Source organism: Dermacentor andersoni, chromosome 1, assembly GCF_023375885.2.
Source record: "Dermacentor andersoni chromosome 1, qqDerAnde1_hic_scaffold, whole genome shotgun sequence".
Lineage (NCBI taxonomy): Eukaryota > Metazoa > Arthropoda > Arachnida > Ixodida > Ixodidae > Dermacentor > Dermacentor andersoni.
The window spans coordinates 154,928,322-155,072,500 of record NC_092814.1 but is presented as its reverse complement, the minus strand read 5'-3'; the positions used below and the strand labels follow the sequence as shown (position 1 = coordinate 155,072,500).

The window sequence follows — 144,179 nt, the reverse complement described above, 5'->3', positions numbered from 1 at the left end:
TCTGCATCACCTTTTGTCATAGGGCCAGGATTTGATTCTATATCTCCCGAAAGCAATAGTAAAATAGCAGACAAGGTACGAAATTTGCAAGTAAACAGATCCATCAAAAACTTCAATTTTTCAATAGTCTGTGGTGGGCACGACACCGCCAACAAAGAGCAATTACTACTTCTAAAACAATGTGCACCTTTCAGGTAACTAACCTAATAGCCAGCGTGAGTGCGACATCTTAGATGCGATGCGGCGCCCGAAGTGGGAGTCAGTCGCTGTCCTTTATATCCTGCATCGGCCACCGTGAACGCACATGATGTAATCCTAGGTTGCCAGGTGGACCAGTTGGATTTATCTGTAACTGGTGGGTGATGAGCTGGAGTAAGCAATTGTCGATGCGGATTGGCAGGCGGCAGCAGCAGGTCGGCAGGCGGTTGTCGATCCGGGCGAAGACACACGGACGATACCATCAGCGCTATCGTAGCCTGTAATAATAGCCAGCGTGAGTGCGACATCTTAGACGCGATGTCGTGCCCGAAGGGGGAGCCAGCCAGCTATTCTTTACATCCTGCATCGGCTGTCGTGAACGCACATGATGTAATCCTAGGTTGCCGGGTGGACCAGTTGGATTCATCTGTAACTGGCGGGTGATGAGCTGGAGTAAGCAATCGTCGATGAGGATTGGTAGGCGGCAGCAGCAGGTCGGCAGGTGGTTGTCGATCCGGGCAAAGACACACGGACGATACCATCAGCGTTATCGTATCCTGTAATAATAACCAGCGTGAGTGCGACATCTTAGATGCGATGTCGTGCCATTAGTGTTGGCACTACAGGGCTTATCTGCTTACTTAAATTCTAATAACCTGACCAGAGAAGTTTGCAACGTTTAAATCATTTGTTGGAATCCATCCCAGGTTCTTTGTTTCATTGATTCCAAATTTTCTGTGCATTAATAAGCGGCGTGCAGCTTGCATCTATATTGCAAGGGCGCTTCCTAAATTTTTCGATTCCCCTGAAGGAAAGAGGACTGATTCCGCAGGTTTATTCCCCCTTTCAAGTCAATAGTCCATAACACGAATGCTGAACGTTTGTTATGCGAAGCAGTGATTCATTTATTGCGCATTCACAATGTCCATAGAGCATCACGCCTTTTTCACTGTTCATATAGCCAACATTTCAATCTTGGGAGCGATGAACGTGGTGGCGTCCTCACATGGTCGCCACGTAGAACGGGAGGGATGATTCGTAGGACAAGTCAATGTGATATGAGTTACAAGTGCATGACAAATGCCGACAAGCTACATTGCGTTCACCAGTTCAGCAGAAATTTCTTTGCGAGAGGCAGTGAAAATTAAACAAAAACCCGAGGACACCTAAGTTCTTCTTATGAGTTGTGAATGCGAACGCATTAATGTCCAACCGAACGCCACTGAGCGATCCTTCAAGTTAGGAACTGCTCGCGGGCAAGCGAGCGCGTTGAGACACTTGGCCAACACCTCCTAGATGGCACAAGACCGGCGCACTTCTATCTGTGACGTCATGCTACTTTGCCCGACTGTCATAGAATCTAACGGGGACGCTACCGAGTAAGCCGCGGTGATTTTGGCGTCACCGCTTTCGTCACGCCAGGCTTGGCAATGGAAATTTCAGTCCAAGTAGCATAATGTCCTAAAGCAGAGTGCAGAGGCCTGGTATCTTGAAGGCGCTGGTTTAGTCCACTGGGTAAGATACTCGACTTCTGAGCGTGGGGTTGAGCGAAAAACCCGCCGTCTGTAGCAGCGACGGAGCACAGCGGGTGAATCGGAACACCTGCTGCCGCGGTAGCGAGGGTGACGTGGCGTCGCGGCGATGCCGTCTCCCCTCATGCAACACTTGGCATTCCAGCGCGGCAGCAGCTGTTCCCTTTCGCCCGCTCTGCTCCGCCGAGGGAATTAGCCTTCGTGCAGCCTCTCGCTTCAACCCGAACTAAGCGGGGATAACAAAGCGCACACGGAGCTATCAACCCTCGTTGCATCTGAACACTGTACTCATCGCAGGCTGATTCGAGATAGGGCTCGCGCAGTCGCGCTCAGCCGCGCCATACGCAGCGCGGCCGCCAAGTACAACTCTCCCCCCCCCCCCCCCCCCAGTACCCTGCGCACGATGGAAGACGACGCGCTTCCTCCCCGCCTTCCTCCCTTTAGCGCGCGAGATCGAGCCACCATCCTCAGCTCACCTTCACACGCTTTCACTCGCATCCACAGCATACTGCGCATAGCCACGATGTTATTGCACTTGGACTAACGGAAAGTTACCATATACTTGCTATCGCAATAACATGAGGAATGGCAAAACGAGCTTTTCAAAAACACAATAGTAACAAGGAGTTTTTGGTACATCTATTACAGCTACATCTGGAAGGTACTACCAGATATATGTGCAAACGAAACTCAGGACCATAAGCAGTCAGGATCAGAATATCTCGACTTCTGTCGTTCAAAAATTACGGCAAGCGGCCAAGGAATGCGTTTGTCAATTATGAAGTAACGATGCCGTTGCACTCAAGGTATAGGTGATGAGCATAAGGGCATCCGATCGACTCAATTTTTTGGTAGTCACAACCATATGAAGGAAAAAGACAATGTCTAATCTAGGTACAAGCGGTTCATGTTTAGTAAATTCAACTGAACCATTTAATCGAAGAATTCAATATTCATCAACTTGACTCAGATATTTCACGTACCGCAGAAATCGTTGCGCTGAATTGCACTCACTGTACATACTTTAGCCCAGCTATCATGCACTGCAGCCCTTTACTTTTTTAAAATTGTTTTGTTGAAGAATACTGTGCTGTTAGCATGAACAAATACCTAGTGGCATCAATGCTATGAAAATGAAAGCGTGCAGTTACGCGGGCCTGAGAACTGTGCCTAAGGAAAACCTGGGTCATCTAAGCGTAGGGAGCGCACTTAACACCAATTAGTCTAGGGCGCTCTAGACTTGGCTAAAATTAAAATTTTGCAATGATAAATAGGAATGGGAGTTTTCGGTTTTTTACTGATAAACGCCGAAAGCGACCTGCTGATTGAAATGTAAAAAATTCTGTTTAAACCGGAAAGTGCTTTAGGAATTCCACAAAGCTTGCCACACTGGTTCTACCTAACTCGATCGGACCCTCCCACGCGGGTTGGGTGCTCGTGCTTATGCCGCTTACTCGTGCTCGGCCGGTACACAAGCTCTCAGACATGTTGGGGTGACAGCATAGTTTCTGGACGAGCAGATTTTATCTTTGTCAACCTTGCCCGAACCTTAACCGCATACTGGGGTCCTCGCCAACCGCGCCATGACAAAGGGAATTGGATAACGGAGCAACAAGAGCGCTGATATGCGGCTAAGTTATGATCCTCTTTTTTTTTTTTTTTGGTTCGTGGTCCGCGCTTCAGACCCGAATTTAAAAGTGAGCTGTTCACTATTCTCCACGGTGTCGAGGCAGAAAGGGACCCCCAAGACTATAAAATATTTGCAGAGTATGTGCTCTACACATTGCAGGACGAAGTCAAATCTCTCCTCTTCTGGAAAACGTACCGACTTCAATGACCATGCCTCTCGGATGCGGCACTTAAATTGATTTCCTTTCCTGTATCTAGGGTCAACGCAAATTGCAGCTTTTGACAAATGGTAATGATAAAAAAATGCGCTGCCAGCTCTCTGACCAGAATCTCTGCATGTATATGTGCATGTATATTATATATTGTAACAAATTTCTAGTGTAAACTAATTTGCTTCGCAACCCTTTGACAATAAAGCTGTCTCGTTTTGCTGTTTCCTTCCCAATATAAATACGTGTGAGAAGTTTTTCTGAAGTCCGAGAAGGCTGAAAAGGCGGTACTGTAAAAAAAGAATGCTGCCGCTAAGTGCCGAATTCCCGAGGAAAATAAATGCCTATAGATGCCTGCCAAATTAAAAACAAATAGGTGCTCAAAAATTGAATATCTTATAATTCGCCTTGTTGCGACTGGCCTGTGTGATGAACAATTTGTGTCACGCCGCCATAGCCACGGCGAAAGCCCGGACGTTTCAATAAGCAGAGCCGCCTGCAACCGTTGAATAACGCCCAGGAGGATGCAACCGGGAAAGGAGGTTAGCCTTCGTGCGGGCATTCGCGCCTGCTTACCCACGGCTCGCACGACGCCCTGATGTATGCGTAGTCTCCACAGTGCTGTCTCCCTTCAGCGAGCGAGACGGTTAAGCTTCGTGTGTGCATTTGCTCCTTCTCCTCCTCGGCAAGGAAGATACCAGCGGTGTCTGTGTGCGCGCGCGTGCGCTTTGGTGCAGTTCCCTCTGTTGGGCCAGCGGTGGTTAGACAATCCGTTGAACTGGCTTCCATGTTCCGAGCGGCGGTCGCAAGCGTAGAGAGCGTTCGCTCTCTTGTAGAGCTGACCACTCCGTAGCGATGTAATTAAACGTTCATTGTTCATCGATTGTCTCGCGTCTCTGCCTGAGCCCCTCCCTGCTGGACAAGCTCCAGACCACTATGCCCGCGCTACCAGTGGCGTAGCCAGAAATTTCGTTCGTGGGGGGCTCACTTTGCAGCTCGGTCTCCTGCTTATAGAATTAGTCGAGGGATCAATATATATATATATATATATATATATATATATATATATATATATATATATATATATATATGATTCAGCAACCTTGTTTACATTTTCGTGCATATGCAACGACCAGGGGAAAATCTCAATGATGCTGCCCTTTGTTAGAATGTATTCCGCAGGAGCAGCTGTCACCGGCTGTGTATTGCGAGTAATTGCTCCGAAATTATAGTCTCAACAGAGAGCACATGTAAAAAGCAGGAGTTCTGCAAAATATACAAGGACTAGTCTAATGAAAGTGAGCCAATGGGAACATATGACAAACGGGGTACTTTATTTAAAAGTAGTCACCATGAGTATTTAGACACTTGTCCTACTAACGAGTCGCGTAATTCCCGTCTCATAAAACTCCTTGGGTTGCTGCCTCAAAAATCTGTAAATGAATACACGTCATCTTCCGACACGAATCTGGTTCCCTTGAGCAGATTTTTCAAGTTTTACCAAATGTGGAAGACGCAAGGCAACAGGTCTGGGCTGCATGAGGGATTTTGCAGCGTTTCCCACTTGAACTTTGCCAGTTTTGTATTAACCACATCAGCGACGTGGGAACGGGCAATGTCGTGAAGCAAGATGTTCCCAATGCTCATTTTTCCACGTCGTTTGTTCTGGATTGCGACACGCAGCCGATCCGACCTTTCACAATATCTGAAACGATTTAGAGTCTCTCCAGGTTTAGAAAATTTGATCAATAATGGCCCCTAACGATCTAAAAAGAAGTCAACACTTTTCCGGCAGAAATGACGGCCTTTGTTTTCCTTGGGAGTGGTGAATTCAAATGTTTCCGCTGTAAGCTTTGCCGTAGTGTTTTAGGCTAATCGTAGCGGCACCATGAGTCATCCCCGCTCACAATTGCAGACAAAAAATCGTCACCCTCATCTGGGGTTCTTTGACGTGCACTTAAATCTAAGTACACGGGTGCTTTCGCATTTCGCCTCCACCGAAATGCAGCCGCCGTGACCTGGATTCGATCCCGCGACCTCATGCTCAGCAGCCCAACACCATAGCCACTGAGCAACCACGGCCTTTTCAATTGTGTTGGGGGTGATTGCACGGTCGCTTTGGCCCGACCATGCATCGTCTTTGTAACTTTCATGTCCTTCTTTGAACAGTTTGCTACAACGCTTCACAGTGGCCAATGAAACGCAATGTTCAACGCATACGGCAGCCATACGGCGAATAATTTCTTTTTGGGAAACATCTTGGTTTGTCAAAAACGTCACGACACCAAGCTGTTCAACTTTTGGAGTGTCCATTATGTCACGCAACCATGTTCAACCCAGTCTATGAGAGCATTAAAGAACATTTAACCTCACCTCTGCATGTCACTTGTAAATGAGATGCGTATGTGCTACGCGCATGCCTCGAAAATAATGAACCGAACCATTATTGCGCGGGGCGGGTTGTCTCACTTTCATTTGACTCGCCTTCGTACATTAGAACTGCGAAGATAAAATGGAATATACAAATGTGAAGATACAGCTTGATACAGGGCAAAAAATTGTCACTGGAAACAAAGTTCACTGCGCATATACACAAAACCTGGCAGCAAGATGTTTAAATATACGTATAAGTCTCCAATAAATCTACGTACCTAAGAAAAAGTCACTATATATAAGGCGTCAAACAAGGCAAGTAAACAGGTTGCGCAACCACAGATTCACAGATCACAGCACCCTCCCCCCCTCCCTCCACTCCCAAAATGTATCGCGTGCGACGGAAGGCGGCGCGCTTCCTCCCCGCTTTTCTCCCTTGCGCACACAAGACTGAGCCACCATCGTCGGCTAACCCCCTCCCCCTTCCCCCCCACGCTTTCACTCGCACATAGAGCATGCGGCGCGCGGTCACGATGTTATCGCCCTTGGCCTTTATACGGAACATGAGGGCAACGGCAGGAATGTGCCTGGAGTCTTCATATAGCTGCTGTTGCAATAATTTTATAGTATCCGGCAACTGAAGCGTACCGTGGCCCATTACTTTCCGCAAAAGAAGTAACAAAATCGAACTTTCACCATGCGACAATTCGCTGCGCCGCAACAATGTCTTCTTTTTTTCTTTTGTGGGGCGGGGGGCGGCGAAATAGAATAACGCAAAGGAAAGCATGTTGGCTACAATCGAATGCCTACTTTGGGCACCTAGTGTGGCTACCGAAGGAATATCGAAGAAAACGTGTGACGCTTGGTCCACAGAAAGCCATACGCATACTGCTCGGTATCCTACACCGGCGAGACAAAATTTTCCGGAGAGGTTGCGCTCAAGCGAACGCGTTGCAATCCGTCGAGTCCCCGCACTGCTGGCGGCGAGCGACTATGCATTGTTTCTTTTTCTCGTCTGCTAGCCAGAAAGCGTCCAAAACTCTGCCAGGCGAAAATGCAGTCGGACAGAAAAAAACGAACGCGCATCCAAGTGCGCCGCGCGGTTGTCGATGCAGCACGAGAAAAACGCATGCGCTCTGGCTGGATCGGCAGCCCGCGGGTTGCGAGAACAAAAAATAAATAAATGAATAAATAAATAAAGAGGCTCAATGTATCCTCGCGAATAAAATTCTAGGTCGAAAAATAAATAAGAACTCAGTTACAATGGTGGCTTTAGTGTCTTGACATGGATGCTTTGGCGCAGGTGAAGAAAAAATGTTCATATTCTGTTCTGTGACCTGACGGCACAAATGAGCCACCAGAACGCTTTGTCTCATAGCACCTCGCTGCGTGCTTTATGAACTTGTCTGATAGTATGTTGATTTGGCTTGTGTCGTTGTATGGCCCGATGTACGACTTCAGAAAAGTCGATGCACCTTTGGCGTCAAATGTTTACAACAGCATTAATTAAACCCACAAAGTTCCGGAATTGAAAATCTAAAGCACGACTTTGGAAATGTCAATGCACCTTTCCCATCAAAATGTTATGCGAACTTTATACCCACAAAGTTTCAGAATTGAAATCCAAGCGCTCCGTAGATTCCGCGGCCTCCGCGAGATGCCGAGACGAGCCCGCTCGCCATCAAAACGCCCTTGAAATTTTGTGCTCGGTGGGGCTCCTTGCGTTACGATATGTGACTCCCGATGCATGGGCGTTTCTGCAATATCCAGCCCGATTTCGCAATGTTTGCGCTAAAATGTATTTTCGAGCGTGAATTAAGGACATTTTAGACAAAATCAAGCATGATTTCCGGCGCCGGGAGTTGTTTTGGTCGGTGGCGCATGACAGCACGAAAAAATTTCGGGGGGGGCTGAAGCCCCATAAGCCCCCCCCCCCCCCCCCCTGGCTACGCCCCTGCGCGCTACCTCCACTGTCCTGGGTGCAGCAGTTTTAACAACCTGTACAACTTATTGTATGAACTGGCACCTCTCATCTGTAAATTTTGATTTAATTTAGTTCCCAACAAGGCTACAACGGTCCCAGTTCGATATATAGAGTCCGATTCACACGTGATCGTAAATTTGGTCTCATATGTGCTTTCGTAGATTCAAGAACACATATAATTGCATGTGATCCAGATACAATTCAACTCTACCAGACTCAAAAGCTCCGTCTCAGTGTAACTCGCTCAGACTCAAGCCCACATTCCGTAGGACTTGCTCGGGCTTACTGAGACTCATACACACGTTACAGGACTCACTGGAGCTCAGTCGCACTCAGACTTCCTCGTGGCTCTGAGCGTGAGTCGATTCGTGAGTGACTCGCCAACCTATGGCTGCCAAAACCAACCACTCGAACCACAAGCGCCTTCTCCTCCAACACGTGTCTACGCGCACATGTTCGATAAACAAGAAACAAAGGCGTATAGGTGAAACTAGACATTCACGCAGAGCACGTCACTGCGTTTAAATTAGACGCCGATTGGGACAGCGCCATGACGGTGCTACGCTCCAGCTTGAAAATCTGTCTTTGGGCAGGAGCTTATGCCATATGAATCGTCACTCGAAATCACGCAACTCACACGGCAAATAACGTCTTGTTAACTTTTTTCCGTTTTGTTTCCCTCTGACACTGAAAACATTGCGCTTCGTTGAGCTGAAGAGAGGAGACAATATTACTTATGTAGACAACCGATGCTGCGTTGTCGCACTGTCACCGATAGAGACCACGACACCGCACAAAAATGAAATGCTACATCTTTGTCTTGTGAACCGAGGTATATCAGGCTCACACATGTCGCATAGCGTCCTAGTCGTGGCCGATGGAAAAAGGAAGCGCACGAATTTACTTGTATTGCCTTCTCTGGCCAAAACATATGCCGTTGGTGGCTACCTAGTTGAAAGAGTGAGACGTACGTATACGAGATAAAGTTTTTTTTTTATTCAAGTTTCAGTCGTCTGCTGCAGGGAACCACACTGATGCGACGTCACGAATTCGTTTAGCTACATAAACTGAAAATGAATGGAGACAACGGACGGACGTTCACTGAACGGGGCAAACACTACGAGAACAGAACTGTGTCCATATTTCAGCCGTAGCAGTTAGGTTTATCTTTCCTCCTTTTGTTTTTTCGGTAACGAAGTCACACTTTCAATGCCAAAACAAAAGTCGCACTCTCATTATATTACTAAAGACTGAGGAGGGTCGAGAACAGATACGTTCTCCTGGTAAATCCATGCGTGCCACTTTCTACCAAGTAACATATAGGGTGTGCATAAATGTAAGAACTAAGTATACGACTTCATTAGGGAGCTATACATTGTAAAACTAAAGCGAAAATGTCATTCTGGAACTTTACCTAAACTCGACAGAATAGTTTCCCTTTTCATCAAGTTTCCACGACGGAAGGTTCAGATCTGCCACTCATGCTCTGCGGCTCAGATATATTGCTGTAGGAAGGTTTCTATAGTTGTACTTCATCACGTGCATTGAACACCTTTATAATATCGAGATGTAGCTGGTAACAGTGACGTTGGTGGCGTCGTTTTGTTACGCTGTGTTCTGCTAACGTGTACGTAATTCCTGTTAGACTGTGCGCCTGTGATATATTGATCCTACTCCTGACTCTCTAATGTAAAGACTTCAGCAATTGTCCCAAGTGATTTCTTTCCTTACATTTTGCTCCAGGGATACGTCGTGTAGCAAAGAATGATTTCTAACACATTACCACCGAACATAGGGCTACACGCCGCCGCCAAATAAATAAGTAAATAAATAAATAAATAAATAAATAAAATAATAAATTTTTCAAATGCTTACGGTGAGCCTCTAAGGAACAAAATAGTGCGCTAACTTGTGGCGGCTTTCATTATGCAAGACGAACACCCGAAATCACTCAGAAATTGCTCGCGTAAGCTCTGGCGCCTGCCTTGGCGATGACCTCGCGATAGGTAAGAACTCTCGCGACAGCACTTCTCGAACACTTATGAGCGTGTTCAATGGAACACGGCATTGTTCGTGGTACCGTGCGCTGCACCGAAGCAAATGTTAGCAATGCGTGGTTTCCTTTTCGATGTTATGGGTGGCAGGTTTAAGTGAGACTGGTCTACAGGCCAAACCAAGTCCGCGATGAACCACACAGTAGCGTGACGTAGTACGTGTACGAGCCGCGACTGGTCAGCGAACGCAGCGGAGCGTCGAAGCAGAGAAGGGCAGAGCATGGCACGAGGCACAGCGAGGGCCCACCCGTCATCTCCAACATGGCGTCCCCTGCGCGAGGTTTTCCGGGTCAGCGTCCCCGCCTGCTAAACGGCCGCATGGATGAGCGACAAGCGGACCCTGCGGTACAAACACGCACGCACCTCTCTTCCTCCCTCCGCTTCCTAAATACGGCGTGTGTGCTCCGTGTCAGCGGCACTGGCAACGAACCACAACGGGAGACCTCTCCCTCACAACCGCCACGATGAAACAAAATCACTATTGATCGCGGTGTCAGGAATTACTGCGGCGCGGCGAAATCAAAAAGTAATACCAACCTCCTCACTAAGAGAAGTTTCGTTGCAGCCCTATCAAGACGAGACGAGCACTGACCTGACAACGCAAGTGAATCTTTACCGCTTCACTAGAATGTCACCCTCATTATTTGAACTTTTTCTCCCAATTATTCTTTCAAAAAATAAACCCGGCGAGATAATTGGGCGGAAGGCCTGCAAAAATGTTTTCAAACACTAAAAATTGCGCTTTACTTATTTACAAAGTCTTCACCACATATATTCTCTTGCTGAGGAGAAGCAACATTTACAGGCGGTATTTGCGAGAGCTCGACGTAAGTTTGTCGTGGCCCATATTGCAGGCGCACACTGGAGCGTGGAACGAACTTTTTCGCAGCCAGGTACACACGCGTTCGTTGCTTCTAAAAGACAGTGAGAGGGCAGTGAACCAATGGACTGTAATATGGGCATAATAAGTAACTAAATACGCATAACATCGTCATATTTAATGTTTAATTCTCCATCCCAATTACACAATCGAGAGTGAAAGAACAAAATAAAAGCACTGAAATAAATAAAAAGGCCCTTCGTGAAACTGTTACCTATGTTTAAAGTTGTTATCCGTCTCAATATTATGTGACTCAACAATAGAGCATGACTTCGTGACTATCACACTCCCGATTGCACTAATGAAGTGCATTTGAAACCTAACTATGTTTATATTTGCTTTGTTTATCTTTTTACCCACCGTGCTTAGACCTGTACAAGGTTTGCAGTATTGAATAAATAATAATAAAAAATGAAAAGCAAACATTGACGTAATTGAAGCAATAGTTTTTCTTCTGCTAATGGAGATTTTCCTGGCGAATTGCCTTCGCCGAAGCGATAACAGAAGACGAAAGGCCATCTCACAATGATTGCTGATTGCAATGACGCGACTGTACATTACATTCTCTGTGTGATAGTGCTAGGTGCATTAAATAAAGCTCATAATCAAAACATAATCAGTGAAAGAAAAATGACAACAGAGTTTCTTGCAGAAATACTCATACTATAGTGTTTTGCTGGCATCGAAAAATATAGCAGGCAATTTTTTTTATGAAGCGAATCAAATAATTACTTGTAGCGTTCCATAATGGTCACGGGCTAAAACATGCGCAAAACATGCACTGAACAGATATTTCAAGTGTGTCCGGGCTGGCTTTCGCACCTTTTCTTTCCTTACGCAGTGAAAAGCATTCTCGCGGTTCTTCGTATACCATGGACGAGTGTCCCTATCAGCAAAAAAAAGAAAGGTACTTACGCTAGAATTGTTCGTAAAAGACGAGGGCAGCAAATCGTGATGTCGAACATTATTAGCGAATACTGCCGGCCGATGGCAAACGCATTTGCGAACTAGGACCTTTTCATATTCTACCCCTGATTCACAAAGGTTTTTGTTCGTCACAAAGAAATATACTTCACTGGCCAACCACCTTCACTAATAACGTATTCGCAAGCGCCACTGGTCTTAATAACAGCCATGGCGTACGTACGGAGCCTGAAGGCCCAGAACCACATCTTATTCAGCGTCTACAGTTGACATGGAATTATCGTTTTGCGAGTTTTCCCACCGTTCTATTACGAACATGGCACACGTTCTCTAAGCAACATTCGACGAAGCGCTCTGTCGGCACCAACCTCAGGGGACAATTATGCCCTGCTACTTGATGCAGCACCCGTTCCACTCGTTCCACGGGCTGCAGTAGAGCGAGAAGTAAGAAAAAGCGCATGGAAGCAACGACAAGGGCGGAGAGAATAGTTGAAAGGTGGAGAACTCGGCGAGAGAATATGTTTTTGACCTGCTGCTCAACGCTAAGGGCCGGGGAAAGGAGGATGATAGGGATAGGGGAAGTAGGCGCTGCTAATGGGTGAGGATCATGATGACACAAGTGCATGACGTGCTGCCTTGCGTTACGTACGTGTACATTGTGCCTTAATTTCATTACGCTCGGCTGGCAATGCTTCTGAACAAACAGGAAACCAGCGATAAATACACGTACACAAGAGACGAGCTGAGCAGGATGAATGGTACTCTTGACCTGTTCTTGCCTTGTGTCTTTTTCGATGGTTAATGTTTGTTCAAAAGTATGTGACAACCAGTTCGGCAAGAAACTCTGCCGGGGCAACGCTTCTTGCTTATGGAGAGTAGCCAGCATTGTCTCTATAGCTTGTATCATTTGCGCTGCAGTTTTCGTAGCTGACGTGACCAAACCAGCAGCTAACAAGACATCGAACATTTGCTCCAGCATCGTCTTCATAGACCGGCAAAGGTTGGGCTGTCGTTCATCGTTCAGACTGAGGTTAGGAGCTTCAGTTTTGCGTAGGTAACGAATGCCACGTTTTTGGGCCCGATCAGGTGCAGGTTACACGGGGCTGAGCTTTCAGAAGACGATATTCAGGATTTTTCACCTCCTTTCGCGTTGTCGAAACCCCTTAAGGACGATGCCTCGGTTGCACCACAAAACATTTAATCTTCTGCCTCTGTGCGGACAGAATTTTTCTTCCCTAATTTCTTCACTGCAACGAACTTTTATTAGAGAGAGAGAGAGAGAGAGAGAGAGAGAGAGAGAGAAACAAACTTTATTTTTAGATCAAGCTTCTTGAGCCCGAAGGTGGGTGGCCTCCTCAGTCCAGGTAGCCATGTCTCGCTGCCGCCGCCCGAGCCCTGTTCACCAACCGTCACGCATGCGTCATGCAGGGTCATGCGTCACCAGCAGAGCGTCCCACTGGTCTTCCAATTCTTCCTCTGAATCCGCTTCTTCCTGCGTGTTATCGCCTGGTGGTGATGATGACGGTGGTACTTCTCGATTATTCCTGCACCCCAGCACCGTATGGCGCAAGGTGTTGGGCGTGTCCGGCGGGCAGAACTTGCAATCTCGCCCGTAGGTGCCCGGATACATGGCGTGCAGCAGTGTTCCATGCGAGTAGGTTCCAGCCTGGAGTCTTCTCCAGGTTACCGCTTGTTCCCTACTCATCGTCTTATGCGCGGGCGGGTAGCGACGCCTCTGCATCCTGTAGTGCGCCAAGATGTCCGAGTACTTCTTGGATATCCGATCATCATCCTCGTCACAGTCGTTGTTCCATGTTCTCTGCGTGTCGGAGATGGGTCGGCGTGCATGATCTCGAGCCGCGGCGTGTGCCGCCTGGTTCCCCGCGAGAGACTCGCGTCCCGGCGTCCAGAGGATTTGTGCTGCTTCTATCTCGGTGTTGTTCAAGACCTGACGTGCTGCCTTTCCGATCCTTCCATTCATATACCTTCTGCATGCTTCTTGCGAGTCCGTCACCACGGTAACCAGGGTCTTCTTGCATGTTTAACTTCGATTTTTTTTCCAAGTCGCTTGGTGGTGTCTGTTTCGTTTTAGGCTATTTCCCCTCTTGAAATTTTTGGTCGTTTCTCCATAGCGAGGGCCTGGCGGGGCATGTGCGCGTTAGCACGAACTTCCAACTTGAAGAACTTACGGCACTGCACTGCTTGAAGGCGCGCAGGGGCGAGCCAGGTACCTGATGTAGCCTACCTTAACAACAGTTGGCAGGTTTGCATTTTGACTGCGGAGAGCAAAGGTTCCTAGAGCCTTTATCGATAATGAAAGTATCAACGTTGCAATGTTGCACTTGTGTAACGCACCAAGTATTCCAACCGCTTTGATGGTATCCATGGTGGACTGTGTGGACACGCACATATTGGTAGTGTTACGAGTGTTGAATTGCACTCCTTTAACTTGTCCGGCGCATGTTTTCCTAAGGCATAGAGTAAAGATGTGCCTGCTAAGAGAGTTAAGTTAATGCGTTGCACTGGTTGATAGATATGCTAGTTTGAATTTTCTTAGGGGCAGTTTGGTGGTGCATTGCTCACTTACATTTGTGCTTATGCGGAGCGCTCGTTTCAGTCGACAGTCGAAAAATTGCTAATAACGGAATTTTCATACCCAATCAAATACAAATATTCAAGAAAAACGACATCCACATGCATAATTAAATACCAAATATGTTTTGTACTTTTCCATAAAATGAAACGTAAAGACATTATTGACTGGGTTCGGTAAAAATAAATATAAAGTGCTTATTGACATCATTTGAAACATGTAATGCCGTTCTGAGGAACTCGTAAATGAGAAATAACTCTAATGCGATTGTACATGGCACACTATCCCTATGACAGTATTGAAAAGCAGGAACAACACGTCATGAAATATATATAGAATGTTGTGGCTGTCGAATAAGCAAAGTGTAATACTAAAGCACCGCACATCATTTTAAAGGGATGCAAACACGAATAAACTGTCCACATAACAAATTGATTTGCCTTATTTGAGAAAATAGTACTTCGTAAGCTGCCTAAAGGCGAGGCATACTTATTTGAATGACCAGAAGTTATTGAAGTTATGCATTTGCATTTGCGAAGATAACACGTAGAGGTGAGCCGTGAACGAGGGAGACGAAAGTTTTGCGGAAAGAAAAGAAATTGCGAAATGAGGAAGAAACCAATCTCCACGAGCAACACACCGGATAAATGTATGTCACAGGGCGCAAACACACACACACACACACACACACACACACACACACACACACACACACACACACACACACACACACACACACACACACACACACGCACACACACACACACACACACACACACACACACACACGCACACGCACACGCACACGCACACACACACGCACGCACGCACGCACGCACGCACGCACGCACGCACGCGCGCACGCGCACGCGCGCACGCGCGCGCGCGCGCGCACATGACACATGACAGATGATAGGCAAACAGGCCAACTAAACCCGATATAAGAAACTCCTGGACATGCGGACGGTCTAGGCACGTTCGCGACGCCGTGGCGTCCTGTTGCACTCTGCAGAATTTGGGCTTAATCTTGCGGACATGTACCGGAAATAAGAAGAGGCCTGACCTCCGCCATCGCTTCGAACGGCGACTCTTCGCCCGAAAACCCTAATAACACGTCTTCTATAAGTAAAACAGTGGTGCTAAGCGTAATTCTTGATTGCTGGCTCCTCAAATAACTCACAACAGGGAGTTGGCCAGGAAGCCGACAGTAAGTGCGAACAAGAAGTTAAAAGCCATAAAAATGCGTAAAAGTGAAAGTCGCCCAAATAATGAAGAGATGCACCAATTACATAAAAAAGAAGAAAAAAAAAGAGAAGTAGCGAAAGTGAAGTGAAACTTGTGGATTTCACGAGGAAAGCATAATTTCAGACATTAAAATAACTTTCATAACAATAATGAATTTTTAAAAGAATCAAATTATTAATTTCAGAAAGTTAACTCTGCAATCTTCTTGCGTCACAAAAATGGCTATACAAATCATCCTGTGGCTGAAGCTTCAGCGGCGCCGAAAGAGAGCACATCTCGTAAACTTAAGAAAAAAAAACTTGACGGTACGGAATGTTTATCTTTCTGTCGGGGTGTTAAACCAGCGGCAGCTTCGACAAGAAACTTTTGACGGACTAATGTTTAGTGCATATGTGACATTTAGGGAAAGGCGCTAGACAGGACCTATGTAAATGAAAATTTATCGGTAGCATATGGTAGGCGCAATTTTGTGAGAGAAACTTCACATCGACATGTGGAGCGCCATCTACCGGAGCAAGGAAAAAGCAGACGGAGAAAGTTTGACGATGGTAAAATATACAACGCTGCAGTCTTGGAAAGGAGAATATTTTATAACTGCCCACTGTGATCTAAAATTAAGTCGGCAGGACAGGGATGACAGGGCCAAAATAATCTCTGCGGCGAGCGGCGAGCGGCCAGCTTCCCTAGACTACATGTAAGTGAAGCTTAAAGCAGCAGCTAATTATCATCTTAGAAGAAACAACGCTTTGATTCACTCAAAGCAAAAGTTATCAAGTAGAATAAAAACAGCCTGCTAGGTGCCAACATGCGCCTTAAAAAGTACAGTGCGGGCGTTCCAAATGCCCACTTTGACAACGGTCGCTTTCTGCTGGCCAAGCGAGTGCCGAAAGCACGAAAAGCACACGGGTCTCTCTCTCTATATATATATATATACATTTTTTCTAATCAGCAGCACCGAGCTTTACATTTTTCCGCACCAGTCATCAGTCTGTTTTTTTTTCCCTTTTTTTTCTATTTTCAGGTGGCAATACTTGTACAAGCGCCGATGTCTTTATACTCGTCTGTGCCAGCTAGCTGTCGCTAGCCGTACAAGTTTATATATTTGGTCGAGTGCTAGCCAACATCAGCCGAACTCCGCACATTACTAGGTGTTCATGCTATTCTGTCATTCTCGTGGGTGCACCGGAAGCTCGCCAAATAAGCTGTTGCACATCGTTGCAACTGGAGCAGCAGCATAAGATGGTCGTTTCCCCGAGGTGCGCATGCTGGCGCAGTCTTTGGTATCCCCCCTCCCCCCTTCTTTCCTTCGTTCGCTTGCCCCAGTTCAACGCCGGACTCACTTCTTCCTTGCCTCGTGATAAGAGTCGTTGGCGTTCCGTTTCGCGATAGCTGGCCGAAAACGGCTCTCTAACACTCGAGAATAACGAGACCCTTTTTTTTTCTGCTTCGCGTTCAGTCCGCGCCTTGCTTGCCCCTAACAGCAACGCTCACCCCCCCCCCCTCCTTCCCCCCCGGTCGGCGCCGTGTAGCGGTTCAGATGACGCGGCAGGAAACACAAGAAGCATGGAAAATGCGCGGGTGGAGTAGTGTGCTGGTTCGTCCACTACTGCTTTCGCTCTCGCTTCCCTTTTATCTTTATTGACATTGTCGTCAGTGAGGAGGCCAGAAAATCGGAAGCACTCGTTTATGGTTTGCGCGAAATTGGCAGCGGTGATGGTGCCCCAGGCGTTCTGAGGAAGCTTGCGCGTATACCTCCTAATGGAGACGCTTCGACAAAAAGCGTTGCACCCTGCGTCGACTACGCAAGAAAACAAGAGAGGGCTACTAGGATGGCCAGTGCAGCTAGCAGGGGAATAATGAGCGAACGGAGAACTGTGCAGTGGAAGCTGTGGAACCTTCAGCAAGAGAGTCGACGCGGGCTGGCCGAAAGATAAGGCGCGCTGTTGCCCGTCGCCAGATATGCGCATGGTTCAAGGGCCTGAAGTCTGGTTAAGTGCACCGTTAGTCAGCGGTGAACGCTCGGTCGAGCAAACAGTTTAGATTTCGAAACAGCACCTACGTGCCAAGGCACAGAGCAAGAACGGAGAGCGAATCGCGGTCTTTTGACCCTGCAGGATAACTGCCCTTGCCCTTATTACTTCAAGCGTAGTAAATACCTTTGAGAATCGCTTCAGTGTTCCTTCGATGTTGTTTTGGAACACCGCAGTAAGGCGCCCCGTAAAGCAAATGTGCACTTCGTTTGTCCCTCTATTTGGTGGCTGTGGGGCAACGCACTAGACTATCGTGAAATATGTGCGAATGAAAACCAGTAGGAAATGTCTTGCACGTACTGATCCGCAATAATCGGGCCTTTTTTGCTGGCACTTGAGGTAACAGTGGGACGCAACCCCTTCACCAACCTCATCGCTAAAACACCTGAAACTCACATCCTCGTCACATACACAACGAGTTCGTGATATTGAGTAGCGACCGCCGTTCCCGCATTCTGATGAGGGCGGAATGCAACAGTATACGCATGTGCTCACTGCTATCTCACTTCACTCTGAGCGAGCCCGGGTTGTCAAAAAGGATACGCAGCCCTCAAATACAGCGTCATCGGTGGCTCAGGTGCGCAGCTTCCAAGCATAAGCATGGGTGAATCGATATTCGAGTGTAGGATGTGGATGAACGGCGAGATGTGAATTGTTGTTGCATTTTGGGAGCCCCACGAAAGCGGTTGGTTACTGAAAGGGTTCAAGCTGGACTTTATTTATTTCACCGCTGTCATTGAGGCATTTAGACACGAAAACAAGTGTGAGAGAAAGTTGGGAATAAACGCACATCGCAAAAGGATAGAACAGGTGGACGAATTGGTATACGGGGTGATCATATTTATATTTTAAGGAATGTTTAAGAAACGCTTGTGGAAGATAGCATAATTCTTGTCGTTGAGTTGGGTTATTCGAAGAGGCGGACATTGCTAGCACGAGAAATTGAAACACATATTGAACTAATTAACGAAAATTCACTAAAATTCTTAATTAATGACTTTACGGTCCATACTGGAATTTACGAATTGTAGCGGGTGTGTTTGCAAGACGTATCCACTTGAAATGAATTTACAGGATGACATCAGTTTCGAGGTATTACTTCTCAAATTTGTGGGACGAAATACATGGGCGTCCCAGTTACTTTCGTGCTTGAATGCACAAAAGACCGTTTTGTTAAAAGAAGTAAGGGGAATAACAGTGCATTATTTTAATGGGGAGTTTGATGGCGCATATCTCCACACCACAGTTAACTGAAGCTGTGGCTTCAGTTAACTCAAATAGATTGCTTGCGAATGCATCCCAGCCGTTGCGGTCAAAAGCGGTCGAAAATAAGCTATCGGCTTCATTTTGTTGATCTAACGCGCTGACAAAGCAGTTAATTGTAAAAAAATTATTTTTTTTCAGAACACAGCTGAACGACGAACGTGATCATCATCATCATCATCATCATCATCATCATCATCATCATCATCATCATCATCATCATCATCATCAACATGATCATCATCGTTGTCGTCGTCGTCATCATCGTCATTATTATTATTATTATTATTATTATTATTATTATTATTATTATTATTATTATTATTATTATTATTATTATACTCGATATGAAAACAGAATTAAAGAAGGGGAGGGAGCAGGCTGGCAACTGCTACCGAGAGGGGCACAACGCCTGCCTATACTCTTCGGGAAGGGGGGGGGGGATAGAAACAGCTAAGCTGCAGATAAGAAGTAGGGAAGTTAAGAGGAAAGAAAGAATTAAAAAAATTTAATTAAATAATGGGGTTTTACGTGCCAAAACCACTTTCTGATTATGAGGCACGCCGTAGTGGAGGACTCCGGAAATTTCGACCGCCAGGGGTTCTTTAACGTGCACCTAAATCTAAGTACAGGAAAGAAAGAATAATATGACAGGTGACAAACACTGAAGGAACGGCAAAGAACAGAGTGCATTTAGAAATGGTTTTAGGCGCAAAAATGAAGACACGGACAGGCTTATTCTGTTGTCTGCTGTCGAATAAGCCTGTAAGTAACTTTTATTCTGTTGTCCGTGTCTTAGTTCTTGCGCCTAAAAAGATTTCTAAAAGCCATGTACCAACTAGCCCGACAGCAGACGTTACTAAATAGAGTGCAACAGTATAGGAAAAGAAAAATAAACACGCAGGGCGCACTGATCACGAAGGAATGTTAACTAATACAAAAATACAAAAATATACAAATAACGTTTTGTCTTTCGCAAAGAAAAAGTGCTGTACAAACGGGAAGTCAAGCTAGTTTCTTGTAGAAAAGTAAGCAGGGAGCGATGAGCCTGGTCGTGTCGAGAAGCACAACTACTCGAATACAGTCAATCTTCTAGGGTCGTATACACTTATTTTCGTGTCAAAACACCGTGATGATAGTGGTGAAATAAAATCCAGCTCAAACCTTTACCTAATCACTTTCGTGGGGCTCGCAGAAAGGTGAATCACAAGGCTTAAGTACACGAGATACGCAAGTGCACAATTAAGTATAAAGATGGAAAACTGAGCGCGTTGGCAGTCGTAAGCCTAAGGGGGGGAGTGCCACAGTGCGCATGGATTTCGATAGGGTGCTTTCGAATTTTCAAATGATTTTTTTTCACGTGTTTTTGTCACGTGTTTTATCTCTGTGCTGTTAGTTTTCTTTCTTCATGTATTTCCGAATAAAAGCCATTTGAAAGTCTGCGCATGTCCTGTGTACTTTCCTTGTCTTTCGTCCAACTGTGGGCGCTGCACAAACTTCCGCACGAACGATTGTGTACGCATCGTATAGTACGAGTGCTTATTATTATAGGAGGTTCTATAAAAGAAGCATAGTAATATCAGTCATGCTTGACGTGTACCCATCTGTTTGTTCTTGAAATCACAACTTTGTATTCGATCACATCCGGTGAAGCTACGGATTCAGACATAACCTAACTAAGAGAAAAAAATGTAATCGCGATGCGGTTTTAATTGCTGCGAGCCTACTATAATGTGGCTAGATGTGCAATTGCTTTCACTATGCGGTCGCGTAAGAAAGACGGCCCTGGTAAGCACAGAGCGTTCTCGGAAGGGACTCCTCGCGTGCTTATAGAGGAAGCGCAGCCACGCGAGTGCGACAGCCCAACAAACGGGGAGCTCTTGGACGCTAATGATCCTCGTGCTTGGGCACACGCAACGAAGCAATTGCGGTCTACCAACGACGACTAATGTGCACCCTTCTAAATGCGCACCCTCGCGCGCACTTGGGAAGTCGCTATGCTGACCATTCAACCGAAAAAGTGGCGAACTATCGTCACCGAAGCGGCAAATCGAAGAAAAACGCTTCAAACGTGGAGAGCCGCGCGCATCGATTGTCTTGCCACGATAAGGCCACACTTGCTTTTCAACGCGGCTCTCAATTTCAGCACGTTGTGTTCGCAGACTCTACTCGAAGAGTGCCGCGGAATGAGCGCTAAGAATGAGACGCGGGCTGTTCGTTACGCTCCGGATCCTAAACCCGCTCGTGAAGGCGCGGGTACGTGGGGAATGACTCGAATGGCGGCATGCGTTTCCCGGCTCCCGTGTGCATGCTGATAGCCTCGCTGGAGCAAGAACACGGTGCATACTGAGTATGGCGTAATGCGCTCTCCAGTTTTCATTTCGCCTATACTGCATATTCCCGCGTAGAAGAGACACGATCATTCGTCTGCATAATTATTTAAACTTGTCAATATTTTTATCGACCCTCCATTTCGTGAATGTAGCGCATGAAGCGCCGTATAGTAGATGCGACAGTTTCGACACTGCGTACTATAGATACGTGTCCACTATACGTTATTTTTCGCAGTTCTTTTATACCTGCAGTATCGCCAGCGGATGGGATCCGTTCGACATGTATGAGCAAATGCACGTTCGATCCAACCATTGAGGCGGATCTGCGCCTACAAACGCTGATGATGTTTCCGCGCCAGCTGCAGCCAACGGCCGCTTTGTTATTGCGAACGTTTACTTTCTGCCGCCGCGACCTATGCAAGACGACAGTGTGCCAGCGAACGTCGTAGTAAGAGATTTACGCCCATCCATCCGGATCTTGCACACGCAGCATGCACTCGCAATGGTCGTGGTGGATGCGCAGCTATTGCACTATATTTCGTGTAGTGGGCACGGAAGGAAGCGACGGTAAATGTCACGCCGCGGAGGAGTTATGTGTTTACGCGCCATGGAGGTTACTGTATATATAGCCCCTACAAAGGCGTCCTCTCTATTCTTTAATGAGATCGCAGAACTTGCTCGTAGTAACACATTATCCTCCGCACGGTATACCAGCTCCAGTATGGCATCTCCATGTGCGCCGCCGCTCAAGTACAGGGCCGCATCAGTGGTGCTTCACGCGTTCGATGGGGACACCAGACGGCTGCCGATGGCTCCCCGAGCCCATACTCAAGCGGCGCGTCTCCAGCCAGCGGGCGCCACATCGAAAGTGGGCGGAGGGAGGCCACAGTCTGCTCCGCTCAATCAGCTGCTGGCCGTTCGCGATTCCCCTCCCCCCTCTTTTTTTCTTCTTTTCCTTAGATTGTATTATTTCGTCCACGCAGTTTGCACAGAGCATTTGATGTATCCATGGCGCCAGAAAGATTCGCTGTTCTTCGACCTTCCATAAGTTCCGTTTCAGAGGCGGGCTCATTCGTGAATGCGTTCTGTATATTATTCGGTTATCCACAGAGCGCGTGCGCGCACGCACGCACACGCACACACACACACACACACACACACACACACACACACACACACACACACACACACACACACACACACACACACACACACACACACACACACACACACACACGCGCACACACACGCACACACACGCACACACACACGCACACACACGCACACACACACACGCACACACGCACGCACGCACACACACACACGCACGCACGCACGCACGCACATACACACACTACACACAAGCGAATGGCCACAAGGAAAATCTAAAGAACACAAAGAGACGCCAGCAGCTTGCGGCGCTGCAAAACGCCACCTCGCGGTGACAATGCGATTTGTCCGTTCCTTTTCCGCGAACGCGCGCGCACGTTCTCCAACTAGAACGGCGGGGAACCCAGCGAGCAAGTCCCGAAGAAAGACCGTCGTGGCGGTGGTAGTGCGCCATGAGCACTGCGCACCGTAACGACCGAAACGCTGCCCGGTGGCTGCTGTTGCTGCGGCACGCGTGCGCTCCGGAAAACGCGTTCGTGTCCCGCCGCTGCGCTTGTCGGCGGCTGCTCCCCTGAGGATGCCGGTGGCACGCCACCGCGGACGAGGCTGTGTGTAGTGTAGGGGTGCCGTGGTGTTTTGCTGGCAACCATTGGAGACCGTGGCGCGTAGTAGCGCGAGTGCGCGGTCTGCGCAGCTCGCTGTAGAGCAGGTGTTCTGTGAGCGGGCGACCAGCCAGTTCATTTGAGTTAGCAACCGTTATAGCACAGGAGTCCGACGCATCAGCGTCTAACTCCATTGCCGGTCTTTTCCGCATACAGCTCCTGCTTCCCCCGCCATGCTGATCCATTTGACTAGGTGTCCTTTCTCCCTTTTCCTCGCCCAATACGTGCGAGTATGCGGCACAACGCTAGTCCAGCGAATTGTCCTTGTCCGGTCGTTTAGAAACGCTGTATTCCACAGCCAGACACCAAAGAAATCGCCAAAGGAGAAAGAAATGTGGACAGCCCGTGTCTTATCGCCGCGCCGTCAGGAACGTGCCACACGCTGAAAAGATCCATTTCAGATTTTTTTTCTTTCTTCTTTGTTTTCTGTTCACGCATTCGCGAACGCTATTGCGACAGGCGCGCCGACGCTGTGCGTGCGCGCTCTTGTCTAAACGAGATGGTGGTCGATCAATGCCGAGAGAAACGCGTTTTTGGCCGCCTCGACGGGAGTCGCGTTTGTTTAGGCGCCCCATTACTGTCATCTCGACGGGTCGGTTGACGTGAATGTTTAGCGACTAAATCGCAGGGAGTGGTCCCGTCGCGTCACATAAATCGTCGCAGCCGTGCAGCTACGTGGTGGCGTGGACGATGCGCTGGAAGACGTCCTTCCCCGTCCTGAGCCACTGTTGGCGCGACGTGCAGGCGATATGTGTCGTGCGCGTGTCGCAAGGCTCTCGGCGGAGGCGCGACTCTGCAGCACTCTTGCGGCGCGCAGTGGCGAGTGAAGACGACCTTCGAGAAGGAATTGTCGTTCCTGTAGCGAACGACAGTTTTCAATCCATGTCTCTTCTAATGAAGTGCGGCGCTGCCACTGGTCCTTTTGCGCTACAGAAGATGCAGCTGCTTGAAATGCTTGCGGTTCTTTAGGCTAGAACGGCTAAGTCGCCTCGGAGCACGGGGGCGACGTGGATGCAAATATACGTGTGCGTCGGGCGCTGTGTCTTCGTTTCGAATTTAAATGGTTGCGATTTTGAGCGAGAGACTACTGAAAATTAGGGCGACTTACATGTTAACACAGCGGCTGGGGTCCTCGTCCTTGACTGGTTTCCCTAAGATAAACCGAATTTAAAGCAAGTGAAGGACACATGAACTGTAAGGCGATATTATGCAAGTAGAAAAAAGACAAAAACTTAGTTACGTGGGTTTTTTTGCGTCTCTACATCTTCCAGCCATTCGTAGACCTGCTGATGCCACGAACGACGTTTCGTGTATTAATATCGCCTTACGGGTCACGTGTTTTTAACTTTCTTTGAGTTCGCTTTATTTTGGGCCACCCTATAGGTATAATGCCTGCGATTTGAAGTGAGCGATCAGCTTTTAGAACGGCCAGAGCGATGGCGGATTTCAAGTTGGTGCCGCGACTTTCTGCGCGCTTCATGTACAATATACAGGGGTGTGTGGATATTGAACAATGAGGTACAAATCGAACATACTTTTTTTTTTACCTAATATTAAATTACATAGGTTCGCGTTTTTTTTTTAGGTGGCACCGAATGCTCCTTGTTGCATGGGTAAACAAAATGCATTCACAAAATGTGCCGGAAAAAAACACTGAAGACAGTCAGAGTGCATGAACACATTCAAAGTTCTGCACACGAGTCCAAGAATCCTGAGATGATGCAACACGAACACGCACAAACATGCATAAACATGTCCAGTTACATAAATCACATGGTTATTCGTACAACATTATTAGCGAGCTTTTTATGATGCAAAGTGGGTATAGTACGCTCCCTGGGCGGCTTACTACAATCGCCGCGGTAGTCCAGTGGCGCTGGCGTTCCCCTGCTGAGCTCGAGGTCACGGGTTCGATCCTGATCGCGGCGGCCGCATCTCGGTGGATGTATAAGGCAAAAACGCTCGTGCACTTAGATTTAGGTGCATGTTAAGGACCCATCTCCTCTAAATGGTCAAAATTATGCCGCAGTAGCCCCCCTCCAAACGGCGTGCCGCATAATCAGACAGTGTTTTTTCGCGCGTGAAACCACAGAGTTTATCATATATATATATATATATATATATATATATATATATATATATATATATATTGTTTTTCAATATTGAAAACTCCTAAAGAATAATCATTGATCCAGGAAATAATAAGTAAGAAAGACATGCTCACGAAAGGCGCGCAACTGCCACTATACCAGATTTAGACCTTACCCTCCATTTATTTATTTATTTATTTATTATTTATTTATTTAATACCCACAGCGCCACAAGGGCATTACAAAGGGGGGGGGGGTTACAAACCACAAAATGAAGATAAAGATACAGCAGGTTTCAGTTCACAGCAATTCACAGAATGCAGTTGTCATTGCATTCTTGGTCGTATTTGATTCGACAATTCACTATTCGAAATGGCCAAATATAAGAGAGGACAACATTTATTAGAGTCTAGAAAGATAAACACTGACGCAAGTGGCGACTGTTCTGTGCAATTTTGCTGCAGGAAAGCCGTGGTTGTTGTGCAGAACGCCAGTTCCTGAGCGATCTCATGGAGCAGAAGGCCTCTGCTTAATGCTTTACATTAATTCAATATGTATGTCTCGGCCTTTGATATCCCCACGAATTTGTTGTCTCGATTCAGCAAGAGAACTTATTGTTTGGTCAATATCACACCACATTTTTCACCTCTTTTAACCCTGTGTGCGATGCTAGTAGTATTACACTTAGATCCTTTAATGAACAAAACAGTCTATGCAGTTCTTTTGCTTCAATAACGCCATTGTTGTGATGCGCCAGATAACATCCCCTTTCATTTGTTCTCATTTATACGAGGTTCTCAACTGACCGGACATATGGTTGAGAATGGCAATACATGTAACAAATTATGCAAATAAGCCTTCTTTTACCAAATGGGCTGCAGGAAACCTTTGTATTTCATTTTGTTCACAAATTAGAAACATTCGCTATTCGATTCGATATTCTAAAGACGTTCTCTTCGAATCTTCGCATTTGATTAGAAAATTTACCTATCGAACATTCCTAACAATTTACGATACTCAGTGATGAATGGACGTTGGTTACGTGTGATTTGATGACGCTGTCAGTAGAAATAACGGGGACAAAGAGAATTCTTTGTATCGTCTTGCCTTTCTCTCATTTGCATCTCTCTCTCTCTCTCTCTCTCTGTATCGCACTTCCGCAGATGATAAAGCTACGAAATTATAGGTGAGAATGCTAGTTGATTCTAATGCGATATAACAGCAGGTAAAACGAAAAATTGAAACTACTGGAAAAGGTAAGCCTGAATAAATATTGTATGTGATATACGTAAGACATGTAGTTGTGAGTCTTAAGGTCGACAGAAATTCTTCTTAACATAAGAACTTAATTCACAGGTTTCTGGAGGTGGTGCAGTGCTAATGTTTTTTTTTTTTGTTGTTGTTGGTGTTGTAAATTTTCTGAAAGAAAAGAAAATTATTAAAATGGACATCGATTAACCCAAACACTAACGCATGTAGGGTGGTGACAAACAAAATACAACTGTGCCGCCGGTTTAAGCCTATAACCCATAACCCTGGCATGCCGCGTGCGATGCTATATCGATTGAGTTACGGTGAAGGCTGCCTCTGTCTCTCCATTTTCCTGGGTGCTATGCGAGCTCTTACTCGCGAACATGGCGGCGGATGTGGAACCTTCTTTCGACTGCAGTCGTCACGTAGTAGGTGAATTTAGGAGCTTCCTACAATGTCCTCAAGGCTGCCAGAGTCGAGATCCTCACTGTACAATGAGCGAGGAGAAGCAGAGGAACCTAGGGGCTTGACGTGTTTACTAACCAGCATAATAAACAATAGAAAACGAAACCAAGGAAATCATAGGGAAAATTAGGTACACTTTATTGAACTGTATCAATAATTAAAGAATCTCGGTTACATTTACGATGAACTTCATATTGTTGCTAAAGGAAAAGGGAAATGAAATAAAAGCCAAATTTGCCACCGGTGGGAGCCGCACCCATGGCTTTCTAGGTCGCTTATAAATGCATGCATAATTCCCAAGAAAGAGCACGGAGGGACAGCCGTAAGCCTTTGCACAGTTGGTATGTCATGAGGAGCTCGTAGGTTTGACTCAAACCGGCGGTAAAGCTGTCTCATCTACCATATCCATTCTGCTTTATTAAGAATATGAAGTTTATCGTAAACATAACCCCCGTATTCAGTTAATTCGACTGTTCAATCAAAACAGTTAATTTCGCCTATCCTTTCCTTGGTTTCATTGTCATTTAGCTTCTTGTGGCAGTTGCTGATGCCGGGTCCCTCGGTTCCCCTTATTCATATACATATACTATGTGCAGTACACATAGCATACTATGTATAGTACGCATATATATTTATGTATATATTATACTTCGTCCAGTTCTTAATTGTTCTGAGTCACAAGTTGCTAGCTGCGACAACATGGGAAATTCAGCTACAACAAGAACATACTACCTCAGAATCATAACTTACAAAACAAAACCAGACAGGGACGGAAAAATAAACGCGCTTTGCATTTATAAACGCACAAGGTGCTAATTACGTCCATTTCTTTTCGAAGTCCACCTTCATGCCCTTTATTCGTTACCATGCAGGGAAAGTTTGTTCCAGAACACATAAACGTATTATACGTGATGGAGTCTGCACTGCCAAGTAAAATTATAAGAACGGACACAACAAGAAAAAAAAAAGAAAACTTTATTGCCTTCGCTAGAGGGATTTGAATCTTTTATGTGACACATACCAGTCACATCAGGCCTTGCGTTTCTTTTTAAAGCGAAGCTTTATTTGCCTACATCCCCGCGAGGTTTGGCGTGGCAGGGTTTCTCGAGTAAACTGGGCTGATCCCGGAGGCCATGTAGTAGTAAACTGCGCAGATCCCGGAGACTGCGTAATCAAAGGTGGTGACTTCGCGGACCGATCCTGACACCACGGCACGATATGTGTCCTCGTAAAAATGTGCTTTTTAACGCGAGCCGATCCTGATAATGTTATCGTCGCGCGGCAATTTTGCGTGCATTTGCGGGCTGCTTTCACGCTCGGAAAAACATTTTTATGTAGCACGTATTGAGCAACAGAAAGCTGTATCGGGAGTTTTTCATGTCGCACTACAATTTTCTCATTCACGCTTTTAATCTAACTATAATATTTCAGAAGTTGGTCAATTAATTAAGACTAATTATTTGATCAGGCGGAATGCAAAAAATAATCTGAATATCTCCAAGCGACGGCAAACAACATTACCTTGGTTCTGTCCAGCTACGTGGCATTTGCATATTTTTAAAGTCTTGGTGCATGATAGTTGGTAGCATGATAGTGCATGATAATTTGATAAGTATACCCCTGGCCGGAAGCAAGCCGGACGTGCCCGCGCAGTGCGGTGAACTCGTCGTTCAGAGACCAGCGCCAAATAAGTATTAGCAATAATCGAAGCGAGTTGGGAACGGGGCCGCATCGACCGGCCAGGTGGGCAATAAAACCGCCGCACGCTGCTCTGGTAACGGCATTCCCCGCGGCCCACCCGGCGTGTGTTCGCAGGCCGCCCCGCCGCAGTAGCGCAGTGCTCGGTATCAGAGGGGGAGGTGGCTCGATGGCTGCGACGGGGCCAGTGCCATCCGTGAACAAGCGCTGGGCACGTGCAACGAATGCGGACTCGAGGTTGGGCAGTTTGGCCAGAACGGCTTGGCATGGAACGGGTCGAAATATCACTTTGTTGGGTATATATTGAGACATGTATGCGACGAAGTTGCACCCGTCGCGATGCAGAGCAATAAGGAAGGAAGAAAGAAAGAAAGTGAACATTAAAAAAAATCAAAGAAAAAAGAACTAAAAAAACTAAATATACGTTTTAAAGAGATCGGTGTTCAGCGTGAAATTGACACTGATTCCGGCAGACTTGAAACACAGAGGGACAGTTTCGTACACTTGTAATTCAAAACGTAAAAATCGATAATGCAATATTACTGCAGAAAATAAACACCCGCACACGCTGCAAACGCCCAGATATTATACATAGTATGCGGGGTGACCATTCTTAAGCTTTCCGGAATATTTAAATATCGCCTGTGGCAAACAGCATAATTATTCAGCTAGATTCTGGATTGTCCTTCAGCTAGATTATTCGAAGAAGCACGCATTACTAGCAGGAGAACTGGAAACGCATATTCAAAATATTAACAAAGATTTAGTAAATAATGTCGTAATTGTTTTACGGTACGTGAGTTCGCAAGACGTATCCACTTGAAATGAACCTCCAGGATGACACCAGTTCCGAGATATTATTTCCCAAAGTGTGGGACGAAATACGTGGGCGTTCCACTTTCTTTCGCGCTTCCATGCGTAAAAGAGCGCTTTGTTAAAGAACTGAATGAAACAACAGGGCATTTTTTACGGCGAGTTTGATGGCGCATAACTGGCGTCATCCTGGAAATTAATTCCAAGTGGATACGCCTCGCAAACTCGCTGGCTACAATTCGTAAATTGCCACGTGTGCCGTCAATTAATTAATTATGAAGTTAATTAGACAGCTTTTGTTAATTAGCTGAATATGTGTTTTAATTACGCGTACAAGTAATCGCATCTCTGAATAATCCAGCCTATAATTATGTTATCTGCAACAGGCGACCATTTAAAGATTCCGCGAAACTTAAATATGATCACCCCGTATAAGATGCTATGCTCAGTCCCAGCCGCTTAGTCGTCGTCGCTTACCTGTCGCGACATCGGAGGATCCGCGCCGTTGCACAGGGCGAGTCAGGCCGCCAGGTGTCTGCCGTTGCACGTGACCGTGCCAGGCGCACGTGTGGTCGCCGTACAGGGCTGTGAGAGGTGACGCGTGTTGATTGAAGCCCGGGCTGACGCGTGGCGTGACACAGGACAGGGTCGGAATTGGCAGCAGCAACCTAGCTGGGTACCGCGATGCGACGTCGCAGTACACTATGGCGGGGGTCTCCAAGCTTTCTTGGCCAGAGGGCCGGACTGGCGACCAGTGGAGGCGTTGGGAGTCGGACAATAAAGAAACTGTCAGGGCTATGCATAGTGTATACTGTGTTGTTTTGTTGCTGAATAAACGTTTGTGAAAATAAATTCTTAAGCAAAGGTAACTGTACTGGACACAGACTAACACTATATTCCAATTGATCGACGTGCTTTCATCAAATAATTTATTATTTTAATTAGTTGCGTTGACATTCACGCATAACTTCCAGGAAAAGAGCGAAGTGACTATTTTAGGAGTATAATTTCGCTTTCGTCGCCGAGTCTCCGTGGGTATATCGATTTGAAATAACAGTAAACATTTTCGGTGTACAAACACGAATGCAAGCTTGGTCACATTTCCCGCTAGTATGGAGTTTTTGCGCTTCTTCGTAGTCAGTGGCGGTGGTGGTGGTGGATTGTAGCAACAGGCGGGTTTAGCCTGGCGATCAAGGCCGGCAATTGCTCCGCCCGAGCGTCTCGCCCAATGCCACTGAAGTGTTTCACCATATGTCCATCAAACCAGTCTCTCTTAAGAATTCGATGAGGAGACGTGAAGTTTCTTTGCGGGCTATAGCTGATCCCTCGGGAAATATAAGGTGTTGCAGGCGCGCATGCGGAAGATCCTTTTTTTGCAGATTCTTCAAGAGAGCGTCCCTATCATTTTGGAATTGCTGGCAGGACCACAAAAAGTGCTCAATGTCTCCTGTCTCGTTGCATGCCCTACAGTTCGGAGAATTGATTTGCCCCGTCTTAAATAACCAGGCCGGTGTATTAGCAGATCCTGTCCTTATTCGATATAGAAGTGAGGCTTCCTCTCGGTGCAATCTCTTGGTTACGCAGGGCATATGCGGTGGAAACCAAAGCGACATTCTGTCTGAACCAAGCCGATATCTATAGAGGACGTTGAGATGGTAGTGGAAGCGTCGATCACTATTCTCTACAAAGAGCCATTTGCTTTGCTAGTGTGTCGTTACCGCAACTACGGTACTTCTGCAAACCCGTATTCACTTTTCTGCGCAATGCTTACATTTCAGTATATAGTGTAGAAGCGTAGACCAATTGATGTAGCATTGCGAGCAATGAAATAGCGCAATGGACAGGGCAGAGAGCCCTCGTGTCGTTTCTTCTTGCTATCTGTCCTGTGTATTGCGCTATTTTATCTGTGACAATGTTAACGTTTTAACAGTTGCCAGAAAAGACGACTCGGATAAGTCAGAGTATAGGCTTATTTCAATGAAATGATGCTTAAAAATGTTACACAACTGCACATTTGTATACTGCCACCACGTTTTATTTCTCCTTCTTTTTGTTCTTTGTGATCGCAGCCATGTAGACTTAATTGCGATATTTTGCGCTATGATATTCACGAACGATTATTATTGGTGAACTAGATGCCTTACTCCTTATGGATTAGATTTAGGTGCACGTTAAAGAACCCCAGGTGGCCGAAATTTTCGGAGTCCTCCACTACGGCGTGCCGCATAATCAGAAAGTGGTTTTGGCACGTAAAACCCCATAATTTTAATTTTTACTTCTTAAGGAGACGAATTATTTCAGGAGACATCTTCAGGTGCCAACACGCATTTTCGTATGGCACACTAAGATAACTTTATTACGCGATTGAACTGAATAACCTGGTCGAAAAATTAAGCGTTACTGAGCTACTTATGAACTACTCGACAGTTCGTCGACCAAATCGTCAAGCCCTAAAAAGTAGTCCTTTCATCAAAACTTTTCAAGCGAGGTTAAAAAAGCAAAAAAGAAAAGCTGAAGCAGGTGCATGGTTACAAGGTATTTTGTGAGAACTCCCTATTTACACAATAACCACACTGATATAGTTGTGACACAGAACACATTGAGCATAATTAAAGGCCTTTTATAAAGCGTGATAACCTCACAATATCTAAAAAGAACACGGGCAAAAAGAACACGTACGGCAATGACAACCTGCGACAGCACTGAAACAAAGCACGAAGCTCAATATGCAAGAGGTCGGAAAGAAAATTTAACATGATAACATGATTATGTTGCCCCCTACCTGAGGTTGATCGGGTCCGAAAAAAACAAAGTCGAATGCATGATCCGAAAGGCTTTCAAGAGGGCGATAGGCGTTCCACTCAACGCGAGCACGGATAAGTTTCTAGAGCTCGGAGTTCACAACACCCTCAACGAGTTAATCGAGGCGCACGACATTGCGCAATACGAACGATTATCAAGGTCCAAGGCAGGTCGATGCATCCTCGAGTCGCTCAGCATCGCGTACCACACTCAGCATGGAGAAAAGACGGCGGTTCCCGCCTCTGTTCGCGACCGCCTGATCATCCCGCCGCTTCCCAAAAACATGCACCCGACGCACCACGCCGGGAGGCGCAACAAACGAGCAAGCGACCTTCAGAAGAAGTTTGGTAACAGCAACGAGGCGGTGTACGTAGACGCGGCGCGATATGGAGGAGGGAGAAGCGCGCACGCGATAGCGGTTGTAGACCGCTCGGGTAGGTGCCTCGCGAGCGCCACGGTGACCACGGGACACACGGAGGCGGCCGAGGAGGCCGCGATAGCCCTAGCACTCGTTGCGGTGCCGAACGCTGCAGTCGTGATCAGCGACTCGCAGGCGGCAATCCGCGGCTTCGCGCGTGGTCGTGTCTCGCGGGAAGCGGCCCGCATACTCCAAATTTCTGACGACGGCGACTCGCCCTCGCAACCCCAAAATTCTACGGTCTTCCTCCTCTGGACCCCGGCACACACCGATGTTCCGCTCGCGGGAAACGAGGCGGCCCACGCCACGGCTCGAGGTCTCACACGCCGAGCCGCCGCTGATTATGTGGCCGCCTCCGCCCCCGAGAGCGGGGCATCGGATCTGCCGGATCGGGACACTACAATAGAAACACAGCAACAAGAAACACACTGGGCGTGGGGCGATCGCCTAACCACGTTCAGAGACCTCACCCAACACTACAGACTTGAAAGACGCACATTCCCGCCACCGCACGATAAATTGAACAGGAACGAGGCCGTAACATTACGCTTGCTCCAGACACACACCTACCCTAGCCCCGCTATCTTACACCACTGCTATCCGAGTTTGTACCCAACAGACGCGTGTAAAACATGCGGACACAGAGCAACGCTGCGACACATGCTCTGGGAGTGTGCCGGCAATAACGGCAATCAAAGCAGCTCCGTTGGCGACGCGTCCAGAATCGCGGCTGTTGCCAGAGTAGGAGAAGGCTCGAGCTCCATTCTTCCCGACGCCGCCCCGGATGCGGGGGCCGCGGGGGACCTTCTCCGTAGGCGTCGCCGCCGCTGGGAGGCGGCTATCAGAAGTTCAGAGCTGGAAGACCAGCTCTGGGCCGTCCGGCAAGCCAAAGATGCCGCTCGAGTCCAAGAACTTCGAGCCGTCACCTGAGGCCACCACATCAAGAACTGCCGGACTATTTTTTACTAAAGTTTCTTCTTCTTCTTCTGATTACGAAGGTTCTAAATTTTTCGACTAAGAACAATGGTGGCCGCTTACTACAGCATACAATATATAAAACACTATACTAGTAGTGTGGCACCAATCGGAATGAATACAAATCGCAACGTATTAAAGCAGACGCAGCTGATTAACAAAAATATCAAGCGTGATAATCAGGCCAATGAAAAAATGTGGAGTAGAATACTAAAAAAAAAAATCTGGATAGAAGAAAATGCGCTCGTAGTTACATATCTGCATTAGCGTATTCAGATATTTGCAATAATAAGATGATTAGTAATAGGGAAGCATGTGATGGCAGTAAAATGCCACACAGAGAAAAAAGAACTACGAGATACGACGACAGGACCGACGATGTTTTGTTAACAGTCTGCTTGCGTACGCTGATGAATTCATCTGTTATCATTGATTAGCTAATTAGTCAAAGTTATTTCACTCAGTTTATAATTACATGCTATGAGGTGAAGTCGAAGGGCGGACCAATATATTGCAATGGTGAGACTCAAATTAAAGAAAAAATTGTTTTCTCGGTGAGAACGTAAATCACTTCGAATAAAATTTCCTTGGCGAAAGTTGTTATGCTTCTCAATTATATCCGGTTTTCTGCGTATTTTTCTGATGGGACACCTTAGTGTGTTACCGACGTCTAAACGCAGGAAGTAGCAATTGTGCCAAATTCAGGGCTTTTATTTTAGATCCTGTGCCCATAACAGAGACGAAAATAAAATTTCAGGAGATAGTACGTTTTAGGAACAGTTCTGTGAAAATAATTCCAGGTTTTCTTCCGTGACCGTCTTTTGTGAAAATTTTCCCCAAAACGCTATAATTTGCGCATTTTTACATCGGTGTGAAGGATTAAACAGCATAAAAGTACTTTGCGAAACTGTTTTCTAATGAAAGAAAAATGTTCAGACAACGCAATAACCCAAATATTGAAAGAATGAGCGAAGCGCTCGATATTTTGCAGTTTTTTTTTTTTCGCACCTTGTATTCCACCGTTTCATGAAATTCAAATGGCCCTCACGGGCGAAAAAAATTTTTTTACGTCCACAATGTTCTGGGAAAATACTGTGCAAGTAATGCTTATATACGTGCAATCTTTTGAGAGAAATTGATATTGCTCGAGTGCCAAGGTTGGGAGGACAGTTGGCGGGGAATAACCAAAATACGATTTATGGAAAAAAGGAATAGAATAAAAAAAAAAGGAAGCCGCGGGATGCTTTGCTTGTAGCAGCAGCCAACAGCCTTGTCACTTTTTCGCCGTAACTATGCGACGCCTTCACTTCGCATTCTCTTTAGCGTTTTAATTAAATTCTTTGATTTTACGTCTAAAAGCCACAATCTGATTATGAAGCACGCCGTAGTAGGGGACTGGGGATTAATTTTGACCGCCTGGGGTTGTTTAACATACACCCAATGCACCGGCGCTTTTGCATTTCGCACCCATCGAAATGCGACCGGGATTTGATCCCGCGACCTCGTGCTTGGCAGCTACCAGAGCCGTCCTTGGATTAGACCTGCAGGAGGCCTTCGACAATATCTCACACGAATTCATTCTCCAGTCTATTGCAGGCCTCGGGCTCGGAAAGACGGCCTACGACTTCGTCCGGTCCTTCCTTAGCCAGAGAACTGCCAAGCTCAAGATCGAAGGGTTCCTCTCGCAAGAGATCACCCTCGGTTCACGCTGCACGCCTCAGGGCTCAGTCATCTCGCCAACATTATTAAGCATCGCAATGATCGGGCTTTCCAAGGAGCTCACGAAGATTGAAGGAATCAACCATACCATCTACGCAGATGACATCACCATCTGGTGCATTGGCGGGAGCGACGGCCAAGTTGAGGACGCCATGCAGAGTGCCATCGATGCGACCGAGCGCTTCCTCCGCGCCACTGGGCTCAGATGTTCTTCATCCAAGTCTGAACTACTTCTCTACAAGAAAATACCCAGAGGCGGCGGCCATCGGGATTGGAAACCGGCGCCCGAAAGTAAAACACGGCTTTTCACTGGTGACGGGTCCCCGGTGCCCAGAGTGGACTCGCTCCGAATATAGGGGATGTATATCGAGTCTAACGGTGCCAATGGAACCGCGCTCAGAAAGATCACCGCCAAGACGGAGAGTGCTCTTGGCCTCATTCGAAGGATCGCCAACAGGCACCGGGGAATCAAGGAAGACAATCTCATCCGGCTTTTGTTCACTGCCACCTTTCATACTCGGCGGCCATGCATAATTTGCACGTTGCAGAGAGGAACAAGCTCAATTCCCTCATCAGAAAGGTCTTTAAGCTTGCCCTCGGCTTACCTGTAAGCACCCACACCGAAAACCTGCTCAAGCTCGGAGCCACAACACGCTCGAAGAAATTATCGAGGCACAAGAGCGCTCACAGCTGCTCAGGCTATCCGGCACCCCGGCGGACCGCAAGATACTCGACGGGATGGGCCTCAATCCTGTCGACCAGTGCCCCGACGCCGTGCGGATTCCCAGCGACATCAGGTCTCAACTGCACATCGCGCCCCTTCCACGTAATATGCACCCCGTAAGCAACGTCGGCAGACGTCGGGCCAGGGGTACAGCTCTACTCGAGCATGTCCGCAATAACCACATTGAGGCAAGCTTCGTGGATGCCGCGGCATATGTCCAACAAGAAGCATTCGCCGTCTCCATCGTCGTCTCCAATTCCAGGCTCACTTGCTGCGCTACGGTACGCACTTCGAGGCCCGTAGTAGCCGAACAGGTTGCAATCGCGCTGGCTGTGCTCGATAGTCGCAGAGAAGCAATATATAGCGATTCCAAGGCAGCCATTAAGGCCAACCAAACCGGGATGGTCTTCCCCCAGGCCCTCCGCATTCTACAAAGCGCCAAAAGTATCTCTCCGCATTCTCTCACTTGGTTTCCCGCTCACTTGGAGTCGACTGAGGGCTCTTCCTCTAACCCTAACGAGGGCGTGCACGAGGCCGCGCAAGGACTCGCTGACCGCGCCGCCTCAACTGTCCCGCCCTGCCCCGCGGGGAACCCTTGCTCACGTTCAATGAGGTTACCACACACTATTATCTGTCAAGACGGGTATTCCCCCTCCCGCACCACGCCTTATATATGCAGGGCGCGGGCGGTGACCCTTCGACATTTACAAGCCCGCGCGTATCCTAACCTTGCGGTTCTTCATGCGATATACCCTGAAAGGCATCCGAGTGCGGACTGCCCTGCCTGTGGACTAAGGGCAACATTGGAACATGTGTTGTGGGAGTGTGAAGCCATCGGCTCCTCCTTCAGCGAGGATAGGTGGGCTGCACTCTTGGACAGCCCCGAACTCAACGACCAAACCCTGGCCGTCCAGAGCGCCCGCGATCGGGCTGTCAAGCTCGGCTTGGCGGTCCCTACGTGGGACTAGCCGGGTGGCGCGGGGTCTCCACTGCGTCTTCTCTGGACCGAAGTAAAGTTATTTCACTCACTCACTCACTCACTCACTCACTCACTCACTCACTCACTCACTCACTCACTCACTCACTTTTCGCGTTTTGTGCCACAACTTTTGAACGCGGAAACAATAACTGAGGAAAGCGTAGCAAGCTGAAACTGTTGAATAAGATGTTTTCGAATGCCGTGCACGATTTTGCAATCGAGCTTGCGAAATAATGCAAGTAATAATAAAGTTACGCAATTAATTTTGACTAATTAGTTAATCAATGATAGCAGAAAAATTCATCAGCCTGCGCAAGGAGACTGCTAACAAAACACCGTCGGTCCTGTCGTCGTATCTCGTATCCATTTTTTAAACAGGTTGGCCCGCGTTAGCTGGGACACACAGCATTTAATGCGTGGGAATTGCGACTCATTGCCAGGAAGTAGGGCGATGGCTAATGTAAGTGGTCGACCTGACGCTTTGACTTTAATATTTTATTGAACTCTGGTGGCAAGCCTCCTCAACCAATACACATCAGAGGACTCAAGTACATGTTCGTCAGATAATTGAGATCTGCAACTCGACTTTCCATTTTTCATTCTGGAGAAAGTTTGTTAACAAAAGTAGGTAGTGCCAAAATTGACGTGTATCCGCGGGCAAATTGCTTTGTTTTAAAACTGTTCGGAACCTACTAATTTAAAATAATTGGTTAAATTGTATTCTTTGTATATCTACTTGAAGGTGTCATTTGACTGCAGCTCAATTGCTTCTAATTGAAGGCAACCGGGCAGTGTAACCACAAAGCATCTAAATGGATTTGGGAACATTTGTAGTTTCTGCTTCCTGGCATCAAGGTCCGACGATCGCTCACAATACTGTGTGCAGATCGCCGAGAATTTTTGTCGCAAATAAGGACCGAAGTGCTGTATTAGTCACCGCACTAATCCTTAAACAGCAGCGAAATGCTCCCATTTTGATTTTGCACCGGCTTCAAAGAAAACTGCAGTTTTGCCTTGAAGCCTTCTATGTACATGTACAGGTATAGGTCACGAACGAGGTGCGCCTGTCCTTGCAGCTTCCCATTGAGCTTATTCATGGGGTCTATGAAGTCGACGCTAGATATACTAGATCGCATCCGACAGGTGGACTCGCCAGACTGTAATTTGTGCAAAGCACCTGAGACAGTGAAGCCCATATATTTAATGCTTGTCCCCAGTATATGACTGTGAACGGCAGGCATTCATCTCATCGTTAGCACCAATAACAACAGGCCGTTCAGTAAAGATGTGTTACTGGGCCCTTGGCCGGACGTATTATAAACGAAACGAGCCAACAAGGCTCTCTTGGAATATTTGGTCAACACAGGCCTCGATCCACGGCTCTGAATGGTCCCTTCGAACACGAATGTGTATATAATCGCCACCCTACTGCCCTTTCCGCATCATAATTTCTACTTGCTCAGCTTGTGCCATACTTGCAGGATGAGGTAAAATTCCAAAATTTATGCCTGTCCAAGCAGGCACGTACCCAAGGGGGGGGGGGGGGCACCCCCCCTCCCCGCAACCACTTCTCGCACACATTCCTAAAGCGCCGCCAAATAAATGTTATGACTTCACAGCTTTTCGGCGGTCAACATTTTGCTGCCTTTTCACTCCTTTTGGATAGCGGTAGTTATCGGCGTCTCCTGGGTTGCGAAGGCCAGTTTCCTCCTCAGTTCGGTGCCTGCGCGATTGACTCAAGATGCATTCAGTTGTCACCGTCTATTCAACGGTCATGCGCATCGTTGTTGCATCGTTGAGCAGCCTTCTTCGTTTAGACTGATCCAGGGACCAGGAAAGGGATTCAGTACGTGGTCAGCTGGTCTGTATGCACGTGGAGCGAGTTGCCCATTGCACGTGCCCATTGTGTTTAACTTTTCTTTTTGTTTCATTATTTCTTCGAGTGACGGCTCGCCGCGACGCTGACAAATCCTCGGAACTATCTACCCGTGATAAGGGTTAGATAAGGTGAGAAATGAAATAATGCGAGACAGCGTCCATCATCAAACCCTGCAATAACCCTTAAACTCATAGGTAAAATGAATGTCACCCGTTGACTCGTCTGGTTTTTCTCTAATTGTACAGCTCTTTTCGTGCAAAATTGCCAACTGGAAACAAGAGTCGTAAGGGTTTGAGAAATTAAGCGATCTATTAAGAGAGAGAGAGCCAAGGCAACAGCCAACCAGAAAGGAAAAGCGAAAATTAATAAATTTGACCGTTGTTTATGAAAATATTTATGGATCAACATATTTTTATTTAGAAAGGAAGTAGAGAAAACGCCGCCGGAAGTGGAGGACAATTCTTGTGTTCTGAATGACGCTTCTACAGTTATTAGAGCCGCCTAACGTAGCCACTTCTCTACTGTGCTCATGTATGTGTTTCTCTAACCTTCCACGGTGGGCGCAGTACGTCTAGAATCGCAGCTTCCTGCTCCATACGCGGTTGTGCGCGACTGGCGGCCCCGAATCGTTACGTAACTTCCCAATTAATAATACGAGTCGGTTGTGGCACTTTTTAGAGCAGTAAACGAGGGATCCAAAAGAACTGTGATTGTTCCCCAAATATATATTTCTGTATAATCCTTCCAGAGCTAATTCAAAAAACGCTACTATAGTCGGATACATCTTAAGTCTGCAACGAAGCCCTGTCCATGCCCTCATAACCGTTAGCCACTGTTCCTCCGTGAGGCTGCAAATAATTCGTACTTCAATCTTTCTCTGTTACCCAAATAAGGCAGTCACCACAAAAATAAAATTATTAGTGCGTAAGTTTATACCTTTTCCCTCGCCTGTTATAGTGGAATGGCGAATGCCTAATTCTTTATTGAACTGAAATAAAATGCTTGCTTTGCTACAACTATTTGTTGTGAAGTTTCACTTCAGTTAGCAGCGAAGTTTCATGAGTAAAACGGGTGCAGCAGTGAAATGAACTGCGCCGCAGACTTTTGAAGATTCCATACATTTTGTCCATGTCTGTTGCACACCTCATTGCTTCCGCCGATGAAAAGACTCTTTAAGAACAGCAGACGCTCCGGAAGTATTAGGTACGACGCCATTTTGAAAACGCCGCATGACGACGATTTTGTTCGCTTCTGTGATTGGCTGGCAGAGTAACCTAACCCCGCGCCATCGAGGAAGGAAACTGAGGAGAGGCCCTATCACCTCCGAGCGCTAGGAGAAAAGTGTGGAGGAAATGACGTAGTAGGTTCTCCTCTTTTTTGCTGATTTTTTTATTTCTTTGCCGTGGCAGCGATGGCGGCCACGCCTTTCGGGCCATAATGGCGGCTATGTTTTGGTTCTGTGCGCTCACACGTGTTGCTCCGTAGGTTTCGTACCGTGGCAAAGGCGCTGTGCGGGCAGGTTTGCGTTGGTCTCCGTGTTTTGTTGCGCTGCGTTATCTGGATCGTGCTCTCCCGGATGTTGCTGTGGCCAGGTGGGACAGGAGGAACTAAAGTTCATGAAATGAACGCGCATGCAACGCTGTACGCAATGTACCGCACCACGGCAATGGCAACGGACGAAGGAATATCCGCGGGAAATATTGCCCTCTTTGGCGGAATCATGCTAACGTGCTAACGATTGTTTAGTATTGCTGCGGAGCGCGCGCGTCCGAGCACCACGGTTGCGCGAAGCGCGGCGTGGTCTCGCGAGAAATGTAAACAAGAGAGGAGAGCTGGCCCGATAGGCGGAGCAACACCATGAGCAACGCCAACTTCCGGCTTCACTTTAGCTTCACAAAAAGTGACGTCAGGGCCTCTCCCACGGAGGAAGGAAACTCGGGAGAGGCTCTGACGTCAGTCTTTGGGAAGCTAAAGTGAAGCCACAAGTTGGCGTTGCTAATGGCGTTGCTCCGCCTATCGGGCCAGCTCTCCTCTCTTGTTTACATTTCTCGCGAGACCACGCCGCGCTTCGCGCAACCGTGGTGCTCGGACGCGCGCGCTCCGCAGCAATAGCCACCATAGCCAACCCTCTAGCCACCATAGCACAGTGCTGACGCTGTATCTGGGTGAGTTTTGCATATGGCGACCAGAGTACACGCCGGTGGCCCAGCGCATAATTGACCCAGCGCTCCCGAGAACTCGGTGTCCGTTGAGCCGCTATGCAACAGTGTTAGGTCAATTTCTTTAGCGATTTCCACATTTGGGTGCAATATGTGGCCGCTTACCTTAGAGTACGCGCGCGTATGTTACGTCACTGTAAACGCAATAAAAGCTTGGGCAGAACGGGACACAAAACAGCAGATACCTTCATAAGCGCATTACCTGGCTGTAAAAATATAAGCAAATAAGATTTTATGATTACGCGTATTTTAGATTTGCTTTGCAAATAGCAAAATGGAAACGCAATGCTGTCCTGATCTCCGATTTGTGGAATGAATGAGAGAAGTGCGGCTATTTTTAGCGTGAATGAATCGTTGGGAAAAAAAATAATGTTACGTTTGTTATGCGACTGCGCGTTTTCATGCTGAATTTGTCGAAGCCAAATCTTGGAAGTCGGGCCGCATGACGCTCTCCGTATGAAGAAACGAGTCTTTATGACATGCACATAAAACGTAAATCAATAAAAAGAAAATAAATAAAGCAGCCGCAACCACATTTGTATTCTTTTTGTTCTTGCACAAATAAAGTATCTGCAGCAAAATCCGGCTCTGAATTTCACTTTAGCTCTGCAAATAGTATCTTATAAGATATTTAGCTTGAGCGAGAAAGTTATGGTGCCTGTGGCAAAATGCTCCTTAACCCCCTTTGCTGGCGCGTGTAGCCGGAGCGCTGCTATGATACCGTATCCTGTTGAATGATATGGTGTTCACTTGGTAACTGGTGTGATGAAGACCTTTCCAAAGCGCTTACACAGCGCTCATCGTCACTGGGATTAATGTGAAAAACCTTATTTCACACACTTGCTCGTAATTATGACAATGACACCGATTTCAGAATCAATGAAGATTATATTTGACCTTTCTTCTAAAAATAACGATAATATTAATTCATATTTTACTTCTGGCTTTCACGAAGGCGTCGATATTAGTGGGAAATACTTTTGCTTGTGCATACGGCTGAAAGAAAATTCAATTCTTGGCGCCTCTTTCGTTACACTCGTAGTGCCATCTGACGAGCACTTTCTGAACTCATAGGGAAGTAGCAAAATATAGCGCACGGCATGCTCACGGTTTCAATGGCCGCTGTGCGGTGAAGGCGACGTTCGTTTATGGTGCTTAATGTAACGATAGTAATGTATCATTCACAATTACTCGTGTCGCTAATAATTGGTAAGCGAGTTACGATTACATAGTACAATATTAGTGTGCTAATTTTGTACAACAGTGACAAGTAAATGTTTGTAAATCATCTATCCTCATAGGTGTGCTGCTATGTGTGCGGGTTGCCTATGCGAGCAAAGTTTTGGAATTGAGTGACAGGTAGTGCGCCTCTTTTTTTCCTCTTGAATGTTGTTTTGGATGTTGGCGCGAAATGTAGCGGATGCATGAAATGCCGTTCGTGATACTCGCTCATCATTTACTCTTACAAACCTGCTGTTCTCGCAAAGTGCTCGTATTTCTACATTTTGAGCTCGTTTTTTCCTTGTTGGACGTTCGCCTTGAGGCGGCAAGGGAATAAAGAAACGCACTAATTACATTATGTCCGGTTTGTTTTCGTCAGGTTTCTCGACGTGCGGCACGAAGGGTCGTGGCTTGTCAAGGTAATTGTGTTTACGTTGGGGGAGTGGACCAACGTTTGTTTACTATTGACATGTGTGTTGTTAACGCCGACTTTCTTTTTGCCGCGTAGTTTTATGCACCATGGTGTGGCCACTGCAAAATGCTGGAACCGATATGGAGCCAGGTGGCTCAAAGCCTTGCAGATACGGACATTCGTGTCAGCCGCGTAGACTGTACGCGGTTTACCTCTGTGGCAATGGAGTACAGCGTCAAAGGTTTTCCCACAGTACTATTGTGAGTTCCTTGCGTTATTGTCGCATTATGGTAATAAAATCGTGTGACACGAGTTGAGGCCACCGTGAACCTGTCTGCATCTGATGTGAAACAAGCGGTCTTGGGGATCTGTACAGGATAGTTTTCGTTTGCTATTGGCATTTGCTTGGTATTTCAATCACGTATCTTGGAACTCGATCACAAGTAACTAGCATGCGCACGTGGTGTGAACTTGTCGTATTCGCCTATATTTATTGCCCTGACCTGTATGCATGTGTTCCTCACTTAGTGCCCTTGATATGTTCTCATGACTTCACAAGTGTAGTGATGTCAACTACACGTCTTACGCCCGAACGAAATTGACAAATTAATTCAATGCAAATTGCAATTTCTTTGCAATAATGATGCAATCGTCATATTCCCACAGTCGCTCCAGTTTATCTTCTCAGCAATAGACTTGTTACTGAAAAAAGAAAGAAAGAAAAAGAAGTGAAAGCTTATTTGTTTCAATATAATCATTAGCAGGTGCCATTCCTAGAACAAAAAAATTGACGTCTTGAGCTGCTGTTTTCTGTTTTCCTAGTTTGATGGAGACCAGCTAGGGGCGGGACATATTCTGTAAGTGTCCACCTAGTGGACTCCTCTTTGGCCGCTGCTGGTTGCAGTTGTACCACTTAGAAGAAGGCAGGCTTGGGGCAGATGCCCACTGATCATCCTCAAGCAGTTATAGGCTTGCAAGATGTAGGATGTTATAACGTAAAGCTATTGCAAACTTTTCTATTTCAATTTTGCAAATAGTGCTCCGTGATTGGTCAAAAACTTGTTTGGACTACCCCCACTTCGCCTGTCTGTCATGCAACATCACGAAAACCGCGATAGCTCCATATCTGACCTGACGTATTCACACTGATTATGCATGATTCTGCCGAACAAATGAAAAGTAATTATTTCTGATTCAACGCCTTTTTGCCATTAACCCTCTGCTATTGGTCAAAAGATTTTGGCTGCACCCACTTCATCTGTCTGTCACTCGATGTTGCGAAGCCGTGAAAACTCATTACCTCAAAGGGACGTCTACACGTTGAAGATACATTAATATGCCAAACAATACAGGATTTCTTTCTGAATAGCCGGAGACTGCCCCGTTCAGAAAGGAATGGAAGATGGCTGCTGCCGATCGCCCAGGCACTGACTACTCACATTTGCCGGAGAACATGGGTTTATTTGTGTATAACAAGACTTTTTTGCATAGCTGTGTAACGTAATCGAGGCCTTTCAGCACGTATGCGACATCGCTCTGCCAACTGTTCTTTGCTGAAGATCCATTTTAATGGCATATTTAACTCCATTGCACGCCGCCGTGATTTTAGACAAACTACCGCAAGCTATGTAAAGGAAAGTGGACCAGTCGATGACGCTGGCCTCTCCCGCTTTATCTGGTTATCTATTTTCAGCGTGCTTGCTCAGCCCCATCAAAACCTTCTCCACTTGAACGTGCTCTTTACCTCTTGTCAGCCATATAGATAGGAAAAACCGCTCAGTGTAGGCAATGTCATTCGTTTTGAAAGCAAAGAAAAGTGACCAGCTATAAAAGAGGAGAGCGTTTGGGCTGTTCAGGTAACGCTGCTGTTCACCGCCCGATGCTCGCGTCGGCGGTTACGTAAATTTTACGTCAGGAGATTGGAATAAAACTTATTAGAATAGTTTTACGTTATAGGGCCCATGGATGCCAGCAACTTAACCCATTAACTCATACATTTATGAAAAAGCTCATGTAAGTTTGCTTTGTGAAAGCAAAAATGGATCTGTAGCAATGTGCTACGCTTTAATGGAAAGCGATTTTTGCTTGTGAGAAACTTTCTTTGCTTTTTACATTTTCACCAAACTCATTTGGCTAAAATTTGGTCAAGATTTTAATGTCTATGCATGTACAGACATTTTTTTTACATATCCCGATTCGAAAAATATGTTACTTACACCCAAGGAACTATATCCCCAAACATTTTTGCCAGTACTGTTCTCCCTTTAATCCGTGCTTTAGTTGTGCTCTTTTAATTTCTAAAGTATAACTCTTTGGTCCATGTTTTAGTTGTGCTCTTTTTATTTTTAAAGTATAACTAACCAACTTGCCCGACAGCATGTCTCGTTAGGCTTTACCTAAGTACACGTGCAAATTTCAGATATTGTTGATTTAACTAAAGGTAGTGCGCCAAAGCTGAACTTTTTAGCTTCAAAGAATTTGCAGTGTGTGGTTTATATCTATATAGATGTATACATACATACATACATACATACATACATACATACATACATACATACATACATACATACATACATAAAAAGAACTGGGTTTTGGTCTACCGGGACTTGTCCTTGGCAATATTAATTCAAGCTATTAGGGCACGTGAAACTTAGGCTCTGCACTTAAGGGTTGAGTAGCTTCTGGTTAAGTAGCTCACTGAGCTAATAGCATGCAAGTGGCATGTGATTCCATCAATTTTGTGGAAACAAGGTCTTTATGACTGACATACTGAAGAGCTGATTCCTATGGTGACGTTTTCTGCAGGCTAAAATGCAGCTTTCTTGATATTTGTTAAGGACATGTGATTTAAGAATGCAGCAGTTGTGTAATAACAGCAGTTCTTTTTGCTTGAATATCATGTCTTTTGATAAGTATTTTGAGTTCATGCATTTTACATTTAACTCTTCAAAATGGCCCAGTTATTTTTATGTATGTACTGGGCTTTGTGGCGCCTTTTTTCAATCATGTTCTTTTCAGTATCAAAGGGGACAAGACCGTTGAATACAAGGGAGATCGAAACAGGGAGGAACTTGCAGAGTTTGGACGTAGAATGGATGGGTCAGTGTTTTTTCTTCTCTTGGTTGTTTATTACTTGATGTCATATACTAATGACCACTTAGTACTTAATTGTAGAAATGGTCATTTTCAATTCCTATGCTACTGTATTCAGGATTCATTTCTTTTCTGGTAGATTAGCTCAAGAGCTTTTGTTATACCCGTGTCGCACGGGCATTTGGAAGGCCTTTCAACCGATAGTCAGTTGACTCAAAGGTCAAGTTTGAGCTGCTACACGGGCGGTTTCGAAGGCCGCCGAGTCAATAGACTATCGAGTCAACGGGGCACCTTACGACTCTATCGAAATCTCGATGGCCTTTGAGCAACGGAAACGGAAACAGCGCGAACATGCCCTCTCGTTCACAAAGTGCTCGTACTCACGGTTAGAAAGAACAAATCAAACCAAAATGCTCTAAAATACTATATATGAGTGTTATTAATTATTCAATAAAGTATTTTTGCCACTTGATATGTGCGAACTGCACGTACTCTCCACAACAGCGACGTGCAGCGACGCAAACGTTGCCGCAGTTTCGCTACTCAAAAACTTAAAAACTAAACATATATGTATGGCAATGTTTAAACAATTTTTTTAAATGTATAAACAAACATGAAAGAAATTATAGTGCTTTTAAGTAGTTTTAGTGTTGTTTAACTTACCGGGACATGAAAACGAAAATAAAGATCCGCAGCGCCACACAATTTTGCGAGAAACACCTGAACCACTCAGCAGCCTTTCAAAAGTGCCGTGTAGCAGCGCGACAACTCCTTTGAGTCGATAGAGTTGTGGCGTTTCGAAGGCCGTCGACTGGAAGGCCTTCCAAATGTGCCCGTCTGACACAGGTATTAGTTTACTGATCTAACATGTTACAGATGATGAAGTGATGAACAACTTAGATATTTAATGAATTATGACATTTTCTGGCATTGACATTGTTCATGGCAGTGTGCCATGGTTTTACCAGAGCAGTGAAGTCAAATAGAATGGAGGCTCTTTTTTTTCCTTCATTGGATCACATTTTCTGAAATAATTGAACTTTCAACTCAAGCTTGAAAGACACACACCATGTGTCAAGCGTATTATGTGTAGCCATATTTTTAACGTGGCATGTATAAAGATGATCGCCTCTTCTGTGAAACATTTGCTGCTGCCTTTCTGCTGTGGCATCATTCTTTCAGTTCTAACATAATCCCCCCCCTCCCCCCATTCCCTCATCAAAGTGTTTGTCTGCGCCATTTAAATAAATTACCGAGATGCTTAATCAGTGCTGCCACTGGCTCTAAGAAAAGGAGGAGGAAGAGCTGCAGTTACCTGCTTTATATTAACATTTTGTGTACAATACATATAAGTTTGACCACCCTAGCATCTTTCTTCAGTGACTCTCTGATTATTAAAAATAGGGTATTCAAGGCGGAACGTTGTAGTTGCAGAATTGAAATTGCATTCAAAACAGAACCTTTTGCTAGAAACTCTGCTCCGTGCACCAGTTTAGAGAAATACACACTCAAAATGTGCAGCAAAATGCATTGCTGTTCCAGTTAATATATTTCTGCAGTATAGAAAAGTGTTCACTGGAACGGCATTACATTTCACAGCACATTTTGAGCCCATATTTCTGAAAACTGATGCTAGGCACAAATGTATGCCTTGAGTGCGGGCTGCCTTCAATTCTGGAATTGCAGCACGTCCCCTAAAGTCCTTAAGATGTTATTGGTGAAATTTTGTTATAATCATAATGGCAATTGTACTAATTTTGATGTCTGCCGCTACAGTGAAGCTTGGTCACTAAAATTCTGCCTTGAATCTTCAATGTTTAATACTGAAGACGGCCACCACAGAAACCTGTGGTATAGCATACACTGAGAATTCCTGCTCATTTCAAGCTATTGGCTTGGTTTTCCAGTGCATACTTTGAGCATGTGATCCTATTGGAGGCTCAAATGGTTTCAAAGTAATAAAACTAAATTTTGCTAACACCGCTCCGAAAAGTACACTTCCTATAAAACTATCACTGCCTTGAATTTGTAACTTATTGCTCTGGCATGACACTTGAATGTTACTTTGTAGGAACTTTAGTGTCACGCTTCTGGGTGTGCTACACAAAGTGGATGGACACAAGACAACATACAAATAAACAGTCAAAACTTATATTGCGAAAAAATAATCCAAATAATGGCAAGAAATATGACAGAACAGCAAACAAACTGTTAACAGAAAGCAAAACATCCAATATCTAATGTGACAGAACAGCAGGACAAGGCGTATTAAGAAGCAGTGCGAGAATTGAGCAGTGGGCTCCTAGTTTAAATGTCCATCATCCGATGCGGTGTGGCTGTGTCGGTTGGCCAGTGCAGTTTGGCGCTGTGGCTCCTGTGGATGGTAGAGGCTTGGTTGATCATAATTATTGTTGGCAGTGGCGGCAGTGACCGGTGCCTGGCCTTGCACAAAGTTGCGGGCAGGCTTCGCTCCTGCAGGTCTCTTAGTGCCCGTATGATTCGAAGTCGGACGCATCTGTCCTCCAACTGCCATCCTCGGACCCACGTTCATCTGACACCCGGATGGGGTGCGGTGTTTCCTTCTTTCGCATATTTCTCCGCCAGACGCCCTGTGCCGAAGCACCTTTATTTTGGTCTGTCTTTTGAGGTTTGACATGTCTGGGGACAGTCTTAAAAATTGCATCGGGTTTGGCTGCTGCTTTGCGAGGCAGTATTCAGTGTCCTGCAGGTAAGTATCCCAGTCACTTCACTCTACGAGATTTCATTGTGAAAGATGTGCAGCTTGCCAGCTTTGTACATATGATGCATAGGTGAAGATTGTAACTTAGCATTAAGAGTATTATACTGGAAAATATTTCTCTTGTTCCACTACAAGTTAATTCTTGTTTGATTGCCTTGCTGATCAGACCACCAATTCATGACTTGACGGCATGTGATGACTTCAAGGCAATGCGGGACCGGCACAAAGTCTTCTTTATCTACACTGATGGAGAAAAAGGAAAAGGTGACTCCAACACGCTAAAGGTATGTCGCTGTTTGGGAATACTATATAAATTGAAATTAGTCGAAGCGTTTACTAAAGTTGAAAGCAATATCTGTTCCTCGTAGTGTGTTTTTATAAGTAGTAACTGCCAGGTGTCTTGGACAAGCATAAAGGATTTGTGTTTATGTGTTTTCAATCTGTTTTTTAAAATTAGTTGAAATGTGAGGTTTAAAATTTAGGTGAGAAGGTTGGGAAAAAGAACCTTGCATGTTTGAGTTACACAAGTGCATGTTTGAATTACCTAACTTTTTGAATGCTGGGGATTTCAGGCATTTCTGCCTGCTGTGGGCTTTTCTCAACTTGAATCAAATTCAATTTCTGTAGAAGTAACACGTTAACAGGTGTTAAATTTAAATTGTATTTATTGAACATGCATTGGTGAACATATCATAAAATTTCTTTATCCTAATAATAAAAAACAATTTATGATTATGGTAATAACCTTAAGGAGCATAATTAGTTTATTAGGAAGGAAGCATTGAATGTGGATTATTTTATGAACAGAATCCTGCAACTCTGAGGACACAAGGACTTCTTGAATTTAGACTTGAATTTAGACTCCACTAAAAAAATGCGCAGGCTTCTTGTGTAGGTCTGCCTTGTTGGAATTTTAGAGAGTTGTGCCATTCGATAAGCAGCTACTCATGTTACTCGTAAAGAATCATAGCTTTTTCACGGCACACGAAAGGTTTCCCGAAATATTACTTTTAATGAACTTTTCTACAGATGTCGTGACCATGTCATGATGTGAATCAGATGTCATGATCGTGAATTATCTCTGGGAAAGGCAGGGAGCAAGTGGAAATTGTTGCATGGCTAAACTTGGCCATGGCTAAGGCAGTGCACAAGCTGTGTCCTCATGTGCCTCGTGCCCCCTGTATCTGCAAGTTAATTGTGTAATTGTTGTATTTCATTTCATTCTGTGCTTGCCACATTTGTATTCACTATTCATTACCTCCACTTTGCTGACTCCTATGTGTACCACTTTTTGTGAGCTTCATAAAGGAGATGCCCCTGGCTTTTAACCTTGGGACTTCCTAAAGCAATGAAATGCATGTCGCAGTTGTCTCTCGGAAATGTAATAAATTAAAATTCTATATGAAACAGTAAAATCATGGCACCTTTAATCGTGTTCTTCATATTCTTATTTTTTGGCCCTTCAATATAATCTTCAATTTTAGCATTCAGGCTTGATACAATAGCTCAGTGGATCAGGTGTTCTGCGGTTGAGTTCGAGATTGTGTTACATTCCCAGCTGTTTTAGCCTTAGTCAGATTTTTGTAGAAGAACAATGCTAGAATGCTTGTGTACAACAATTTCCGGGCATTTTGAAGAACCGCAGGTAGTGACAATTAGTCTCGAGTCCTTTGTGTGGCATTCCTAAAAGCCCCAAGAGTAGATTTATTACATTTAAATAAATCAGTATCAGTATTCAGTATCGTTTATTTTACCGTTACCATTTATTCAAGTGTAGTTGGCAGATTGCAGCAAGAAAAGCAAAGGGCAGGATAATATTTTGGAAACCTTTTTTTTCCATCACAGGATACTGTCATTATATTTTCTAGCAATCTTCTTTTTTCATGTTAAAATGGTTTTGCTCTAAATTGGCTTAGAGAGGAATGTGGATGTGTGCACTTCAAATTTGGCAGTGAGGCTTGTTTATATCTGGCTATCTATATATTCACTTGTAATGTTTATACTTTTGCATCATGATAAGGAAATTTACAGTAGAATAAAAATGGGTTGGAGCGCATACGGCAGACGTTGTCAGCTTCTGACTGGAAGCTTACCATTATCATTGAAAAGGAAGCTGTACAATCAGTGCATTTTACCAGTGCTGACATATGGGGCACAAACTTGGCGATTGACAAAGAAGCTTGAGAGCAAGTTAAAGACCGTGCAAAGAGCTATGGAACAAACAATGTTAGGCATAGCGTTAAGAGATAGAGAGTGATGTCGATCAGAGAGCAAATGTGGATAGCCGACATTCTAATTGATATTAAGAGAAAAAAATGGAACTGGGCAGGTCATGTAATGCTTAGGTTAGATAACCGGTGGGCCATTAGGGTTTCAGAATGGGTAACAAGAGAAGGGAAGCGCAGTTGGGGACAGCAGATGACTAGGGGAGGTGATGAAATTAAGAAATTTGCTGGTGCTAGGTGGAGTCTGTTGGCATACGACAGGGGTAATTGGAGATTGCAGGCAGAAGCCTTCGTCCTGCAGTGGACATAAAATAGGCTGATAGTGATGATATTGTGCAACTTTACTTCGTGTTCCTTTGCAGGTGCTGTCAGGCTTCATCAATAGGAAGCATACAAACTTGCTTGGCAGTCAGTCACAAAATTTCAGCATTAAAGGAAATTGCAAGAAGGCGAGCTCATGAAAAACATTACATTTGCAGTTAATTTGAACACTGTGTGGAAATTGAGCTGCCAAGACACACATGACATGTTGCTTATTGCACCATAAATGTCAACAGTCTAGTGATTGCTGTGTTGATGGCACAACATATTAATAAAATTTTGACAATGCAATTTTCTTTGTTGACATATGTCGAGGAACTGACATGCTTATGGTAGGTGCAGGGTTGTGCCTCATGTAGATCTGGAGTAGTGTTTCGAAAGTGAGTTTTGATAATATTTTTGTTATCCAAGTGATCTTGTACAGTGCAGAGAAAGGAAAATAAATACTGAAGTTGAGTAAGATTACCAGAGTAAAATATTTTATTTCCAGATATGTTATCAGTGAACTGCTCTGGGTTATTTCTGTAAAGTATTACATAGAAGCTTGAAATCAAAGGTCCCTATATCCCAGAATGTCCTGCATTTCTCGAGTTTTGCCCTCACAATGCTAGGGAACTAGCATGATTGCTGTGACTTCCCAATTTTCTTTAATAGAATCCCAATTAACGATGTTGGTGATGTGTGTTTACATTTCACATTTTAGAGCATCCACTTTGCTGAATTTTCATGTTTAAATATAATTTTAAATATTGTGCTGGGATGCAATGACATGAATGTGGGTGGCAAGGTTCTCTGACTTGCTCTTCATATTTCACCAGTGTTGAATCTGAGGAATATCTTATGTTGAGAATACATATCCAGCAGTATGGGGGCATATGTAGTATAGGCTTGATACAGCATTATTATGTGTGTTGTAGGGTTGAAGGGAACTTCTGAGTGAGTTTCTTCATTGCACTTCAGGAAAATTTTACAAAAATGGCAGAAGAGTTCCAGCCAGTCAACTACTTTTTCACAGTACCGTCTTCGTGTATTAGTCAGCTGGGGGAAAATATGACTCCACCAGCAACACCTGCTGTTTATGTGGTCAAGGACAACACTGGCTTTCTATATGATGGTGAGTGCAGAGCAACGGATTGTATCAGCCTAATGTGCAATATTTGTCAGAAGCTTGGAAGCCATGCTGCAAGAAGTGGTGGTCCAACTGCGCTATTATTGCCATTTTGCTACAGTTCTACTTTCTTGTGCCTGGTTGAACCCATTCAAGTGCCATTTGCGCCAACTGCACCAAAGTGTAGTATTGTCGTCTGCTTACACGGCAGTGGAATGTTTTCAGTAAAGGTGTGTAAATGTTCAAATATATACAAGTTAAATGGTGAACATTCGAATAATTATGTTCATGAAACAATTATCTGCTATATCATTTTTCAAATCAGTTGGCTCTCGTTACAACGGACCCTAATAATCCAACAAAAAAACGTCCGTTTTATCCGAAGTCTGTAATATCCAAAACGCCTCTTTCCAAAATTTTGGTCGCGATGTCTAACAACGTTATTGCAAAGAGTGAGTGATGAACGTCCAAAGTAAAAAACAAACAACAAAAATGTCGCAGTTTCGCCCGAAAGACTAAGCATCGATTGCAATAACAAATTAGTAGACATCTATGCGAAGTAAGAATAGTAGTTTTACCTCACTCAATGACCGCGAAAAGTCGCTGTCAAAACGTTAGTGAGGAAGCACGGCAGCAGCAGTGAGTGAATTGACGTAGCTTCGTGCTGTCTCTCGCTTCAACGCAAACTAAACGTTAATAACAGAGTGCATACGAAGCTACCGGTGCTGGGCGTACTTTGTCCACATCGCAGATCACCTTTAAGATACGGCCCCCGTGCGGGCGAGCAATTTGTCCACATCGCAGATCACTTTCAAGATGCGGCGACCGTGCAACCGCTCCGTAAGCAGCAGCCGCCGGAGTAGAACCCCAGTCTCCCTTGCCTCCCCCAGTGCCTCGCATGCAAAAAAAGATGGTGCGTTCCCGCCCTGCCTTCCTCTCTCAGGCGTGCGGTATAGAACCACGATCATTGGCCGACCTTTGCAAGTCAGTTGTCAGCCCGTGTTGACGTGGCAAAAGTATGTTCTATGCTCCCGGTTTTTTTTAACATTGCCTTTTATTTCGTCCACTGTAGACGATAGTTTGTTGTAGTGCAGTCCGTTAAAAGCGAACTTCATTGCATCAGTAAAATAGGTAGAACAAACTAAGGTTGAAATATGGTCCGTTATATCCGAAAGTCTTTTGTATGCGGGTCCGTTGTAACGAGCTTAGACTGTATTCATTGTAACTTCTTCAGTGAAACAATCTTCATCTAGGTTGACAACACAGATTGAAACAAAACAAAGCAGTTTGTGTATAAAACACGCGATAGCATGTCTGAAGATAGGGCCGATACGCCATCGGAAGGCACGTAGGTTGTATACAATATTCGTATTCATGCATGCAGTTTGGAACTTTGTGTCAACATGCAGTCTTAAGCATACAAACTTCTCTGTGTGGTTGCAATAGTTGCCGGCTGGTTGCCTGTGGACCTGAACGGCGCTTCAAGCACCGTCAAAAACCTGTGTGCGGGATCTCGGAACTGATCACCAATTCACCACTTGTGCAACATATAAGCGGCAAGCTTTCTGCGACGGCTTGTGGAACATTTCACATCGGCCTACAAGGAATTTTTGTCACTGGCACACTGCCTTGGCTGTTAGACCTAATTGGTACTGTTTCGTTGGGTTACCCTGGTGGCAGCGATCAAAGTTACTGTTTGCGAATAGACTAGTCGATTCGGCATCAGAAGCCGCATGAAAATTGGAAAGCTGACAATTGCCTCATAATGAAAGTGAGTGTACGGCATAGTATGAATGTTGTTCATGGCCATATTGCCATCTTTGCAATGTACCGGACAGCGGTGTCTCGGTCTCTTGTAGCTTCGAGCATCTTTATTGGCTGCAATACATATCTTGTGTATTGTGGTAAAGCATATCAAAGCATGTCATTTGGAATGCACAGAAGACATTTGCTGTCACATTTTGTCTTATGCCTGATGGCTCAAATTTGTCTAACACAGTTCTAATTTTTATCTGTCTTATGCCTGGCCGCATAGCATTGTCCTTGCTAGCCTACAAAATTTTATGTAATTGCTTACAAAAGTTTCTTCCCTACCAAAATGGGCAGACTAGCTTAATTGGCTGATGCCAACTGTTGGCCTTGCGTGTTCCTTTACTGTTGAGCAGCATTTACTGAGTGTGCTGTAATAACAAGCTACGGCTAATGGCCACATTAATACTACTGTACTGCTCCACGTTTTTAAAAAGTTCAATTTTTCTGCTCCAAAAGGTGGTTCCGATTCCAGAAACTGCTCCTGAAGTGTTTTTTTCATGCCTCAAAAATTGCTCCAAATCCTACACTGGCTGGACCACCACTGTGTAAATTACCATATCTTTCTCTGGTCCTTGTTGCAGTGCATCTATAGCATTATAGCACATATGGCATTCTGGAGATTGAGAATGAGCAGCTGTGCCCTTCTGGAGTAATACGTTTAAGTTCTACAGGTGCCCTATCAAAGGCCCAGAAACATGCAGTGACTCCAAGTTCTTTAAAAATGCTGCACATGGGGTCCTAATCAAAAAAGCATTAAGGAATGCATCTGTATGTAGTGGACTGTTATGTGATTGCCGTTTATGTTGGTGCATGATACATATGGTTCTTTAAGGTGTGGTAACTAGGTGCACCACTGGAAGCCATGTTAGAAGATCTTTAACTGTTTTTGCTATTGATTGGTTGTAAAATGTATGACTGGTAGTTTCATTGTTTTGAAAGCAATGTGGGAATGGGACAAGGATGAAGCTCAAGCTTCAGCATCTTGTGTGTGCTTACTTTTTCTGCCTTGAGCTTCTTCCTCATTCTTTTCTTGCACTGATTTGATGATGTTTCTCAGTATTTCAAGAAAGAGAGATTTGTGGCTGAATTTTTAGTGCTCAGAAGAGAAGCTAGAGAGCAATAGGAATTTACATGTCTGTTACAAATTACATATTAATTGTATGTGCATTTTATACTGTTTTGGTGTATCATTTAATCTTTAGGCAATGACTTTCATCTGTATACTGGTCCTAGTCTGTATGAAGTTCTGGCTCTGAAGTCCCAGGGGTTGTCACTCTTAAAGAGTGCAATCTGCAGGGTGAAACCAATGCATCTTAATTGCAATATTATTGCAACTGTCAGGCTAACATTTCTGTTTCCCTTAATAAGGGAATTCCTGATGACTAATTAAATGTTACTCCATTTTTAGTGCCATGTTGTTGCAAGCAAGCTTTAAAGGGGTCCTGAACCACCCCTTGGGCTTGGTGAAAAAACATAGTCTGCAGATAGCCTACACTGTATGAACATCTCTGCCAAGTTTTGCAGTTGTGTGTGGCATGCGGAGCTCACAAGCAGAGTGCAAAGTCACCTTTTTCTCAAACGCTTTTTCGTCAACAGAAGCCTGCTCCTCACCCTTTCTGGATGCTTTATTTCGTAATATAGCAGATAGCATACATGGCTGCTATTGGCCAATAGCTGACGTCAATCAAGAAGGGTGTTTGCATCAGTGCGTTTCTTCCTACTCTAACTATGTATAGTGACAAAATTTAATAAACAGGCTGAAGTAAGTGAAAATCTGCTTTCGAATTTCGATAAGAATTACGTACTTCCATTAGAAGCCGACTATCCTCTGCTCACGCTCAGCCGCGACCGACCGCGTAGGAATTAAACTTTGGCCACCCTGCTTATTGGTGTCGTAGCCATGGGGTCTCGCTAATCTTGTCTGCTTTTGAATGCTCAACTAGCCTCGAACCATGGGAAACATAAGATCAGACCACATGCATATTGCCAGCGCGCACTGACTCCTGGCTATTCCTGGTTATACACTTTGGCAGGCTTATTGTTAGGACTTAAAAATGCGCCAGTTGGATGTGCCTACTATCTTTCGGTCAAGCTGGTGAAGGACAAAGCTGGTTCACACCACGTAGCACGGCCAGATCAGTATATGAGCGCCAGCACACACTCGGGCCCTGTTGTTCACAAAGCAAACACTGCTGCTACAGTTGGGTGTAGTTGCGGTCTGCTACGTAGCATAGATACTGCGATCGCCGCGGGTTGCCGCAACGAGTCCACTGGCTAAGCGCACTGCGGCTCGCTGAGGTCAACCATGCTTGGCTTATGTTTGGTGCGTCGTAGGCATCAAAATCAATTGGAAGTAGTGGCATCTACGTTAACATCCATAATCAAATGTGAACTGTTCGCCATGGTGACCGTCATTAGGCGGAGCTTTGTGGGCATGCCCTGCTCCACCATAGCCTTTGCAGTGCAAGGCATTGAAGAAGGAGTAAAAGCACCGCGAAGGGTTTGTCTGATTGCCAATAGTAACTCCGTTTATGCTGAATGCATTGAAGTACTTTTTTGCGGCAAAGTATTTCTGAAATAGCCTATTTCAACTTCAGATGCATTTCTCCATTTCGATAAAAAGTGGTTCGGGCCCATTTAAGATCATCATGGTAAACATGACGCCCAATTCTCAACTGTATCTTTGTTTTGGTTATTCTTTTTTTCTGCAAAAATTGCCTGGCGAGTTTTTAAAAATAAATTCAGACAGCAGGCTGGCTTGCTATATCAGCTCTGTTCTCAAAAGTGTTGTTAAAGAAGAAAGCCAGTTATTGATTTCTTCAAGCAGAGCCACAGAAGTGGGAGTGTGTTAGTTATATTGGTGACTGCTATAGTACTTGTATAAGCCATTGCTTTAATGTGTTATACTGAATTGCCATTGCCTCTGTCGTTATACTGAAGAACGCCATTTAAGGCTTAATGGGATTGAAACAGCCTCCAGCATCATAGGTGCCTTCTGGTTTTCGCGAGGATGCCAGGCTGCATGAAGAGTTCTAAACATTCATTTGGGCTTGTTTTGAGAGCAGTACTATTGTGACATGCAAGTTTGTTGCCTGGTGGTTTTTGTTGTTAGATAAAAAAAAAAGAGCTACATGAATGGTAGCATTATGTAAACTGTTGAAGTTAATTTGATGGTTTTAGTGATATACTTTCCTGCACAATCATGTACTTCTAAACTTATATTTAAAAGTCAGGAATTAAATTTTTTGCTAGAAAATAATTGGGCAGGATGCAGAAAATGCCTTGCATAATGTGACTCAAAATGACTGAATTGGTTTAATTAACTCTTTCCCTGCCATGGGGAAAATGGGTGTTTTTTATAGGTTATGCCATATAATTTTTTTTTCTGAAGGAACTACTGCACTTAATATTTTATGTAATACATAAACAAAAGTCATAATGAATGCACTTTTCACACATGCAAGCTTTATTAATGAGGTATATGTCATAAAAAAGATATAAATTCTCAAAATAAAGATTCTGGGATAAAATTGAACAAAGTTTGTAAAGACACGCTTGTATCTGCTAAGAAAAAATGTAACAAAAATTATGATATATACAAAATGTATTGCCATCTAATAGGCACTATCTCCGAAAAAAAAAATCTGTATTTTTCATGGAACAGGTGTTCCACTACAAAAAATTAAGTGCAAGCACTACATTTTGGCGTGCCAGGCTGCGGCCACCAATGTTCCGGGCTGGCTTGCGCCGTTGTCGCTCTGAGTCTAAGTCTGATGAAAAGGTAGCATCCTCAGACTCACTGCTGCTCAATCCATGGATAAAAGTAGCCGCAAACGCAGTGGAATTGCGAGATCTGCGATCTTTTGAAGCACGCACGCCGCTCCCGGAGGCGGCCATTTTTGCTTTCTGCTTTGACGATCGCCAAACTTCAAAGTGCATTAAAAAATTAATGCCTTGTGGGGAAAAAGCGAACTGCTTGGAAAACAAAAATATAGTTCTCCTTCACATCCGATAGCGCAGTGTGTCCGTGAGTGGCGCGGAAAGCCTCAAAATTGGCATTTCAAACCATAGTCAGCGGGCTAACAATGCCGAATGGGCGCGGTACTGAAAGAGTTAACCCACATAGCTTGCACCAGTTTCTTAAATGGCTCAACTCTTGTTTTGTGCAACTGTGACCTCCATAGAGGCTGGCTTTATTCTTAGAAGTGTTCTTAGGATTGTTTTTTAGATTGTGTAGCTTCCTTTTCCCATATTTGCACTATGCAGTAACTTTTGCAGGCATTTGTAACTACGCGGGCCATTCTGCAGGAACGAAAAATTTCGATGTAATGTGTATTCATACATATTTATTATGGAAACTTGCTATGTTATATAGTAAACCTAATTGTGGGTGACATTTTCTTTTATTAAAATTAAGTTATTGCAGTTATGCAGAGTGATTATTCCCTGTTCCTTTTGTCATGTAAATGACTTGCAGGTAATAAAAAATTTTTCTTTTACAGAAAACAGTGCTTTAGAACAAAACATGACATTTCTTGACTGGATGAATAGAGAAAGGTTTCCAACATTCCAAAAAATAACTTATGGCAATTTTCACCAAATACTGAAGACAGGAAAAAAGATAGTGACTGCAGTTCTGGAGGAGAACCAGATTGGGAAAGTTACCATGCGTATGCAAGAGTAAGTGGCTTTAACTTATTCCCTTACTTTGATTACACTGAGCGTGGATAAAACCTGTCCAGTGCAGTGCAGAGAAAAATGAAAAATATGACCTTTATAACCGATGATCGCTATAGCTGGACTGCCGTAAAAGAAAAGCTTCTGAACGTAGCTTTGTAGCTCTGAACCCGAATTCACCACTTGCACTAAAGAATAGATGTAGAAACCAGGCTGTGAAAAACAAAACTTTATTTCCAGCACCAAAGATTGTGTCAAGCGATAGGCTCTCTATTTTGAAGTACAGTCGAACCCATTTATAACAGTATTCAAGTGCCACGAAAATTCCATCATTATAACCAACAATTGTTATAACTTGGTTGCATGAAAAAGTCAAAATAGGGGGATGGCAGAGCTGATGGGAGGAAACTATAATAGCAGGGAGGTCAGTGCCCCTCCCCAGCACCTTCCTCCATCCAGCTGCTGATTGTGTTCACTCGTTTAACTGCTTCCTGGGAGCTCCGATCGCGTGTAACAAGACCCGGCTGTTGGCGTTAAAGAATGGCACTGCTATAACAACTGCAAAGAGGGGACACGGCATGCAATATGCGAGCACCGCCGAGGCATCACCTTGGTGGCCCCAAAAGGGGCCTCTTAAAAATTGCCAGAAGGCTGCAGCAGCAGCCTGTCAGCTTGAGATAACCAGAAGGAATGCTGAGGCGAGATCGCCACAAGCATCTTGCCATGCACATCTCATTGGCTTGCACGAGAAAACCATATGTTCATCAGCCTTTGCATGCTTTACGTGAAGCTTGCCTACATCCTCCAAGGCATCCAGGTGCTCCACGTAGTGCAGTGGAAAGTTCCTCGCAAAAACGAAGCTCCGGAGGGACTGAATCATCTGCCGGGCCTCCTGCGAGGACAGTGTTAAGGCAGCCTGCCCTACCGCGTCATCGCTGCTGTCGTTGCCGTCGCTATCTGATGCAAGCACGTTCACGACGATCGCCTCATCGGTTAGAAGCACTTAGTTTCTAAATCAATAGCCGTGCACTTCCTTTTCATCGGCGATGTCGCACATTGCCGATGATTAGCGGGCGGATCAGCCATCTTCCGTTTCGGCGGCGAATCCAACCAACTGTTGGTCAAACGAGGCTGAGAAACCGCGTGGCCAGGAACAATTTCAACGCAACCAACAAAAATGAACACGAGCAATTAAGCTGTTTGCGGAACTGTGTTGAATGAGGAGTCAGTGAGCAACATTCTAGCAACCTGCGAGCAGGGCAGTTGACATGATCCATTCGTGTTTTGGAGGGTGGGATGGCTTATAGCTATGGCCGCAGCCCATTCATGTTCGGAGGGGTGGAAGAGCAACGGGAGAGAGGCGCACGGTGGCTGTTGGAGCAGCGGCCCATCTTGCAGCAGCTCGAATTTCTCATTTCCCTTTTTTTTTTCTTTTCAAGGGTTTCGCATTTCACTACCTTTCGGCTCAGACACCAGCTTTTATCGTTATAACCGATAATGCTGCATCGGGGCATTGTAGTAAGCGGGTTATTTTACCATGGAACACATACAAAAGTTGACGGTACAGCAGCTTCTCATTGTTATAACCGATATATTGTTAAAACTGGTATCGCTATAAGTGGGTTCGACTGTAGTCTGAAATCTGCACTTACTTTCGCGGCAGTTTCAGCTTCACAACTGCAGTGTGCATTGCTTCCAGCTGCTGTGCGCACACTTACGGTAATCCTTTAGAATGCATAAAATCAGTTAATGAGTTGAGCGACGACAGTGCGCTTTGTGTGGCATCGAGATCGGGGTCAAAGAGCCACTGTCAATCTTGTTGTCACTGTTGCTGCTGCTGTCGCCACCGTCGTACAATGTTGCCATCTGTCGTGACAGCACATTTTCGGCGATCGCCTCGTTAGTGATCTCATCGCAGAACGAGGCAGCACTATCTGCAGTCAAAAACTCCTTCATCTACACACCACCTGTGTCACCAGTACCGTTGGCTCCCAGAGCTCAGTTATGTCTGCGGCTTCCATTGTGTTAGTCTCGCTGTCAGGGAAGTGTGTTTGGGGGGTGGGGGTGTTTCTCCTGGCACATAAAGCCCGCCTTATTGAAGCAGTTTTGTATGGTGGACTGCTTCAATTCATACCACGCACCATAGACGAAGCGCACGGCCTTCAAAAGACTGATCTTCATGTCAGGGGACCTGTGTGCATGGCCCGACGTGCCAGGAGCTGAGCGGTCATTGACCAAGATTATCCACTCTATTATGCGCCGCCAATACAAAGCTTTAACATTGGCTATCACGCTGGTGTCCAACAGCTACAGGCGTGCCGTCATATTGGGAGGCACAAACATCAACTCCATGGATGTTAGCTTCTGGCTAACGCTGTGTGCGCTACAGTTGTCGATTAGCAACACTACTTTTCTCCCTTGGCTTTCAATTATGCTGTCTAACTTGATTAGCCATTCCTCGAAGAGGTCACAGGTCATCCACGCCTTCTTATTGCTTCGATAGTGGACCAGGATGTGCTGATTCTTGAAGCATGCTGGCTTCTTTGATCTCCCAATCACAAAAGGCTTAAGGCGACGGCTCCCGTCAGTGATAACACACAGCAACACAGTCGCGCTAAGTTTCGAGTGCTTCCTGCCGGGGCATGGATCTACTTTAATAGTGTGTGTGTCTTCAACAGCAACATTTGAAGAAAAAAAAGAGCAGTTTTGTCACATTTGTCTATGTCTTCCGTTGCGGAGCTTGCCAGCACGCCAGGCAGCTTTGTCAGTAGCCACTGCTGCTTCGCCTGTGTATCCAGAGACGCCGCTTCCCCTGCTATGTTGTTATAGATGATGCCGTGCTGATCTTTAAACTGCTGGATCCTGCCTTCTCCAGGTTTAAAATTTGGCCGTCCCAGAAGAAAATTGAAGTTTTTTGCTTTGGCAACAAGTATTGGCCCACTGATAGGCACATTATGCACGCAGGTTGTGATGAACAGCTGGTAAAGAGACTCTTCGACATTGCATACAAAGGTGCCCCAACCATTTTCCGCTGATCGCCATGACCACTAATAGTTCCTGCCTTCACAATCTTGGTGCTCCTGGTTTTCAGGACGGTCGATATCAACTGAGCGAGCTCATATTTCTTCATGAGGGCGCTCAGCTTGAAGCTGCGTTGAGAGTCCTGCTAAATTTGCATCTTCGTGTCAAGCGACACAGCTTCGCGCTTTGTCGGTGCCATCTTCAAGCTGGGCTGCAGTGATGTTCCGTACCTTGCAGAAGAATTCCCATTCCTGTAACCAAAATTCTTTATTTGTGACAATTTTCCCTGCATTGTTCCAAAACTGTCTCTGTAAATGTCCCTGCATGTACACACACATAGGTTAAGTGCATAAGAGGGTGTCTTGGCAACTGTAGGTAAAGTCATGTTCAAAAACATTATATGGTTTATTTTACATCTCAGTTGGACAGCAATATATTGAGATCTCAAATTTCTAATGTACAACTTTGTAATGTCATTGCTCGACATATCTTCCGCATAATCGGAGCTAAAGCATCAAATCAACTAGCACTGGTGGCTCGCAGCATTTTAGCAATTCTGACTAGGTCACATTATTGAATACTAATGTAGCAAACTGCAGTCCCCATTTTGTACCCAACAGTACATCAGCTTTTCAAGAACAAAGGTTATTAGAACTTTAACCTAGCCGACTCAAAGTTTGGCCTCTGTACTTAAAAGGGTTTGCTGTGGTTTGTCAAAGTGATGGCTTGCTCAATGGCATAATTCTGATATTTACTTTATCAATCTTAAAATTTCCTGCAATATCTCAAAAGATTCCCTTTATCTCTTTCATCCAAAATTGTGGCCGAAAATTTCCCCCAAAAAGGAAAATTCCCTGCACGGAACATCACTAATGGGCTGTGCGCTGCTTTGGTGGCTTCAGCTGCGAAGCTACTTTCGGGCTTGCTGAGAAAGAGACTGAGTGGGGGGACGGGCACCACTGCACTGCTTTGCTCTACGCCCCCCCCCCCCCCCTTTTTTTCTCTCTCCCTCACTCTTTTGGTGCCATTGTGGGTGACATGCAAAAACTTGAAGCAGCTGGTGCCATCTTGTGGTGTGGTGTGCCAACTCGCGATGCTCTCTGGTGCACGAGTGGTAGGGGCAGAACGTGCTGCGCGGTAATGGTGGCAGATACAAACTCGCATAGGTACACTTACCACCCTTTCTGGGCATGGCTCATTTCAGGGGAACTAAGCAACGCAAATGTCACCATTATTCTGCATGGAAAACGCCATCCAGATAGCATAATTTTGATCATTATATCCGATATGTGGTGAATAACTTATATTTATACATACCGTATTTATTCGGATCTAGGCCGATAGCTTTTTTCAAATAATTAGATACCAAACCTGATGGTCGACCTAGATTTGAGGATTTTAAAAAACGCACCAGTTTGTAATTGAAAATGATAAATATGGTGCATAGCTAGTGCCGTCTAGAAAAGTTGGTATCGCAGCCACTATTAACCCCCGCCAGTTGCCAACTGAAGTACACTAGCGACGTCGCTATTTTGACCTGTGTCGTATTGGCATGTGGCGTAGCCCATAGCGTGGTGTCGTCGTAATGGCACCAAACAGGCGATGCCACTGTAGTGCCGCCATAGAGAAAGGATTGTGCCGCTTTCAAATGAAGAGTTGTGCTAGCCGCAGAGGCATCGTCAAATGTTCAAGCCGGGCGGGACTTAAGCATCGATAAGAAAAGTGTCCGTTGTTGGAGGGGGCAACAGGGGACGCTTTTTGCGTGTGCCGCAATGAGGAGATAAATGATAAGAAAAATAAGCGCACAATAACAGAGAGGAGCTGTTCACCGAGATCGCACAGTGTTTCGATGCATCCGAGCCATGCTGCACTGTCTGCGCATGCATGGGCGCGCGGACGCGAGATTGCACGCATCCGCATGCGGGTGTGTGGTCTGGGCTATAGCGACGAGGCTAGCAGCGATGATAATGTGGAGTGAGCTCGGCATGTTCATATTAAATAAATGCTGTTTTCATTTTTTGAACGCTGTCCTCATTTTTTTGTTCGGCCTACATTCGTGGTAAGTTTTAAATTTTTTTCTGGCTTCGGACATTCGGGGGTTCAGCTTAGAATCGGGGCCGGCCTAGACTTTAGTAAATACGGTATATGTTTTTTTTTTCCCCATAGACCTAATGCATAAAATGACACACTTATGTCGATTCATCATTATAACCAATATATCATTATATGTGGTATTGTTATATGTGGGCTGCACTGTACTATACTTATTGTCATGCTTAATGATTCACGGTATTGTAGTTTTTGCTTGTCTCATGAATGTTTTTCTGATATCACCTTAGTGTGTACTGTAGTGACCACTGTTGAATGCTTACTACGAACTTTTCTTTCTGCACAATACAGGATGTCACATTTCCTAAACCTCTGTCTTTTGTGACAGTGTTTCCTCAAAGTGTTCTTGTGATAAACTGGAGGAAAATAACAGTCACAACTTTTGATACTGCCTTGCCCATGCTGAGACTTCGTTCAGAATCTCTTTCAAAGTGTTTTCATAGTGTATAGAGCCTGATTTGCTCGCAAAGAACAGTTACTTCACAGTAAATATAACAAAAAAGTAACCATGTGGTTGGGCATTGCATGTATGCCGTGTGGTGTCATACACTGACCATGGTGACTGTTAGATTACTAATGTCTAGGTATGATTTAGGCAAGTACATGGAGCAAGTAAAATGCATGATAAAGTGCTGGAACATCAAGCTGCAGTCTTTTTCAGAAGTATCAAGATAGGTTCTTGCACCCAGCTGTCTTGCAGCAGGCGTGCATAGTATTTGGGCTGTCTTGTGCTTTTAGGTAACTAGTGACATTGCAGTAAAGAAACATTGTTCTTGATACATACCCAATACATTTTCTATGTATCTTTTGTTTCAGATTCAAAGACATGCTCGAAGCAATTGCTTTGAATACACGGGAGTTATTCCATGAGTAAGTTATAAAAGAATAGAGTGAAAAATATTTTAATTAGGGATGTGCGTATATTTGAAAAGTTCGAATATTATCGAATATTATATTTTTATTATTCATATTCAATTAAAAAAATGCATATTCGAATCAAATCAAATATATTTCTGGCTGTGCGGGAGCAAACACAGTTTTTAGCATTTGTTTCTATCTAATCTAAGAATATTGGGGTGATTTTGTCCTGAATTTTACGATGATCTCGTTCAGCTAGCAAAATTTTGCGTGTAAAGCACACTTAACCACTAAACATCTCAACTATGCAGAAAGCCAGCCTCTCAGTAGCAAGGGGCACGGGTTTGCGGAGAGCGAGGGTGCACTTTGTTGTATTCTTTTTCTTGCAGTGCCACCCGCAATTCTGAGCTTATTGCTTGACAGCAAGTGCGATGAGTGACCACTGGCACAGGGTCAAATGCCTCTGACCTTACGGGCATTTGATGCAGTATAATAAGGCACAGGCTGGCGAGGACAGCTAGTGGGAATTACTTAATTTTCCAAATTGACATGAGCCAAATACACAATTTTTTAGTATAACGGCTTACTAGTCTAGTTTTTTAACATTGACAGTGTAATTGTAGTTTTCCAAAATAATAGTTTAACCCAACTTTCTAATAAATGCATGTTCATATCATTATTCAATATGATATTCAAAGCTAAGTACAGTTAAACCTCGATGTAACGAAGTCGGTAAATTTGGAATTTTCCTTCGTTATATAGAAATTCTGTTGTATTGAAATTTGATCCTTTGTACAAATAAGTACAGTCGCTGATAAATTTTTCTTACGTGGAAAGGGGCGACAGAATTTTCTGCATTATCGGGCAATTGAAAAAAGCAAATTTGAATGAGAAAACTATTCATTTTGATAAATTTGGGAGTCGGCAACGAATGATATGGTTTCATGCCATGTAACATCAATGATATCTTCACATCGGTGGTACGAATTAAGTGAATCCGGCCACACTTTCATGTGCACTCCGCCCCCACGGCTGATAGTGTCACCTGTAGGGACGACGCTGTCAGGAAATTGCTGGCAGCGGGGAGCGAATGCTTCATCTGCCTCCCGCCCCAACATGTCACCGAAACTCGAGATTACGCAACCTCCAATATTAAACACGTGGGAAGACAGCTTACATGGTGCCACGCTGTCTTGGCACACCCACTCTTTGCACACGCGGCAGATTACCTCAAAAGCAGGGTACGCAGCTGCGTATGCGCTCAGCCATACTTAGAGCCATGCGCAGCCATGGGACGCATGCCAGAAACCAAGATGCACGCCAACTTGCCACCCACTCCGCCCCCTCACGCGCGCTTGATAGAGTACTGCGAGCTCGCTCCCCTCTCTCTCTTTCCCTTTGCTCAAATCTGAAGGTGTCACTTTTGAAGCCACCATCTTTCTTGTCTCACACTCGCACACTTCCACTCACACCTAAAGCAGACCGTGCGTGGGGCGTGATAGGATGTTATCGCACTTGGACTTCATACGAAACATGATGCGGCTCTTGTCGCTGGTTGCTCTTGTGGCGCCCCAGGTTGATTCGAGAGGTGCGTTTGCAAGCAGCTGCTTGTAATTAGATCATTTGACCATCTGTGTCCGCGAAGTTGCTAGTTATTGTCTCGGTATTCCTTCACGGGAGCAGTGAAATTTTGTTATAAAATCCCATACAGACACACTTCATTATATTGAGGTTTTAAAAAAAATACATGGTGTTCTATGGACAAGAGGTTATGAAAAGTTAAATACTTCGTTATATTAAGGTTCGTTATATCAAAGCTTAACTGTATTCATATTCGATTCATATTCGATAATTTTGATATTCATACACCCCTAATTCTAATATACATTGCATGTGCAAGCAACCTCTGTTATAATTTTTTATAAAATGTGGGTGGGGTGAGAAAGGACCATTAGTTCTAATGAACCGGTACAGGACCAGTGGTCAATATTAAAGTGCATTATTTGCATCCGAATGGTTGTGCCTAGCAACCCATTAATTACTAACATGCTACTTCACTCTCTTTCTTGGGTTCGTTGTCATAGGGAAAGAACACTTTACTGCTTCTGTAGTATGACACTTTCAATGATCATTGACACAACAATTCTTGATTCAATGACAGTGACACTATTCAAGGACACGTGATTCTAACCAGTGAGTGCTGGCTGACTTATTTCGTTGTAGCTTGTAACCAAACTGTCACCTGGCGTGGCTGCTTAGTGGCTTAAGTGTTGCGCTGCTAAGCATGAGGTCGCAGGATGAAATCCCAGCCACGGCGGTTGCATTTGGTGGGGGTGAAATGCAAAGACACCCACGTACTTAGATTTCAGTGCATGTTGAAGAACCCCAGGTTGCCAAAATTAATCTAGCGTCCCCCACTACAGCGTGCCTCATAATAAATCACATCATGGCTTTGGCATGTAAAACCCCATAATTTAATTTTAATTGAAACTGTCACTGCCTTTGCTGTCCTTAGTAAGCAACTAATTGCTAATCAAAAAGAAAACTGTATCAATAAGCTGTGAACTTAGTGCTCATTGACCGTACGTACACTACCATTCTCAATTGCAATCAAACCCAGTGCTGCTTGATTCATCAGGTTGCAAGCCACTGGGTGGATTCTCAGTCATCATTGCAATTGTCTCCACCATACTCTTTGAACAACTAATTCTTGTGTGAAAAGGGAATGTAGAACAGAAGAAGTTGTATAGATGTTAGGGAACTTCACAGTAGTGAATGCCGTGTTAAAAGTAGGAGTGTGTGAATACCAAGCAGTATATTTCGAATCAAATATCGAATCGAATCAAGAAAAAGAAGCTGAATATCGAATCTCGGAAAATTTAACACAAACTTCTATGCTTCTAAATTTTGGGCAAAAACATAGTGCTGCACATGCTCAGGAGGCTAGTCACATTACTTAAAGACCAAGTGCAACGAAATTTCACTTGGGCTAAATTGACTATAAATGCCAAGCGTATACTCTCAAAGTAATCTTGTCAAAGCCGCAGGGTAGTAATTGCCTAATTTTGTTATTAGCAGCTATTAAATAACGCCTATGCAGACGACGCATGTATCTGGCGGCAAAGCGGTAGCAATGTGGATATGGCGAATATTGAAGAACCATACGCAACTGTTGATCTCTCAGTTGCGCTGTGTTGCATTTAGGCAGCCAGGTGCATTACCCGCTCATCATTTGCGAGTTGATGGGTGTCTTTCATGGTGTGCATTCGCCCTTTTGCACTCGTGATTTGAGATGTTGCAAGAATGCTGATTTGTTGCGTGGCCGTTGGGTGCTCGAATATATACTCTGAACACGAGCAGTGGCTGTGCAGTACACAACGCTGAGTAGAGGAAGGCCGAACACATCATTCCTGTCCCAGCTTTCGGAGCGAAAGCGTGCACAGCGGCGCACCAGGCAAGTGCGTCGTGGACCAGCCAACACGCACAAAGCATGTAAACTGCAGTTGACGAAGCTGCACAAGCAACATTTCAACAACACAGTCACCTACCCATCAAGATCTGCTTGGCAAACACTTTCTCGGGGTGACTAAGTACTACAGTTGAATCTCGTTAGTTGCAACTCGAAGGGGCCCGAAAATTGGTTCGCATTAAAGGAAGCTAATGGAATGGAGGACTTACCTGCGCAGTTTCACATGTGCACTGAGCTATCACATAAGTGGGAAGTTCTACAAGATTTATTCACACGTATTTACAAATTAGTCAGTTATTAGGCATATTGGTGCTCGTACTGCAATAGGAGACGGCAGGTGCATGCGTGTATAATTATAGGAAACATACCATGTCCTGTGACAGTTGCCCCTTCAATCTTTTGGTATGCTTAGCTGCGTAAGACTGCTGTATCGGGGTGAAATTGACTTTTGAGAGCCGGCGTTATGCAATGCACTGTGCTTTCCGCGCTCTGAAGACATTGGCGAGGATTACAAAGGTGGAGTCAGTGCCATTTCTAACAGAAACTATCTGCGGCGTGTGAGAGCGCCGGCTCGAGGTGGTGCAATAATCAAAATGGCAGCGGTGGTAGCTTCGATTAATGCTGTTTTGGACCTGCGGTCACGGCAAAAAGTCTGGAAAGTCGTACGGCAAAGGTTTTTTGCGTCTGAAATTTCAGACATTGTTATACATTGACTTTATCGGATACATGGCGGTGCCGTGACACTAACAGAAGTAATCGGTGATGCGCGCCTGCACATGCCTGTGCACAAATTTCCGCCACGGTTTTTCTTCTTTTTTTTTTCTTTGCGCATGGAGTTGAAGAATCCCTCCTAAGTTCTTCCTCTATGGTGGGGTTAGAGGAATGCTGGTCGAAGGCGCCACCGTGTGATTTAGCACACTGCTGAGAGCATTGTCGGAGTGCAGTAGGTTCGAATTAACCATTGCAAATGCTTGCGCATTCAAATTACCAGGCCTTTTCACCCATTTGAATGCATAGAACTTTGTTGGAACCGCAGCAACAGTTCAAATGAACTGAAAGTTTGAATTAAGCATGTTCGAATTAACGAAATTTGACTGTATGCTGTGATGATGCACGAAAACCAAAGGTAACTCTTATAGTTAAGTTGTATTCAAGGGCAATATTCTCGAGCAATCATTTCCGGTAGTGCATCATCTTCAAGATATTTCATGCGTCTCTACATTGGACGCATGAAAGTAGATAGACAATATCCTTTCTGACACAGTGCCAGAAATGAGCAGGAACCACATGCTGCATTTGTCACGAAGGAGAACGCGATGCGGCAGCCATGGTGTAGATGCGGCAGCAAGCCATGCAGGAATCCAATGCCGCCATAGCAAAATGGGTGAAGCTTTATCATGGCCGCAGTCTGGCCTACCTGGCTGTGAGTTTGTGCACACTTAGTGGCTCCTAGCCCAAAGCCCCTCCTAGCCCCTCTAGCCCGGCCGTGCCAAGCCTCAGCTACTTATCGTCCTTTACTACAGATGGCAGTAGTTGTCTGATCGATCTGATCGGTAACTAAGTTCGGTGCTGCCAGCATGCCATGCTGAAGTCTGATACGTCGTGCAGGAGACTCTAAGATGGCTAAAATTTTGCCCTGTGTTTTAAACTTGACCCGGAGCAGCGTGGCAATCAGTTGTTGCCGTGGCGCTAGCGAATAAGTGCACAGCGAGCGAGCGCTTCTTTGTTTGTTGAAGGCGTGAACGCAGCATGCTCGCTTCAGTGGACCTGAATAGCCAAGCTAGCGCGCGATGGACCCTCTTACAGCTGCTCCGGCGTGCAATAGAACATGTTATATTTCAGTGCCAGCCACACTGGACTAGAGGGTCCAATTTTCGCCAATGTAGCATAACTGCGCCATGCGTGGATTGCGTCTGTCTTAAGCTGGACTATACCGCACCTTTAACTTGGCCACCAAAATGCGCTCTTCTTCGAGGGGAAGCAGAACGCATCGAGGCCCTGCTGTTGATTGTAAACAATCAGATAAAGAAAACCGGCTGGACTTGCAGAATACTCCACATTAAAAAACATCACTGGCGTGCGACAGTGCTGTCACAGCACAGGAAGCAGCTCACACAGTATAGTAACTCTGTGGCTAGCGTACGGAACAAGCAAGGAAAGCTGACAGCACAGGCGGCAGTTCTCCACACTCTTCACTGTACGTCACTTCTGCCTGGCGATAATGGTGGCGTATTTTTAAGTTTCAGTATGAAAAACATCTGTTTTTGAGAGTTCTTTGCGATGCATTGACCTGTATCTCAAATGTAAGATTTTGCACAGAGGCTATTGCATGTATAAATTGTCTGAAACTGGGCTTTCTACGTGGTCGAAAATTTCGTTGCAGTTGGCCTTTAACAAGAACCCTGCTAGCTATGAGAAGTTTAAGTATATATGAATCTAGATGCATAGTATGCTGTACTCTTATTAAAGAGAACACCAAATTAGTAGGCCTTGTTGGGTCTTGGGGTAACATTTAGGCAAGGAATCCTTCAAGCACAGGGGGGAGTATGTCTGGGAGTATGAGTGAAAGACAAGGGGTTTATTTTACATAATTTACATAGTGAGACAAGTAGTCAGATTCTAGTTTGAACGCATGTCTGCAGACATCGGGACACGTCGCCATACACCAAAGGTGTCTGCTTTTTAAAGCAGTTCTTCCCTAGTTCCCTACACAAGGGAATTCGATGACCTTGTTGCGGCCAATCGGAGGGGTTGTACTGTTGACAGAACACTGCCTCTGATATCCAGACTCCGAAGCAAGGACAAGGAAATCTGGAAACGGGTGTTCATGCTCCTTCTATGAAAGTTGTCCACCTGGTTCCTTGCTCTCCGTGACAGTCATTTTGTCAGGGTCAGGAGACTGGTCTTCACTCTTGTTACCACTTCCATGGGGAACGGCGGATGTTTTTGCTTCTAAGTGAGCTTCTTTATTTGTGCGTCACAGTCTGTCAGGCCCCATTGGCAGGTTGGCGAGCGCTGATGAAGCCTCGGGGGAAGCACCCAAAGAATGCGCATTGCCAATTTGGGGCACTTGTTTGTCTGTCGCAGTCGGTGTCGGGCACTGTCGCCATCTGGGCGGCGCTGATGAAAGGGGCTGCCTAGGGGGAAACATCCAAGGAATGCTCGTTGCCGGATGGAGGCGTAACAGCCTGCGCTGATAACTCAGCTTGTATAAGACAATCTGGAAAATATCTTTTATCAATGGAATATCTGTAAAATAGAATTGAGTGCTTTTTCCCTCTGAAGCTGAAGAAATAGCGAAGTTGTCCTAAATACCAAAGGGGTTTCCAGTTCTATAGTGGACCATACTGTGCTTAATTGCAATTTTCTATTCCTTAGAAAGATTGCTTTCCAGTTTTTCTCCAGGAAACAGGAAGTTTTCTTTCCATATTTATGACAGGTGCTTTCTTTCGGTTATCGTCAGCTTGTTGCAAGACCAATCTGTGCGACAGAAAAAAATTGGGAATGCGCATCACGTCATTCGGCACCGCTCTACACGGTCATCGGCGCCGCACGGGTCGACCGCGGTAGGCGCTGACGATAAAGAGTTCTTAAATTGGGGAGGCCCACGGCAATTTCACGCGACATCGCATTGTGCGGTGGTCGCAATGCTTTTGCATTCATCCACGTAGGAATAACTAAGTGCCCTTTCAATTTTAGAGTGCACCTCTTAGTAGGTGCCCGTTACTGCGTCGAGCGTCGGCATGCCTCGGCATTGTAGCTCGACATAACCGAGCGAACGAGCACAGCGAGTGATGAAAGCGAACGCGGAACGCCGTGGGGGATGCAAGATGTGAGGAGGAAAACGGAGAGTAGGGTATAGTGAAAGCGTGAGCAGAAAAGCGTAGTGTGGCGACAATGGCTATGAGATGGCACCAGAGTAACGGCCATCATCTGGGAGGTCTGTCGGCGGCTACTGCTGTGAATTGCGCGCACGTGTCACCCACGCATCACCCACGCACTAGCTCTTGCAATCTACAGATTAACGAGGCAGTCGCACCGCACCTCGCTCCATTTGCAACTTGCCACATGAGACAGACTGTCTGCACCAGCCATTATATAGCGAAATGAAAACATATCTTAGAGCTGTGCTCAAATTTTGTATTAGGGAGCGTAATCGTCGGTGAATTTTGCGCTTGCTTCTATCTACCGTTTGTGTAAATGCATCTGCAGCTGGAGGTCAGCACACTGCCGCATGATATTTTCGGGCCCACCATGTAAATCCAAAGCTAGTCTTGTGACAGGTCGCTTGAAGCTACAGAAAGCGACTGTCGTGCGCCTGCGAATGGTGTTCAGAATGGGGGGCCACCATACAGTATTTCGCAAAGATTGCCGCCATGAACATGCAACGGTCATCCTGTGCACTCGCTTTTGTCGGCTTTCTCAGGGTCGTGCAACCACTGTGAATAGATCTGCATTGATTCAGTGACCGTAACCTTAGTCGCCAACATCCGAAAACGAATCTCCAATTAGGCCTAATGTGCTAGACAGTGTGGCTAATGGTGTGGCCAGGACAAAAATTCTCCACTGGCCATTGTGATAATGGGCCGCAAACCGTTGGGGGAAGCTTGTCACTAATATGTTCCTACGAGTGCCTTATCACTGATCGGTCGTGAAATCACGCGTATGGGTTAGAGTGATGGCCGTTGAAGTGCCGTTTGGGTTTGTGGTCAACCAGCTGGCAACTGCCGTGAGCACATTTGCCACGTTCGTCTGTGTGGTCGCATGTGAGTAGAGAGCTCGCACTGTGTGAGCCTGCATGCATAAACACTGAACTCGCGTATTTGATGCGATCAGCATGCCTTCCGGTGGCTAATCAGACCAATATTCGAACATGCTCTCGTGCTTTCCATACGCACTGCTGTTGTTCCCTCTGTTCACATCGCGTTAACTGTTTTGAACGCTATCGTCGACCTGGGTGAAACTTGTACTAATAGAGATCGCGTGCCATGAGAATGATGCGCGCATCAAGGCACCGATCGCGGCCGGGTGATTCACCGAAGGTATCGATATTTGAAAAATCAAATATTCGAAATATGGAACGTTACATATTTGATTCATGAATTGAATGATTGGAACATTCTCTATTCGAATAAAAATCGAGTGTTTGAGTATTTGCACAACCCTAGTTAAAAGCAATATCAAGTAGATCAAGGGTGCACAGCTGTTTGGTATTGGCCAAGAAGAAAGTATAGCCAAGAATTTGAGTCATACATATTGAAGCTATATTCTTGTCCATAATTTATATAAGGTATTCCAGATTTGTTGTATTGTATTCTTGTTTTTTTTTTTGATGAAGCTTCATTTACACTGACTGCTTTTTACATTTTTCAAAATGCATAGTGAAGGGCAACTTCCTACTTTGGGTATCCTTATAGTGCCAGCTGCATAATATTGGGCCACCTTTACTATTTAAAGATGTTACCGGGTAGTAAATTGGGTTTTTCATTTTTGTCACTTGGTGAGTTTGTTATGCTCTGAGCTGTTTACATGTGATGGCACTCATGTCACGCATGCTGCTACATCGAGGAAATCAGGCTTGTAGGGAGAGTTAGTGCGCCACTGTTCACATGTGATGGTGCTGATGTGAGTGCTCATGGTACATCATTCTACTCGTGTCTAGTTTGCAGACTTTTATTTATAGGCGGCGGTAATACAGTGGCGATGCCTCTGCATAAATGCTGGAAATTGTTGAGGCCCAATGAATCCAATGCAGATTCTTCACACCTGTCCACCGATATCGAGAAAGCTAGAGCATTCTGTGCTTCTACAAGAGAATTGAGGAGAAATGTATTGAAAGCGTCGCCTAGAACTTGCAGTGGCAGCACATGCTGATTGTGCTTAAAATTCGAGTGACAATCAGCTTCACTTAGACATTTATAGTCTTTGTGGGATAAGAGTTCAGCATGTGTTTACTTCACTGACATGTTTTCGAGCTTTCCATGGAGAAGCAAGTGTCCGATTTTTTGCAGCATTTCGGGTCACATTGAGTCTTCTTGTGATGTGCATGTGCTTACTCAGTACTGTAGCTAATACAGTAAAACTTCATTTTAACGGAAGTTGTCGGGGAAGACAGAATTACTTTGTTATATCCATTACTTTGATATGTCCATTATTGCATGTACTGTACTATGAATCTCTATGGGTATTTCAAAGGGAATTTCTCATACTTAGTTATTCCTCTTTCGCTTTGTATGGTGGCTTCACAGGCACTTTGTATTTGGCTGGGTTGGGACGCCTGAGATTGCCAATTCTGTGGCCATGATGCACCTGCCAGTCCCTAGTCTCTTGGTGATTCAGCCTGAGACATACCAGTACTACTTGCCCGAGGGCCACTCACGCGAGCAGCCCCCGTCACCACAGGCAGTGCTGGAGCTGCTGAATACCATTATGGATGGCTCTGCTGTGGTACGTCTGCCTTGCATGTGCCCCATGGCTTTTCCATCTTGTGGCTCTTCACTGACCAGAAATTCAAAAGCCTGCACTTATTTGTAGTACCTTTACAAAACCTTTTGAATACATAGTACCGTATTTACTCGTTTGTAATGCGCACCCATTTTCCATGACCAAAAACCAAAAAAAAAAAAGAAAACCTCAATTGTAATGCACACCCGTGCACATTACCGCGCACCTCGTGCTTTCATATAGAAATACTATTTTCTATCATTTGGAAAACGCGGAGTTATTCCCAATACACTAAAGTTGCGATGAATAATAACACAAATGGAAGCGGCGTACCTTGCCGCCAAGATTTTTCACTGCACCAGTACGAGTCGCGTGGGGCAATAGATATCACTTGTCATCGCTATCAGACAACTCCTTATCGCTATCAACAGACAAAAGCATTTCATCCCCGGTGCCGTCCATGGCATTCGAAATCCCGCACTTTCTAAAGGCCTTGTTGACCATGGCAGACGGGATCATGCACCATGTATGTTTCACCCATCCAGCAAAGTCCTGCAGCGAGGGACACTTCATTTTATTGGCGGACATCAATTCGTGGCAGCCACTGACAAGCCATTTGGTGTAGAGCACCCGAAATCTATCTTTCACTGGCTTGTTCAGACAAATATCGAGCGGCTGGAGCTGCGATGTCATGCCGCCCGGTATCGCGACAAAGTCAGTGTTGCATGCAGCCAGCTTGTCCTTGATGCGCTGGTCAAGGTGGCACCTGAACGCGTCGAGCACAAGCTTCCCACGCTGACCCAAACTGCCGCAGGGTCTCTTCTGCCAAACGTTTGTGGTGGCAGGCATGTCAAAGTAGAGCGGCGTCTGATCAGCATTTCCAATCTGTCCAAAGTGGTAGCCGTTTCTAAGGCGCAACTTCAAAATGTACCACTGAAAACTGTGCAATTTCTCTTCATACTCTTTGGGCAATTTTTGGCATATCCCTGTCCGCCTTCAAAGAGAAAGGCCTTTTCTTTTCATAAAATTTGATAGCCAGCACCTGTTCGCTTTGAAGTCACTCCGCATTCGCCCTTTCTGTAGGGCTAACTGCATCGCCCGTACTTTGAGCAGATCGGTCGTCACAGGCCGCTGTGCGGCTCGCTGCTCTTGCACGTATTCCGTGAGCAGCTCTTCTATTTCGGCGAAGTGGCCCTGCTTCGGTCCACTGAAACCCTTCCTTGTTGCTTTGCTGCTGAAATTATTCTCCTTCTCTTTTCACCAGACCCACACACAAGTTTCGGGAACTCCGAATGCCCATGATGCGGCCCGATTTCTGTCCGTCTCCGCGCACATGATAACTTTCCTTTTAAATGCGGCATCACGGTAGACTCGGCGTGTCTTCACAGTCGGTGCTTCCGTGCTGATTGAATAAATGCAGAAAACGGGAAGACAGGCGGTAGACTAGGTTACACCAGCACCTGGTTACATGTACAACATGGAGGTATGCACATGGAGGAAGCTACGGCAGCTAGGCTAGAAGCGCGTACGAGGCGGCCATTTTTCGAATGCCGATGGCGATACGGTAACGCGGATTTAGGGCCATACTCGATTCCAACGCGCATGCAATTTTCGGATTCGTTTTATCGGAAAAGGGTACCCATTAGATTCGAGTAAATACGGTACTTAATCTTTTTTCAAGGAAATTGGTAAACTTGCTTGAACCTAAATATTCTACATGGAGGATATGAAATAGGCAATGAGTGAACTGCAATATTTCTCCAGGCTTCTTTGTCAAAACCATGCCTGGCAGCGTTTTTGTGTAGGTGTGTGCCTAGTATAGCAAACTTCTGTTAATTCAACTCCAGTTAATTTGATGTTTCAGTTAATTCAATCTTGAGCAATGGGGACCAGCGCCTGTACATTTCAAAGGGCCAAAACTTTCATTATTTCAAACCCGAAGTTGGCCCTCACTGGTTGATAGCACTTGACTGGTCAGCATGGATGTGCCTGACCATTATTGTGACCCCCTCCCCCGTCCCCCTCCCACAATCTTCTGTTTTCTTGGCGCTAGGAAACAGTACATTCATCGAAGATGTGCCATCTCCCGCTTAAGATGTCGATTTTCAGCCTCCCTTTGGCAGAGTTTGAAGTGCAAACAGCAGCTGCTAATGAATGATTACGTATTCATCCTATTCTAACAAGCACCTTCTTTCCAAGGAGGTGGGTCCAAAAATTGCCTGCATGGTATTAATTGGATGCAAAACCACTTTGCTGTTTTGGCAACAGCATACTGTTGTAGTCAACGTCATCACCATTGTCGCAAAATGACACACCGCTTTCATTATGAGAGCTCATTCAAAATGGAGCTATTTTATGTCATAAGCTAACAGCAACAAAGGCGCGTCACTTATTTTTGTCATGTCAGTGTCCCTCGTTATGTAAAATACACTCGAATCCGGCAACATTTTTGGCTTCAGGTAGAATGTGTAGGTTTATTGACCGGTTGCCTTCACCCAAAAGATCACGTTCTCGTGACACCTGCGGCAGAAAGGGTGTTTTACATCTGCCGCCAAGGTCTGTGAGTGGGGGCGCTGGCTAACACTTCCAGGATTCTACTAGGAAACATAAATACCCAAGAAAGTTGATGGGGAAACGGCGCCGCGGTAGCTCATTTGGTAGAGCATCGCACGCGAAATGCGAAGGTTGTGGGTTTGGTCCCCACCTGCGGCAAGTTGTTTTTTCATCCATTTTCATTTCCATTAGTTTATCGTTTCTTTATTTCATTTATTAAGCACAAGTAATTTATGTTGTCCTTGGTGGCAGTGTTTGTTGGCTTCTTATGATATGACTAAGTAACATTGCAGCAGTGCTTTCAAGTCCAGTATGATATTAAAATTGGCAAGGCACCATAATGTGAATTTTCTGTTAATCCCGGCTACCAACACAGTACAGATGAAAAAGGATGTCAATTGCTACGTGAATTTTATGTCATTTAGCGAAACCACTGGAGGCTTCTTGGCTGACAGAAATCTGGGGTGATTGCCTGTGATGCATACAAAAATAGCAGTGGTGACAAGGCTAGCACTGCAAAATAATCGTCACACACAAATGTTTTGACACCCATAAACAGTAGACATGACATGACATGACATGACATGACAAGAACCTTATTTGAGTCCTGAGGGACTGAGACCTCGGGGAGCCAAACCGAAGGCTCCCGAAGATCAAGTCGGTGGCTCCGCCCACGATGGAACCGGGAGATCAAGTCCCGCGGCAATGTCGTGGGCCCTCTGGACAGCCTGGAGTTGAATGTTGAGATTGCTGTCCTTGAGAGAGTCCTGCCATTGTTCTTTCGTGATGGGTGGTAGAGCTTGACTTTTTTTTTGTCTCTCTTTCTTTGTTTTGTTTTCACAGCCATATGGTGGAGACAGCTTTCCTTATAGGCTGTACCGTGCATACTTTGAAGCCAAGACTGCATTAGCGGTGAGTATGTGCTGAGTATTATGTTCTATTCTCATGTAGTATATCATATACTTAGACTGCATTGTGAGCAGCACTATAAAATACCCAAGTACACAAATTACATCTGAGCATAACATACAAAGTAACTTTTATTTTTTGCACACATGTATTGGTGATTAGTGTTTGTCATAACAAATGATTGCCAGCTTGTGGCACTGCCTTGTAGATAGCTTAAGCATTCTACTTTAATTCTTTTTTTTATTTCTTGCAATGCATAGTTGATCCCTGATATATCGAACTCGGACATATCGATTATTGTCTATATGAACAGTTATGAGATCCCCTTGAAAGTCCCATGCAAAAGTATAGTGATGTACTATGCATACACCGAACTCCCATTCACTGCCACATTCTATATACAGTAGAACCCACTTATAACAATATTCAAGTGCCACGAAAATTCCATTGTTATAGCCAATAATTGTTGTAACCGGCTTACAACAATTATTGCAACAATTATTACAAAAAAAGAAGGAAAATGGGGGATGGCACAGCTGTTCTGAGAAAACTACAATGGCGAGGGGGCCAGTGCCCCTCCCCAACACCTTCCTCTATCCGCCTGCTGATTGTGTTGACTCGTTTAACTATTTAACTCTGCTTCCTCTGCCTTCTGATGGCGTGTACCAAGTCACAGCCACAACTGCTATAACAACTGCAAAGAGGGGTCAGGTGCAGCAAGGGACAAGTGAGTTCCGCTGAGGCATCGCTTTGGTGGCCCCACAAGGGGCCTTTTAAAAAATGCAAGAAGGTTGCTGCGGCAGCCTCTTAGCTTGAGAAATCCAGATGAAACGCTGGGGTGAGGTCGCCACAAGCATCTTGCCACAAACTTCTCACTGGCTTGCACGAGGAAACCCCATGTCAGTCCGCCTTGCTTGCTTTGCATGAAGCTTGCTGACATCCTTCTCCAAGGCACCCAGGTGCTCCTCTTAGTGCAACTGAAGATCTTTCGCAAAAAGGAAGCCCTGAAGGTACTGAACCATATGCAGGGCCTCCTGTGAGGACAACGTTGAGGCAACCTGCCCTGCCACGTCATTGCTGCTGTGGTTGCTATCAAATGCAAGCATGTTCGTGACGATCGCCTCATCGGTTAGAAGTTCTGATGTTTCTAATGCGTTGTTGGCATGTAGAAACTCGTTGAGTCCTGAAGCATCCTTGTCGACTGCAGACCAAAGTTTTGCACCGGTGGGAGCTTCTCAGGCTTCGTATAAGTCACTGCTGCCCTGGAAAAAGTAGGCTTTTCTAAAACAGTTCGGCACCGCAGAAGCGCTTACTTTGGACCACGCATCAAAGACAAACTGCACGACCATCAATAGTTTGATCTTCAAGTCTGCTTGCTCTGTACTTGTCCACGTGGCCACGTCCATCAAAAAGACTTAACTTGTTCAGTGCACGGTGATAATACAGGATCTTAAAATTGGTGATCACACAAGCGTCCATGGTCTACAAGCCTGCTGCCATGTTCGGTGACAGGAAAGAAACTTCCACATTTGAGAGTGTAGACATGGAGTGGTGGGCACCACAATTATCTAGGATGAGCACCATCTTCCTCTTAGATCGCTCAATACGTTGATTAAACTCCAAGAGCCACTCATGAAAAAGTTCTCGCATCATCCATGCCTTGCAGTTGTGACGGTAGTGTACCAGTATCCTGGTAGCTCTGCGGAAGCAGCTGGGATTTTTTTATTTCCCAATGACAAATGCAGAGCACTTGTTGCGCCTGTCCATGTCTGGTGCACAAAAATGCAGTGAAGTGCAGCTTGCTGTGTTTGCCGCCTTTACACGTCTACTTTCATTCTTGCAAAAGTTTACATCCTTTGGGGGCTTATCTTGTCCCTCAAGAATAATCGTAATCTGCCTTGCTTGCGTTTCCTTCCTTGAAGAGTTGTTGAGTTGAGTTGAGTGGTTGTAGGCTACTGGTGGGATTAGCCTTGCAGTAGCTGCCGGCAATTGCTCCACCGTAGCGACACTTAAAATACATAAATCATATAAATCAGACACAGACCTCACAACTACACATAGTCACTCCTAAGGTCACCATGTGGAGGCCAAATCCGTGTCCTGCAGGTAATTTAAAAGAAGGTGAGAAACCTCCTTCCTATCTAACTGGTTCCCGCGCGGGAAAACGAATGTCCTGAAGATAACTGTGGGGAATTCCTGTCTTCTTAAGGGACCCGAATAACACACTCCTTTCCGCGTTATACAGAGTACAGCACATAAGGTAATGTTCTATGTCACCGCACACACCACACGTTGAACAGAATGGAGACAACGCCAGGCCAGTCTTATACATCCACGCAGGGGTACGAGCAGAGCCCGTGCAAATGCGGAGCAGTAAAGTGGCTTGGTTTCTTTTGAGACCCTTGGTCACACATGGCTTGTGAGGTGAGCTCCACAAAGAGCTGAAGTGGCACGACACGGCTTCTCTGAAGAGTCTCTTGTCCTCTTGAGGCACTTTTCTCAAAGGATTCCCAGACAGCGCTCTATGGGCAAGGCTGTCCGCCATCTCGTTGCCTATGATACCTATGTGCGAAGGCACCCATTGGAATCGTATGGAGAAGCCTTTGATATGGAGATTGTGCACCGAGCATAGGGAGCTTAGACATAAAGCATCAGTAGGGAACCCGTGCTCTAACCTTTGAAGGGCGGATTTGGAATCTGTAAGAATGACAACAGGTTGAGGCGTACAAAACCGTAGCTTCTTTAGAGCTGGCTCAATGGCAACGCTTTCGGCCGTTGTGGAGGACACGACTGCAGTGAAGCGAACCGACCAATCATACTTCAAAGAGGGAATGTGAAAAGCAGCTGCACTAGATCCTCTGACCTTGTCCACAGAGCCATCAGTAAAAATTTGAAGATGACGTGCATATTATCTTCAAATTTTTACTGATGGCTCTGTGGACAAGGTCAGAGGATCTAGTGCAGCTGCTTTTCACATTCCCTCTTTGAAGTATGATTGGTCGGTTCGCTTCACTGCAGTCGTGTCCTCCACAACGGCCGAAAGCGTTGCCATGACGTGCATATTCTAACGGCAGAGATAAACGAGGTGTGGAGCTCGGGGCAGGTCCCGTCGGAATGGCGCACCGCAAAGGTGGTGCTCATCCCCAAACCGGGGAAACCTCCGCACATAAATAACCTGCGTCCCATCTCTCTAACGTCGTGCATTTGCAAAGTGGCAGAACATGCAGTGCACAATCGAATCGTCGAACACGTAGAAAACCACGAACTATTTAGGCATAATCTAATAGGTTTTAGAAAGGGACTCTCCACACAGGACGCAATGCTCCTCCTGAAAAGATCTATATTCGATAACGAGACGCGGGACGTACGAGGTATCATTGCACTCGACCTCGCTAAGGCCTTTGATAGGGTGGCTCATGAACACATCCTGACCGAAATTTCCAATCTCAACCTAGGGCGGAAATTCTTTAATTTCACTCTCTCGTTTCTATCGGAAAGGAAAGCGTTCCTTCGACTGGGCACGATCTCGGGCGGTCCTTACGAACTGGGCAACTGCGGAACCCCTCAGGGCTCGGTCCTATCCCCGCTGCTATTTAATATCGCTATGCATAAACTGTCCGAAAGGCTGGCCGCACTCCCAAAAATAGGACACGCAATTTATGCAGACGATATTACAATCTGGTCCCCGGGGGGATCTCTGGCCGATCTAGAGCAATCTCTCCAGGCGGCCATAGATGTAACGGAAGAATTTCTTACAAACACGGGCCTCAAGCTGTCACCGACCAAATCCGAACTCCTCCTCTACAGACAGTCGAGGCAGGGCGTTAGGAACCTCGAGCCTCTGGAAACGCTGCCAGTCAAAATTACAACACGAGAAGGGCACCCCATTCCGAGGGTGAACTCCATCAAAATTTTAGGACTTCTAATCAACGCCAAAGGCTGTAATGCAGAAGCTCTAAACAAGCTGGGTGCGCAGGCGAAAAACATATTAAGACTCATAACTAGAATCGCAAACAAAAGGGGGGGACTCAAGGAGGACAACCTACTCAGGGTCTTCCAAGCTTTCTTCATCAGTCACATTACTTACACGGCACCGTACCTAAAATGGAGCAAAATTGAAAAGAACAAACTAGACACGCTCATCAGGTCCGGCATCAAAAGAATACTCGGTATCCCACAATCCGCTAGCACAGTAAAACTACTTCAACTCGGAATTCACAATACCACTGACGAATTAATTGAAGCGCAGTTTATTGCACAGATCTCCAGGCTTTCGTCAACTAAGCCGGGAATCAAAATTCTCGATGAAGCTGGTCAACTCCCTATACAGGCACCGCTCGACAGACACCCCCTGTCTAAATTAGCCCGTGAAGGTATAAAGGTTGAGCCCGTGCCGAGGAACATCCACCCAATATATAACGAAGGTCGCAGAAGAGCGCGGGCTAGAACCATCCTTCGACGAATCGATCCTTACGGGGCAGACGCATTCTTCGTCGACGCCGCCAAATATGGCAGCGAAGACAGGTTTGCAATCACGGTCGTTGACGCGCGCGGGACACTTATCAGCGCCGCATCAATTTACGCTAAACACGCGAATGAGGCGGAGGAAACCGCGATAGCCTTGGCTCTTCAAGCCGCAAAAGGCCCGGCGACCATTTTCTCCGACTCGCGCACGGCGGTTAGGGCTTTCTCGTCCGCTCTAGTTTGTAAACACGCAGCCGACATCGTCAACAGATCCTTACGTATTACTACGCGAGAAGACATTGGAGGTCATACATTAGCATGGTTCCCGGCGCACGTAAACGATGTAACTAACCAAGCGGGTTGCAACCCTAACGAGCGGGCCAACTGCCTGGCGCGTGAATTCACGAACCGCGCCCGAGATAACGGTCCGGCTCTCCCGCAGGATTGCCCCTTCAAAGATAATCTTACGACCTTTCATGAAATTACATCACATTACAGACAAAGCAGGAGAAAATTCCCTCCCCCCAGCCCGAAACTGAACAGGGCTCAGGCTGTTACTTTCAGACTTTTACAGACGAGATCCTACCTAACCCCTAGAGCGCTGAGTTGGATAGACCCGAACTTTCCGCAATCGTGCTCCAAATGCGGTCACGCGTGCTGCTCCTTCGACCACATGCTCTGGCTGTGCCCGTACAACGCGGGCTCCGACTTTCATAACAAGTCCAAGTGGGACGCCTTGCTGAAGAGCTCGGATTTCACAAACCAACTACAGGCCGTCCAGAGGGCCCGCGACGTCGCGGAGAGTCACCACCTCCCTGTCCCGTCGTGGGCGGAGCCAACAACTTGATCGGGGAGCCTTCGGTCTCCCAATCGAGTTCCTCAGGACACTTAATAAAGTTCTTGTCACTGTCACGTGCATATTCAGTTTCAAGATGTTCCAGTACGAGCAAATGCGTTGCCGCGAAAGGAAAACTCCGCTTAGCACGAACGTGAGGAATTGTCAATGAACAATCGAGGCTCGCGAAAGACCAAGGTGGTTTCAACCTCTTAGTTCGACCTCTAGCGTCAAGACCCAGGTAACCAAGAGTATTAAGGGCAAAGTACACTCGGGACTCAGATCTCTTTCGAAGGCTCTGTAGAAGGGCTCGTCCGGCTATCATCTATTTGAGGCGGCCAATTTGCATCAATAACCTTAGTGAAGCAACTAGGCTAAGACGTCTCGATAGAGACTCATAAAGTACTGCATTGTTAGGAGCAGTCTGCGGAACGCCAAGAGCCCTCCTTAGGCCCTTTCCATGCAAAACCTCAAGTCGTTCCAGCTGTGATAGTGAGGGGGAAATTAAAGGGAGCTGGTACATTATTTGACTCGTCACTAGTGCATCGTGCAGCCTGATCATTGAAGAAGGGTGATTTCCCCATTGCTCACTTGCAACTCTACGGATCACATTGAGACGCGGAGATAGTGATGTCACAATAGAGTCCACAGCTGCGCAGTGCACTTCTGCTGATGGTGTCGTGCGTGAGCTGTTGCGTTTGTCTCGTTTTGCGAAGCACACAATTTTGTGCGCTGTGCACGAGAACACCTGACAAGCGGTATAAGTCATTGCTACGCGAATACCGAGACAGACACAAGGAGTTCATAGAGCATGATTGCGCGCTAGAACATAGTAGAAAATGACATACTTTTGTTGTCTGCATGCACGACTACACGACATGGGAACAAGCAGATAAAACGTAACTACATCTCTCTTGCTGCGGTGCGAAGTAAAACAAGAACACGCAGACTTACAGTTTATGTGTTTTATTATTTCTCTAAACTTTAATTCGTCTACTAAAGCATCAGGTTACTCAAATAACAGATGTTGCCTTGAATAGTTTTTGTTGCCAGGTTCATTGGAATATGAACCTGGCAACGTTTAACGCTAGAACGTTATCTAGTGAGGCGAGTCTAGCAGTGCTATTGGAGGAATTAGAGGGCAGTAAATGGGATATAATAGGGCTCAGTGAAGTTAGGAGGCCAAAAGAAGCATATACAGTGCTAAAAAGCGGGCACGTCCTGTGCTACCGGGGCTTAGCTGAGAGACGAGAACTAGGAGTCGGATTCCTGATTAATAAGAACATAGCTGGTAACATACAGGAATTCTATAGCGTTAACGAGAGGGTCGCATGTCTTGTTGTGAAACTTAATAAGAGGTACAAAATGAAGGTTGTACAGGTCTACGCCCCTACATCTAGTCATGATGACTAGGAAGTCGAAAGCTTCTATGAAGACGTGGAATCGGCGATGGGTAAAGTCAAAACAAAATACAGTATACTGATGGGCGATATTAATGCCAGGGTAGGCAAGAAGCAGGCCGGAGACAAGTCAGTGGGGGAATATTGCATAGGCTCTAGGAATAGCAGAGGAGAGTTATTAGTAGAGTTTGCAGAACAGAATAATATGCGGATAATGAATACCTTTTTCCGCAAGCGGGTTGGCCGAAAGTGGACGTGGAGGAGCCCGAATGGTGAGACTAGAAATGAAATCGACTTCATACTCTGCGCGAACCCTGGCATCATACAAGATGTAGACGTGCTCGGCAAGGTGCGCTGCAGTGACCATAGGATGGTAAGAACTCGAATTAGCCTTGACTTGAGGAGGGAACGGAAGAAACTGGTACATAAGAAGCCACTCAATGAGTTAGCGGTAAGAGGGAAACTAGAGGAATTCCGGATCAAGCTACAGAACAGGTATTCGGCTTTAACCCAGGAAGAGGACCATAGTGTTGACGCAATGAACGACAATCTTATGGGCATCATTAAGGAGTGCGCAATAGAAGTCGGTGGTAACGCCGTTAAACAGGAAACCAGTAAGCTATCGCAGGAGACGAAAGATCTGATCAAGAAACGCCAATGTATGAAAGCCTCTAACCCTACAGCTAGAATAGAACTGGCACAACTTTCGAAGTTAATCAACAAGCGTAAGACAGCTGACATAAGGAAGTATAATATGGATAGAATTGAACATGCTCTCAGGAACGGAAGAAGCCTAAAAGCAGTGAAGAAGAAACTAGGAAACTAGGAAGTGGCAAGAATCAGATGTATGCGTTAAGAGACAAAGCCGGCAATATCATTACTAATATGGATGAGATAGTTCAAGTGGCTGAGGAGTTCTATAGAGATTTATACTGTACCAGTGGCACCCACGACGATAATGGAAGATAGAATAGTCTAGAGGAATTCGAAATCTCACAGGTAACGCCGGAAGAAGTAAAGAAAGCCTTGGGAGCTATGCAAAGGGGGAAGGCAGCTGGGGAGGATCAGGTAACTGCAGATTTGTTAAAGGATGGTGGGCAGATTGTTCTAGAGAAACTGGCCACCCTGTATACGTAATGCCTCATGACCTTGAGCGTACCGGAATCTTGGAAGAACGCTAACATAATCATAATCCATAAGAAAGGGGACGCCAAAGACTTGAAAAATTATAGACCGATCAGCTTACTGTCAGTTGTCTACAAACTATTTACTAAGGTAATCGCAAATAGAATCAGGAACACCTTAGACTTCTGTCAAGCAAAGGACCAGGCAGGATTTCGTAAAGGCTACTCAACAATAGACCATATTCACACTATCAATCAGGTGATAGAGAAATGTGCGGAATATAACCAACCCTTATATATAGCCTTCATTGATTACGAAAAAGCATTTGATTCAGTCGAAACCTCAGCAGCCATGAAGGCACTACGGAATCAGGGTGTAGATGAGCCATATGTAAAGATACTGGAAGATATCTATAGCGGTTCCACAGCCACCGTAATCCTCCACAAAAAAAGCAACAAAATCCCAATAAAGAAAGGCATCAGACAGGGAGATACGATATCTCCAATGCTATTCACAGCATGTTTACAGGAGGTATTCAGAGACCTGGAGTGGGAAGAATTGGGGATAAAAGTTGATGGAGAATACCTTAGCAACTTATTCGCTGATGATATTGCCTTGCTTAGTAACTCAGGAGACCAATTGCAATGCATGCTGACTGACCTGGAGAGGCAAAGCAGAAGGGTGGGTCTGAAAATTAATCTACAGAAAACTAAAGTAATGTTTAACAGTCTCGGAAGAGAACAGTAGTTTACGATAGGTAGCGAGGCACTGGAAGTGGTAAGGGAATACATCTACTTAGGGCAGGTAGTGACCACGGATCCGGATCATGAGACTGAAATAACCAGAAGAATAAGAATGGGCTGGGGGGCGTTTGGCAGGCATTCTCAAATCATGAACAGCAGGTTGCCACTATCCCTCAAGAGGAAAGTGTATAACAGCTGTGTCTTACCAGTACTCACCTATGGGGCAGAAACCTGAAGGCTTACGAAAAGGGTTCTGCTGAAATTGAGGACGACGCAACGAGCTATGGAAAGAAGAATGATAGGTGTAACGTTAAGGGATAAGAAAAGAGCAGATTGGGTGAGGGAACAAACGCGGGTAAATGACATCTTAGTTGAAATCAAGAATAAGAAATGGGCATGGGCCGGACATGTAATGAGGAGGGAAGATAACCGATGGTCATTAAGGGTTACAGACTGGATTCCAAGGGAAGGGAAGCGTAGTAGGGGGCGGCAGAAAGTTAGGTGGGCAGATGACATTAAGACGTTTGCAGGGACAACATGGCCACAATTAGTACATGACCGGGGTAGTTGAAGTATGGGAGAGGCCTTTGCCCTGCATTGGGCGTAACTAGGCTGATGATGATGAATGTCACTATGAGCAACGTCACAGCAGTGCGATGTAGATAGGCGCACCTGTGTGTTATACATCGACTCTCCGGCTGGGAGCGTGGCACCCACGAGGAGAACGGCAAAGGGCGTTCGGTTTGAAACTTCAGCTCTTTCCGCAATGCCTAGAGATGTAATACTTAGCGGACAGGATCATTAGCGCGCTTTGTATGCATGGCTCTTGTCAGCTCAAAATGGTGAGACCTGGTGAGGGGCCCTTTAATGAACGCAGAATCTTTAACACTGGACCATGTGGAGGACAAGAAAGCAGTCAGAGATTGGTGACAATGAACATTAAGCTCAAATAAATGTCCATATTGTGGCATAAAGTTCGGACTTCATCTAATTTCAGATTTCCAGAATCGAAGGTATGCTACATAAGAAAAGTTGATAAAATAAAATTGGGTACATGTTATAGTTGTGTGCACATTGTTTTATGCTATGAACCTATAAGAACTGAGTATGCATTACGTTTTGGGGTGCGTTAAAATTGTGTAAATACTACCAATGAAGCAGTAACATGTTACAATGGTTTTATTACCTCTTTCTTTATCTAAATGTGCCGAATAATTTGATCGATTTCATCTTCCCTTCAAGGTACAATTTAGGGAAGTCGACTGTATTATTTGCCAGAGCAGATAATACATTCCAGAATTGCACTGTATGCTTCAGTGAGCTCTTCTCCCCAAAGTGCGTTTTTCTCCCAGAACTCGAAGGAAAGTGACAATTTGTTTCTTTCAAAGAAAATTTTGTTTAGATGGAGTGTGCATTGTCAGCATATCACAGTTAAAAAAAATTGACAGTCACTTTAGCATACGCTAAAGAGAATGACGGCGAAAGACTGCATGCTCACGAGACATTTATTGGATTATTTGATGTTCTCATTCAAATGCGTTGTTACTTCCTATTGTTTTCACCCACCAAAGGTCATGGGTTGAAGTGCCTTAATTAACTCTATCTTAAATAACTGCGCCTTAATTAATTAACACCACAGCTTGTGCTGATGCTTCTTCTTCGCCTTGGCTTCATACTTATAAAGAAATTGATGGCCTAATTTGCCTGAATTAACATTGATGGTTGTGGGTTCAACCATCAAAGGTGGCACCATCAATTCTGGTGCCATTGAAATTTGGTCCCACCAAAGGTCAAGGGTTCGACTCCTACCAGAGGTAGTGAGTTAGAGTGCTTAAATTAACTCTATGTTATTTAACTGTGCCTTAATTCACCTTAGTAACACCAAAGGTTATGGGTTACACTCCCCCAGTGGTCTTGGGTTCAACTCCCACCAAAGGTCGTGGGATTGAGTGTCTTAATTAACTTTGCCTTCATTAACACCAAAGGTGGTGGGTTTGACCATCAATGGCAGCACCATCAATATTGGTGCTATTGAATTCTGGTCCCACCAAAGGTTGAGGGTTCGGCTTTCCCCAATGTTCTTGGGTTCAACTCCCACCAAAGGTTATGTGTTCAAGTGCCTTAATTACTTGTGACTTAACTTTGCCTTCATTAACACCAATGGTGGTGGGTTCGACCGTCAATTTTGGTGCCATTGAATTTTGGTCCCACCAAAAGATGTGGGTTCGAGTGCCGTAATTAACTTTGCCTTAATTTATGCCAAAGGTCGTGGGTTCCACTCACACGAATGGTCGTGGGTAGCACCATCAACTTTGGTGCCATTGAATTTTGGTACCGCAACGTCCGACGGTTAATTTTTCGATAATACCGGACAACGACTTTTTCTACCCATGAGCCACTTAAGGCTTCTGCCTTAAAAATGCAGTTGCACTTGCACCTGAAAGTGGAGCGTTGTTAGCTGTAGCATAGACAGCTACATAAAGTAAGGTTCATAGTTTTATTGCCTGTATAAATTGCAGTAAACATTTGCTTACTAATTAAGTTAACAAGCATGGTGTCATGCACACACAGGCAAATATGAACAGATCTCGCTCGATGACCGCAAACACTTGCTGACATAGCGCTGGTGTGATGTTGAGTGGAAGCAGAGGGAAGAGACTGCTTCATGCTGCCTCTCGCTTCAATGTATCTTTGAAACTTTAGATTATGTGACCTCCAGCACTAAACATATTGACACGTGTACTTATCTTTATCGGGCGACCACGCTTCGCCGCCTAACAAATGCTATCACACAGCGCGGGACGCGCCTGCATGTATCCGAAGTTTCTGGAAAGTTATCGATGCTTCTATCCACGGTCTATTGTCGCCGAACCTTGTGTTATCTGATTTCATCGCCTGACGCGAATGGTGTAGAACTCTGTGGAAGGCACGCGGGTCCCAACGATTAGTCTGGAACATTCGATGACTGCTCTATAAAAGCCGACGCGCTTGACCCGCTGATCAGATTTCCGACGATCGCCGACTGTGTTCGCCGCTTTCGTTGTGTTATAAGTGTAGCCTGTTTTGTGGGCACAAGTTCGCCCAATAAAAGTTAGTTTTCTCGTTCACAGTATTGCTACTGTGCTCTTCTACGTCACCACCATGTGACATCTGGTGGAGGTGCTTGTGCGTTCATGTACAGAACGCCCCCGCAAAGCCGCGATCCAAGCCCGAAGCCCGAGGACAAAACCAACGTCGCCCAAGAACAGCGTGCTAGCCGCCGACTGCAAGGACTGCCGCCAGAGCACGGACTTCTACCTGAGACGAACAGGAAGATTACCACCAAGTCCACCCCAATGGCAGCCCCAGCATCCCCCGTCGTGCTGCAGCAGCCCAGGGAGCCCCCCACGTTCCGCGGTTCAACATTCGAGGACCCGGAAACCTGGCTCGAGACGTACGAGAGGGTCGCTGCATTTAACAGCTGGAACAGCGACGACAAACTGCGACATGTCTTCTTCGCATTGGAAGACGCTGCCAGGACGTGGTTCGAGAACAGAGAAGCCACCTTAACGACCTGGGACCATTTCTGAAGCGGCTTGCTGCAGACATTCACAAGCGTCGTACGCCGAGAACGAGCCCAAGCACTACTAGAAACCCGAGTGCAGCTGCCTAACGAGACCACCGCGATTTTTACAGAAGAAATGAGCCGCCTATTCCGCCACGCCGACCCGGAAATGTCCGAGGAAAAGAAAGTCCGGCTACTAATGCGTGGTGTAAAGGAGGAACTTTTCGCCGGTATGGTACGAAGCCCACCGAAGACCGTCGACGAGTTTCTTCGCGAGGCCACTAGCATCGAGAAGACACTCGAGATGCGAAACCGGCAATTCGACCGCCGCACGAACGCGACAAACTACGCCGGAGTTCAGTCACTGGCCACCGACGACCTACGCGAGACTATCCGAGCTGTCGTGCGGGAGGAGCTACAAAAGCTGTTCCCATCATCACAGCCTCAAGTGGCTTCGATTGCCGACGCTGTGCGTGAGGAACTCCAACAACAACTTGGAGTAGCCCCTGAATCGCCGCAGCCTGAGCCGCAAGCGATGACCTATGCCGCCGTCGCACGCCGTCAAGGTCCCCCTCCGCGACCGCGCCAGGGCCCTGTCAGGCCGCAATTCCGTCGTCCGCCACCGCCGCCACCCGCACGACCACCCGTCGCCCAGCGCAGCTACCCGAGGAAGACAGACGGTTGGCGCGCTCCTGACCACCGCCCGCTCTGCTACCACTGCGGGGAAGCCGGCCATGTGTACCGCCGATGCCCATACCGGGAGATGGGACTGCGAGGTTTCGCCGTTAACGCGCTGTGGCCACAGATTGGCGAACGACCTCGCGATATCGCCGACTACCTCGCCGCCACTCAGTGGAGCCCTCGACGAGCTTCCCGTTCGCCGTCACCAGGCCGCTACCTGTCGCCGCAGCGCCGGCCATACACTGGCCCAGCCCGCGGCCGGTCCGTCAGCCCATATCCGGAAAACTAAAAGCAGCAACCGATGGAGGTGCGGTTGCTGTTCGTCGAACTGACGAAGATCCTCCGCCGCCGACGAAGACGACGAAGCAACCATCTCGACGACCTAATGACGACACGCCGCCGCCCCGACGAAGTCAGGAAGCCAAGACTACACCGACGAAAGACGACTTGACGACGCGACGTTCAAGCTTCAGTTCAACACGACGCAGCCGTGATCCGACGCCAAGACCCAACTGCAACGCCAGACAAAGAACCACCGACCTCGACGTGCTTCTCGACGGCCACGCAGTTACCGCCTTAGTGGACACAGGGGCTGATTACTCCGTCATGAGTGGACACATCGCCGCCCAGTTGAAGAAGGTTAAGACTGCATGGGAAGGCCCTCAAATTCGCACCGCTGGAGGACACCTCGTCACGCCGACTGGAATCTGCACGGCAAGAATAACCATTCATGACCGGACTTACCCTGCCACTTTCGTTATCCTCCAACAGTGTTCACGAGACGTCATTCTCGGTATGGACTTCCTGAACCAACACGGCGCAATCATCGACCTGAAGTCACAGTCAATAACGCTGTCGGAAGATAAAGCGATACCGCCGAAGAGCCCTCGTAGTCACCACGCCTTGAGTGTGCTCGAAGATCAAGTGAGCATCCCGCCTCGCTCCAGCATTGTTATTTTGGTCGGCACCGAAACACCCGCTGACGTAGAAGGCGTCATCGAAGGCGACCAACGTCTACTGCTAGACCGTGAAATTTGCGTCGCAAGAGGGATCGCTCGACTGCACGGAAGAAACACAAAGGTGTTGCTGACAAACTTCAGCCAGGAGTTCAAGCACATCAACAAGGGCACGACGATCGCATACATCGAGGAAATTCAGGAAACCAGCGATGCGTTTGTCCTCTCTGATTCTGTCGCATCTACCCCGACGACCGTAGTTCCCGAGCCAGACTTCGACATAAATCCAAGTCTCCCCGCGATTAAGCAGCAACAGCTCAGAAGTCTGCTTCGACGATACAAAGGCTGTTTTTCGACGTCATCGAGGATTCGACAAACACCAGTCGCAAAGCATCGCATAATAAACGAAGAGTGCGCTCGACCACTACGCCAGAGCCCTTACCGAGTTTCGACGCGGGAACGTGAAGCTATAAGAGAACAAGTCGACGAAATGCTGCGCGACGACATCATCCAGCCGTCGAAAAGCCCGTGGGCATCCCCTGTTGTCCTGGCAAAGAAAAAGGACGGAACCCTACGTTTCTGTGTCTATTATCGTCGACTGAACAAGATCACGAAGAAGGATGTATACCCCCTCCCACGGATAGATGACGCATTGGATCGGCTCTGCAACGCTAAATACTTCTCGTCGATGGACCTCAAGTCTGGCTATTGGCAAATAGAAGTCGACGAAAGAGATCGCGAAAAGACCGCCTTCATCACCCCAGACGGCCTCTACGAGTTCAAGGTTATGCCATTTGGACTGTGCTCGGCGCCTGCAACGTTCCAGCACGTGATGGACACGGTTTTAGCAGGATTGAAGTGGCAGACCTGTCTCGTTTACTTGGATGACGTCGTTGTCTTCGCCGGAAATTTCGATGATCACCTTAGGCAGCTTGCAACAGTACTCGAGGCCATCAAGTCATCAGGCCTCACTCTGAAGCCAGAAAAATGCCGCTTCGCCTACGATGAGCTTCTGTTCCTAGGCCACGTCATCAGCAAGTCTGGAGTCCGCCCCGACCCGCAGAAGACAGCTGCCATCGCAAAGTTCCCGCAGCCCGCCGACAAGAAGGCAGTGCGTAGATTTCTTGGCATGTGTGCCTACTACAGGCGATTTGTCAAGGACTTTTCACGCATTGCTGAGCCGCTGACACAGCTAACTAAATGTGACGTCGAGTTCAAGTGGGAAACGCCGCAGGCCGACGCATTTGAAGAACTCAAACGACGCATGCAGTCGCCGCCCGTACTTGCGCACTTCGACGAGCACGCCGATACCGAAATCCACACTGACGCCAGTAGCCTAGGCCTCGGTGCCGTCCTAGTCCAGAGAAAAGATGGACATGAACACGTGATAGCTTACGCTAGCCGGTCGTTGTCAAAAGAGGAAGGCAATTATTCCACAACGGAAAAGGAATGCCTCGCCATCGTTTGGGCTACAGCGAAATTTCGCCCCTACCTATATGGCAGGCCATTCAGAGTGGTCAGCGACCATCACGCGTTGTGTTGGCTAGCTAACTTAAAGGACCCTTCAGGACGGCTGGCACGGTGGAGCCTCAGACTACAAGAATACGACATCACTGTAACATACAAGTCCGGACGAAAACACTCAGATGCCGATTGCCTATCACGCGCCCCCATTGGCCCGCCGCCGCAAGATAACGAGGATGACGACGCCTTCCTTGGAATAATAAGCGCGGAAGACTTCGCCGATCAACAACGAGGGGACCCGGAGCTAAAAGCCCTTGTCGAGTATTTGGAAGGGCACACCGACGTTGTCCCTAGGGCATTTAAGCGTGGATTATCTTCGTTCACGCTTCAAAACAACCTACTCGTGAAGAAAAACTTCTCACCAGTCCGCGCCAACTACCTTCTTGTTGTTCCGTCGGCGCTGCGTCCAGAAGTACTGCACGCCTTACACGACGATCCAACTGCTGGGCACCTCGGATTCTCCCGGACACTGTCGAGGATACATGAAAGGTATTACTGGCCGCGTCTGACCGCCGACGTCGCCCGTTACGTCAAGACATGCCGAGACTGTCAACGACGCAAGACACCACCGACAAGGCCAGCAGGGTTACTACAGCCGATCGAACCTCCTCGTCGACCATTCGAGCAGATTGGGATGGATTTGTTGGGGCCGTTTCCGATGTCAACATCCGGGAATAAGTGGATCATCGTGGCGACGGACTATCTCACCCGCTTCGCTGAAACAAAAGCTCTACGGAAAGGCAGCGCAGCCGAGGTGGCGAAATTTTTCGTCGAGAACATCCTGCTGCGACATGGCGCCCCAGAAGTCCTCATCACCGACAGAGGAACGGCTTTTACAGCAGAGCTCACCCAAGCCATTCTGCAATATAGCCAGACAAGCCACAGGAGGACAACTGCCTACCATCCGCAAACGAATGGTCTCACGGAGCACCTGAATAAGACCCTCGCCGACATGCTAGCGATGTACGTCGACGTTGAGCACAAGACGTGGGACGTGGTCCTGCCGTATGTAACATTCGCTTACAACACGGCGGTGCAAGAAACAACACAGATCACGCCATTTAAGCTGGTCTACGGCAGAAACCCGACGACGACGCTCGACGCCATGCTGCCCCACGTCACTGACGAGGACAATCTTGACGTTGCTATCTATCTCCAGCGCGCCGAAGAAGCCCGCCAGCTCGCCCGCCTGCGGATCAAGAACCAGCAGAGGACCGACAGCCGACACTACAACCTCCGACGACGCTTCGTCGAGTACCAGCCCGGCGACCGTGTTTGGGTATGGACGCCGATACGCCGACGAGGACTCAGTGAGAAGCTACTGCGACGCTATTTCGGACCCTACAAGGTCATCCGACGTATTGGCGCTCTGGACTATGAGGTCGCGCCAGACGGCATTTCGCATTCACAGCGGCGCCGCGCACGATCTGAAGTGGTCCACGTGGTGCGCCTTAAACCCTTTTACGGACGCTGACGAGCTTCGTTATTTTTATTGTTTTCTTTGCTACGAGTGCTTTTGTTTATTACTTTCGTTTGGTTGCAGCATCGGGTTGATGCTTTTTTAAGAGGGGGGTATTGACACGTGTACTTATCTTTATCGGGCGACCACGCTTCGCCGCCTAACAAATGCTATCACACAGCGCGGGACGCGCCTGCATGTATCCGAAGTTTCTGGAAAGTTATCGATGCTTCTATCCACGGTCTATTGTCGCCGAACCTTGTGTTATCTGATTTCATTGCCTGACGCGAATGGTGTAGAACTCTGTGGAAGGCACGCGGGTCCCAACGATTAGTCTGGAACATTCGATGACTGCTCTATAAAAGCCGACGCGCTTGACCCGCTGATCAGATTTCCGACGATCGCCGACTGTGTTCGCCACTTTCGTTGTGTTATAAGTGTAGCCTGTTTCGTGGGCACAAGTTCGCCCAATAAAAGTTAGTTTTCTCGTTCACAGTATTGCTACTGTGTTCTTCTACGTCACCACCACGTGACAATATGACAGCGCATATGAAGTTGCCAGCCATCCCTGCTCACCTAGATTTTGCACCCACCAAAGATTACTTTCAATATAGGGTGCCTGGGCTGCGTATGCACTCGACGATGCAGGCAGTCATGCACAGCCACAGCCGGGCTAGAGCACTCATCTGTCTCCCCAGGGGGCGCTTTCCACATCACTCTTTCTGCTCATCTCAGTAGTAGAATTAGTATGCAGTCATGCTACGTGGAGTTTGAATTTTTTAACAGCATTTAAGTAGGATGTCATTAATATTAGTTGTGCTCCATGTTATTTCTATGCAGCGAGGAGTGATACCGTGAAGCTGTCTGAATAATCAAGCAGGTCCGAAATATTCATGGCCAAATTATCTGTCAGGGACTGTATTCAAAGTTGCTTCTTTTATTCATTTGCAGCTAAATGTAAATATGTTAATAATTTTGAATGGAAGACATGGCTGTCCATCCTTATACCTAATGCTTGTCACCATTATTTTTTATACACTGCCCCATTCTTCTACTCTGCTTGCATGTTCGTAATCATTAAAAAAGTATGTTGCATGATTTTTTGCCATGTCATGGTTGCATGCCTGGATTTCACAGTGGCCATCAGCCATGTCATGCTGAATATGCTAATTTTAGATTACTAAGCATTCACTTGGCTCACTCAGTCCTTGGGAAGGAGACCACCTGGGAATACTAAGTGCTGGTGACTTCCCTTTGTAATGAAATGGTTCAGTTATCCACTTGAGAGGGACAGATTTCAGTAGTAGGGGATGGCCTCATTCATTCTTCAGGGGCCATATTCTCAGTCACTTTCAGGGTTACTTTCAATTTTGCATGTAGTGACATTTGGCACAGCATTCTACTGGAGTGATGAGCATTCTGCTCACTGGCCCATTCAGTTTGTGCTTGCTGAAAGTGATTGACCTAGAGAACAGCCCCTGCTTTCTTTATGTAATAGCACCCCACCTTGGGTTTTGCTCCAATAGCAGTAACAAGCTGGAGAAATGGGTCTGTGAGTGTAATATATGTAACACAGCCATGTCATAACAGTACCTCCATAGTGGATGCAGATTGAGTGTGGAGGTGGGCATTGCCACCCACACCCAAGGCTCATGATGCTTGGGCGGTCGGTTCATCTTGCTGTCTGTTAGATAATGCATGTAGACAAAAGAAAAAAAAATTGGGCAACGCATTCTGTTTTAAGCATCCACCAAGTCTGCCACTGTGGCCAAGGACTGCTGAGGCATATGTTTCAAGAAAGAAAAATTCACTTCATCAAGATGCACTGCATGAGGTGCGCAGAAAGACTGTGTTACATCTCATAACCTCTTGCACTGTCTCTTCTCGCCTACTCAGCATGTGTGTTCTGTTGAAGAGTTCCTGGACTTGCCCTCTTTGTGTTTGCTGTATGCCCTGGTTGTATGTCATTAGCTCATCAACTTCTAGTTGCAAATTTAAGCCACTAGGAGCTGCTTAGATCTGCAAATATTTTTTGTATATTGATTCACACCATAAGCGGGCTTACACATTTCAAGTAACCTTACAATCTGCTCATGAATTAGAGATTTTTTTCTTAGTGGGAAACATTTTGCGGATTGACAGGCTTTGCTGTGTGCTGTTCACTTTTTGAAATGTGCAACATCTTTTACCTTTCCTAGGGAATGTGGCGAGGAAACCCTGTCTTAACCGCCGTCCTGTTTGGACTCCCATTGGGTTTCCTGAGCATTATCTGTTATACCACATGTTGCTGTGATGTCCTTGAAGCATCTGATGATGATGATGAAGCAGGCAAGTAACTTTTTCCGATGTAGTAGCACTACGTGTAACCCACATTTTATCTGCTGCTTTGCGTCTCATACACAAATCATCGTGATAAGGCTTTCAAGGCTGCGAACAAATGTTATGCACTAATAAAAAGCAGTTGTTTATGTATATGTGAGCGAGATCTCTCACATTAACTTGCCTTAAAGCGAAGCTTTCCTTGTGAACCCTCCCGTTATTTCCTGACCGTGGCTGCGGCTACTGTCTTGCAAATAGCTCTCATACAGGACAGCACTACCATCTTTACTACCCTTACAGGTGTCCTGGCTGCTGGCGTTGCTTTTTACATAGCTATGTAGTGATAAAACAAATGTTACCTAAGTGTCCTCTTTGCTACAAATATATGTCATCAAGAGCACAATTTCCATTTAATAGAGCAAACCTTATTATGCCTACTATCCGAAGGCTTTGGGTTTGGCACATCTGCTTGGTCAGTCTTTCACCAAATAAAGTGCAGTTTACTGTTTCACTAACTCCAGGATCGGCCCACTCTAGTTGCAAAGGGGCCTAATTCCAGAGATAATATAAGGCACGATCATGGGGGTCACATGGTGGGGGGCCTCAGCGTCTTGTCGTCATCACTGGCAGGCAGGTGATCACTGTGGTGCAAAACCATAGTGTCTCATGAAGCGAGATCTCTCACATTAACTTGCCTTAAAGCGAAGCTTTCCTTGTGAACCCTCCCGTTATTTCCTGACCGTGGCTGCGGCTACTGTCTTGCAAATAGCTCTCATACAGGACAGCACTACCATCTTTACTACCCTTACAGGTGTCCTGGCTGCTGGCGTTGCTTTTTACATAGCTATGTAGTGATAAAACAAATGTTACCTAAGTGTCCTCTTTGCTACAAATATATGTCATCAAGAGCACAATTTCCATTTAATAGAGCAAACCTTATTATGCCTACTATCCGAAGGCTTTGGGTTTGGCACATCTGCTTGGTCAGTCTTTCACCAAATAAAGTGCAGTTTACTGTTTCACTAACTCCAGGATCGGCCCACTCTAGTTGCAAAGGGGCCTAATTCCAGAGATAATATAAGGCACGATCATGGGGGTCACATGGTGGGGGGCCTCAGCGTCTTGTCGTCATCACTGGCAGGCAGGTGATCACTGTGGTGCAAAACCATAGTGTCTCATGAAAGCTTCGCTTGTCATGTTCCGATGTTTGGGTTGGATCTGGAACTAAATGCTAGTCTAATAACTGGTGGTGTGCAACCACTGATGTTAAGTGTGAAAGTTGCATTTGTATTCATAGAAAACACAGGGAATGCAGGAGATGAAAATTCAAGATGATGAGCAAAACGAGAACAAAGTGAAAGCAGGAGCCAACATTTCGGCAGGTGTCTATTTCAAGGCCTTGAGAAGACAAGTCCACTTGTTGAAACGTTGGCTCCTGCTTTCACCTTGTTCTCATGTTGCTCAGCGATTTGTATTCATAGGGTATTCAAACGCCTTTGCTATGGTGCATGTCAAATGTTTTTACTTTACTTTAAGTGTTAAGTGAATTCACAAGCATTACTTTGTAAATTTTGAAAATTGCAGTTTGGTCGTTATTTACAATTATGTATTGAGCATAGCATGGTGCTAATGTGTACAAGAAACAATTGTTATTTAAGGCAGATATCTAAAGAGTTGTTGACTAAATATTCTGTTAGACGATACACTAGCCATTCTAGGCCTCTGGAATCAGATATAATGTGTTCGTGATTTTGATCTCAGGTTATTAAAAATTAAAGATTACAGGGCTCGTATTATGTAACGATTCTTTTCAGTTTACATTTTTTGCCCTTCATCATTGGTGTCCGCATTAAGCCATGCTCTTGCTATCACAGATATTAGTCACTCAGCTGGACATATAAGAAATAAATAGAAGAGACTAGAATAGGAAGAAAAGAATCCTTACATATATGGCCCCAGGCAATATGAAAATCTTTACTGACAAAGCTTTATAGCAGTGGTAGATGTAAGGACCACTAAAAAGTTTTACTAATACCTTTATTATTTTTATGGGGCATGTCATAATCGTAATATTGCCAGTACTCGAAAGTGTAACCTTATGCTAGCACTTGGCACCCATTGCAAGTAGTACGGACACAAATTTTGCCATGCATTACTGCTCCAGTTAATACTTTTCTGTACTGCATTTCTTTCACAGTGCAGAAAAATATTACTGACTGGAACAGCATTGCGTTTTGCTGCAGGTTTTTACTTATTTCAAGAAACTGGCGCGAAGCACGGAATTTCTAGCAGAAGTTTATCAAGGTTATGCCATAGCCACTCAGTCAAAACACACAAAGTGTGGACTGCCAATTTGCGCTGTCGTCAGTGAACAAGTGCATGGAGGCGGATTTTACAGTTGTCACGGCATTTCTCGCTGAGGGTGCAGCATAATGATCTGGGACGGCCGCACTAGCCGCCACTGGGTTAGTCGCAAACATGGGCAAGCATTCAAGCAAGTTCAGCATTGAGAGGTCATTTCACTTCATGCGAGCCGTAACCTTTATGTTAATCAACCCCTTAAGTGTCATGAGAAATTTAGTAAAATTGATCAAGTGCCTACTTTTTTTATAACCTCCATTTATTTATTTTGCTTTATTTCCCTTAAAAGAATATGATACCAAGAATGCCTGTAGCGCTATTACTGATGTTGTTGAAAAAAAAAAAATAGTAAGGTCTGTATTATTTATGTGTCAGAATTACAAGGCAGTGGAACCTTTCTCATGACGAGTTAAGTTGTCATCGTCAGTTAAGGGGATAAAACGGAAAAAAAGATGCTGCTTAACCGTGAACTTGGTTTTAGTGCCGCAAAGCTTTGATGTGTCGTGCGCAACAAATGCCAGGAAGTGCGAGCAGAGAAAAGGCTTGGCATCCTTTTCTGCTCTTCAGCGCTCACAAGCATCAAAACCAAGGTTCATTTGTATTTTAACTGCGAACGTTCAGTGGCATAAGGATAGAGTTGAAGCATTGAATATTACAGAAAAACAATAAAGGTAGTGATATTTTTGGCTCACACATATACTTTCAGACCTACTATTCCCTGCATCTGAATCATGGAGTTTATGTGTGTAATGTTGTAATGTTCAACCATGCATTTTAATCGTGTGTTTAATTTTGTCTTGTTGCAGATGAGGCAAGTCATGAGAAGAAGGAGTGAGAAACACAACTCAGCCGCCATTATGTTGGGAAGAAAGAAAGCAAAAGGCATACCTGTTATGCCAATCCTAATAACCAACAAGCAGTGGACACCGCCAGATCACTGCCTGCAGTCAACCTCTCACATTTTAGTTCTCATTGTCAGCCATCTAAATGGAGGCAGGTCAACTTCATATGTAAATGGAGCATGCAGTCAAGCTGCAGCATGGATGCTGTTCCGACGTTGCTTAGGATGGAAAAAATTGTGGAGGGCTTCGAGCTTGCATTGTTTAATGAAGGAAGGATTAATGTGACAGAGGTATTTTGCTAAGCTGTACCTGTTTAGGGACCCAAGTATATATGATTGGTACCTTTGCTATGCTCAGGCAGCTGTGTTTCAGCGTGCTTGAGTGGACTAATGACGATTTTACAAGTAGCCATGAACTGGCTGGAACTTGTACATAGTGCATTGTTTATATTGTTTTGAAGAATGCCTCAATGTCTGGGTTATTTCATGCCAAGCCTTCTTGTTTTGAGGGGTGTGTGGTTTGTCTATTGTATTATACAACTTCTAGGAGCATGACATAATTTAAAGCAATTCACATCTCTTTTTGTAAAATTTTACTTGTATTATCTGCCGTTTCCTTGTTTTGTTAGCATATCAAATGCATCCATCCAGCAGAGAAGCTAAATGTTTTAAAATCCTTGAAGACCTACTTATTGTGCACATTTGTTTTACATAGTATTGTGAACATGTAAGAGTGCCAGCATATTGTTTAGCACATTAAACAGGATACTAGAGCTGGTTGTAGGCATTGATAAAAGACAGTTCGACTCTACTGCCTGAATAGCTCTGTGCCATCATCAATGTACACAATCCCACCATTTTTACATGTTGATGCTTGCCTTTGTCTTCTGAAAGAAATGAATGCCAGCAATGTCTCTATCTGAACTTAATGTATTTGTCTCATAAAACACTTGGTCAAATTTAGCTGTGCGTTTCCATTTTTGCTGCAGTGCGTTCGAGGAACTATTCTACTTAATGAGCCCTGGGAGTGCCTTGCTAATGAGAGGGTCATGCTTCATCCTCTTGAAGTATCTCATCAGGTTTTTATGCTTCTTCTGTGTCTTCTCAAAGTAACGATCCCACAGGCCTGCCTTGTAGACGGCGTGCAGCAGTGCCATGAGGTGAACATCGGCTGCTGACACATAGATAGAAAACAGCCAGGTCTGTGTTGCATCTGCAAGTGATAAGAAAAAGGATTGTCCCAGACTGGTCAATAAGCAGGACACAAGTTGGTAGGTCATCATATTGCTGCCATAGTTGATCCAGAATGAATGTGGTTAATAAACTTGCAGTATAGATATCAAATAATAGGCTCTGTCAACTGCTGGCATGTTTTTGGTTAGCCGTACTAAAAGAAAAAAAATTGTGCCTTCAATCCGCATCTGCCACATGCACTGAGCTCTCGTGCTTTAGTCTCTGAAAGACCATAAACAAGCTTCGACATATAAAGTGAACGATTGCAATCTATATTGAGCATCTTTTCGTGGTCAGTCAGACCAAACACAATGCAACACTGGAATCCCAAAAATAAGCTCACACTCGCTTATCTATTGCACCATCAATGGCGTCACTGTAGTTAGTCTCTTATCAATGCCCACCTGACAGGTGGGGGTAGAGTTAGGCAAGTTTACTTCTGTTTCCATGAACTGTTATTGTGACTCAAGTGGACTCGTGGCATCTTCTTGCAATCTTGGCCTCTCCAAGCTGAAGTGACCCAACTTGGCCACTTTTTCATACAGTTAAAGGGAAACTAAAGAGCAGCACTAAACCAATGTAGACTTGAAAGTGTTCTTCACAACTATATTCATTTGTAGGGAAAAGGTTATTTGTTAATAATAGATAAGACGAGGACCAAACTACTCTTCCTTGAATTTCCTGGCAGAAGCTTGGGGCTATTTCATTGGCGTGATGTCACGAATTATTTCTCGTATATGGGTGGCGCAGAAGAAGCTCTAGCTAGGTTGAGTATCTTGCTCCTTTGAAGTGCCATGTTGTCTTTACTGGTAAACAATTACAGGAACCCCTACCAGACGCCGTCAAAACCCCTGATATCACACCGGTGCGGGAGCTTCAGGCTTTAGGGCAGTGTTACCCCCATTTCTCGTTTATTGCATCTTTTATAGCTTACCAAGCCTCCGTCATGGTTAAAGTTGCTTTTTTGCTATTGCAGAGAAGTAAATTACTAGACGTCTTTAGTGTCCCTTTAATGGGAGAGCAAGCTTTGGAACCATTGGTGTACTTATCGGGGGGGGGGGGGGGCAAAAGGGGCACTTCCCTCTTGTCAGAAGTGCAGGGACAATGTATGCCATTTGCGCCTCCACTTTTGAAAGTGGGCAATTTTGGCTGCCCGCTGGAACATCCAACAAGAAGACGACAGCCGAGACCAAATTTTCTTTGTAAATTCATTAGCCACGTAAGTAATGCTTTGCTTTGTTACCCATCCCCTGTTTGGGCTGTGAGGATTGTCTTTCGTACCTTGCAGCAAAAAGCTGCACCAGGCGACGAACAGGGTGCACCATACATGCTGGCATTGCGGGGAAGGCTGGTGCTGGGCAGTTCTTGCAATAACAAATTCCACATTGCACTTCTTGCAACATGCCCACTTTTTTGGGACCGCATAATCGTATTTGAAAATTAGCCTGCTATACTTAACCTAAGGGCGAGGGATTGTAAAGTATTATAATCAGCTGCAGCCAATGATGGTATGCCTTACGGCATGAAATTGTTGGATTATCAAACACTGGTATTATTAAATCTATGTATGGGTGATCATTTTTAAGTTTTCTGGAATAAAAAAAAAAAAAAACCTGTGGACGATAGCATAATTCCTATCCTTGAGCTGGATTATTCGACTAGGCGGACATTACTAGCACGAGAAATCGAAACGCATATCTAATTAACAGAAATGCACTAATATGAATTTTCAGGAGGATACCAGTTTCGAGAGTGTTTCCCAAAGTGTGGGACGAAATGAGTGTTCCAGTTACTTTTGCGCTCCAATGCATAAAAGAGGATTTTGTTAGAAAAGTAACTGGAACAACAGTGCGTTTTTACGGCCAGTTTGAGGACGCATACGTCGAACACGCTCATAAAATAATCAAGTGCCACGAAAATTTCAGCGTTATAACCGACAATTGTTATAACCGGGTTCCATGAAAAAATCAAAATTGGAGGATGGTAGAGCTGATGTGAGAAAACTGATGGCGGGGAGGCCAGTGCCCCCACCACCTTCCTCCATCCAGCTGCTGATTGTGTTCACGCGTTTAACTGCTTCCTGGGCTCCCCGATCGCGTGTGACAAGCCGCGGCTGACGTCGTTAACGAATGGCATCACTATAACAACTGCAAAGAGGTGTTACGGGTGGCAAGCGATATGCGAGCACCGCCGAGGCATCGCCTTTGTGGCCCCAAAAGGGGCCTTTTAAAAATTGCGAGAAGGCTGCCGCGGCAGCCTGACAGTTTGAGCAATCCAGAAGAAACGCTGGAAACCCTCGTTTTCTAACGACGATCGTCTCGTCAGTTAGAAGCACATAGTTTCCAAGTGTATAGCAGCGCGCTTTCTTTTCACTGGCAACGTCGTGCATTGCCAATGATCAGCGGGCGGATCAGCCATCTTCCGTTTCGACAGTATGGACGATTTTTAGTGTAATCACACTGCGAGACTTTAACGTACTTGCTTTAAATGTAGCATTGTAACTAATGGCTGAACCCTCGTTTTCCCCCTCTATTTTTGTTTGTCATACGAGGCTCCCAGATTCTCCACTGTCTTCAGTGAACTAAATAAGGCACCTTGTTCATACTTGGGAAACAGCAGAACGGTACGTGTAACGTGTAGGCAACGTTCGAAGTAGGTGGATTAAATGCACCTTTCTACAATAGATTGCGTATGCTATTGGACCGGGGCGTTACGAGTGTGCTTTACGAACTACAATTACAACCGAGGTCAAATTTTGCGAACATAGGGGGAACGCTACGCCAAGTTTGTGTGCGATGTGAAATGCGTGTTGGTGAAGTACTGCTGTTGGAAAAAAATTTTGAAAAACATTTAAAGAAACTTTAAGCAAGTGTTCGAAAGTGTCAAGCTGCCGTTATAAGCTGCATTCCCCAAATTTTCAAGAGAACAATGCATTTCACAAACGTTTTTATTAATAAGGAAGGGGTGCAGCTTAAGTAAATTGCGTAATACCAAATCCCAGCTACGGTGGCCGCACTTCAATGGGTGTGAAATGCGAAATCACCCATGCACTTAGATTTAGGCGCACATTAAAGAACCCCAGGTGTTCCGAATTTCCGGAGTCCCCCACTGCAGCGTGCCTCACAGTCAGATCGTGGTTTTGGCAAGTAAAACCCCATAATTTAATTTTAATTTTCTTAAAAGTGGAATGTGTGATAATTCTTTAACGTTTCTGGCTTACTATAAACATTACTAATAATTATTGAACCCTCTCTTTTGGGGTGTCTTAATGCGTGATACATTGGTTCGCCTGGTGTCCTTAGTGAACTAAACGAGGCTTTATGTTTGTTGACAGTAAGGACGACATAACAGGTGATGTGTAGGCCAAATTTCAGTGGGTGTTTAATTGTGGCTGTGGTAATCAATTACATATGCGTATGCTCTAAAGTGTTATGGGTGTGTCTAATGAACGGGGCAGAATTTAACCTGTTGCCTGGAAGAACTACAAATGCCACCAAGATCAAATTTAGTGAAAATAGGTGGAACAACGCTATGAAAATCTGTGCGAAGTTAAATGAGTGGGATCAAACACAGGTTCTGCAAAAAAAAAATGTCAGTTTTAGACCGTGTGATATGGCCGCTATCAGCTATGCTTCCCATTGTCCTGACATAGCTGTAGGTTACATGTTTATATTTCGTGAAAATGGGAGGGTTGGTAAATGTCATGTCTTGCAAAATTTTTGCGTTCCTGGTCCAGTTAGATGCGTTGCAAATAATTCCTGACCCCCCCCCCCCCCCTATTTTTATGTCATAAGACATTCGTAGTTTATTTCTGTGAAGTCTTCAGTGAACTAATCAAGGTACCTTGGTTATAGTTGTTGATAATAAGGGGCACATTATGGGTAATTTCTAGGCTAAGTTAGAAGCTATGGTACAAATTACGATATTTGCAGTAAATTATGCATGCAAGCAATCTGGAGCTTTATCAGTGTGTTTTACAAACAACGCTGAGTTTATCTCACGGCTCTGGGGACAAAACCGAGATCAAACTTAGGTAAAATACGGTGGGACGTTTAGTTAACGTTCTGGTGAAGTAAAATGTGTGTTCATGAATTACTGGCTTTCAAAAATTCCTATTAAGTGATTGAAAGCGTTAGATGCGGGTAAGGTTTCAAATGGAGCCGTTATATACGAGTGTAAAACTCTTCTTTCAACTGCTTGAAACAAACAGCATCGCTGGGAATTGGTTTGCATTTCTGCGTGTTCGCAAACATCTGCTGACATACTATTGCCTTGACTAGCGACAAATCTGTACGGTAGAATTAATTAGACAAATAGCATTCCCACCCTCGAGAAATAGTTGGTATGCCACTGTTTGGAACACACCTGTTTGACCAACACCTCCCAGATAAGGGGTGTGGAATAAACGCGCAGCAACCACGGATGGAAGACGAGAAAGAAAAGCACATCGCTGGCAACTAACTTTATTCACAGAAAAGCAGTGTAGCATATAGCCATTCCGAACATGCGCAAATCACATCGCTTCAAACGCACATCAAGTTGCACCAGATTCCCAGAAACAAATCTAGTAAAGATTGAAAAATATTGAAAAAGTGTGTTCGTTGCCACGCCGAACCGCAGACGTGTCACTGACACACACGTCTCTTTGCTTTTTGAAGTAGTATTCCTCCATATCTCTAGTCCCAGGGCATCTGTAGTCTTACCGAGAATGCAAACACCAGAAAACCTTGGCTGACACATGCAGTAATTACAATGCACAGGCAAAAGTGCTGAAAGTTTGTTTTTTATCCAAAATTTGTGCTCCTTAACTCTGTCGTCTATGCTCTGGCCTGTTTGGCTGATGTAGGGTTTTGTGCAACCTTATGCACGTAAGGAGGCACAGCCATCGGTCTTTTATTCATTGGCTTCCTGTTTTCCCCTGTTCCCTTCACTTTTTAAAGGAGGTTTTCAGAAACAACAACAATAGCCAGCTGAATGCAGCCGTGTGACCTGATTATCGAAACTTTCCTGTATCTTCTAAGGACAAGATTTCACCAGTGCCCCCTCAAGACACACGGAAACAATGGCCCTCTAAACAAGTTGGGAATGAGTCGCGTTGAAGGGTAAAAATTGCTTGCGTGAGCGTGGGCAATAAGCCCAATATATGTTATGCTCCAAGAATGTCAGGCTCAGGTGCAGTGGCGTAGCTAGGTTGTCTGGCACCCGGGGCCCTTAGCTCTTCTGTCACCCCCCCCCCCCCCCCCCCGAGTTTAGTCGAGGAAGGCGAAGATATCGACAATTTTCGGGTGTCTTCAGACGTATATGACACCCCCCCCCCCCCCCCCCTGTTGGCCCCGTGCACCCGGGGCCCACGGCCCCCCGGCCCCCCCTGTTGCTACGCCACTGCTCAGGTGTAAAAACTCGACCTAGCTGTTAGTGGGAAGCCCATGCGTTAAGGAAAGCCTTTTGGTATGCTGTCTAAATAGTGCTAAAATTTCAACCACTGATTTAGTGGTTGGTGGTCACAGAAGGGTTAGCTTGTAAGATCACGAGAAAGTCGTCAACATACCTAAGTCTTCTAGGTAGCAGGCCTGTGCACTCTGCTTTAAGACATCATGCTAGTTTGACCAAAATTTCCACTGTCAAGCCCGGCGAGACGAAAGCAGTGACACGAAATCACCGCGGCTTACTCGGGAGCATCCCCATTAGATTCTATGGGCCAAACAATGAAATCTTCCTTACCTCAGTAAGGAAGCCTTCATTGCGGTGAGGCACTCTGAAAGCTTCCTTACTGAGGGGCCCTCGGTGAAGGCTTCCTTGGTGCTTCCTCAGCATAAGGTAGCTCCAAAGCTACCTTCATGCGTCGTTACGCCGCTCCTGGCCCTGAACGAGCGCTTCACCTCACTGCTTAACCACGTGACGTTTGCTTGCGCATGCGCGCTGTCGCTCACCTGCAGAGAAGCGCGAGCACGGTAACGTCTTGCCAGGCATGTTCGTTTCAGTCACGCGTGCGGCATGGAAGCGTTGCTAGGCGTTGCACGACGCCGGCGTTCCAGCGTTGCTGGAGCACATCAAGTTTTGCACTGTAATGCGCAACTTTTTTAAAGTTTAGTAAACAAAACTAGAAGAAAGCGTCCACGCTTCTCTATATTAGCTCTTCAATTTGAAGATTGTGCGACGATACAACATTTTTTTATTGAATAATGGTGTTCACGTAAAGCTTTTAAGAGATAATCTCGAACCCAGGCATGCGGCAACCGCTCCTTACGTGAGGACGGATGAAGGGAGCTTTCAGAGTACGCTTGCTTCCTCCATCGGTCCTTCGCTGTAAGGAGGCCGCACGTAAGCTTAGGAAGCGCTCGAAGGAAAGGAACGTTTCATTGTTTGGGCCTATGAGTCTGTCAAGGTAGCATTACGTCATGGGTTGAAGTGCACAGGCCTTGCACTATCTAGGCGTTGGCTTGACTCGTGTCGCTCTTTCAACCCAGCCCACTCGAAACCAGCTTCGAACCCGACGAAGCAACTAGGCTCAACTCTAGGTTCAACTCCTCTATCTCATGTAAACGCTGCTATGGCATTGGCTAGGTACTCCATGCAAGCGCAACCAACTGATAAGCAGCATGCAAATGATAAGCCAAGTGGAATGTTGTTGCCGCTTCCTGAAATTATTAATACAAATAATTCAAAAATGCCTTAGAAATATCTCAATATACAAGCGTCACTGCTGCATTGGCTTTGCCTGCAGTTATTAAATGCAAGTTTCCGTGGTCGTCTTTGGCGGTATAAGCCAATGTTTTGGTCTCTTTCTTTCATAATCGTACGTCTAAGTTTACTTCAGGACGAAGGCGTCTCTCAGAGGTTCAACTACCCCATTCTGCGCTAGGCGATTTCATGCCTGCCAAATTTCTTCATCTTATAAGTCAGCCTAGTCCTTTGCCACCCTCAACTGCATTTCCCTACCCACGGCATCACGTGTAACTCCATCCACTGTGTTACTTTAACAGACCATCGGCTATCTGTTGTACGCATTGCATCAGCTCCTCATATGTGGTTAATCCCAACTACACTATCGTACCCACGTTTGTTGTCTTGTCATAATGATTCCATCTCTTAAATTCCTTTCAGTCACCTTTATAGCTGCGTTTACCTCTGCGACTTTACTCGAGTGTACTCGAGTGTTGGAGCACCGTGCGCCACTGCTGGCTTTTTAACCCACCGGGCGTGGTGCTGCCGGAGATCTTCCTGGAGTTGATCAAGTCCTCCATGCTGTCCATGACCTTCTCGACCTCCTCAAGCTCCTTGTTGACGGCGCTTTCTGACTGAGCGAGGCCCAGGAAGGCTTCGTACGCGCGCTGCTTTTCCACGTACGAGCTCACGTAGTCCGGGTTGCGCTCCATCAGCTCGATGATCTGTGCCTTGCCCTGCTTAACCAACGCTGCGCGCGCAGCGCACCCGCGCTCGACGTTACTGTTACCGCCATTTTTGCAAGACGGGAGTGTTTTTGGGAAGACTGCCAGAAAATCCTGAAAATAGAGCGCTCAAGATAAAAACGCTATTACGGAAAAAAACCGGACAGTCGCGAACGACGGACGTCAGGAAACAGGGGCGCGATCGGAGATCGTTGTTCGACACGCGCGTTCACTTTCACCTACTGAACGCAAAATGAACGTGCGCGTCGAACAACGATCTCCGACCACGCCCCAAATTAGATGTTCTAATTTTCTCGCTAATTAAATACACTAATTAATCTAATTAGCACACTTATGTGGCTACTGACGAGGTATTCTCATACCAGTTTTCAAATCGCTCAAAAAGTCGTTGTCCTAGGCCCTGCGACAGGAGAAAGTTTCTCACTTTCCTGCTGTGATACTGAAACTGGGCGCTTGAGGGGTGCAGGCAACCACGTGCACAACTTGAAAAGGGGGTTACCAGCGAAACACAAAGGGCGCGCTCACAAGGTAAAGGCGTTAGACACGGACGGCTTTTCCTTGTGTGCGCGTCCTTTGTGTTTCGCTGGTAACCCCTTTTTCAAGTTCATCACGCACCAACTGGCCCAAGAGCTTGCGCTAATGCACGTGCACAAGAAAGGTCAGCTGTTGACGTCTTGTGGTGGTTACGGTTCGTGGCGTGCCCGGCGTGCCCTTGGCTTCACTCCAACATCGGCACTGCAGAACATTAGCCATCACCTCTCGATGCTAACGTAAACGGCCACAAATGGAACTATCATCACTTATTCAGGAACTGCAGGCAAACGCGAAAAAATAAAATGAAGGACCAACTGCGGTTGCTTTCCAAGAATGCGTTCAGCATGCTTTGGGAGGTGGTTATTTGTGGCACTAGGTTGCACTATGTGTTATGGGATGGCGCTCCCCTTGCCATCGGGCCTTACCCGTACGCGGGAGCCAACCGGTACTTGGAGCGCCACTTCCTCAAGGAGACCAGTTCGGAAATCCGTGCAGCGCCTGCGACCAGAGGCGCAGCGTCTCAACGGCAGCGTCTCAAAACTCAAGCTGTCGCGAAGGGTGGTTGCGTACCGCTGTGTTAGGCTGCACTATCTTCTATGCTAAACGTATTAAAAAGAACAAATGGCTTTCATTTTTATTATTAAGAAAACAAAAGCCATGATATCACGCGTGGCCAAGCAAAGCTCTTGGCACGCGCGACCAAACAGCTAGTGCGCTAAGCTTCGTTTTGGCGCTGTTACGTTTCGCCTACAACGCGCGGTAATGCCGGCGCGGATGCAACGGACGCCGGGGCTTCGTTCAAAGCGGCGGACATTTTGGCCCGTTCGACGCCGCCGCAACGCCTCCCCGCCAAGCGTGTCCAGGCGTGTTTCAATGCCACGTGTCTTCGTGTGTGCGTGTGTGTGTGTGTGCCCACGCTTGTCAAAGCGCGGCAGCCGGGGAGCGGAGCTCCCCAAGTGAGGAGCCAGGCGGTCTGTCCGTCGGCGGGTTGGCGATGCGTCACTACACTCGGCTCAACATGTCTCTCGGCTCGACCGTGCGCGCCGTCGTGGGGGCTCATGCTCCGCCGTCGCGTGAGCTCATCCCGTGACCTTCCTTCTGGCCCGCGACGCCGAGAGTATAAGAGCAGCTGCCCCCGGACGCCAGGAGAGGCTCCGATTTCTTCTGTTGGGTTACGTGCTCTCCCGTCTCCCCACTTCGGTCGACCTGACCGGCCGCTCTTTTGCTATGTTAGAATAAACAAGTTGTTCTGTTACCAGTCTTCTCATGCTTTGCCGGGACCTTCGGATGCTTCCAGTGCCCCAGGCCGCCAGGCCAACGCTACCCTTGGGGCTTGCGACCCATTCGCAATAACGGGCGCCAGCACCGAGACCCCAACAACTGCTTGCCAGCGGTGAGATCGCGACAACGGAGGCCAGCAGCGAAGAGATGCGGTTGAATGTATGCTGAGCAGCACAACGACCATCCGGGAGCAGTGCAACGAGCCCTGTGTGATGACTGGTTGCCTGCAGCGGAACGACTGCGCTGAATTCTTGGCTGCGAGGTTTGGTGAGTGCGGGACTTTCTTCTTCTGAGTTTTGCCAGGCTTTTGTTAGTGTCAGAAACAGAGCTGGTAATTGTGGTTGTCGTTGCTGCCGGGTTAGTTTGCGGCAAGACAATAGTAGGCAGTAGAGAAAGCAGCATTCAGAGCAGCTATGGATTTGAAGTCGTTGCGCAAACCGAAATTGCTGGAGCTTGCAAGAGAGTTGGGTCTGGATGTCTCAGACAAACTCAGAAAACCAGAACTGCTAAGGGCTATTCTTGAGTTAGAAGCTGAGGATGACGAGCTGTCGGAATGCCTTGAGACCATTGAGGAGAGGGAGACGGCAAAAAGACAGGAGCGCGAACTTAAAGAGCAAAAAGAGAAACAGGAGCGCGAACTTAAAGAGCAAAAAGAGAAAGAAAAAGAAGAGCGCGACCGTCAACACGCTTTGGAAATGAAGCGTCTCGAGTTAGAGATGGAACGCGCTCGTAATGGAAGTCAGGCACACGGTGCAGGAGAACGAGTATTGTTCAAAATGACTGACCTGATGCGGCCGTTTAAGCTTGGAGAGGACATTGGTTTGTTCCTGGTTAACTTTGAGCGAACGTGCGAGAAGCAGGGGTTCTCTCGGGAAACGTGGCCACAGCGCTTGCTCACTTTGCTACCCGGCGAGGCGGCCGACGTAGTCGCTCGCTTGGAGAGAGAGGAGGCAGAGGATTTCGACAAAGTGAAATCGAGTCTGCTAAAAAAGTACAGGCTGTCAGCGGAGGCGTTCCGTCGGAAGTTTCGGGAAAACGAGAAAGGCAGAAGTGAGTCATATACAGAGTTTGCCTACAGGCTTATGTCAAACATGCAGGAGTGGCTCAAAGAAGAGAAAGCGTTTGATGACCACGAGAAAGTTCTGCAGTGTTTCGGGCTAGAACAGTTTTATAGTCGGTTACCTGAGAACGTGCGGTACTGGGTCTTGGATAGGCCAGACGTTAGTACGGTGGCTCGAGCCGCTGAGCTAGCCGAGGAGTTTGTGACGCGTCGGGCTCGCGGAGCTAAGGACGGTCAAAAGGGTGAATTTGGCTCCAAGTTTGAGAGGCCGAAGTTCACGCCCATGAGAAAGCGGTTCGAGACGAGGCGAGCGCGCGTGTGTTATACGTGCCAGAAGCCGGGTCACTTTTCGGCGCAGTGTCCGACCGAACGTGAGGAGACGGCGGCAGCCGAAGCCGAACGCAGAAAGCGGTTCGAGACGAGGCAAGCGCGCGTTTGTTATACGTGCCAGAAGCCGGGTCACTTTTCGGCGCAGTGTCCAGAAACAAAAACAAAAGTCGTGTTTTTGTCTTTATGCAGCACTGACGAGAACATGAAGCTTCTCGAGCCTTACATGCGAGACCTCCTCGTGAACGGGAAAGAGTGCCGAGTGCTTCGCGATTCCGCAGCTACAATGGATGTAGTTCACCCCTCTTACGTAGAACCCGATATGTTCACGGGCGAGTGCGCATGGATCAAGCAAGCAGTGGAAGCTCATAGCGTGTGTCTGCCGGTAGCAAAAGTGCTTATTGAAGGACCTTTCGGAGCACTTGAGACGGAGGCCGCAGTGTCATCTATGCTGCCCCCCCAGTACCCGTACTTATTTTCGAACAGGTCCGATCACCTCCTGCGCGAGAAGGGGCTTTTGTTTGGTGAGGCTAGCGTTCAGGCCTTAACCAGATCGAAGGTTCGGGAGCTCGCTGCAAAGGCGGTAGTTGCGGGGCCGACGTTGTTGAACGATGAGAAAGGGTCAGAGGCGCAGCAAGCTGGTATTCAGAGCACGCCCGAACTGAATAAAATTGAGCCTGTAGCGTTAAAGGCACCAGATACTGGAGAGGAAAATCCCGACACGGGAAGGTTAGAAGAGCTGTCTCCAGATTTGCTCATCGCGCCTACGTCAGACGGACTAAACAGGTTGCTAAAAGTCAGCCGGTCGGCTTTGATAGCCGAGCAAAAGAAGGATGGCAGCCTAGAAAACATACGCTGCATTGTCAAGGAAGGTATCGCCAAGAAAAATGCTCGCTTTGTGGAAAGAGGTGGGGTCCTGTACCGAAAGTATCTAGACCGCAGGGGAGTGGAGTTCGATCAGCTGATCGTGCCTCAATGCTATCGTCAGGATCTGTTGCGCTTGTCGCATGGGGGTTCGTGGTCCGGACACCTAGGAGTTAAGAAAACTAAGGACCGTCTCTTGCAAGAGTACTATTGGCCAGGGTGTTTTCGGGACGCAGACCACTTTGTGAAGACATGCGACACCTGTCAGCGGGTGGGCAAGCCAGGGGACAAATCGAGGGCGCCGTTGAAGTTGGTACCTATCATTACGGAGCCTTTTAGACGGCTCGGTATTGATACAGTGGGACCTCTGCCGGTAACAGCCACGGGGTACCGACACATTTTGACTGTGATCTGCCCAGCGACAAAGTTCCCTGAAGCAGTGCCGCTTAAAGAACTCAGCTCAGTTGAGATAGTCAATGCACTGGTGTCCATATTTGCGCGAGTTGGTTTTCCTGCGGAAATCCAGTCAGATCAGGGCACAGTGTTTACTAGCGCTTTGACGACAGCCTTTCTCGAAAGGTGCGGGGTAAGGCTGTTACACAGCTCAGTGCACCACCCCCAGTCGAATTCCGTTGAGAAGCTCCACTCCGTCATGAAGCGCGTGTTGAGAGCATTGTGTTTTGAACATCAAACTGACTGGGAGCTGTGTCTGCCTGGAGTGATGTTTGCATTAAGGACCGCGCCACATGCGGCTACGGGGTTTTCGCCAGCTGAGCTGGTGTACGGTCGCTCGCTGCGATCTCCGCTTCGCATGCTTCGAGAATCATGGGAAGGCAGGGGCGACGACCCAGTCGTGGTAGAGTACGTGCTTAAGCTCCTCGAACGCTTAAGAAGGGCACAGGAGTTGTCAGGTGAAGCAATGGCAGAGGCCCAGCAGAGGGCCAAGGTTTATTATGATCGGACAGCCAGGGCCCGTCGTTTTGAGGTGGGCGATGAGGTCATGATATTGCACACATCGCTAAAGAACAAACTCGACGTGCAGTGGGAGGGCCCAGCACGGATTGTTCAAAAACTGTCGGACGTTAACTACGTGGTGAGTCTGCCAGGAAAGCGGAAAGCACAGCAAGTTTACCACTGTAATCTGCTCAAACCCTATAAGCAACGGGAAGCAGTGGTGTGCATGATGGTAAACGTTCCCGAAGAGCTTCCGGTCGAGCTTCCGGGACTAGGCTCAGTGACGAACAGGAAAGACACCGATCAAGTCATTAGTGACTTAATAAGTAAAGCATCGCTGTCGCCTGAGCAGAAAACCGAACTACACCAGCTCTTACAAGAGTTTCAAGGTCTGTTCTCTGAGAGGCCTGGTAGGACTTCTGTCCTTACTCATGACATAGAGCTTACCTCCCCAGAGCCAGTACGATCCAAGGCGTACCGGGTGTCACCCCGCCAGAGCGATATTATGGAGGCTGAGGTAAAGAAAATGCTACAGCTCGGTGTTATTGAAGCGGGTGAGAGTGATTATACCTCCCCTTTGATTTTAGTTGAGGTACCGGGCAAGGAACCTCGTCCTTGCGTCGACTACCGCAGGCTTAATTCCATCACTAAGGATCAAATTTATCCGATCCCTAACATCGAGGAGCGCCTTGAGAGAGTGAGTAGCGCTCAGTTTATTTCCACCCTAGATCTTGTCAGGGGTTATTGGCAGGTTCCACTTACAGAAGAGGCTAGTAGGTATGCGGCGTTCATTTCACCAATGGGGACATTCCGTCCTAAAGTTTTGAGTTTTGGTTTGAAGAACGCGCCATACTGCTTTTCAAGCCTCATGGATAAAGTGTTGCGGGGACAGCAAGAATTCGCTTTACCGTATCTAGACGACGTAGCGATATTCTCCGCATCCTGGCCTGAGCATATGGCGCACTTGCGGGCAGTGCTAACCCGCCTGCGCGATGCGGGCTTGACAGTCAAGGCTCCCAAGTGCCAGTTAGCACAAGCCGAGGTTGTCTACCTCGGACACGTGATTGGTCGGGGTCGTCGCCGCCCCTCTGAAATAAAGGTGGCCGCTGTGCGAGACTTCTCGCAACCGCGCACGAAGACCGATATTCGGTCGTTCTTAGGTGTCGCCGGCTACTATCAGAGGTACATCCCCAGGTACTCTGATATCGCGTCTCCCCTAACGGATGCTCTAAGAAAGACAGAGCCGCAAACAGTCGTCTGGGATGAGACAAAGGAAAGAGCTTTTAGCGCCCTAAAGAGCGCCCTAACAAGCCAGCCTGTGCTACGATCGCCCGACTACACAAAAGGGTTCGTTGTTCAGTGTGATGCTAGTGAGCGAGGCATGGGCGTTGTACTGTGCCAACGGGAAAATGGAGAAGTAGAACACCCCGTCCTGTATGCTAGTCGTAAGCTGACGAGTCGTGAGCAGGCGTATAGCGCCACCGAGAAAGAGTGTGCGTGTATCGTGTGGGCCGTTCAGAAATTGTCATGTTACCTAGCTGGCTCGAGGTTTATCATTGAGACGGATCACTGCCCTCTCCAATGGCTGCAGACCATCTCTCCCAAAAATGGCCGCCTCCTGCGCTGGAGCCTCGCTTTGCAACAATATTCCTTTGAGGTGCGTTACAAAAAGGGGAGTCTCAACGGTAACGCCGATGGCTTAAGTCGAAGCCCCTAACGTGGGAATCAGCCTCAAAATTGCTTGTTACTGATGTTTTTCTTCCTGAGGCAGGATTTTTAACCTATTGCTTTCGTGTAGTGTTTCAAAGTGATGATGTGCTTTCTAGTGCAATTTTCCGATTTGTGGACGCGTTCTGAGTGCTGCTAAACTACTGTAAGGAACTAGGCAGCAGTATAAAAGGGAAAGAGCCTGGCAGGGCTTAGTGAGGGTTGTGCCGTGCTTGCTGACTGAGCGGTTGACTTTCGGCGTAGTTCTAACGCTTGCCGGAAACGAGAACAAAAATGTCAACTCTCCCGAAGTCACTTTGCAGTGTCCTGTGTGCACCTGAACGTGAGAACGAGGCCTTCTCTGTGCGCTGCGCTCAAGAAACGCCAAAGGACGCCCGACTTCGGTTATGAGCATCATCGAGCGACATCCCTCCGGACAGCGGATGCAGTCCCCTGACCATCGGGATCTCCTTCCCCCGGCGGGGCGGTCTGTTACGTTTCGCCTACAACGCGCGGTAATGCCGGCGCGGATGCAACGGACGCCGGGGCTTCGTTCAAAGCGGCGGACATTTTGGCCCGTTCGACGCCGCCGCAACGCCTCCCCGCCAAGCGTGTCCAGGCGTGTTTCAATGCCACGTGTCTTCGTGTGTGCGTGTGTGTGTGTGTGCCCACGCTTGTCAAAGCGCGGCAGCCGGGGAGCGGAGCTCCCCAAGTGAGGAGCCAGGCGGTCTGTCCGTCGGCGGGTTGGCGATGCGTCACTACACTCGGCTCAACATGTCTCTCGGCTCGACCGTGCGCGCCGTCGTGGGGGCTCATGCTCCGCCGTCGCGTGAGCTCATCCCGTGACCTTCCTTCTGGCCCGCGACGCCGAGAGTATAAGAGCAGCTGCCCCCGGACGCCAGGAGAGGCTCCGATTTCTTCTGTTGGGTTACGTGCTCTCCCGTCTCCCCACTTCGGTCGACCTGACCGGCCGCTCTTTTGCTATGTTAGAATAAACAAGTTGTTCTGTTACCAGTCTTCTCATGCTTTGCCGGGACCTTCGGATGCTTCCAGTGCCCCAGGCCGCCAGGCCAACGCTACCCTTGGGGCTTGCGACCCATTCGCAATAACGGGCGCCAGCACCGAGACCCCAAGAGCGCATCGTTGACGTGTGAGGGAAGCGCCCGCCACGAGCCGTAATGACCACGTCGAAATAAGAAATATGGTTCTGCGTGGCACATACTGGGAGACATCGGCAGACGCCAACAGCTGACGTTTCTTGTGCGCGTGTTTTCCTGCGCTCCTCGAGCCCTCGGTTTTCGTTTCTCAAAACGTTATCGTTCTGCAGGGCCTAGCTATAGGAGGACTTCTCGCGCCATTTGAAAACCGATATGAGATCACCTTATCAGTAGCTACACTTTTCACATTGTCGATAGCCACGTAACTGCGCTAATTAAATAAATCATTGTATTCATGGAATTAGTGAGAAAATGAGAACACACAGCCTGGTTTCTGACCTTCGCCTGTTCTAAAAAAATCACACATTTATCTTGAGTGCTCTATTACCAGGAATGTTTGGCAGTCTTCGCGATAACGCCCGGTACTGCGTTGGTAACATAAGCGGGTACAATTTACTATTCGATCGTGCATCGACGCGGCGCATGAGCCTTTTTGAGAGCGCGTAAGCCTCTACTGGGAGCATGGTGTAAGCTGACGATTAGTCGTGGAAAACAAAGGACAAACTTCTATTTTAGTTTAGAACCCTAAGGTGACGTCACGGAGGTCACGGTACTTTCACGCATCGGGCCATTTCAGCTGTCGGGATGGTTGTTATACTTTGGAATGTACATAGTCCTTCTGCACTGACAATACAGTCACGGAAAGACGCTGTCAAAATCCTTGCCCGTCACAATTAAGCGGAAATTTTAAGGTGGCGTCGGGTCTCGCATTTCTCGTTTTTGCGTAATTTCTGGCTTCTCAAGCTTCCGCTCGCGGTAAGGCTGACCTATCTGGTGGTCTAAAAGTGTAAGCTATCATGCTTGCATTACATAATATTCCTTTAGCGTCCTTTTAAACATCACTATAGAGGCAACCAACTATAATAACGATTCCTGACGTATTTCAGCGTCTGCGTCGACCGACCTGAATTAAGACAGGAAATGAGTTATGCTAGAATTCCTCGCATCGATGTGCACCTTGGATCGGCCGTAACTATGGTTGGCCTATAGGGAAAAGCCACCGTTACGTGACAGCGCGGCTCATATCGCAAGCTGATGTGGTGCACGAAAAATGGAGCCGCTTTAATGTACAGGTGTTTGTTGTTGTATAGCTGTCGACCATGTCTTGCTGAAAGCACCGCTTGTCATCTGATTACGTTTTTTGAGAGCGAAACTACCTGGGAACACCGTGTGCTGATGGCTTCTTTTCCGCCGTAGAGTAGTATAGTTCAAGGCCAGAATAACGTAGCGATGCCATTCCAATTATTTTCCTTTTCGCGCTTCGTCAACGGTCAAAGCGGCGCTCCGCCTGTATACATTATCACTAGGGTCGGCCAGTCGTGAGCGGTGGATGACCACGAAGGAATCGAATCGAGCGAAACAGTTACGGTATAGTGCTTAAGTTTCGGTGTCCGCGGCGCGAGCTGACTCCTCCAGTGTTGCCACATCTACATGTTTGTATGGGTATGTTTGTATGGATAATTCTAGATTTCTTGCGGATAGAAGTGTACGAAAAGTATTTGCAACATCAAGATTTTTGTGTTGTTTGTACCAAGTTATATTTATATAGTGACTTTCTGAGTATAGTTCTGTGCAGAAACGTTTGTAGCAATCGCTTTATTGTTTCCAGCCTCAGCTGAATGTTCGTTCTCCTGTTTTTTAAGAGTATAGGCCAAACAATGGGCAGTTGTAGGTGCGTTTCTAAAAAAAAAATTGCATCGGATTGCAATATTGCACCCTCGAGAGCTCTATATTTTTATTTCTACAAACGTTGAGCTTGTCATATCAAGAAGTAGCGCCATTCGCCGCAGCTCATGCATACGCGAGGGCAGCGATGGGATAATCTTTCCCGCGTTCTTCCCGGGAAATTCCTGTACGCATTCCTTCTCACAAAATAAAGAAAATCGAATTCTCGGGTTTTAAGTGCCAAACCCACGATATGATTATGAGGCACGCCGTATTGAGGGACTCCGGATTAATTTTTACCATCTGGGGTTCTTTAACGTGCGCCCAATGCACGGGCGTTTTTGCATTCGTTTTTCTGCGTGGCTTCCAAAGGCGCCGTCTCGCGCTCTGCGCTTCACAGGAATCGACTAGTTTTTCGCACTTGTGCTGGCTATTTGTGCCGGCTCCATGCGCGTGACGTGAAAGCGCGACACGTGTGACGCATTCCCGCTGCATATGACGGGCCGAATCCTCGCTCGAGAAGGGCACGCTGGGTTTAGTTTGCATTTTCGGCTTTTTATCGCCAGACATAGGTGTACCAATACTTTGCAGACACGATCACTCTCGCATGATCTACGCACTACGCTTGTCTGTTTGCAATGCGCCAACCTAGTAGGAGGTGGGAGCCTTTGAGCGCCCCTCCCTCCCGCCGCCGCCCTCCACTCTCCCCCCACCCCTCCTTTTTTTTTTATCAACTCACTTTGCAGGAACCAAGTCTTCCAAAGATGCCATATACGTACACTGCAAAAATTAGCTAACCAGCTCTTCCATTTCCCACGGCCTGGGAAAGCCTGGGAGTACAGTTCAAACATGAGCAAAATAAATCAATAAATAAACATCAAAATTTTCCTCGATGGAAAGGTGCCTTTACCCGCCACGGTGGCTTAGTGGAGGCGTTCTAGAACGCAGGTCGCAACCGCTTGATTCCTCATAACCCACTGTGCAGCTGGGGACGTTACACCTGATAACTTAGTTGAAAAGTGCTTCTTGTTTTCTTCAAGAAACAAAAGTGTATCAGACGATGAAATGCGGATTCATATGACAGCTACCTCAAGCACAAACAAGACAAATGATTCACTGGAACATGGAGGCTTGTTGAACGGTTAACGAATAAGGGAAGCCTCAGCCCGACGAAAACTTGTCGAAACGTCGGCTCAAGGCCGAGGCTTCCCTTGTTCACCGCGCCGCTGATATTGTCAGGCACATTACTTTAGGTTTATATTCGAATCATCTTATTCTTGGTAGTATATTCATTTGTACAGGGGAATCCTTTTTTTATGGACGTTAATATTCAAGCCAGTATAACTTCAACATTTCTACTCAGCCTAATGAGGATATGTATTAATGAAAGGTTGGTCTACTAGATTTCACGCCAAATTTCTGCTGCTGTGAGCACTTGAATACGAATGCGGTATCCCCCATAAATGTGGACAACCCTGAGCATAATAGTACGTGCTTGCAGCGCGTAGGGTGCGACTCACCGGCCTTCTTCTTCTGCTCGTCGTCTGTCATGCTGGAGGAGACGGCCATTTCTGGGTGAAACAGGGTGCCGTACACGATCAACGGGATGTTGATTTTTCCGAGTTCCTTGACTAGGCTTTCCACCAAATTGCCGAGGTCGGTCCCTTTGTCGGGGAACAATTTTCCTACAGGATCTGCCGCGGCACATGGGAAGAGAGCGCTGCGTTTTCCCGTTTATGTATATTTGACTATTTAAGCAATTACTTTAGCTGGGCACATGCTGAAATTGCTGGATTGCGGCCGGTCAATCGTTTTTCAAGGTACTCCACCTTGCAGTAATCCCGAGACTATGGCACCCGTTTCAGGTATATTGGTCCACAAAGTATCTGCCATGAAATGCACTGGTGTTCCACATAGTTTTGTCCCGAGGTGCGTATCAGGAAAACTTTTTTGGAAAAGTCGAATGCCGCAATGTTTCGCCGCAAGCTTGCTGAAGGATATTTTGGAATTGGTGTTGCTTTCGGGACACGGCATGAGCCCTTGATGGCTGCATGTTTTTTACAGTAATTATTTTTCAAGAGAAGCTTGTATTGCCTCACTCGTGTCGGCGTCGGTGATGATGTTGCCGCACGAAAAAACCCAAGTCGCGCGAAAATAAAAATTGTTTGTCGGGTTTCGAGACCACCACGCTAACCGATTCAGCCACTGTAGGCTCGTCATAGGCGCCCTTTAAAGCGGGTTTTATATCATGAAGAAGTAGACACAGCGCAAGGTGCGAGCCAATCACAGGCGTTCCCTCTCTCCGGAAGAGGGAGAGTGTGTGTTCGCTCGCCTCGCGCCTGCCGTTTCCCGCCAGTTCAGGCCCGCTATCAGATGGAGAGGCCGCGTTCGGTTCGTTCTGCCGAAGAGCAGAACGTTGAAGGAACGGCAGGCGGGAGCGGGCTGCGCGTCGTGCGTTCGGCTGAAGAACAGGCGGCGTTTGATAAACGCCGTCGGGAACTCGCTCGAGAAAGGGCTCGTCATCAACGTGCCGACGTCGCCGTCAGGAAGCGCGAAGCCGAGGCGTTACGGCAACAAAGAGCCGCGGATTCCGAGCATCGCTTGCACCCCTCTTCACAGTAGTGGAAGGGCAGTCAATTTTTTAAGAGGTCTCTTAGTAAACATTATTTAAGAACTAATAAATGACTATGAATGTCCGCCGGCGCGAATAATGTGTCTCCGGAAAAATAACCTCTTTATCTAAGTCAGTTGCTAAGAATTAACCGAAGTCTTCGTTAATACAACGCAAGGTATGCCACCTTCCCCCTTACCGCCACTAAGGAAGCAAATAGCTTTTCGTGGCAATGAACTGTCTAACTTTGCCTGCTGACACCCGAACGGCGACCAGCAGAGGGGGTTACAAAGTGCGCTGCCAAAGTTCCTTCCAACAATCGGAATGTGCCAGCGTTACGTTTAAAGCCACTAGCGTGCGCGCGAACGTCGTGGATACTGCGATCTGCCTGCGACTTGCCGCAGTGGAGGAAACCTGAGAGCATGCACCGACTTGATGGCGCACGCACTGATCGGTGAGATAGTGCGCGCGGTGGACTTAAGCCTGTTTCACATGATGTGATTTTCGTCGCGCCGGAAGGGTGATTTCCGTCGTTTGCGACGAAAATCGTAGTGCCGTCCTCCGATTTTCGGCTGCGACCCACCGGTTGGTCGCAGCGGTCGCTGCGATTTTCCGTCGAAATTTCGCGGTGAGCTATTTCGCCGGTTTGTTTTGGAAAATTACGTGTCGCTCAATAAGTGCAATATGCGGAGACGTGAGTTGCCGAATTCGTTACGTACGCGAAGGGAGAATAAAAAACTTGTACTGCAGATTCCATTCTCATATTTCTATGCGTTCGTTGACACGCTACTCAGCAAGTAAAGTGCATTTTCACTTTTGCTTCGTACGCCTTTGCGAGTTGGGTGTTCGATCCCCACGAGACGACATGGCTTTTTGGGGTGTCACAATTTTATTTTGCTGAGTAGCATACAAAAATCGCCGCGTACGGAGCACCTTAAATAACTTGAACTTCGGCAAGGGCAAATGACAAGGCTGTAAAGTACCCGAAGTTTCAACGTTGTGCTGAACGCGGTATTGTTCAGTTGCATCTTCTTGTTGGTTTCCAAGCGTGACTTTCCCGATCCATCTTGAAGGTTATAACGTGGGGCAGTGATCGGAAATGTCTCATGAACCTCTATAAAAGCCTTATACGTACACGATTAGACTACAGTGCCATAGTGTACCAGTTTGCAACGCTCAGCGCCCTAAGTATGTTGGATCCCGTCCACAACCTACGCATCCGTTTGGCCACAGGCGCCTTTAGGACAAGTCCTGTGGCAAGCCTCTACGTAGAGGCAAGCGAGTGGTCACTCCATCTACAAAGGACATACTCCAGCTTTACATATTTTCTAAAAGTAAATGCAGACTCTGAACATCCGTCCTATTGAACCGTAAACGATATATTGAACCGTAAACGACATGACCAGTGTCACGCTCTTTCAGAATCGACCTGCAGCGAGAGAACCTTTCTCGTTGCGTGTGCGGGGTCTCAGTGAAGAAGTGGATGTACCACCCCTTGAACAACGTCTCACGCCTACAGCAAAGCTGCTACCGCCGTGGCAGTAGCAGCTCATGGAATGTGACACATCGTTTATTGAGGTCGTTAAGCACACACCAGGAGCATATAATAAGATGCGCTTTCTAAAACTGCACGCGAAATCAGCCCGGAGCACTGCACTGACGCATCAAGATCACATGCTGGTGTGTCTTATGCAGCATTCGGAGCATCTTTCTCAGAATCCGATGTTTTGAACACCGAAACGAGCATCTTTACGGCTGAGGCATACGCAGTGCGGTCGGCTGTTAAACACATTAAGAAAACAAAGATACAAAAAGCACTTATATGCACTGACTCTTTAAGTGTTGTAAGATCCTTAAGCTCGTTTCATAAAAGTAAAACCGTGGTACTAAACGATATTTACTCACTCCTGTGTGCAACATACATGCTTAATCAGCATGTCACAGTATGCTGTATCCCTGGACACAGAGGCATCCAGGGCAATATGCTCGCTGTCGAAACCGCCACATCAATAGCAACAAAAGCCACTAACTTCTCTATAGCTGTCCCTGCCATAGACTTAAAACCTTTCCTACAAAAAAAAAAAAAAAAAAAAAAAAAACTTGGGCGCTAATGGCAACGCTTATGGGACACTGAAATATCTAGTAAGCTGCATGTCATAAAACCATGGTTGGAAAATTGGCCACCATATAAAAAATATGGCCAATCGAGGTCATCATCCGTCGACTTGGAATCGGTAACAGGTATGGAACACACTCGTACCTGTTGACTGGTGATGCGCCACTTATATGTGGTACATGTGTCGCGACGTTAACTGTACTTCGCGTGTTGTTGGAATGTTAGGCGTTAGAGGCTCACAGGAAAAAGACACGTCTACCACTGTCAACAAGTCCCACTACATCCAGCAATGTTCTTAGGGAGTGACCCACTCTTTGATAGTAAATCAGTCTTAGCTTTTTTAAACGGTGTTGGTGTACTACATGTTATACACCCAAGAGATTCGTAGCACATCCTCTCTCACGGGAAGCTGCTGATAGTACAATACGCTTTTGTAGCGCACATACTTCTAGGTCCTTGCGTTCAAGGGTACTGTTGAAGCATTAGTGATACTGACACCCATATCTTTTGTCTGTCATCACCTCGGTGCATATCTTTTATGACCATAGCATGTCTCATACCTCTCGTGCCATTCTCATAGATTTAATATATGGTGTTTCAGATGATGTGTGTGTTGTTGAAGATGCTGTGGACATGTACTATACCACGAATGTGCTGCTTCTTTTTGATGTATTGACTGTTTTGTATTGTTGTGACTTAGTGTTTGTTTTGTTGTGCCGTTTTCGTTTTATTTTGCCCTCCCTATAATGATTCCCAGTAGAGGGTTGACAATAAATAAATAAATAAATAAATAAATAAATAAATAAATAAATAAATAAATAAATAAATAAATAAATAAATAAATAAATAACGCGTATGTCATCAGCTCACTCTTTTGCATTTTTTTGCGCTGTTTTCAGTATGGAACTGAGATCGCGCGACAATATAAGTGGTCGCACACCGTGACAGACCCGTACAGTGAAACTGTCTACCTTCACTGCACAGGTGTATAGGGAGAGATGGGCTCATTACCTGTGGACGGGAATATCTGGTCAATATAGAGCATCATCTGGTCAACGTCCGTGAAGACGCTGTCACCATGCTTGAGCACGGGCAACTCTCCCAAGGGGCTCATATCGAGAAACCAGGGCTCCATCTGCTCTCCGTGCTGAACATCCATGATTCGAGGCATGAAGCTGATTCCCCTTGTGTACAGGACCAGTAACATCTGCATGAGCGTGCATATGGTTCAACCCACTGGGTGAAGCCGTTATCTTGAGCTCAGATTTATAGAGTAACAGGTATTCCGCGCAGTCGACTTGAAGAAGGGGCGCATTGAGCTTAGCCACCGTCCATTGTAAAGGATTTGCGTTCGTTCATGCAGTCTGGTTTCAAGGATCAAAACAAGGTGTAAAACGGCCTTAGGAGGGGGTTGCTGTACAGCAGTGTTATAAATTTATTCATGGAAAAGGGCTATGTATATGCATAAACGCTTTAAGAAGCGCGTTGATTAAAGTAAGAAGAGGGTCTTCCTTGACAAAGCAGCCGTTGCTAGAAGTACAGCGGTCTAAAACTCACCTATACTTCAGCTTTCCATGCGTAGAAGAACTTATTTTAGACACGAGGGGGGGGGGGGGGCAAGACAGAAGGCGAGGAACATGCAGATCTATATGTCGCTATGCGATGCTAAAGAATGGGTGTTTTAATACCTAAATGATTTTTAATTTTTTTTTTATTTACAGAGTACCTACATCGCTATAACGGCATTACGTAGGGGGGAACAAAATAAAACCAGTAATACAGAAAAGCTTTTGGACGGATATACTCACAAACAGAAGCACTACAATAGCATTTAGAGGAAGACATACAAGTAACGTGAAACAAACAGGTTTCAAGATATATAACACATACATTTGTTTTACAAGAGCGCCGTCACAGCATAGAATAGAATGGTTCGTTATTTGACACATATACTATATCATTTGATAAACTGTTCAATTGTCTAATTGATTTGGGGAAAGAAGATTAGTAAAAAGTGTTTGTTTTGCACTTATACGCTGAGATCTTTTTGTTGTTATCACAACGAGTCGATATGTAATATGGTTCCAGAAGATAGTTATAGTGATTGATACCTGTCTGACTGTTATATATTCGGTGCAATAGTTTGAGCCTTAACTTCTGCCTACGCATATGTAGCAGATCCCATCCTAAGGTGGCCTTCATTTTGGAAAAGCTAGAGTACGGGCTGTAATTATTACAAACAAACCTTACTGCTTGGTTCTGTAGTCTTTCCAATCTATTAATGAGGTAATCTTGATAGGGATCCCATATAACACAAGCACAATCAAGTAAGTATTGTTCTGACATGTAATATGTATAAAGTTTCTTTAACTTCGCGCGTTGCCTGTTTAAAATTTCTGCGAATAAAATGTAACATCCTACTAGCTTTTGCTATGACAGTGTCAATCTGTTTATGCCAAGTGAGTGATTCGGTGAAATAGACTCCTAGATACTTGTATTCCGACTGTATGTCCATAAGCGTGCCATTGATCTTATATCAGTGCTGAAATTTGGATAATTTTCTGGAAAAACTTACGCTACTGCACTTTTTTATATTTAAATTTGTGTTCCATTTTTCACACCAGTTCGCTACCTTATCTAAATCTGTTTGCAATGTATCTATGTCATTTTCAGTAGTAATTTCTCTATAAATCACACAGTCATCAGCAAATAGTTTTATGGGTGATGTAATTAATTCGACAATGTCATTTATGTAGATTAAAATAACAAGCGGCCCAGTACGCTTCCCTGAGGAACGCCCGAAGAAACAGTTATTGGTGAAGACGTGCGTTGTTTAGGACGACAGACTGGGTTCTTCCGTTTAGGTAGTTTCGTATCCAATTTTGAACGTTTTCATTTACATTTAATGCAGCAAGCTTTACATCTAAGAGCTTTGGGACACAGTATCGAAAGCTTTTTGAAAACAATAAAAACCGCATCTACCTGACTATTGTTATCAATGGCTTAAGATAAGAAGCGCTAAAATTCTATTAGTTCAGTGTTGCAGGAATAACCTTTTCGGAATCCGTGCTGGGAAGGTGTAAAGAAAGCGTTTGAGTCAAGGAATGCAGATATGTTACTATATAAAATGTGTTCGAATATTTTGCAACATATCGACGTTAGTGAAATCGGCCTATAGTTTTCTCTGAGTTTTCTATCGCCCGATTTAAAAACTGGTGTCACGCTTGCCGTTTTCCAAACTTGGGGAATGGGGCCTGTTTCAAGCAAAAGCTTATAAATGATCGTTAAATAAGGAGCAATGATGCTATGACACTCTTTAAGGACCACTGGGGATGTTCCATCAGGTTCAATCGCACTGGTGCAAGAGCGAACACAACCTTGCGCTTACGATAATAGCGTATCCGTAAAGCACCCTTAGCACCCTTATATTTTGAGGGTGTTTGAATCAGTGTGATTCTGACATTCACTCCCGCCTGTGTATAGGCGTGCTTGAGACGTTTTCCAGCTTTATCGCGTGCTAGCGGCTTACATTTTTGTATACGCTGCCACCGACTCAAACGTGCTAGCTATCGAGGAAAACAGTTCTAGACAGCGCGGCAAAACCAACGTGACCGGAAGTGTACGGCTTCCCCAATAGCTGGTAGCAGCTCGGTAGCACTCGGTGTCCTCGGCGCATACAGGCAGAAGAGGCAGGCTTGCCTTTCGGGAGCCGATGGTGTTGGGGTAGTAGAAGAGGATGAGCTGCTCGTTGGTGTACGGCATGGCGGCCGGCGGCGGCCGCGGTGGCCCGCTCTCCCAGGGCCTGAGCGCTCCGGCGAGGCCGGCCCACGCTGGCCCGTCTTCCTCGTCAACTTCGGGCTCTGGGACGCGCCATGCGGGAGCCGGGCGCTCCGCTCCACCGTACGCGCCATTGCGGGACGCAGTAAAGGGTCAAACTCGTTCCACTTTCTTCGGCACCCCGCTGATCGCGATGCTATCTTCAATTTCTTAATATAATCTTTTTTTTTTCTATCTTGTCACCATTACCTTTTTTTTTCGGATTCTTTATGTCCTGATTTCTTTTTTCTTTAACGAGACTTTTCTTCCGTTTAACTACTCTTGTCTACTGCATATTCTTAGAAGGATGAACTGAGCGAAATTTTTTCATGTAAATTCTTTTCGTCTTGCTGCTCAACCTGCATTATTATTCAATGGTTAATTTTGTTTTTCCGTTCCTGTATATATTGTAATTACATTTTTTCATACCGCCCGATCATTTGCCTATCCTCTGTATAATGGGTACGTGCCGTTGATGGAGGCCAAACAACGACATTTATAACATTCTTTCTTTATACAGGACTGGTCTCGCACCTTCACGGATTTGTCATATGTGTAGGGAAGATGTGACCACAGAGCATTTATAAATATCTTGTCAACAATTCAGTTGCTTAAGAACCTGAGAAAAACCACTCCGCCTTCTTGGATTAGATTTAACTGTTAAAAACGTACTATCGGTGGGTGCCTTTACCCTTAGGCATAGAGACGGGAAGATTAGCGCTGCCATCCAAGATTTTCTTTTAGGATCAATGAGATTTATACTCCGAACACAAAATTTTAAGCCTCCTTTTTTTTTTACCAAAATTGAATTTGAATTATTTTATTCTATGGTTACGGTAAAATTTTTATTTTAATAAAGCCATGCAGGCTCTCCAACCTCTATCTTTCGATTTTAACTTACCTATTATAAGATTTTGACCTCTTATACTACCTACCCGATTCTTGGCCAAAGCCGTAGAGTAGGTACGTGCCAGTAGGCAACAAGCAGGGTGTCTACCAACCGGGAAAACGGGGAAAACCGGGAATTCTCAGGGATATTGAATAGTCTGGAAATACTCAAGGAAAACTCAGGAAATTTGTGCTTCTATCAGGGAAAATGAACTGTAATTTTATTGAAAGAGAACGAAAGTCGCAGTAATGCTGGCTGGAGTAATGGAGAGGAATCGTAACGAATCGTCTTTGAAGCCGCGTCAGCTGGAGGAGTTGCCAATGTACAGTCAACGACCGACTTTCCGGACTGTCGATAATTCGGATGGCTTCGCGGCACCACCTAATACCCCATAGAATCAATGTATAAGAACGTCTGGAATTTCGGACGAAAGAACCTTTCGGCGTCCGATTTTCCAGGCTTTTTGCCGTGACCGCAGATCCAAAACGGCATTAATCAAAGCCACCACCGCAGCCATTTTGATTACCTCGCCGCCTCGAACCGGCGCTCGCACGGAGATCCACTGGCAGCCGTATCCACCACTGCGGCAACGCTAAGCCTAGCTACTTCGACGTTTGTTATTAAGCTTCTTGCCGTTTTGTGCCGTGTTTTTCATTGAAAGAATTCGCCGCTGTCAGCAATGGCACCGACACTGCCTTTGTGGTCATCGCGATTGGCTTCGAAGCTTGTAAAGCACGGCGCGTTGCATAATGCCGGTTGTCGATATTCAGCTTCGCCTCCCTACAGCAACGTTACGTGGAGAAGTACACGCAAAAGTACTGCGTGTGCAATACTTTTGCGTGGCGTGGGAAGGGGCAATTGCCACGGGACGCAGTATGTATTCCTTAATTATACACGCGTGCACCCCCCATCTCCTGTCACAGTACGAGCACCGATGCGCCTAATAAGTGTACTGACAGGCCTTCAGAGCTTTTTCGGATGTGCCTGTGGCGGTTTGAGCCCTTAAGGGCAGCAAAAGCCATGCATTCATTTTTTCGCGGCCCACAGAGAGTCCGAAAAATCGGACATTGACTGTACAACTTACCAAGAGGGCGCTTTAAATGGTCTGTGGGGCGAACGCGCGGCGGAAGGAGGGTGGGAATAGAAATGACCGTCGTATTGAGGAATGAACGGGAAAGGAAGCGTGCCGCCGCCGCTTTGAAGGAGCTTGAGCTCAAACAACAAAGTGTTGGCTGACGCCGAGAGGCAGGTGTCCCTCATGCGAACCTTTAAATCATAAACTATTTAAAGCAGTGAAGCACAACACCGCGGTGTTGTGCGCGGGCTGAGACTATGTCAGGACAGTTGAGGTTGAGTTACCAGCTGCTGCGAGAGAATCTCACTTGTAACAAAGTTCGGGCTTCATACCAATGAGCTTGCTGTCAGTTGATAGAAATAGCTTATATTGGAAAATATTTGCTTCTGTGTGCATCTCCTTTTTATTCGTATTTGAGAATGTTCCACTCGTTTTGCAATGGGGTTTACCATGTTTTTCTAGGTCATTTTATTCACTGTGCACTTTACTAACGCCTCCCTTCTGTTGTGTTTTTGAATAAACACTACTCCTTACTATTCAAACTGGATTAAGTCGTTTTTTCCCCGTGCTTACAGGGGGTGACAGCATCGGGTGACATGGTGTCAGCCCGTGTCGACATAAAACAAAGTTTGCGTCACTCAGGAAATTTTGCAAAGGCACTCAGGGAAAGGCACTGCGCTCGTATTGTGTATTTCCTCTCGTCCTTCGTCCGGGTTGCGCTGCCCACCCATAGGAACATGTTCAATCACCAACTCGCCCAGCTTGCCGTATAACTCAGGGAAAACCTGAAAAACTCAGAGAATTTGGAAATGTAAACTTTGTAGACACGCTGACAAGGTTTTACATTACATCTACAATTTGCGTGTATACGTGTGTGTGTATCGTTCTTTTTCATCAAAAATGAGCGCGTTGCAAATACCTGTATACGCCAGCTTCGTCTCGGCTTGAGCATTTTAATGCGGCTTTGGGTACAGTCACGAAAATGTCTGCATACCAGTAGTAACCGTTATTATTGTCCTATAGGTTGCCGTTTAATATTTTTAACTCAAAAGTTCTTTTAGGCATAGTTATTTCTTGTCAAAATCTGTAGTGCAAATTATGTCATCGTTAGCATACATTTAAGCAAGCGAGGAAAGTGTAAAGCGAAATTGGGCGTTAAAGCTATTTAATATCCGCGTACAAATCTCGCTGTCGTTGACGCGGTAGCTAGCTAGGGGACGTTGAGCACTTGAGGATTGACACATAACGATGTAGAGGGCTCATCACATAGCTTACGTTACTGAACTATGCCACGTAGCTTAGCAGAAAAACAAAAACAAGTTAAATTACTTCGAGTACGAAGCTGTTCCGTACAACCGCATAAAGCGAAATCGTAAACACAAGTGTGTCCTGTATTTCCCCTACCTCGTGGGTAAGACACGCACGCAAACTTCAGCGGCGGATACATTTTACCATTGCAAGAGCAGAAGCGATCGTCGAGTATAAAGGAAAGAGCGGAATGGCTGGAACTAATCAGTCAGTACTGGCTACCTGTCGTTTTGGAAGCCGGAGGTCTACACGGAAGGGACTCCTACCAGAGAACAAAGGATCGACGCCAATTAAAGCGCCAGTATACCTACACCCCTAGCTTCCTGGGCATGTATCGCGTAACGATCATTTTTATTTTCAATTCTTTTTGCCCTTCATCGTCTCCGAGGTAATCTTCCGAGATCCGTCACTCGGCGGGACCGATGATAAGAAACGAATAGAATCGGACGAAAAAAAAAAAAAAAGAAAGCTTACATAATACGGCCTCCAGTCTCCCAAAATCTTGAGTGACGCTAAGCGTTTGATTCACTGTGATAGGCATATTAGGGTCTCTGTAAGGAAAGAATGCTACGAAATTCATAAAACTGTAGCCCTTGCTCGCAGTTACTACCAAGTACGAACAGTTCAATTCGTGCACCACCAAAAGGCGAAGAACACCCACCCGGAGATGCGAAATTAACATAGGGCAGTTGATCATGCACTTTAGTTTTACCAACATCCAGTGACCCGAGAAATTAGTTACATTCGTCATAAGGCCACTGTCGCTTGTCACACTATCATATTCCACTGGGTTCCCGGACATTGCGGCATATGCGGAAATGAAAAATCGGATCTAGTTGCCCGCAGAGGCCTGTATTTAATACATTTCCGGCGAATATATTTTATAGAATTCGATGCATCAGCAATGGCAAAGAAATATGCCCACACGGAGAAGAATCGTCATTGTAGTCTATCGCTTCAACATTATCTCCACTCAATAGACCCCGTCCGAAAGTGTGGACTTCCACGTCAGCTTCCCCGTCATCTTGAGACTATACGCGTATATCGTCCGAATTTGTCGGAATGCCGCATTCACCGGTACCTGTACCGCCTTGGAATGACCACAACTGGTATCGTGATAACTGGGGTGTATTAGAGACTGTGTAACACATTTTGTTGGAATGTCCAGGTTGCAGAAATGAGAGAACTTGTTATTTCGGTAGAATGAGCTCCCTTTCCCTTGAACCACTAGGTTTAAGAAGAATACTAGGTCCTATGCCTTCTCCTACAAAGCAGCGTCAAGTTTTAAAATGTATTTTTGTGTTACTCGAAGACGTCGGCCTAATTGAGAAGCTCTAGCATGTTTATATGAACATCATCACTTTTGTCGCACCTGTAAATACCATGATCACATATTTTTTTCCCTTTCCCGCCCTCCTTCTCGCAGGGTTTTTCTGTCCCCGATCCCCTTCCCTATGCAGAGTAGCATGTAGGCGCTTACTTACACGCCTGCAGAATTCTGTATTTTAATGAAGATCTTTCTATCTTTCTAATCCCATAGAAGTAATTTTGGAATGTACATTAATGAAGCATCAAGTGTTTTCAATACGGTTCAATGGGAAGGCTGCATCATCAGAGAGCAATACTTATTTTCAATATGAGTTATTTGTGTTATTGCTATAGTATTGTATGAATGCGCATATTGTATAGACAGTCTTCAATGAACGACAGTACAAAAGCTCTTTATTGTGGGTGATCTCGGTCCCCGGAAATTAAAGGTTAAATAATATAGGGCAATTTGCAAAAGGAGTTTGCTCGATCCTTCCGAGAGCCCCCAGCGTCTTTTCACGGATAGAACGTCACGCAAGTAGCGCCGTGTCCGGTCTTTTCTTATGCTTTAACTTGTGTCTCAGTAGTTGGCGCTCTGAATTTAGCCATACTTCTCTCGAGACCATGATGATTAGGCGATGCGCCGCGAATTCCGATTTGACGAGGTGTACCCACCGTGGTTGCTCAGTGGCTATGGTGTTGGGCTGCTAAGCACGACGTCGCGGGATCGAATCACGGCCATGGCGGCCGCATTTCTATGTGGGCGAAAACACCCGTGTACTTAAGTTTAGGTGCACGTTAAAGAGCCCCAAGTGGTCCAGATTATTCCGGAGGCCCCCACTACGACGTACCTCATAATCAGATCATGGTTTTATCGCGCAAAACCCCATATTTTTTTAAAAATTATTTTTAGGGTGTGGTGTTTCGAGTGATGTCTCGTACGCGTCACATGATGCACGAGTTATTGCCCCGATGGCTCCGCGAGGAGGAAGTTGGAAGTGTTCCCCGGTAAAATTAAAATTAAATGCTGTGGTCTTTAGGTAACAAAACCACGATCTGTTTATGAGGCACGCCATGGTGGAGACTATGGAATAATTCTGACCATCTGGGATTTTCAACGTGCGCCCAATGCGAGATATACGAACGTTTTTGCTTCCATCCCCATCGAGATGCGGCCTGAACGGCAGCCGGGATTGTACCCGCGACCTCGTGCTCAGCAGCGCAACGTCATAGCCATTGAGACACTGCGGCAGGCAGGATGAGTGCTGGCAACTTGAATGTGGAAGGCGCTATGTAGCAATATCATATTTTTGTTATAATCAAGGGATTATGATACAGCGACGTGTTTTTTCTTTTTTTGCGGCCGCTCAATGCAAAAGCATATGTAATACTGTTTAATTGTTCATTTGAAAGGGTTTGCGGTAAATTGGCTGAACTGGAGAACACAGGACCCAATGGCCAGGAGATGTGCGTTAACGAGTGGACGGAGAGAGAGCAATTTAGGGATCTTGTCCTGCAGTGCTCCGCATTGCGAGCTGACCCGTGATTGGAACGAAGTTCGATGGAACTTGGAGTACTTCAAGGGCTCCGCCGCGTTTCAAAGTGTCTGGGGTCGTGCTTAGACAGCCGGCCGTGTCGGTTCGGAGGCAGCATAGATACATGTATATATATACGTTGTCCCACCTAATTTGAACCAAACCTTATAGATATGCAAATGCCGAAGCAAGAAAATGTTGTTTGCCATCGATTGGAGATACCCAGATTATTTTTTTCATTCAGCCTAATCACATAATTAGTCTCAGATAATTAATCAACTTCTCAAACTATTATAATTAGATGACAAGGGTCAATGATAAAATTGTAGAGCAACGTGAAAAACTCCCGACACAGCTTTCTGTTACTCAATACGTGCTACATAAAGGGTTTTTCCTAGCGGGAAAGAAGCCCGCGAATACACACGAAGTGCCTCGAACGGCCGTCGCGCGGCAATTTTGCGTGTATTCGCGGGCTTCTTTCACGCTCGGAAAAAGCACTTTTATGCAGCACGTATTGAGTAACAGAAAGCTGTGTCGGGAGTTTTTCACGTTGCTCTACAATTTTCTCATTGACCCTTGTCATCTAATTATAATAGATTGAGAAGTTGATTAATTATCTGAGACTAACTATGTGATTAGGCTGAATGAAAAAAATAATCTGGGTATCTCCAATCGACGGCAAACATTACCTTGGTTCTGACCAGCTAGGTGGAATTTGCATATCTTTAATGTTTGGCTCAAGTTACTCGGGACACCCAGTAGAACTAACAGGGTGTCCATCGCTGCATGTATTGCGAACGGGAACAGCCACAAGAAGCAAGTAGTTTTGGCCCACGTTTATGTTTGGTGCACGGAAATGAGGTTCGCACAGGGTTCCGATAGCTTGAACATAGTAGCTGGAGCTATGAACAGAGTAGCGGGAGAACGACGACTAGATCGATCTGCATCGTTCCCGAACGCATGCGGGGAATCTGCATGTCCCTCCTTTCGAGTGAGGGGGCTTTTAATTTACCTCTGGGACACTTACCTGAACGGGTTTCCAATTCTTTCATGGTTTTGTTGCTCTTTCTTGAATTGCTGGCGAGATTCTCCGGTTGATTTTTGTCCTTTTGTGCCCTTTTTCCCCGAAGCGTGTAGATGGTTTTCTGTTTTGGTGCATATCCTCACTCACTCACTCACTCACTCACTCACTCACTCACTCACTCACTCACTCACTCACTCACTCACTCACTCACTCACTCACTCACTCACTCACTCACTCACTCACTCACTCACTCACTCACTCACTCACTCACTCACTCACTCACTCACTCACTCACTCACTCACTTCAGTCACCCACTGCCATTATAACGTTCAACGTTCGGCTGTGCGGGTTTGTGTGCGCTGTGCGACTGTATGTGCTCTGGAACAGCACCCTGGGCACGCAATCAGGCAAACATTTTTTCAATGAAAGCTGGTGCTTTTGCCATGAAGGAAAACTCTCTAATTAAAGGTGCATGGCTGTAGATGGTTATTTGGTTCTTGTATCCAGGACCTTCACTTTTAAGAGCAATCAAGTCGCCGTGGCATCAGAGAAACACTTATAAGCACTGTTTCGTCTACTGGTACCTTCACATCGCCCCACAATAAGCTAGTCTTTTCTTTGTTCCTCCTCATCAAGCTTCGACAAGAGACGTGTTCTAAGTTTCAATCAAATTTATTTACTGCAGTGCGAAGGCCGATAAAACTTGCCATGTAGAAGTTGCATTCGTCTGGGAATGAAAGAAAAAAAATTATGCAACACAAATGAGAGATGTTGAAGGAAAACCGCAGGAGAAGAAAATCAACAGATCATGAGCATTGCTTCGTTGAAAATTTTTGGAGACATTCGAATACACAGGAGCAACATAGTTATTTACACGCCCCTGAAGTATTCGATGGTGATGAATCTGGCCATTGAATGAATACGAGCGTGCATTATGATTATAGGGTACACAGATGCTGCGAAAAAAAAAAAAGAAAAAACAATCTAATTTACTCAATCAGTCTGGTAGACATGAGGTGCGAACGCGCGTGTAATAATGGCCATAACATTTTTGGTAGCTGTGGCGTCACTGGTGATGTTTACGGGCTTGTTAACTTTAATTTACATAATGGCGAGGAGCCTTTGATACTAATTTTCGTCTACTTAATGGGGCGCAGGCTTCAGCGTGTGAGCTTCAAAAAAAAAAAAAAAAAAGAAGACCACACATGTACAGCTGGTTAGAAGTGTTTAAAATATCATGCCATGGTCGAGATGTGTCAAATTCATACTTTGAAAATTACGACATAATTGGCTGTTATTTTCTTGAATCCTGGTTTTCGGAACATTGATTTTATAAACTCAAATGCAGATCGTGCAACACAGAACATTCGCCCCACATTGAGTAATTTTCGAGGTATAACGACGCGAAGGCGCGTTGTAGCTGCTAATACAGCTAGCGCTTCTTGCGTGCAGGGCGCCTTTCTTTTTTTGCTCATGATTTATCTGAAGATATCTTCAATCTTATGTACGAATATAGATGTATACTCTTTTCTCTTTTCTAAATTCGAAATGTTTGAGAACAAGGCTGCAGGCTTGAATTCAGACTGATTCTGTTTGTTCAATGCGTAGTTATGTCGGATAACCTTCAATTTCCAGATTTTCTGTTATTAAAAAGGACAGACTTATGGGCTAGTTGGTATGGCATCATGTACACTGTAGCGCAAAAGGCACGGAGAGTGACAAGAGCCGTGTCCTCGTCTTTGATGTCGTTGCTTGTGTGCCTTTTGTGCTAGTGTACATCGTTCCGGTTATTGATTTAGTTTCATCGTATAATCCTCCAAATTATTTGTATATTCTCGTCATTTGCTATTCTCTTCATATGTAGGGTAGCAAATCAGACAAGGTCTAGCTAACCTTCCTGCCTTTCCTTCCTCCCCCCGTGCTCTTTCTGCGACATTCCCACTGAGGATCAGTCAGCCAACCGGCAAACCAACCAACAATTTGGTGTTAAAAATTCCTGTCGCGTTTGTTTGAAATGCATCTTCCCAACCCTGTATATCGGTATCATTTAAGCGTTTCTTACAATTCGTCGGTCATTGTAGTAGGCGTACCGTCTTATTTGCGTCTAAATGCAATCCTGGCGTCCCGACAAAAGGCACAAGGGAGATCGGTCATTGCTGCAGTGCATAAAACACCCACGGCCCCAAGATTTCTCCATTTGCGTTCTTTTCAATGAACAAATTTGGGATGCTGACGTATTATGTTGTAGCATCAGTGGCGTTAGGCGACGTGCGGCGAGATGCATTTCTGTTCAAACATATTAGCGCATAAAGTTGGCATCGATTCATAGACAAAAAAAAAAAAAAAACGCGTGAAAGAAAAAGGACGAATAGGAAACTATAGACAACACCTCCCGAAGCACTTCTCTGCTGGTCTTTTGTTTTTCACACTTCCTTTTATCATTGTAAGACGTCCGCACGCCATGTGTGATTGCAGCAGACTGGGCGCTGAAGTAACGATTTTTTTTTTCCTCTTAGCGTTAAGATAGTTTTAAGAAAAATGCACCTTACATACATACCGGGAAAAACCTGCGCGTTGCGGTGCCAGTGCACTAGCCAACGTAGCCGGGGTAGCCGTAGCCGAGGCCGTATGGCCTGTAACCGTAACCGACGCCACCGTAGCCGTAGGGTCTGTAGCCGTAACCATGACCACCGTAGCCGTAGGGCCTGTAGCCGTATGGTCTGTATGCACCATATGCACCATACGGGGAAGCGACACCATAGCCGAGGTTCAGCCCTACGCCGAGGGTAGCGAAGGCTGCTGCTGCGAGCGCCAGCGACAGGATGACGAAGAACTGGAAAAGGAAAAGGAGGAGGGGGAAACAGGACAATTGGGTGTTGGGTAAAGCGGGCGACCATTGCTGCGCAAACTTGTGTGGCCCGCGCAAAAAGGACTGACAAGCGGTCTGACAGGACTGACAGGCAAAGGAATAACAGGTGGTCTACGATGTGGAATAATAATAACCTTGTAGCGCGACCGCAACGTAACACGATTGTTTCTCCCGCGCTAGTAATATTTCGGCCATGTCACTACTTACTGGGCAAAAATGAGAGGCAAATACTAATGAGTCCAAGAGAACTTGCAGTTCACACTTGCAGTCATACCCAAGCACGAATGCTCGGCTTGCGTATAAAAACAGGTGTTTACTGGTCGCTGTCGGACAAACCTCTATAAATGCAGCTTAACTGTAAGCTGTGTTCCCTGCCGTTGGATCTAACACGAAGCGAGCGCAAGTACGGGACACTCACCGCTGCTTTCATGGCTGTGTTTGCAGATCCAAGTACTCAGGAAACGGAAAACGGGCCGTCTGTTCCACGGGACAGGTTTGAGGAACACTGTTTCTACCGGCGGACTCGGGGCCCTTTTATGCAACTAGGCCCCTCGTAGAGAAAGGAGGAGCCAATATACGTGTCGAGGAATGCCCCCGAAGGGGCAACGAAAGGGGGGGGGGGGGCGAGAGGGGTCCAAGTGGATCCCCCTGCCCTCCGGCTGGCCGAAGCCGCAGCGCACCGCGTACTGCCGAGTGTTTGCCCGCCCGAACGATCTTTCACAGGGGGCCCCGGGGCCTCCACGCTTCTGCGGCAGCGTCTCCAGGCAGAGCAGAGGCAGCGGCTCGCTTCTTCGGAAGGGCTCGGTTCCGCGCGGTTCCCCTTGCACCTGAGCGGGCCATTTGCGAACCGCTCTCTTTGTCTCCTCCAAGGTCGCCACTTATCAGGCAGCGTCATCCCCGTTCCTGGGACACCCGCGACGTGTGCGCGCACGGTGCAACTGCGAGACTGGTCGTGGTGCGTCCCCGTCCGTCGATTTGCGGGACGACGCGCCCGCCTGAGCTATCCCGATAAACAAAAAAAAAAAAGGAAAAAAAAAGAAAAGAAAAAAGAACGAGATAAAAAAAAAAAGGGAGCTATAATGGCTTCACGTACGTAGAAAGCTTTTAGGGAGGCGCCAAGCTGAGCCACTGTTGACAACGACAGCGGGGAGCACCAAGAACTGTTACCCTCGAAAGCTCTAGCGCGAATACGCTGCAGTGTCTTTAGGCAACAGGTGCCTGGAGGGGGGGGGGGGGGGGGGAAGGTGCTGGAGAATAGTTGTGGCGGTGCTAAAGCAGGTTTGTTATTTGTCACATAGTTATTTGTCTTGACAAGTAACAGTGCGCGCGGAGGCAGCTGCCCCGTAAGATACCAGAGAGGCTGCTGAACGTGAAGCAGTCTGAAAGCGCGCAAACAAAGCCTACTGAGGACACGAATACACAGGAAGAAAAAGGGGACGTGTCTTTCTGTCTGCCGCTGGTTTTATTTTTTGTCAGCACGCACCAACTCGCCCAACATGTACACCGCGGCAGTCAGAATGGTTTAAGCGACAAAGCTCGTACGTCGTCGTGACAAATTCACACTGAAAGCGCAGTAACAAGAACGTGTAGCGGTGCCTATTAGTCAAAGAGGCTGCTGAGGCTATAAGTGAACACCTTCTCCTTTTCCGCAGGTCCTCGATGTCACCCACACAGCGCACTTCCATTCGCCCCTGATTAAGCGCACTGGCCGATAACAGTGTTTCATTCAAGAAACTTTGCGCCTGCAAGAAGCGGCCACCCAAACATTTCATTACTGTTCGTCGTGTATCTTGGTCAGCATTGTTCACTTAACTATAAGGCAAACTCAACTTTCAAAGTACAGAGTTCTCTCTCGCCGCCTGTTGTTGTCGTTTTAACCTTCCTTTTTTTTAGATGCTCGAAACTTGTGATCTATAGTCATCTTGTCATAGTGACTGGAAACGTTACGTAGCTGCTGTTCAGACTTAACAGCCTCGCTGTTCACTCAGTGTTTCTTATGTTGGCGTCTGTAGGGTTGGCGGATATCGGAGTGTATGAAGTGCTTGCTAGGCTGCAGCTGTGCTTCCACCCTCCCTAGCCCCCACTTTAGCAGTAGAATTTCTGGCTACGTCAGAGGCTGCTCGGCGCGTACAACGCGTTTGCGCTCCAAATTTTTGCCTGGCCGAGTGTGACGTGACCGTCTAGACAAAACTCAATTAGCGTCGCTGCTAAGTATGCACTGATAGGCATCGTCTGGTGTTCAACGTTCGTCAGCACTCTAGGAGGCGCCTGCCGCGCTACTTATCTTTCCGCCTCGTAGCTTCGCCCTTTGCTCACCTTCCCTGTTTCCGCTTTTACTTCGAGCGTCAAAAGGGAGCCTAAGCGAGATAATGCGAGGGGTCATTTTTCATTTTGTCCCAGTTACTCTTTATTGTTTCCCGCGTTGGACTGCGTTGCGCTGGCGATAGTGATTACGCTTGTGGGCGCGAGCCCCATCGCGATTGCACCCGACACAAAAAAAAAGCGAATTTTATTCCATTCTTTCACGAAAGTAAACAAAAAGGATGGGTGTGCTACAAGACATCTGAAAATGTACTGAACGCGGGCGACCACTGGCACTTTCTCACACTGATTTCGCACGTGCCCAATGATCTGGAGGTCTATTATGAACTGACAACGCGGACGTTCTACGAGGGTACTGTAAGTTAGGTTCCCCTATGAAAAAAAAAAAAAATCGTGGGGCCGCAACATTCATATGGGAATGAATTACCAGCAAAGCTGTGTAGGCTGCATACATGGGCGGCATACATTATGAAATCATACATATTAGTGCGCGGCTCTTAGGCGCCCGTTCCCGCGGCGAGCGTCGGCGTTGCCGGCGTAACCGAGTGCACGTGGCGGATGGACGTGCTTTTCGGGGCTCCGTGGCGACGACGAAATCATAAGTTTTTGTGCATGCTTTCAGCTTGCTTCTGTTTTTTATTTGCTGGTTTTTTGCATTTAAATAGTAATTGGGGGGTTTTCCTTTTCTTTCCCTTTTTTTTTGTCTCTCGTATTTCGGGTGCGCGGGTGTGCTTCGTGTAAATTTGTTTTGCAGGATGATTAGAGCGTCCTTTCGTGCCACGTGTTCCAACACGTGCAGCCGGGTGGGACGTTGAGTGTTTGTAGTCTTTAACTAGTAGCTTGGAAGTGGCAAGACAAATAGCTATTAGCGGTTTTACTATGCGTGTTTGGTAGAAAAGTGAGAGCGTGGCCGCGTGGTTGAGCGCGTGCGAGAGCGTGTCATACCTTCGGTCTCCGCGACATTGTTTATTTTTGAATCAGTGGTGACAGTTGCTTTGCGGCATTTTGAGGATTTGGATCCTGTGCGTATCGTTTTTTTTCTAAAAGGCACGTGCTCTGCATTGATATAGTATTATAGTATTTGCAAAAAGCCGTGCAATACATGGCGAGAAAGCCGGTAAAGCAAGCAGGCAAGAGCTCAAAAATGAGCTAAACAGTGAGCGTGAGGCACGGAAGGTAGTTGAAAAAAGGCTTGAAGCAGCCGAGGAAAAACTGAACAGGGCCGCCATTGTGAACGACAATGTGCGTGACAATGGAACGCAGACCCCGGACGCGACACGCGAGGGAGGGTCAGAGAAATACGTCGAACGCAGGCAGGGTGATGAAGGGCTAGCTGGAAAGAGCAGCACCTACCTTGAGGCCGCTACGTGGAAAAAGCAGGAGCCCAGGGGACAATCCCCCTTGTCGAGTCCGAATCACGCGGAAAATGACAAAGGGAAGCAGGGAGAGGTAGGAGAAAGTGAAATGGTCATTATCGCTGGCGATTCAAACCTGGCTGGGTGCTCAAAAGCAATTGTGGAGACGGTGAAAGGCGACAGAAGAGTGGCGGTAGGGACATTTCCAGGGCGCACACTTGGTTCTATCATGGAGCGAGCAAAAGAAAAGCTCGCGGAAAATGCCCACGTGCGCAACCTCGTCATAGTAGCAGGTGGGCTAAATGACGTCCTAAACAGGAAAGGGCCAGGACTAGCCCAGCGCTTGGCGAAGAGGGTGGACGACTTGCGTGAGCTATCCCCTCAGGTGCAGATCGTGGTGTGCACGGTACCGGAGGTGCCTGTGCGTGACAGTCACGTACAAAGAGCCGTAGTGGCTGCTAATGAGGCAATCTGGAAAATGAGCCGAGAGAAAGGCTTCGAGGTTGTCGAAGTAAACAGGGAAGTGAGAAGTTGTGGTGGTTTTAAACGAGACGGGATCCACTTCAGTTACAGGTTAGCACGAGAAGTGGGCTGGCGACTTGGTGGTCGCGCTGTTGCTTTTTTAGGGGGCCCGCAGGCGCTCAGGAGGTCAGAGTAGATAGTAATGAAGAAGGTCCCCTAGGGGAACATCAGAAGAGCATCGCCGTCGATAATAGAAAAAAGGAGGAAAACAAGAAAAAGAGCTCGCCATGCAATAGGCTACATAAACATGCAGGGCGGCAGAAAAAAGGAAAAGTGGGCAGAGATTGAGGAGCAGTTACACAGAGAACAAATAGGGGTGTATGCGGTTACAGAAACGCACCTTAGAGACTCAGAAGAGCCGCCAGTTATTGAGAATTATGTTTGGGAAGGGTGCAACAGAACTAAGTCGGACAGAAAGGGAGGGGGAGTCGGAACGCTCATCCATCAGGGAGCCAAATGGAAAAGAGTAAATTCACAATGTCAAGAGCATCTTTGGTTATCAGGTACAATGAGTGGGAAAGAAACTTGGCTGGGTGTTACGTATTTGTGGACCGGAAAAAATTGCACAGAGAAGAATAAAGAGTTAGTGGAATGCATAAGCGCTGATATTAAGGGTTTCGGGAGTGGTGCTGAAATTGTCCTATTAGGTGACATGAATGCCCACATACAGGATTTAGATGGCTATACCGACAATAACGGGAAGTCAATGCTGGACCTTTGTGAGCAACATAACCTCGTGATCGTGAATACAGGGCCTAAGTGTGAAGGACAGGTCACGTGGGCAGTGGGAAACCGGCAATCAACCATTGATTACTGTCTGATGACAGAAGGAATTCATGATAAGTTGAGAGAAATGGTCATCGATGAGGAAGGGTTTAACAGCATAGGGAGTGACCATAAACGCATCATATTGAAAATGGGATATGTAGTTGGGAAAGAGAGCAAGGAGAGCGAAATGGCCAGTCCAAATTTGAACGCTGAGCAAATAGCAAATACAATCACTAGAGTTGAGGAAGAACTTGGCAAATGGCCAAGTAAAGAGTGGGAATATGGTGAGCTTCGAAGTGTAATAACGACAGAAATACGGAAAGAGAAACAACATGTTCGTTGGAAAGGAAAAAAGAAACCAAAAAGCTGGTGGAACAAGGAGATACGAGAAGCGATCGCCGAACGACAGAAAGCATCTCGAGAGCACAGGCAGGCAAAGAAGGCGCAGTTGTCACAGGATGAAGTAACTAGTAAATGGGAAATATACCGGGAGAAAAAGTCTATGGTTCAAATACTGGTGCAAGCAAAATTAAAAGGTGAAAGTGAACGTTGGTTGTCAGAAATACGTGAGAAAAAGAAGGCCGCACCTAGAATATTTTGGAACCACATAAAATTATTAGGCAGGAAGTCAACAACAATACAACAACATATCCTAGACGAAGATGAAAGCAGACTGGAAGGAGAAGCGGCAATAAATTACATCCGAAAAATAACAGCCGAATCTTTCCAAGGCAATGACGAGGTTGTATTTGAGGAAAAAAAGAGCATGAAAGAGACCCAGGAAAAGGAGCTGGTTCTGACAAATTTAAACTGGAAGAAAGCGGAAGAGAAAATTCCTAAGCGCACAGCCACAGGGCTAGACGAGGTTCCCGTTAAGCTGATAAATGAACTAGGACCAAAAAGTAAGGAAGCTCTGGTGAAAGCAGTGGAAAAAACTTTAAAAGATAGACGGATACCAGACAGTTGGCGACAAAGTAGAATGAATTTAATTTATGAAGGTAAGGTGGAGAAAGACAGAATTCACTTCTATAGACCGTTGACCATTACATCGGTAATATACAGGCTAGCAATGCAGGCAATCAAATTAAAGCTTCAAGCATGGACAGAGAATAATGGCATTTTGGGAGAGCTTCAGAATGGCTTCAGAATAGGTAGGCGTTTGGACGATAACTTGTTTGTTCTTACTCAGTGTATTGAAATATCAAAAGCAGAAAGCAGACCGTTGTATGTGGCCTTTTTAGACATTAGAGGAGCCTACGACAACGTAGACCGCAACATTTTGTGGGATATTCTGGAAGGGGAAGGCTTAGGTAACGATTGTATACAGCTTTTGAGAGAGATTTACCTAGAAAATACCGTTTGCGTTGAATGGGAAGGGATGAGGAGCGCGGAGAAAGTTCATATCAACAAGGGACTGAGGCAAGCGTGCCCTTTATCCCCGCTGCTGTTTATGATGTACATGGTGAGGATGGAGAGGGCGCTGGAAGGAAGTAATATCGGGTTTAATCTCTCATACAAACAGGCAGGTACAGTAATAGAGCAGCAACTCCCAGGTTTATTTTATGCGGACGACATTGTGTTGCTCGCTAACAAGCAAAGCGATTTGCAACGTCTAGCTAATATCTGTGGACAGGAAGGCAACAATTTAGGTTTGAAATTTAGTGTTAGAAAATCAGGTGTTATGGTATTCAATGAAAACAGTGAACAGACAGTGGAGATACAGGGCCAAGAAATACCTCGGGTAACAGAATATAAATACCTTGGTATATGGATAAACGAAGGCAATGGATATATGGAAACACAGGAAAAGACCATAACAGTCAAGGGGAAGAGAAATGCAGCCATAATGAAGCACAGAGCGCTATGGGGATACAATAGGTACGAGGTCCTCCGAGGTATGTGGAAAGGGGTAATGGTTCCAGGACTTACTTTTGGAAATGCGGTTGTTTGCTTTAAATCAGGGGTACAATCAGGACTCGACGGGAACCAAAGGTCAGTGGATCGCCTCGCATTGGGCGCTCACGGGAAGACTACAAATGAAGCTGTGCAGGGGGATATGGGCTGGACTAGTTTTGAAGTGAGGGAAGCTCGCAGTAAAATTGAGTATGAAGAACGGCTGAGGAATATGGAAGAA

General features: G+C 46.2%; 2 protein-coding genes across 3 annotated transcripts; one reads left to right on the top strand and one right to left on the bottom strand.

Moving 5' to 3' along the window:
- Positions 1 to 42,149: 42,149 nt before the first annotated feature.
- Positions 42,150 to 101,238, top strand: Tmx3 (Thioredoxin-related transmembrane protein 3). The gene is made up of 13 exons (XM_050194387.3): positions 42,150 to 42,260; positions 42,353 to 42,410; positions 42,652 to 42,691; positions 42,781 to 42,944; positions 45,703 to 45,783; positions 48,684 to 48,801; positions 52,024 to 52,177; positions 58,486 to 58,663; positions 64,607 to 64,660; positions 74,366 to 74,564; positions 77,958 to 78,026; positions 96,953 to 97,082; positions 100,241 to 101,238. The coding sequence occupies exons 1-13, from the start codon at positions 42,200 to 42,202 to the stop codon at positions 100,267 to 100,269; spliced, it is 1,335 nt and encodes a 444-aa protein (XP_050050344.1). The 5' UTR covers positions 42,150 to 42,199; the 3' UTR covers positions 100,270 to 101,238.
- On the bottom strand, positions 101,188 to 127,863 carry Gdap1 (ganglioside induced differentiation associated protein 1). Of its 2 annotated transcripts, XM_050190509.3 has the most exons (5): positions 126,953 to 127,863; positions 124,265 to 124,460; positions 120,047 to 120,220; positions 108,704 to 108,922; positions 101,188 to 101,488 (listed from the first exon to the last, which is right to left on the bottom strand). In XM_050190509.3, exons 1-5 carry the CDS (start codon positions 127,013 to 127,015, stop codon positions 101,283 to 101,285), a joined length of 858 nt encoding a protein of 285 aa, XP_050046466.1. In that variant the 5' UTR covers positions 127,016 to 127,863; the 3' UTR covers positions 101,188 to 101,282. The 2 variants fall into 2 exon arrangements, 1 of the variants encoding a protein (XP_050046466.1); XR_008608801.1 differs by lacking the exons at positions 108,704 to 108,922; positions 120,047 to 120,220; positions 124,265 to 124,460; positions 126,953 to 127,863 and adding an exon at positions 107,057 to 107,223 and having other exon boundaries at positions 101,401 to 101,488.
- Positions 127,864 to 144,179: the final 16,316 nt, after the last annotated feature.

What these genes read in the sequence shown, in the direction of transcription:
- Gdap1 (XM_050190509.3), bottom strand. Translation starts at nt 127,015, where the DNA reads ATGCCGTACACCAACGAGCAGCTCATCCTCTTCTACTACCCCAACACC. An exon ending in ACACCATCGGCTCCCGAAAG is followed by an intron (nt 124,461 to 126,952) that starts GCAAGCCTGCCT and finishes ACGCTCATGCAG; the next exon opens with ATGTTACTGGTCCTGTACAC. An exon ending in CTCCGGCAGCACCACGCCCG is followed by an intron (nt 101,489 to 108,703) that starts GTGGGTTAAAAA and finishes TATCACTTGCAG; the next exon opens with ATGCAACACAGACCTGGCTG.
- Tmx3 (XM_050194387.3), top strand. Translation starts at nt 42,200, where the DNA reads ATGGTGCTTAATGTAACGATAGTAATGTATCATTCACAATTACTCGTG. An exon ending in GTTTTGGAATTGAGTGACAG is followed by an intron (nt 42,411 to 42,651) that starts GTAGTGCGCCTC and finishes TGTTTTCGTCAG; the next exon opens with GTTTCTCGACGTGCGGCACG. An exon ending in GTTACCATGCGTATGCAAGA is followed by an intron (nt 58,664 to 64,606) that starts GTAAGTGGCTTT and finishes CTTTTGTTTCAG; the next exon opens with ATTCAAAGACATGCTCGAAG.